Below are 127998 nucleotides of genomic sequence, written 5' to 3'. Positions count from 1 at the left end.
TCCGGGTGACTGTCTGTGAGGAGTTGGTGTGTTCTCCCCGTGTTCGCGTGGGTTTCCTCCGGGTGCTCCGGTTTCCTCCCACAGTCCAAAAACACACGTTGGTAGGTGGATTGGCGACTCAAAAGTGTCCGTAGATGTGAGTGTGTGTGTGTGTGTGTGTTTGTTGCCCTGTGAAGGACTGGCGCCCCCTACAGGGTGTATTCCCACCTTGCGCCCAATGATTCCAGGTAGGCTCTGGACCCACCGCGACCCTGAAATGGGGATAAGCGGTTACAGATAATGAATGAATTAATGAATGTCTGCCTGTCGTTGAATGTTTTAAAGCCACCAACTTGAATATTCTGTAAAAGCTTCACACTGCCTCTTTACCAACATTTTCAAGTGTGTTGCAGGAATTGACTTCAAAATTGACAAGTTTGTAATTACAAAATCATATTTGTCCGCCAGTCATTGAAAATATGTTCTTTTGTCAGTTAAATAAATCTTGAAGTGAAATGGCAACATGCAGAATATAAACAAAAATAGGCCAAATTTTATACAGTTACAGTTACATCATCATCATGATATAAAATGATAGTGTGAAATGCTGTACATGTCAATATGGTGTAATACCCAAATAAAATAGTAATAACTCTCATTTGGACAGTCCAGTACTTCAGGAGGTGCAAATCATAGCAATGTGTTCATATTTTGTCCTTTGATTACTACAAAAGATTATTATTATAAATAATCACATAGATCTTAGAGCATTACAGATTTTACCCATAAAATACGAGAGTTCTTTGACAGTTTATTATGGTGGACAAATCTTGGAACTGTTTCTTACACTTGGGAAAAACAGTCCAGTACTTCATACTGCACAGCAATTTATTGCATTGTCTGTAACTGCTTTACTCTGAGATTTCAGAGGCTACCTGGAATCATTGGGCACAAGGCAAAAGTACACCCCGGCCAGGGCACCAGTCCATCACGGGGCACCACATACACTCACTCACCAACCCCCAAGAGTTCCTCATATTTCTGATCTGGAGATTCTCACGTAATTGAATAAAAGGGGTACTGTATAGCAGAGACTGTAGAAGTTGTACAGCACATGCACAAACACGCTGTGACATTTATAATCCTGCTGTCATCTACACACAGTGACAGTTTTGACAACTTGACTTCAGGCTGAATGGTCTAGACATATCTGCTCTTCTGCTGTTACAGCTGGCAATTGTCATTCGTGCATTAATTTATACCACAGATGCATCCAGCCACAGGGGAAAACACACATTAACAAAGAGAGTCAATATCTTTATAAATGATTCGGTTTGATTTAGGACATGAGTCAGTGAATCAAAAGAGCCTAGGTGTCAACATGATTCATATTAAATTAAAAATATACTTTATACCTAGTATGAAACTTAACTTTTCTTTGTGGTTGTTTTTTTTTTTTTTTAAAGGTGCAGCCACAATGTTACTGCATACATTAAATTCTAATATTATGGTCTGCAGATTATTCTCAGGCACCAGAATGTCCATATTTTTGCTTAAGTTCAGCTTTGAACACAACTGCAATCCACTTATTGAGTTGTGACGTATCGACCTTGTGAAACATCATGTCCGGCTCAGTACGGCCAACTTCAGTGATTTTGCCACTAGATGAGTTTTGCCTCTGGTGAGTTATTAAAAAAATTACTGTGCAAATCCTTGTTATAGAATATAATCACCAGTAGCAGAACTCATTACAACACCAGGACTGACCGTGAGTGGGAGACACGTCTCCCTCTGCAGCTCTTCTGCTCCCAGAGACCGAACAGCAGGAGACACATCTCTCTCTCTGTGGTTCCCATACTCCCAGAAACGGGTACCTAAAACACAGATCAGATCACATTGTGCTGCCAAAGACGTTTGCTTCTTTTTACATTTAATTTATTCATTTTTATAAGTCCTGAAATGAGATTAGATAATTGAGACATTCAGCCTTATATAAACACTAAACGCAGGTCTTTTATTTGTATGACAAGGGACCACAGGGGCGATTGGACACGGAAACATCACACGTGGCGTCACACTTAACAAGCGGATACAGACCGTTGGCCAACGGCGTCAGATGGATGCAGTAACAGAAGCAGCTCTCCCAGGTCCTAGTGTGTCCAAGTTTCATTACATTGTTCATATGAAGACAGAGAGAACTGTTGTATGGAAGCAAATCTGTCTCGTCAGACTTTGAAATATTACCACCTTTGAATTTGTAGCACTGAATTTTTTTGCACTGAAATTATGCGTCTGAATATATTTTGCTCTTGAACAGAACTCGTGAATTTTCAAGAACACGTTTTCACTGTTATTTCAAGGTTAATAAATTCAGATAAAAAAATTAAAAAAATATATTTTGAAGTTGTTCAAATTCGGTGACGAAATTCAGACACCAAAATACGAGTTACAAAAAAATCAGATACACATCCGGGACACCAAGGACGAGCAATCGATTTGTTTGGATTTTCTCTTTCACCTTAAATGCTGCAGTAGTTCTGTCATTTCACACGCTCTGTTCACAGGGCCATTACAAAAAATCTCCACAGTAAAATTTCTTCATCTTCAGGACATCAATAGTCTGTTATATTGTGTGTTTAGTGAGACTTTCAGATTTTTGAGACACTTTAAAAATAAATAGATAATATCCGCGGAAGGAAGCTAAACATGGTTTTTCCACGGTGTGGAAGTTGTGTTCGTATTTCACCATCTAGCGGTGAACTGAGTTGTGACACATTCTCATTTAAAGGTGCTGAAATCAGCCATTTTGAACAGGGTTGTTTAAACAGGCAGAATGCTGCTGTGTTGTTTGATCCTTGTAGTATTTTTGACCAAAGCAGCTCATAGATTTTTCGTAAAGCGTAGAATATGTTCCTTTTAATTAATCAAACAAAGTAATTTGGCACAAATAATGCAGGTCATACTTTAATAGTCACACAACAGAAAAATCTTTTGTATAAAGCAAATTGTTGGAGTGGATATTTTAAACATAAATATTCTGATTTTGGTATCATTTCCTGAAAAATACTGCTTTTTCTCCTTCGTGAACTGACCTTCGTTGATCACTGTGAACTGAAAGTGGGTGTGACCTAAACCAGAAACATGACATTAATAAATACTTACTGAATTTAATTTGGACACCGGGGCTAGGTGTTTGAAGCAGCAGTATATTTGTTCCTGGATACAGACAACATAAATATTAAATGTTTGGTAGTTTATGGCAAAATTTGTTTGTAGTGATAGAGGAAATTTGGTCTGTACTGTAACAGTATTGAATTTCTTCCAGCCTCCTAAAAAAGGCCATCATTTTGACCTCACTTAGACTCAGTGTTTATAAATTTTTTCAAATCATATTAAGCATGATTCCTAATATTAGAGCATTTAATTATACAATACTTTTCCACGTTCCGTTTTTAAAATCAATTAGACATCCAATGTGTTTGCTTTCACCCTCCCAGGTCAGTGGTCAAAGGTGGCATTTTTTTGTGTTTGGGGGAGTCCTAGCTAATAGTTAGGACTGGTAGTGACTTAATCGTGGGTGTATATATATATATAGACTTCTAAAATTTGGATGTTTTACTTAACCCTAATTTTATTATCTACCTGTTGTTATCTTCTATAAAACTATATGCTATCAACCATTACTTTCAGCACCTCCTTGATTCTACACTTATTGTCCATTCTCTCAGTTTCACTGACAATATAGGAGCACTTCATAGTTCTACAAGTACTACGTTGCTCTGTGTAGTATGTTTGCCTCCTTTCACCCAGTTCTTCACTGGGCAGGGTCCACACACAGCAGCTATGATTTAAGTGGTGGATAATTCTCAGCGAGAATGATTGGATCAGACACAGCAGTGCTGCTGCCATTTTTAAACACATCAGTGTCACTGCTGGACTGAGAATACTCCACCAACGAAATGTATCCAGCCAGTCCTTTGGGCAGATCCTATGTACACTAATGAAGGACTTAAGAGGATGACAAACACAGTTAAGCATCCATTTTAAGAAAGCAATACTTACAAATTTTCCTTTAATTATTGAATTAAATATTCAAAATTCAAGGTGTAATCATAAACTTATGATAAAAAAAAAAACACTCATACATTTAACCTCCAATAGTATGATATCTTATCTCATCACACAATGGATACAAAGACAGACAAGGTGTTTCAGAATAATAGTCATGTTTACTATGACACTAATCCAGACGGCAGGTAAAAAGGCCATTACTGAACCACAAAAATGAAAGAAAAAAAGGGCACAAAAGAAAAAAAAAATGCATTCCCATCTGTCTTAAATAATTCAAAGTTCACTTTCCACAAACTCATTTTTTACGGGATTTACTCGTAGCCCGATCTACATCCAGCCACACTTTCTCCTTTAGAGACAATCAGGCAAAATGTACAGACATTGCCAGGTCTGACTCTGCTGTGATATATATTTCATCAATCCATTATACAATAGGTATGAGTAGATTCCTTTGCAAAGATTGCTTCCCACATTCACTGCTTTGTCATAGAAGATTTACAACTGCAAGAGAAGGCATTCATAAAGATTCTCCAAGAGGTAACTGCTGCATTAAGAGCAAGAGCTTGATCTGATTTTTATTTGACTGGACAAATCATTTCACTCCCCATTAGCTTCCACAAAATGCCTAGTGACCCGCAGGCATTGCCCTCCTTTTCTTTTTCTTCTTAAAATGAAGTTGGTATATATATATATATATATATATATAAATAATATTTATTTTTATTTTAATGGCTGCAGTTAGCAGTCTGTGGTGACAGTCTGCACAATTTTGCTGCAGTTAAAGGGGCAACCTCAGCAAAAGCTAATGTTACTAATAATGGATAAACTCTAGAAGGAGCTGGCCAGCACTGTGCCAGTGACAACATCCTAACTGGTCCCCAGTAGCTGTCCTTATATGTCAGCCAGTTCAGCAATTTTAGGGGATCTTTTTTTCCAGTGTCTGCCCTCTAACGATCAGGAGAATCAGGGGTAAAACAAAAGGGGTCCGGAACAGGCATTTGGTAACACAACAGCATGATTACTGATCCATCACATGAGGAACATTTTTTTTTTTCGTTCTGAGAACAGCTCCCAAAAGTACAACAGCAAGTAACATCATTCCAGAAAAAGACACATCCAAATCAGTCAGTGATTTTGCTAGCTTATCAAATTCAAATTGTTCATCTGTTTTTATCTTTGATTTATTCTTCTGTCGTACCGACATTCAAATTTCAATACTGCTGAAATTGTAAAAAGACATAAATAAAAACAGACTATAATACAGGTTGCTGTATAAGATACAAAAAGAAAAAAATAAAAATGCTATGCTTTATTTTGAAATGATCATTGCCAGAGAGAAAGAGAAAAAACTTTTTTTTTACCTTTTTTTTTTTTTTTTTGGACACCAGGACAACAGCACATATACCCCTGAGATTAAAAAAAGAAATCCTTGTACGTATGCGAGATCAGTTGTTCTACTCGACACACCGCGCTCGTCGAAAGCTCGAAGGCACAAAAAGAACTGAGGTCACGATGACCTCAGGGCTCCAACGCTGCACAGCCATCAGCCCTGTCCCAGTCTGACCAACACTTCCCTCAGCATACGTTTGACTCCAAAGCGCCATTAGCCACTATTTGGCCACTAAGTGTCAATGGGGTACATACATTTGCTGAAGACAAGGGGTGTTATGGACTCCAATTTATATCAATGTTTATTTAATGATTAATAATATATTACTATTTAGCCAGTGTGGTTCACCATGTTTGGTTTTACCATTGTCTTTTATAAAAGTATACATCCCACCCCACTGCAAATTTAACCCAGTTTAAACCCGGTTGTTCGTGTAAGAGATCTTTTGGTGGAAAGATTTTACCAAATATGTTTAAAAATGACACCTCCAGCTAGTTCTGCATAGAACAATCGGATGTAAACAGGATCTTCCCATGAGGAGAAGTGCAGGAACTCTGAAAGACTGAGACAGGGCCAGGGGAAAAGACACAGGAATTAAAAAAAAAAAAACAAGATTGGGGGCATCTGAACACATTGGTTGTAGGATCAAGGCAGTGATTCAAGGTTGAGGGCAAGTATTCACAATTTGTCTAAGAACGAGGAGTGCTGATCTAGGATAAAATCAAATGTTAAACGCTACGGACACGTTTAGCCGCATACGTGAATTTGAATCAAAGGGTCTGGGCCTAAAAAAATAAAATACAATTGGTGCATTTCACATCTCAATTTTTAGGCTGTTTTCCAGGTTGCCACTGGCGTGCATCTCACATTTTACACAGTGGAGTTTGGGCTAACAGTTGAGTTTTACTAATACTTTGTTTTTTCCTTCGGGACTCTTTTTCACACGTACACAATTATATTTACATAAAATGCACCAACTATAGGCATCAAGCCCAGACTAATCTATGTTTGAAAAAGTAGCATTACCTGTTTCTTTTACAGCCCTCCTCTTCTGGGTCACTTGGTGAATAAAAGCCCTGGATTTAAGGCCAATTGATGGATAAATTATCAAGTAAAGAAACGGAACGGATTAAACCTGGATGCAGGACCAGAACTCACACAGATATTTGATATATAGCATAGTTTTTTTCTGTGATATATCCTCCATTTTCTTTTGTTATTGTTCTAATTCAACATATATTTATACATATATATTTATATATATATTTCTGAACAACGAGTATTATATTAAAACAAGGCTTTTTTTCCAAACGTTGTTATGCACAATATATAAATGTATCTTACAAGAATATACAAGTTTTTAAATCACAATGATCATTACAGGTACATCCAAGCATTCAACGCAATACCTTTGGCTTGAAGGTTAGTTGATGTATGAACATTATTTTAAAAGAAAAAAAAAAAGTGTATACTTACTATTATTTGTGATGAAATTTCAAGTTTCATTTTCTATCATTTCACACCATTTTTCTTTAAAAAACAAAACAAAAAAAGACCTGTAACCCCATGTTGTGTGACACTGAAATCTGAATATTAACGCAGGTAATACAAGAAAAGGAAACAAGTAAACTGGGTAATATTTCAAGTTTGTCATTCCAAATGTGCAAGTCAATATTGAGGGAAAAAAATGCTACAACTCGTACACCAAGCCACAACCACTGACCTCTTCCAGATCAGTTTTTATTTAACAAAAAAAGGGCTTGAAAAGTGGCAGGACAAATGAATTTGATCCTCTTTGTTTTTTCTCTCCCTTCTTCCTGCTGTTTTCCCAGCAAGGAAAAAACTGAACACAGAGGTGAGGAAATCCATTTGTGGAGGGCTGTAGGGAGGAATAAAAGAGCACAATGTGCAACTCTTCTCTTTCAGTGCCTCTTCCTCCCCGTCTCACTCTCCCACTCTCTCTCCCTGTAGTTTGTCCCAGTTGCTCGGCCTCTCTCACTCGCTGTCCGTCTCCAGCTCTGTGTCGGACCACTCCACTGGCTGCAGGCGGCCTGTCTGCTGTGCATACTCGATCACGGCTTTGTAGCAGAAATAATACTGGTCCCACGTCTGGATGCTGAAGGCACGTTGTGTGCGCATACGTCTCACTGTCTGCTTCACATCCACTGTGCCAATGTCTTCCAGCCGCGAGAGGCAGATATCCAACGTGCAGAATGTACCTGAGAGTGAAAGGAGAGATTGCAGAATGTAAAAACAATAACTTGAGGCTGATTTTTACTTCTGTGTTGAATACAGAGTCAATGAAGTGTTTACACTGTAGCCTGTTCAAGTGGCATAGGCTGTTGTAAGTGTTTACACGTGTACGTTCCTGTGTCTACATTGCTTTGTTATTACAGCCAGGAGACAACCAAATACAATTCAGGCACTTTTTTTTCCAACCTGGGTCCCCACTCCTCATAGTGAATTTTCTCCCTGAACTACCACAAGTTTATACATTCTGTGACATCTAAATTGAGATGACTTGCCATCTGTGTCAAAGACAATCTCTCCTCAGTTTGATCCATGTTCTCCCGACTCCAGAGAACTTATTTGTTACACTCTGCATTGCCATGAGGTGCATGTTAGGCTAAGGCATAAGGTACAGCACAGGGTACGTACATGGCTATACTGTACCTACACTGTAGTTATGGCACAAATCTGTCTTTATGATCTACCTGAAGTCCATACTTTCAATCATGTACTAATATGTCATTACATTTCATGCCATCAATATTTTCCAATAATATTTCCATAATAAATTTAATATTACTGCAGGTTTAAAAAAGTGCAGTCAGCTCAGAAAAGGATTCTCTTCTGTTGTTTCTAACACTTTGACTTTGATGTCAATAAGCTTTTATAATTGATAAAAAAAATTACAAGCATAAAAAGGGGTGGAGAAAAATACAAGTTACTTTGGCAGACAATTTGCATAAAAATGATTATCAGATTACTTAAACTGATTATGTTATTATTCTGATAATTGCCAGCATTTTAATCATTTTGAATCGTACAGAAACGTTATAGTTTCTTAATGTACATTGCAAATCAGAATTCACATATCAGTGCATCCCTGCCATTTCTGGAGCAGTCACACAATGGAGTGCAAGAAACTTGGCCAGTAGATTCAATGCAGAACATTTTCATGCAAGAGTGTATCTTGAAGAGAAGCATCTATAAATTCATTATCCTTAAAATGATGCACAAATGCTATATTACCTATAGTCTTGCTACTTCAACCATTTTCAGAAACCGTTTTACCATTTACTGACTGCAGGAGAATATTCAGGTTTTGAAATGCAGCTGTGTAAAGTAGAACCGTCGTGTTCTAGTGTACAGACCTCCTAAATCAAACAAAGACTTCATTCAGGAATTTTCTGATTTTTTCTGATTCTTACCTAGTAAACAAGATCCAAATGGGAATTTTTATTGACTGCTACATTGACTGCTTTAATTTGACTTGGTCCGATATTGGTCCTTCACATGTGTAAGGTCATACTTTGGAACTTGTTTTGTCTTTTGGTTCCTCAGTGAGCAATTCAGAAATGGTAGATATACAGGAGCTTCTCAGTACATTAGAATATGATCAAAAAGTTAAACCCATTATATAGATTCATTACAAAACAGAGTGATCTATTTCAACAGTTTATTTCTTTTAATGTTGATGATTATGGCTTACAGTCAATGAAAACCCAAAAGTCATTATCTTGGAAAATTAGAATATTATATAAGACCAATTTGGATACAGCAGGTGTGTCAATGACTGCCTTTTGGACATCTGTCAAGTATGCAGTCTTCTCCGTGATTGTGTAGCCTACTGAATCTGACTAAGGGACCATTTTAAAGGCTTAGGAAACGTTTGCAGGTGTTTTGTGTTGATTATTCAAGTTTTATGAGATATGAAATGCTTGAAATAAATCACTCTGTTTGTAATTAATCTATATATGAGTTTCACCTTTTGAACTGAATTATTGAAATAAATTAACTTTTTGAAGATATTGAAATTTATTGAGATGCACCTGTATTTTGGTCGGATCATAGATCGGTCCTGCTTGATGTTTAATTCCATGCTTTTCTCATACGAGTAATCTGCCTGTATACTGTACATGCTCCATCACACCACATACAGCCAGTCAGATTTCAGCATCCTCCTCTTGGCAGTAGTACTGATGAGCCGACTGATCTGTTTAATTCCACTAGCATTGGTATTATCAATCAAATTACTCCACTTAAAATCAGAGAATTTAAAGTAAATCTCAGCCATGGTTCAACAGTGATACTTGTGCACTCAGATAGCAATATATGAATGCAGAATGGAAATGGAAGAAAGATAAACTTCAAATTTCCTATCAATTTCTTGGTGGTAATGTGGTAAAAGCAGCTAGAAGAAAATACTTTGTTGATATTATTGTAAAAACATTCACTCCGTCCTAAAGTTCTTTTTAATGCAATAAATACGGTACTGCACCCTGTCGCTTCATCCACTCTTCAAATAAATTCTTGTCAGATCTTATATAATTCTACATGAGACCAACCATTTGTTTCCTGGATGCTTTCCCCACATTGCTTCTTAGGGCCATGCTGTCGCCAGTTGGTCCAAGTTTACTGTCCATAATAAACAGCAGTCTCACTAATGGTGTCATGCCTTCTTGTTCTAAACATGCAGTTGTTTAGCCATTTTAAAAATGCCTGGCCTATATCCATCAGTTCCTGATCAGATCAATCTCTAAACTAACTTTTGTGGCAAAAGTCTTGGAGAAGGTTGTCTTTTATCAACTTTAATTTTTTTTTTAACACAAACATAATATCCAAGACACATTTCAGTCAGGTTTTACGGCAAATCACAGCACTGAGTCCAAGTACTAAATTACTTACTTTTAGCTGTTGATTCTGAAAAGCATGTTGTTATAATTCTTTTAGACCCAAGTGCAGCTTTTGACACAGTTGATCAAACCATCCTGTTGGATTGCTTTTTGTGTGGTTTTGGCATCCAGGATGTTGCACTGAAGTGATTTGCCTCTTACTTGTAAAATCAAACCTTTTCTGTCAAGATGGGTCAGTTTCCCTCTTCTTCTTCTGTGCCTATTACTTGTGGTGAACTTCAGAGCTCTATACTGGGACCTATCCTCTTTTCTTTGTACATTGGGTCAATTTTTCAAAAATATAATATGTCGTATTATGGTTACGCGGATGACACACAGTTTCATCTTCCACTGAAACCAAGAGGAAACAGTTCTCTACACTTCATGTTGGATTGCTTGAGAGACGTTGAGTGCTGGATGTCTAAGAACTTTCTCAAATTAAACCAAGACAAAACATGTAATAATTTTTGGAAATCCGGACTCGGCCAGAACTATAGCTAATTAACTGGGGTATCTGTCATCCAATGTACAGAGCCAAGTAAAAAAAAACAACTTATTTTTGTCCCTGTTCTTACATTTGAAAAGCACATAAACACTATTGTGAGAGGTAGTTTCTTTCAACTCTGACATATAACTACACTTAAGAACATTTTGTATAAGACCTGGAAACAGTTACTAATGCTTTTATTTTCACGACTGCAGCTGCAAGAGTTTTGACCAGTACTAAGAAAAGGATGAGAATTACCCGTGTTGACATCATTGCACTAGCTATCAGTGAAACACAGTTGAATTCAACATGTTAATGATTGTTTTCTGTAGCTGCCCCAAAACTTTGGAACAGTCTCCCACTTTTCATAAAGCAATCTCTCACAAGAGACATTTGTAAGTTCATTTATTTTTTTTCCTCTGAGCCTTTTTAGATTATTTCAGTCATCTGTTATGCCTTGGTTCATGTTGTCTTGCCATCAGTAGCTCTTCCACATTGTTTTATTGTTAGACCTTTTTTTAATGTATGTTTTTGCAATTTTATCAGTTTTTGCTTTGTTAGTTGGTTTCATTGTGCAGCTCTTAGGCCGACACTCATCTATTAAATGTGCTACAGAAAATAAAGATGACATGACTTCAACAATTCTTCTGACATGTTTGGTAATAAGGGTTTTTTTACATCTATTTTTTGGCAGTAATGGTTTTATTTTTTTACATTTCTGGGACCTTTTAACATTATAGGAACATTCCTGAGAGTATCTGATGCCATTAACTTCAAGAACAGGAAAGGTGAGATTCTAGTTTTGGATGATTACTTTTGAATCATGAAAACTACTCCAACTAAATGTATTGGATGCATCTCTACCTAGAAAATGCAGTTCTACTGCTCCTCAGCCCATCTAGTCAACGCAAGGCACTGGGAGAGACCCTAGTCTCTCCTAGTCATGTGCAACTTCTCCAGTCCCATTTCTCTTTCCTGGTTTTCAAACTGTGTTCAATCAATTTAATGTCTGTGACTGTGTCAATATTTTTTCCCCCACATCCTTTAGTCATACCATTTGCCATATCAACCCTCACACACACACAAAAAAGAAAACTAGGTAGGTAACAATCAATGCTAGAATAACTGATCACACACTAAAGATGAAGTACAGAAAGCAGCAAATGCATGTCAACATCTGTGTTAATCTGAGCCTACCTGTTCTTCCGATTCCAGCACTGCAATGAACCACTACTGGAGGGCCGCCTGGTTGTCCGTTCCAATCAGGATACAGCGTTCGTAATGCAAACTCCTGTCTCTGTTTCACCTGCGCCCGGAAATCTAACATGGCTGAAGCAGATTTTGGAACCCCAAAATCCGGCCAACTTACATACAGGTAATGAGACACCTCTCTACATTCACCAGTCTGTGTGTAATAAAAAAAAAAAAAAATAAAAAAAAACCAGATGTTTTTCTCACAGTGCATATATACACCATGTGCATTCATGTCATTCACACCACAATTCTCAGGCTTCAGCAAATTGATAAAGGTTCCCACAAAAAGAAGAACTATGCCTAAAAGATTTCAGTTCCTCTGCTGACATGATTTACTGAGAAGTCTGACAACATATATATATATATATATATATGGATAGCTAGGTTCAGTTCAGATTTACTACACCTTAAAGAAAATAAAGCTGAAATTTCACACAAATACATAGCAGCCAATCCCACATAAATAAACATTACATTTGTTCGGTCTTTATGTTGCAATAACATAAAACTACAGTGCTACCATCAATCTTTGTTGAGCTTTGTGTAATTTTAGTACATTTTAATTTATTTTTTGCACACTATCAAACTATCAAACTAAAAGCATGTTAGTCCAAAAAAAGAGAAACATGAGCAAGGCAGTACAGGCTTTTCTTTAACATGCCCTGGATATAATGACCCAATTCAGGAAGCTTGAATTCTAGCTATTGGTATTATAGTAAAATGATGTCAGACTGAGGTTAAGAACAAGTAAAACTAGATAAACATAACGCAGAAAGAAAATTATATCCACCTGACTATTAATCAGCTCCAGATGTGAAAGTTTAAAATCCTGAAAAGTTTCTATGTGGACATTTCTCACAAGGAAGTACCCATACTCTTCTGTGCGGCCTTTTTCCAAAGGCCAGTACTGACCACACTTCACCCGTCCTCGCTCCACAACTCTGAGAGAAGGAAAGAAATTTAATATTTTATAAAGAGCAATTATAAATATTATTTTTGTATTAAAGTGAATTAATTTTAGTAATAAATTATGCTAATTTGGTAAGAATCACAAGTAATAGAAACAACATCAATGTATAGCAATTCAGTCCCGAGTTTTTGGTATTTTATAAGCATTGACCTGACCTCCATGAGTTTTGAAAACATTTAATATTTGTGCTGACGCATAACATTTCTTTTTTAAAAAGGGGCAGTTCCCTTAATCAGTCTCAATATGAAGAAACAAGATGAACTAAATTCTTCCAAACTGATTCCATGGGTAAGAATCCTTAAAATAATGATAAAGCAAATCAAAAATATGTAAAAACAAGACAGAAAGAATAGGAAGAAGACAGAGGGTGCTTCATTGGTATTTACCTTGTCGTCATGACTATGATTAATACCATTTGCTCCCACACCATTCTCCAGAAATCGCCAAATGTTTTTGGCAAAGGCCCTAAAATCACATGCGTTTTATCTGTGAGCTGCATTAATAAAACAAAGCAGACTAACACTGAAAGTGCAACCACATCCCTTTTATCTCCCTCTCTCTCATATCCTTACTTTCTGCAGTAGAGATATATTAAAAGTAATTAAAAAAAAAGTAATATTTGAATAAATAACATTTGACACAAATAAAAAACAGATATGGAAATTATTAAATAATGCTAAAAGCACATTCATGAACCCACAGATGTATTTACAATTATTTATATATAATTAAATCCCAGATGAAATACTAAAACATTTCTCACCCTGAGTAGCGATATAAGCATTAGTCATCTTGTAGCCATCCATGAAACTTGCATTAATGTAGTCAGAGGTCTGCCAGATTAAAAAATAAATAAATAAACTCCTTCAGAAAACTAATATAACAACAAGAACTATTTTAAGCAACAGAGTTTAACAACTCTTTGCACGCTAGGGGATTACATTCTGGAAAAATGCTATCAGCAGTTCCTCAGAAAATAATTTTTCTGAGAAAATGCTGTTATTTTAAGTCTTGTTTCTGAGAAACATAATCAGGAAAGAAAACATGAATTTCTCAGGCTCAAATGGCACAATCTGGACCATCTCCATTAACAGAGGCCTAGGGATTTTTTTTAAGTAAAAACATCATAACAGGGTTGAATTCCTTCTTAATTTCAGTACTCATTTTCACTGTACTAAAACATATTACAAAGAAATTTCATTTGAGGGATGTATTATATTACAATCTAAAAAGTATGCATTGGTGATATTAGGCAAAAGGTTTGCATGTGAACCTGACCTCATCATCCTCATCGCTGAGTGGGCAAAGTCGGACACGGGATTCATCCAAACAAAGAACATCACTGTAGCGATTTTTTATTTGGTTAGCTGGTTTCCTGTTGGAAAACGCACAATAAATTTATAAATGAGGGGAGAAATTATTCTTCTAATGATCTTTATCAGTAGATCCTCCACTTCCCTCTCCAGTGTATGAAGCATTCCTCCAAGTTACAACTGCCTATTTTTCAACCCCTCAAATTACATTTTAGTCAGGGTCATATTGTATGGACATCCCTTTTGTTAAACAGTACCTGATTAAAGTTATATAAATAACCTAAAGCGTGAACAAGGAAACTACTATGAATCAAAAAAGGAAGGAACTGGCCTGCAGTTAGGAGTGTAAAAATGCATGTAAAAGTGCATCAAAGTGCATTAACCTAAGAGTGGTAATTCAGCTCCATGGCAGTCGTTATATATTGGTTGAAGTACGATTAAGGGTGCAATGTCAAGCATGGCCTTATCAGCACTGGTATAGCTAAACGAACTTCACTGAGCGCAACAAAAACATATAGGGCAGTATCAAATACAAATCTGACTAAACCTTTCCACACATGGTTAAATGGTTGGTTGATGTATAATCAAATTTTTGAGGGAGAATTTGTGGGAGAAAAAACAACACCTGGTTTTGTTGGTACTTAAGCCTTCTTGTTAATATGAAACACAATGTATACATAACATACAATATCTTTCCATAATTCTGCCTATAAAATTATTTGGCTTAGTAACCCAAGGTGCCCCTGCAAATATGTCTAATATAATATACAGTCAACTATTCTGTGCCTGTTTTGATATTTACTGTGAAGTTTTAAGGTTACTTTTTGTATAATTGTTTACATTTGCTGTTTATACAACTTTGTGTGGTAGATTTACATGCTACATTTTTATTATATTATTATTTTTACAAAATCAGAATCTTTTAAATTTACAAAAGCAAATGTTTACACATTTTTTTAATGTTACATTTGTAGTAAAATAAAACTTAACATAACTATGTAATACTATTGATATATATTAAATATATTTAATTTATTACAATTAATACTAGTATATCATTGATTTTGTTTCAATAGTGTGTTCTTGAAATTCTTGAAAGTATTTTTCAGTGTTTTTTCATATCGCCAAGAATATAGTTATCACCAAAATACCCTGAAATATTGTGATATTATTTTAGGGCCATATCACCCACCCCTACTAACAATATTAATTTTACTCATGATTAAGTAACATCCAGCAACTCACTTGGAGTAGTCAAAAGTTCCAGCAGGCGGTTCTTTGCGGATCTCCTCATACTCCTGGTAGATGCCCTTCTTTTTCTTGCGTTTGATATGCTGCACTAGTTCCTGCACTGTCATGCCCCCTGACTCTGCAACATGTATAGACATCACTGATGCCTCTCCACTCATTCCTGGCAGCCAGCTCATGTCCTGGATGGGGCTGCGGGACAATGGGGTCGGCCTAGAAGATTTTTGAGGCAGGGGTGGGACTCCATCTTCTGCTTCCTCTCCGAGAAAATCACCATCCTGTTGGCTATCATGGGCACCGTTGCCATCATGCCTGCAGTTATCAATAGGTGTACCTCCTTTTGTCACAGAGTTGATCACAGTTTCTGAGGTGTGTTTTTGGTGTAGGGGTGTATCTGGGGGTGTTTCTGACTGTGGAGGAGGCTGGCGACCACGGCCATTTATGATGTTGGCGTTAGAGCCTGTGACCACCCCAGTCCCCAACGCTGAGCCGTTCCAGTGAGCATGCCTGTTGTTCTGCAGGTTGGCATTGCCATCGTCCAGGTGAGAGCAGTTGGAGTTAATTCCGTCACCGAGGAGAGTGGCACCCATTGAGTTGGAAGTGATGGGGTTACTGTTGGCAGTTTGATTTTGTTCCAGCGAGTAGGAACGCAGTAGGCTGCCCAAACAGTCTGCAGTGGCATAGGGCGAATTTGTGGGGTTGTTGGGGCTGGAGTTGACACATGACTGGATCCATGCAATGTGGCTATACTGTGATGAGCCTCCCAGGTGTTCTGGGAGGGAGGTTACTGGGATGTGATTGGCCAGTTCATGCGCTTTTACAGTACATACCTGAGTGAAAAGAAAACAACCCATACCACAACTATAAAATCTCATTCATTTATTCTTTGTCTGCAACTGATTATCCGGGGTGTGGGGGGTGTTGCATAAGTGTTCAAACCCTTATATTTTTAGATGTGTCATATTTTTAGAATTGTTCAAAATGATGTCAAATAGTAGCCAGTACACACCTGCCATCAATTACAATGACTATCTTTAACCCCAAATTTTGTTCGGTTCTAGTACAATTTTTCTGACATTCACTGACATTTTTCTGACATTCACTGACATTTTTCTGACATTCACTTTTTTCTGACATTCACATTGCATTTTACAGTAAAAGCTATGGTCCACACAGAGCTTAAAAAGCATCAAAGGGATATCACTCTTGAAATGTATCAGTGAAGAGAAGGCACAAAACTGTAGATGTAAATATTATGGTATTAGATATTCCATGGAACACAATGAAGAAATCTGTCATGGTCTTATGAGACCAAGTTTGAAATTTTTGACCACAATTCTAAAAGGTATTTTTAGTGCATCAGAAAAATAGAATTATAGAATATAGAATTATATTTTGGGGCTGTTTGACTTCAGCTGGAACAGGGACTTTATTCATGGTGGAAGGTACAGTTTAAAATATCAGTTAATTCTGGCACAAAATCTTGTGATCTCAGCAAAGAACCTGAAAATTACAAGCAATTTAACCTTTCAGCATGACAATGACCCAAAGCATGACAATAATACCTCCACATAGTTTTAAAGTGCATATTCTCAAGGTAAAATATTACTCCAGTAAAAGTTGAAGTCCTCATTGTGTTTACCTTCAAATGTACTCAAGTATCGAAAGTAAAAGTACCATGGTGTATTATGGCTCTAATGTCCTATTATAATTTTTGTAACAAGACTCATGCTTAACACATTGTAGGGGAAAAGTGTCACTCTTGGTTCGCCAGATTTTTAATATCATTAATCAGTCTGACATGGATGAACACAGCAGGAATGGCCAAAGATTAAATACAATGAATGATTTTAAATCATCTATTACATACACCCAAGTTGCTGACCACCAAACCAACAGAGGTTACTGAGTATTAAGCCCAATATATACTTCTGTGTTAAACCTATGCCGTAGGCAGCATGGCCTGATTTTCACCTCTCCAGAAATATAACTCGTCACGTCTACACAGACCATTACGACTTTGTTTGGACAAATGTAATTCAAATTGCTCAAGTCAAGATTTACAGAAATATTAACTCCTCTACACTACACTCCCTAAATAGTGCACTCTAAAGATTTGTAAAACTTATACCACTACATTGTGTACTACATAGGGTTGAAGAGCAACACAGACACCAATGCACAAGCCTAAACCTTCACAATGGCACAGGACACTTGTGCAGGCTATGGCACAGGTTCTACAATGATTTTACACAAAAGCATAAATTGGCATTTAGTATGTTTTCTACACCAGAACATGAGATTTTTACATGAGAACACATCAAACTCCTCACAGACAGTCACCCAGCGTGGGACATGAATCCACAATTTCCAGGTCCACCATGCCACCCTCTTATTATTTTACATTTTACAAATTACATATAAATAAAAAAAAAATGAACATACCCTCTCTCTGAGTTTCTCTCGCACAAAAAGACGTAGTACAGCAAATGGTGCTCGGAACCAGAGCGGCGACGAAACAATGAACACACATTTTAACCGGGCAGGAAAAGCACCCTAATTCACATGAAGAAATGACATACAATGAAATAAAAATTGACATAAGATGTAAGGACAGCTTAACTTACTCATCAAATGCATTTGGTTTTCAGTTCTTTGTTCACAAAAAAACACTTACTTTGAGGAGGTTTAAAATCTTTACGCAGAGCTCGTAGTCAAAGTTGGCATAAGTGGAGTTTGTCATGTCATAGATGAATATAAGACCATCTCTCTGAGTCTGAATGCTTTAGTCACACAGGAAAAACAGTGAAGTAAAGTCAAGACAGGCATGTCAACAGGTTCCAAACTAAAATTATGAAATTATAGTCAACTGTAACCAACATGTAAATATCAAGTCAAAAACCAAGCATAGTCTTCTGACTGCACACACAGTAAATGTAGAATGACAGTTAAAATGTGAAATAAATGTCATGTTAGATGGACACTTACTTTTACTGATTTCAAGACAAATGAGTATCTGCTGAACTTCATTATTGCTCCAAAGTGATGTGTGTGTCTTACCTCTCTATGGCCTTGTCCAGCTGATATATAATGGCCTGAAGAACAGCTTTATGGGTAGTAACGTCGGGCCGGTGGAGGCGAGCAGTGAAGAGTGCCAAGGCTGCACCCTTTGCATCACGCCCTGGCTACATGCATCCAAACACACAAAATATAAAATATTAAACAAAAATGCAGTCAAACGAATTAGAAATGCCATCTACAGGGAATGCAAAAGCATGGAACATTTATTAGAGTTAAGTACTAAACCACAGTCGTTTAAATTATTTATGGTCACTGGCAAAATCATATAATCACAAAATGGAAACATCTTCCATTCATAACGGGCAACACCAAATTTAATTACTGCTATTCATTCAAACTCAGATACAAGTTCTGAATCCTATTTTCAAAAGTAACTGGGACTTCAGTTAAATATCATCCATGTTAATATTTAGCAAGATTCCCTGTGAAACATACTCTATGAAGGCAAAATCAAAACTATAAATTGAGGCTAATAAATGATCATAATTTAATACCACAATATTTAGTAATGTGGACAGTATCTCCAAAAGAGGGCGGTATTTAAAAATTAAGATGTGTGGTGTGTCAAATTTCTGTTCTGTGTCTTTACAATGTCAGAATTGAGTTATATGCATGTAAGAGAGCCAAGGGGAGAGGGCACTGCGGGATCTCGCTGACTGATGTAACAGTCTGAAAATGGGTGGGGAGGAAAACACAAGCCCAGTAGCCCACCGCGGTTGTAAGTTTAGCACTGAGAGAGGAATAAAGCTGAAAAGAGAAAAATACTCCAAAGACCCTTCACTCAACTTTGTGCTCAATGGTATGAGGCTTTATCTATAAATATGTGTATTTTGAGCTGGAATTCACTGGAAAATCATCTACTGTGGTGTGCTAAACCACAAGTGCCTGTTAGCTGGCCAGCTATGCTTCTAAACAGTGTAGAACCATCTTATTTTGATTATTTTCTAAATATTACATTCCTCCAGCATCAGTTGCTCTCTCAGAAACAGGTGTTTATCATCAACAAGTGTCGGTGTGCTCTGTCAAGCTGTGCTGAAACCCTTCACTCATGCAGCCTGACAGTGCACCTCCCAGTAATACTGTGATCATATTTAATATTTTTAGACAATGTGGAAAAATGTGGATACAGCGCATCCCTACACACACACATTTATATATATCTTTTGATATTGACTCACCAGAACCGTAAATTTGCCACTCAACAATTCAGTCCTCAGAGGTTCTTCATTAGGGTTAATATTGTAGATACCTTCCTTTATCCTAGTATTCTGAAGACATCAGTTCTATATATTAATTATTAAGATTATATACAGACACAAAGTTTAATTTCATGCAAAACCAGATGTCAAAATAACAAAAAGAGGGGCTGTTTACATCAGTGAAATCAACTGACTACCAAATTGACTACCAAGACATAAAAAGGCTTTTTATTATTAAAAGAAAAAAGAAAAAAAATTATGCACAATTAAAGAACAAACTGACATTTTTGTTTAAAATTGCAATAAATCCTCTACAGAAAACAATCTGCAGGTGGATAACACTTTAAATAAGACTACGCTTATAAAGGTTCATAAATGGTTTTTAAAATCTGTTTATTACATGGTTATTTATTAAGTTGTAAACTCCTTACAAGTCATTAATAATCATTTGTAACACAGAGATAAAAAGTGAAAGTCACCTCTTTTCAACTAATACTGAAAGTGTCAGATCTTACTGAAAAGGTTGGGGTTAAAGAATATGCTTTAGGATGTGAATTTAGTCACTTCATATGTTAAGGAACACATCAAATTAAAACCAATGTTTAAAAAGACATTATATCCTTGGTTAAGTGGTTAAACTTGGTTGTTAAATTGTTGAAGCTGACAGTGTTATTGTTGACTCATGGAGATAAACCTAAGATCTTGCACAATACTGATCTTACTTGAACAGTATAAATGGATGTGGGTTCACTATTTATCAAACAGCCTGTCACTGTTGCACTTTCTGTCTGTGATAAATGATTATTGACTTTTAATGCACTTACAACCTAAACAATAACTATTAATACACAGATTTTAAACCATTTATAAACCTTTATAAGTGTAGTCTTATTCTAAAGTGGTACCCTTTAATGCACAATTAGTTTAATTGCATATTGGGAAGAATACAAAATGAGGCCTGTACAAATGTTGCAGCACATTAGATGTTTAAATCTTTTCAATAGGTTTAATAAACAGAATTTTGTCTTAAATGTGCAGAAAAACTAGGCAGTTTGTCACCTTGCCCTATGTATAGTTCTTGTATAAATTCTTTGCATATTTACAAATTTAAAAAATCATTAAGACCTTTAAGCTACAAAGGTAAAAAATGTTATTATAAGCACAGCCATAATGACTGTAGCACAAGTGACTGCAGAGTATACCTTGTAAGCCTGGAAGAGGTCTATGGCTCTAGGGACGTCAAACTTTCGTGCCATGAGGAACTTGACTGCAGTGATTTGACTGACAAGGGCGGCATTCTGTGACTGTTCTCTACACCTCACCTCAGTCAGAAACTCCTCCACTGCCTGAGAAATAGAAATACAAAAAATATATGCTGAATTCATTCATCTACAAATCAATCACAACATACTGCCACTATAGGAAAAGACTTGGATCTCTGTTTTTGTCGTGTTTAAATCCACTGGATATGCAAAACAAACATACAAACTACTTACTCCTCATTCTACAGTTACCTTATCTTAGGATATCATCGTTGTACAATCAAAAACATGTATCTCCAAAATAGCAACTTTACAGGAGAAGGAAAAAAAAGGTTTAGATTTCAAACGAATGAAAGTGAATGTAAAAAGATTTTATTCCACTGTTTTCTGGGGCATGTCTATTGGTCCATTCATCATTAAATTTATACACGGTGAAGGACAGCTGCTGTATTCAAATGACGCAGTAAACTCAAAATTGATAAAAATGGAGATACATGTTTTTTATTGGACAGCGACAATATCTAATTTTGCCAAAACTATTGCCTAACACTGGCCCTGGAGTCTTCTTATTTTAATGATATTCCTGCTCTCACTAAATCAGACCCAACAAGCCCATCCTAAGAAGCGGGGGTGTTAAAAGTCAGCCTTGGACTGCTAACTGATTGCATCAAAAAGTGCTGTGATTCAAATAAGTGAAGATACTATGCAAATGCTCATACTTTCATTCCTTTGCCATGCAGTGCAGCTTTTGTTTCTTCATTGCTTTGCCTTTATTTAACTATATTCTAAAGTAAAATCATTCTAATATTTGATTAGTTAGAAAATGTAGGCTATACCATAAAATATTGCTTTATTCCTGCTCCATAGGTGGGTAACAACGGTTTTTTATTTTCATATTATTTAAGGTGGGATGTCTCCAAATGTAGAAGATGGTTAACTGAAAAGTGCTATATATTAAACAACTTGAGTTACAAATGACTTTCTGTGGTAATTCAAAAAGTGAGTAAAAATACAGACAAACTTCAGTCATGGACAAACAACAGTCTATTTTTCCCCCTCAAACTTAAACTTCCAACTTAAAAGACACAACGCTTCTGAACATAAACAGACCAGAGAGAACAGCGTTTCCCCACCATTGTATATGTTTGCTTTAAATATCAGTTATACATTATCACCAAGATGGCATAATCATCATCATCACAAAGAGAACATCAACAACTCGGGATGTCCCGATTCGATCTGAAAGACACAACATTACTGTTTTACTGATCAGTATTGGCTTTATTGGGTTTGATCTTAAGTCAGAACCTCCATTGCCTCTAGGCGGCAAGCTCACACTCTGTCCTCTTCCTGTAGCACGCTTTGAAAATGTTGTTGTGATCTGACTCTGCTAGCCACGGTAACGGACACACTTCTTTCTGGCTGTTCTGCACAAACACACATTCCCACGAGTCAGATTCAGAGCTGGAGCATGAGGGGCAGGACTAGAGTCACCAATCATAAGACTGTTGAGACCATGATTTGTTTGAGACTCTGCTCTCCCTCAGCCAGAGTTGGGGCAGATACTCCATGGCTCCTAAACAGAGAATGCTCAGAGAATTCTCATTGGTCATCACATTTATTAAGCCAATCAGCAGCCAGAGTTAGCTGTCCATCATTAATGCTGCTGCCAATGGTGTAACAATCCGGCCTACAGGGGTTTGTTGTGCAACTGCGCTGAGAGAAACAGGTCAGTGCTGAAAAAATATGTAACTTATTATAGCACTATGTCTTGAAGAATCTACATTTCATTTCTCCCTCAAAACATGTGGTGACAATAAAGCTAACTGCCTTTTAGAATCAAAGGAATTCTTTATACATAAACAGATGATTTCATATAAGATTAAAAACAATGTTCAATTATTTATAAGAGCTGTTTGTGAAGACATCATTGTTTAATTTGTTATCAAAAAAGAAAATAAGCAACTTGGTTGAAGGCAATTTCTTTCTTGATGCAAGTTATTCAGTGTCAAGCAGATACACTGGGCTGAGTTTAATAACTATAATGTACTTTAAGTGTGCACGGTGTAACAGTACTACCTAGGAATATCTAAGTATCGGATCAGGACTTTGCATCGACAGATATTCAATATTAAAAACTCTGATCAGAGGCAAAAAAAAACTTGATTGGGACATCCCTATCATCAACCACACACATACACACTTTGAAACAGTTAGAAACATTACAGTGATAATCCTTGATGATTTGCATTGTATAAGCTCAGTCTGAAGTCAAGAAGCAATTTGTATGGATATTGTTGCAAAAGAGGAGATCCTCTCCAAATAAAAATACAAATAACAGAAATGGCAACTGAAATTTGTAGGTATACACATGTAACCTTGTTTCTACCCACACTGCCTATTTTGTCAACTTCACTCAACATATAGGTGCACTTTGTAGTTATGTTGCTCTGCATGTATTGTTAGCCCTCTATTACCCTGTGTGGGGTCAGGATCCCCACACAGCATCATTCTCAGTGCTGCATTGACACTGATGTAGCGCTGCTGTGTTGTTGTGTGTTGCGCTGGTATGAGTGGGTCAGACATAAGTGTCAATGTTGGAGTGTGAATAGTCCACAAAACAAAAATACCCAGCTAATAGAGTCCACTGATGAAAGACTAGAGGATGATAAACACAAACTGTGCAGTAACGGATGCCCTACTGTCTCTGATTTTATATCTACATTACCATGGACCAGCGAGCGGAGTGGTTGGTGTTACAGTCCAGCCACACTCTTACCTGCGAAATGCAAACTAACACACCACTATATCAGTGTCACTGCAATGCTGAGAATGATCCATCAGCCAAATAATACCTGCTCTCTAGAGGTGTCACTGCAGTGCTGAGAATGATCCATCAGCCAAATAATACCTGTTCTGTAGAGGTCCTGACCATTGAAGAATAGGATGAAAAGCTGGCCAAAAATGTATACAAAGCAACAACTGCAAAATGCTCCTATATAGTGAGTGGAGCGGATAAAACGGACATTGCATGTAAACACAAGGAAGCAATTTTAATGTCATAGCTTATCAGTGTATATAGCAACTGCTACAATTTGAGTACTGCCAAAACTGCATATTTTCAAGCACTGCTCTCAACTTGACTAAACTTAAAATTCTGACGAGGAGAAAGTTCCAGTGTTAAGATATTTTAAGCCAAACTGCGCCTTGCATGGTTTTTACTGGCCTTAAGGAAACGATTTGTCATTTAGTGAAAACGTTAAGAAAGCAATCCTTTCCACTGCGAGACGAAAATGGAACAGACATGTAGAAGTGATACTTTATTTGCTACAGCTATGTTTCCACACATGGTTTAGTGAATATTATAAAGGAGAACTGAACAGGAGCTTGTGGATAACGTTAATGTGTCTTAAACACAGAGCATTTAGAAGTAAGATAAGAAACTATGTTATAGAGCTATAATAGTACACAACTGGAAAGCAAACAAGCGGATATTGGGAGGACTTATTTTACTGTTTTAGACTCTCTGTATACAGGTTTTTCGCAGAGGTGCTATAGCTAACTGTGCTCGCTGCAGACGGCCGTGCAGTTATTTCCTATCGCTACTCGTGACAAGACTGGCAGTAATTCTGAACGTAAGCGAATTACATTTAAACACAACGGACGCTAATTCTAGAGTCCACAGACATTTCTAGGTGTGTTATTTTTCCGGGACAGCAGTTAGCGAGTTAGCGGTTTAGAAAACTCTGTGGGCCGCGAATTCAACATTAACTGCTCCGTCCGCGGGAAACACGGCTCGTTTTCGGCTCTGTCAATTACAGCAACGGGTTAAAACGCGCATAAATCGCGTACAGAGAAAGAGCGAAGCATCAGGAATGAAAAGAAAGAGAAGAAAACGTGAGGGTATCTTACCACCTCTTCTTGAGTTGTCAGGGCTTCCGCCATCTTGAAGCCTGAGCAACGTCTGCGGGCGCGCGCCCGCGGCCCTCGTGAACGCGCCGCGGCTTCGAGAGCGAGAGCGCGCTGCAGACGGGGACGCGCACTGCAGACTGCTGCTCTAAACTCCCAATAACGAGAGATGAAGAGAATAAAATTGATTATCACATTACATTGGCGCCTGTCGCGTGGTGGGAACAGTGAGTTTGAAGCTGATGTACTGAAAACGTTAAAAATGGCAGCGTATGGAACATGCAAACTATTAGGCAGGTGATAATGTGCCTGTTGTTGATATACAATAATTTAAACATCGCTGGTCAATAGTTGACTTGGTTTGCTGATTTTCTAATTGAACACAGTGAACATCAGTGAACACATTATCTACAGATAATAGTAATTTTTTAGCAGTTTCTATGCTGAGGTTAACACAATTTATTTCAAACTTAATGACGGCACATACGTGGATGAAAAATGAATTTCCCCTTACTTTTATGCAAAAAAAGAAAAATTAAAAAGCAGTTAAATCCATGGGTGAGAATTTGGAAAATTTAGAACCTTAAAACTGTGTTCAGGAGGTTCAGATGTACACATTAAGACAGACATGATCTTACTTCATACATCAGAACTAAATCTGTCAACTTCTTGGGCAGGGTATATGAAGAAACAGAACTTCATATACTGCCTTAAATGAGGGACATTTGATTTTATACGGGTCAAAGAGACTTGGAAAAGGTTAGTGTAAATTAATTATGGCTGTTTGTGAAACGGGAGACACCGTTGGCCGGTTAGCTCAGTTGGTTAGAGCGTGGTGCTAATAACGCCAAGGTCGCGGGTTCGATCCCCGTACGGGCCACAATAACGTTTTCTTTATCCAAACTTCAACTTGTTTTGCGCTGCATTTATCGTGAATTACGTTTTGCTCTGTACGAAGTGCTGATTGATTCTACATTCACTTTAATTTGTATTCGCTCGGCTCACCATAGAGAAACATTTCTGTAATTACAGGCTGTAATCAAGCTGTTGCTCTCATTTCTTTTCCCACATTCACCCTGTTCTTCAATCGTCACGACCCCCACAGATCCACCACAGAGCAGAATGGATCAGACACAGCAGTACTGCTGCAGATTTTAAAACCCTCAGTGTCACAGCTGGACTGAGACTTGCTCACCAATGGTACCAAGCCAACAGCTTTTTTTTGGACGACGAACACAAAATGTCCAGGAACCGATGAGCTACTGTTCTTGATTTTATATCTACAAGGTGAACCATCAAGGCGTGTCCTGTAGAGTGGACAGTGAGTGGAAATGTTTAAAAACTCCAGCAGCACTGCTGTATTATCTTTCTAACATGTCAACTGTGTATGGAAGCAAATGTCTCATCAGACTTTGAAATATACCACCTTTGTATTTGTAGCACTGAATTTATATTCACAGGGCCATTACAAAAAAAATCCACAGTAAAATTCCTTCATCTTCAGGACATCAATAGTCTGTTATATTGTGTCTTTAGTGAGACTTTCAGATTTTTGAGACACTTTGAAAATAAAGAGATAATATCCGCGGAAGGAAGCTAAACGTGTAGTTTTTCCACGGTGTGGATGTTGGGTTCGTATTTCGCCATCAAGCGGCGACAGAATGCAACTACTGCAGCATTTAAGGTGAAAGAGAAAATCCAGATGAATCGATTGCTCGTCCTTGGTGTCCCGGATGTGTATCAGATTTTTTTGTAACTCGTATTTTTGTGTCTGAATTACGTACCGAATTTGAACAACTTCGAAATATATTGTTAGAATTTTTTTGAGCTTGATTTTTTTTTTATGAAAATTTATTAACCTTGAATAATAACAGTGAAAACGTGTTCTTGAAAATTCACGAGTTCTATTCAAGAGCAAATATATTCAGAGATGGAAATCTGAAGACTTAAACTCAAAAGCAGCAAAACTAAGAAGCATGATTTCAGTGCAAAAAAAATGTAGTGCTACAAATTCAAAGGTGGTTATATTTCAAAGTCTGATGAGACAGATTTGCTTCTATAACAGTGGTTCTGAATACTGAAGAACACGGTGAAAGATTACTTACAAAATAAGCAGAGCAACAGAGGGACTACAGTCCGTAACTGTAGAACTACAAACTTTACCGCTTTGTCAATTTTATTGACTCTGCTTACCAATGAGTGTAGAAATATCATTTTCAGGGGTGATCTGTGTATATTGCACACACATTATAAAGCAAAAAAAAAAGCCTTAAAAATGATTTGGCCAGATTTAATTCTATTTTGCTGTTAATAAAATTACATGTAAATCTGGGAGATTTATTCAGATTGATTTGTGTATTTGGAAAGCTAATAAAATTACTACATTTGTGTAGTTAAACATTGTGACTACAGGCTCTTACTATTTTCAACTCTTATTAAGGTTTAAGACAACTCAAATGAATGACCACAATAACATTACTCAGAACAGGGAGCATCAGTTCCTATGCTGATAGATGATGTGTCAACTGAGAACTTGACCTGCAGTTCTGTAAACTAATACCTACATCAATTTTTACAGAAGTAGCTCTTTTGAATATGGAATCAGACTACTCTAAAGACCAACAGTTATTTAAAAAGTAACACTTTATATCTACAATAACACAAGGTATATATTTTTCAAATGCAATACATAACAGTTCATTTAAAAAAATACATTTATTATCAAATAAATTGAACAGTTTGTTCAGTGGATGTTCCTTGCATCAGTCACTCATGACCTCTTCAGTTTCCTCTTCAGTGCCTGGACCGTTTGTTTTTGGATTTCCTTTGAGAGAAATGAGAAATATTATTACACTTAAATACAACCCCAATTCCAATGAAGTTGGGACATTTTTAAAACATAAATAAAAACAGAATACGATGATTTGCAAATCCTTTTCAACTTATATTCCCCTGAATACACTACAAAGACAAGATATTTAATGTTCAAAAGGATAAACTTGATTGTTTTTTTGAAAATATTCACTCATTTTTAATTTGAAGCCTGCAACACATTCCAAAAGAGTTGGGACAGGGGCATGTTTACCACTGTGTTACATCACAGCAACACTCAATAAGCGTTTGGGAACTGAGGACACTAACTGTTGAAGTTTTGTAGGTGGAATTCTTTCCCATTCTTGCTTGATGTACAACTTCAGCTGCTCAAAAGTTCGGGGTCTCTGTTGTCGTATTTTGCGCTTCATAATGCGAAACACATTTTGTCTTTGTAGTGTTCAAGTGAACATAGGTTGAAAAGGATTTTCAAATCATTGTATTTTATTTTTATTTATATTTTACACAAAGTCTCAAATTCATTGGAATTGTGGTTGTACAAAAATTGTCCGATACGTACAAATGTAATACAATTTCTAAGGTACGTAAGTGTGGCTCAAAGCTTAAAAAGTGAATATCCATGTCATTCTTCATTGAGTTAAAAAAGCCTTCATTCATTGACATATCACAATGAGCATAAAATGGGTTTCTGTGCAGACTCACAGTGCACACTTAACACCAAAGTACTTAAAATATCATGACATTATTAGTTAGCCGACACTGTTTTAGGAATTTAAATGTATAAACAATACCTAAACAATGGTCGAAAGTCATTGATGAAAGAAAACAATTCAGGTTGTGAATTGTTTTCATGCTCAAAATGTTATGACGTCTTCTTAAATTCACTGCATTAATAGCAAGTTTATATTATGGCATACGTTTTTTTGCTGAACATATTACAAAATACTATGTGGACATGTGGGGGTGGGTTCTGAGACAGGGATTAAGCCTAGTCCTGAACTACACAGCATTTTGAACTGTGATTTCAAAAAAGGAGGATATTGTCAAGGACGTCTTAATCCATGTCTGGGAAACCATCGCATGGAGTTTATTTTGTGCCAATTGTTTTACACGGGACAATACATATGGAAAACCAAATAATAAGCATATAAATGTGTTTTGAATACAAATATGTAGAATTAAATCCAGTGTAAGTATTATTAAAATGTGTTTGGATATTTAATTATTCTTTGCAGTCATTTATTTTGACGATTTTGAGTGTTATGTTGAATTGTGCTGCCTACAGAAGTATAAGCGGGAGATATGCACAGCCCAAATCCCCTTATTAAAGAAATTATAAGATAATTATGTCGATAAGAAATGGTTTTATAGTTTTACCTTTAATTTGCCGTGTACAGTTTTGGAACACAAGGAAATAACAGTAATCGCAGATTGTGTAATGCACCAGAGAAATAACAGATTTATCATCACATCACATTTATCACAAGAAAACATTAAAAATGTTGGCGCTGAGCAAGCACGGAGCTGCAAAACAGCACATTTCGAAGTATGTAACTCGTGAAAACAGAGGCAGTGGCCATCTAGAAAACTGGAACATTTCATTGTACAAATTAATCAGGAAACTAAACTGAAACTGTCATCTAACACTGAAGAGTTTTATTTCTGTGGTCATCTCATGCAGAAATAACTTAAAACATAGATTCTTTTTTATCTACATACTGTACAGCATTTTTGGAGCACTATATCCAGGAGTTCATTATAAAGGTCTTATTTAATCAAGTTACTTTGCCTCTACATTGACTTAAAGGAAAACTAGGTAAGATTTGGATTTTTTTTTTTTTTTTTTGCTCCTAAGGCTCCCCCTTGTGTATTTTATGTTTAATCAGGAGAGGAGGTGGTTCCTCCAAAATGTACATAGGGAGAATAGAGCAACTCTCATTGCTATGCTGGGATAGCCCTGCAGAAACTGCACTATTACAGGTCAGTGAAGCATAATAATGATATTGAAATGGTAACTTTAAGGCTAAATATTACAGTGTTCCTTTAAAAACCAACTGCGGTCATAAACAAATAAATTGACATTTAGTCGCCCTAATAATTCATACTCATAAAATTTTATACATTTTACACTCTTCAGTCTTCAGATAACATGCGGAGGTGCAGGAGATCCAGAATAAACAGTATTGTGAAGTTTATGGCAGCCATAATGACCAGATTGCTAGCTGCTCTATCTACACAGCTCTGGCTGCTACAATTTTCCATTGTGTTGTACCCAAATTTAACCACTGCCATATTCACTATATAGTGCACTAAATAGTGAGGAATGTAGGGGATGATCTAACCATGTTGCAGGAGTAGGTAACAGTCATATTAATAAGACTTACCCAAGGACCCTTATTGGTTTAGTGTGCTTTATTTACTTTGGCAGGGAATCTGACCCTAGTCTTTTGCACAGAAATCAGAAGTTGTTACCTACTGCACTCTCTGTGGGGGATTATTCACACTTGGCATTAACATGCATCTCGAGTGATCCAATCACATAAAACTGCCAACACGCATAGCCATTCACACCTGGCATATAAATTCATCTTGTGACCAGATCAGATGAGATAGTTTGAGTGAACTAATTACATCAATATCATTAAAAAGTTAATTTATTTCAGTAATTTAATTAAAAAAGTGAAACTCAGATTCATTACAAACAGAGTGATCTATTTCAAGACTATATTTCTTTTAATGTTGATAATTATGGCCTAAAGCCAATGAAAACCCAAAAGTCATTATCTCAGAAAATTATAATATAAGACCAATTTAAATAAAAAATAATTTTCAATACAGAAATGTTGGCCTACTGACATGTACCGGATATGCACCCAATTATTCTGCATGAATTACTGCATCAATGTTTCATGGCATGGAGGCGATCAGCCTGTGGCACTGCTGAGGCGTTATGGAAGTCCAGGTTGCTTTGATAGCGGCCTTTGGCTCGTCTTCATCGCAGGGTCTGGTGTCTCTCAACTTATTCTTGACAACACCCCGTAGATTCTCTATGGGGTTTAGGTTAGGCGAGTTTGCGTGCTACTGATACTGTGGTAATTAAACCAGGTATTGGTATTTTTGCCAGTGTGGACAGGTGCTTTCTGGAAAATGAAATCCACATCTCCATAAAGCTTGTCAGCAGAGGGAAGCATGAAGTGCTCTAAAATTTCCTGGTAGACGGCTGTGCTGACTAAACTTGATATAACAGAGTGGACCAACACCAGCAGATGACATGGCTCCCCAAACCATCACTGATTGTGGAAACTTCACACTAGACTCAAGCAGCGTGGATTGTGTGCCTCTCCACTCTTCCTCCAGACTCTGGGACATTGATTTCCAAATGAAATGCAAAATTTCATCTGAAAACAAGACTTTGGCCACTGAGCAACAGTCCAGTCTTTTTCTCCTTGAACCAAATAAGACTACACAAGCACTGCCTCTAGCGTTGTCTCATGATTTGCTTGACACAAGGAATGTGACAGTTGTGGCCCAGGTCCTAGATACGTCTGTGTGTGGTGGCTCCAGCAGCAGTCCACACCTTGTGAATCTCCCCCAAATATTTGAATGGTCTTTTCTTGACAATCCTTTCAAGGCTGCAGTTATCCGTTACTCATGCACCTTTTTCTCATTCATTCATCTTCTTTTCTGCTTTTCCATTTCAGGGTCGTTCCTTTTTCTACCACACTTTTTCCTTCCACTCAACTTTCCTGCTGTATCCAGGCATATTAATGGTGTGTTTCAGAGGACATCTGCATTTTGGACATCTGTCAAGCCAGCAGTTATCTCCATGATTGTGTAGCCTATAAAACCAGACTAAGGGACCATTTTAAAGGCTTAGGAAACCTTTGCAGGTGTTTTTTGTTTTGTGTATATAAATTTTTTTTATATTGAATTACTGAAATAAATGAACTTCTTGATGATATTCTAATTTATTGAGATCCACCTGTAAATCGAAGAGGAAGATACTTACAGGGCAGCTGGATTAAGAACCACAACTTCCTCTTCTTCGCTGTCTGAGATTACCATCGTTTCATCTGCAAAAAGGAAGAAACAAACTAATTCAGTGAGAAACTAAGAAAGACAAAAACAGAAAGAAAGAGACACAGTACCTTTCTTTTTCGGAATCTTATTCTTCTCTCCATCTACCAAACTTTTCATCTCATCTTCCACACCTTCCTCATCTTCCTCCTCCAATCCCCAGGTGTTCTGAAGACCCTCACCCACCTGCCCCGTTCCAGTGGCTACAATAACAGGGGAAGGCACACTGGTCCATGAGTCAAGGGTCAGTTATACAAGTGTGAAAAGGTCAAGCACACACAAATATCTGAGCATTTCAACAGATATAAAAGATGGCTACTTTCATAATCTACTGCACATACTGGGCGGAGAGAAGCCTCAAAGATAGGAGATATTGATTGTGTTCTTGTTCCTACTGAGCCATCTATGGTGCTTTTCATTGCATGGCATCAGCTCACTTCTACTCGACATGGCTCAGCATGGATCGATGCACTTTTCCCTGGTCACTTTTGCACTGCCACAGCTCCATAGCGAAACGTAGGTGGTGACATCGGAAAACCCTGTCTCTAACAGGAATGGGCTTTGAAAACCACAACAGCGGCAGTATTTACTGTATTCACGGCTCCACACCCCAGTTCTCACAGTTGCTTTCCCTGCTGCAGCATCCAGCTCTCGCTGGAGTTTTTCCATCTGTCACCTTTCAAAGGAGTGTTTGAACCTCTTCAAAACACCACGGCATAATTTTTTACGTGTTACTGTTGTGTGTCGGATAAGAACAAATGTGACAACTGCTGTAACTTGGAGATTTTACATGGTGATTGACATGTTTCTCTGGCCAATCAGTGCTCAGCATGGTTCACATGTCACATTTAGTACCTACTACCAGTTCCAGGGACCAGATATGGCTGGGGGAAAAGCAAAAGGGCTCAGCCAAGTCAAGTCAAGTAGGTTCCAATAGATGGAAAAATGGCAATAGATATATTAGTCTGTCCCAAAACCTAGTGCACGACATATGTAGGCACTGACTATGTTGGGAGGGTTCTAACTGATGTCTGTCCTCATGAGACACTCTAGTTAAGAGAGCGATTGCATCATGGCTCGTTCCCACCCACTGCATGCAACCAGTGTTTACTGACCTCAGTTGCTAACATCACCACAACGTGTGAGTGTGATGTATTCCCCTTTTCCTGTTTTTAATCGTGATTTGTTTTATCATTTTTGCTCTGGAAGAAGAGCAAAATAGACAGGAGTGGTGCTTGCTTTACCTTAGCAGCTGATGAACAATTTGATGTCTTAAACTGCTACCAGATTAATGTATCTCAGTAGGCAGCATATCTAATGTGTCTAACAATTGGGATACCCATCAGGAGCATGCACATTATGATGTAAAATGCTCTCTACGTAGACAGTTCAAACCTATTGTGTCTTTACAAGTTTGTTTCCAACAAGCCAGGTAAATAATTATATTATACTGTTAGCTGGTATAGCAGTTGGGTTTGTTGCGTGTTCAGTTGGCAAGTGTTATGTAAGCAGCAGGTTGAAAAAAAATAATACTGTGTGGTATCAGTGTGTGTGATTGGAGAAACCTAACTAAAGGTTGGAATAGGTGACAAATAAATTGAACACAAATTTAGAGGAAAAATCTCAAAAAGATACTCTTCAGGAGGAGCCTCTGTTTTGCTTAGAATTTCTCTGGCTGTCTCCTGGACATCTGTCATTTCAACTTGAGCTTCCTCTCTCTTCAAAGCCGTTATCCGCTCTTTAGGAATGGACTCAGCAAAGCCAAACTTTCCACCTTCCTTCCTATACAAAAAGCATTCAAAAGAGAGTGAAGATCATTTGTCATTGCATGTTCACACCATGAGAGGGTTTATTTGTTATATTCACTATACATGAGTATACCGTGAAATGAAACAATGGTCCTCCAGGACAATAGCACAATCACTTTTAATATGTTAGCACTCCATGGAACTTTATGACCTGAGCATGTAATTTACTCAATCACGTCTAGGAACTGCTCCACATGGAGTGTTTTTTCAGTGTTTTGTATCAATTAAATGTGCTCTTTTTGTAAGTGTATTTCATGCACAAAAGCATGTGAATAAATTAACCATTCTATGGTTTGCTCAGTAAAAACCACCTTATAAACATCAGTGCTTTCTGCAAATGTTAGAACTTACTGGATCTGTACCAATGACTCAATCACCACTCACAGAACCTTTAACTGAACTAGGAAAATCTGCATTTTTTGTGTCGTCTTTGTTTATAACTTAGTTGTATTAATTAAATAGGTTTTCTTGTGTTTTAAACAAATAAACCTATTTTTCAAATTACAGTGAGATTCTGGGTGTTTCTCAGCCCAGGCCTCAAAAATAGTGGAATGTAGTCCAAACATTTTTTCAAACATACAGTGACCAAACCCATGTGTGTATAATCATTTATATGTTGTACACTTCAGTTGAAATGATTGTACAGTGCTGTTCAACTCTATACAAGTGACAAACATCTCACCTGACTCGTCTGTCATTTTCCAAGGCTTTGTTGATGAGCTCTGTGATTTCAGAAACTTTTACACTGGCTATTTTGCTGCATCTTAGAACCTAAACACACACACACACACACACAACAATACCATGCTTTCAAAGGACTTTCAATTTGCCTCACTGTCAATTTAATCAACTGTCCCAATATCTATGGTCTTATGAATGAAATAACCAACAATAATAACAACATTTAAATATATTAATATCTACATACATCATAAATAACATGATCTTTCAGAAATTATGTGAAAAACAATGTATACATTGAGTTGCTTGTTTAATAAGTACAGCTAACTTTATCAATATTCATTACACAATCTTCCACAACAATGACATTGTCAGAGAATAATCCAAAACCCAAATAACCGTATGTCATTGCTGTCCAATCAAAAACATATAACTCCATTTTTGTCAATTGTTAGTTTACTACCTCATTTGAAAATAGCAGCTGTCCTTCATAATGTGTGTAATTAAAAAATGCTCCAAAATTCCTTGGATTACTGACAATTACAGTAATTAAGTAATTCCTTCTTCTTTAAAGTTAGTATTTTTGGAGATTTTTCATTGAACAGTGAAGATATATAAGCACTACACCTATATAAAAAATTATATCAATAAACATGCCCTGAAATGTTGCCACAAAAATGTTTTTGAAACTCATTACTAAACCTGGTTATTAAAACAGTGTTTGTTCCTTTTTCTCCTGTTGTCATTATTAAGAACAATTCTTGAAATGATGCAAAGAATAAGGGAATTCATTGGGGAAGTCTTAACTAATGAGATGAATTGGCAAACCCAAAATTGTAGAGATAATTATAAAAAATAAAAACATTTTGTGTCACATACTGTAGCCTTCAAACTAGAATAATTTATTTAATAATCTATATTTATTAATTATTTTTTAGGGATGTTCCGAAAAAGTTTTTTTTGCCCCCGATCCGGGTCTTTTAATATTGAGTATCTGCTGATGCTAAGTCCTGATCCGATATTTAGATTTCCCTAGATAGTACTGTTACACAATGCACATTTAAAGTACATTACAGTAATTAAATTCAGCCCAGGTGAATCTGCCTGACACTGAATATCTCGCATTAAAAAAAATGCCTGCATCCAAGCTGCTGCTTATTTTTAAATAAGAAAATAAACAAACTATCTTCACAAACAGTTCATATAAGTAATTTAATATTATATTTAATCTTATATAAATCATCTAATGTGATTTACATATGTTTTCAGCACTAACCCGTGTCTCTCACAAAACAAACCCCTGTAAGCCGGACTGTGACTCCATTGGCAGCAGCACTAAACCATGGACAGCTAACTCTGAGTGCTGATTGGCTTAAAGTGATGACCAATGAGAAATGCATTCTCTGTTTAGGAGCCATGGAGTATCTGCCCCACCTTTTGGGCTGGATCATGGTCTTAACAGTACCACAAAAATATGGGCTAAAACACATCCCGTATGGGTCCAAAACACAACACGGAATTTAGTGTCCAAACACAGGACGGTTGGCGACTCTAATCACGCCCCCTCATGCTCCAGTTCTGAATCCGACTCACTGGAATGTGCTTTTGTGCGGAACACTCATGAAAGAAGTGTGTCCACTACGGTGACTAGCAGAGTCAGACCACAACGACATTTACAAAGCGTGCTACAGGAAGAGGAGAGAGTGGGAGCTTGCCGCCTAGAGGTAACAGAAGGTCCGACCTAAGATCGAACTCAATAAAGCCAAGAGAGATCAGTGAAGTAAATGTTGCGATCGGCCCGATACTGATCTTTGAGTTCAGAGTGGAACATCCCTATTTATTATCAGTTAATTTCTTTGTTTTGAATTAAAGTTTGGCAAACTATTTGCAAGGCACACGCACCTGTTCTTTCAGCAGCATGATGCCTCCACTCGACTGAATGGAGCATATCTCCCTGTGTTTGTTCATGGCTATGACCAAAAGACCATCCATGACAAGCTCCTCTTTTTCACAAGGATCCACCAGCAAATACGTGCTACACAGAAAGAGAGAAAGAGAGAGAGAGATACATCACATACACATGGTTAAAATTTAGTGTAAAGGTGGGCAATATGACAGTTATGGTATATTTATCTTGATCGCTCATGATAAACATTTCTGAGTATATCTGGGTACTTCATTTTAGTCCATTAAAAAAAATAAATTGGGAGTAGAATTAGTGGCACGGTTGCCATTTTTTACTCTAACTTCAGAAAACAAAATAAATAAATTACCCAGAACAAAGTAGTCCATGTGGCTATGTTTTCCAAACAGTACCCCCTGAGGGCTTGAAGGTTACACATATTTAACAGCAGTTTCATATTTTAACCTACTTATGTTCAGGTGTATGATGAGCACCTTATAATCAGATTTCTAAAACAACTTCAGCTGGCCCACAGTAGTTGTAAAATGCAGAGTTTGTTCTTACCCCTGCTGGAAGAAGGCAAAGCTGACACAAATTGGCATGTGGTAAATACTCAGGGGAACAGGATCCCTCTCTTCTGGACTGAACTAAACACAAAGAAAAGGTCAAAATGTAAACAATTATTTAACAAACGCTCAGGACTGTGGACGTACAACACAATATTCAGTTGAAGACAAGAAAATAAATACCCGATTTAAATAGTTCTTATTCACTTCAGAATTAAAGTCACATTAGTCTACACCCAAGTATGTAAAACTGTGAAACAATTAAATATACCCATGATGTCATATTCACAAAAGTGTCATAAAAAAAACAAATAAAAAAAAAGCGAGAAGAGATAAAAACATGTCATGGAAAACATGAGTGGCTTGATCGAAAAATGCAGATCAAATTCATTCATTCATTCATTATCTGTAACCGCTTATCCAATTCAGGGTCGCGGTGGGTCCAGAGCCTACCTGTAATCATTGGGCGCAAGGCGGGAATACACCTTGGAGGGGGCGCCAGTCCTTCACAGGGCAACACAGACACACACATTCACTCACACACTCACACCTATGGACAGTTTGGAGTCACCAATCCACCTGCATCGTGTGTTTTTAGACTGTGGGAGGAAACCGGAGCACCCGGAGGAGAACACACCAACTCCTCACAGACAGTCACCCGGAGCGGGAATCGAACCCACAACCTCCATGCCCCTGGAGCTGTGTGACTGCAACACTACCTGCTGCGCCCAATGCAGATCAAATGCACTTCATAAATAAATTTTAAATTTGAGACTTTACAAATATATGTGATTAACTTTAAAATAAATGCATTAAGTTTTCACAAAAACCATGATATATCTATGAAAACCAAAAACGTGTAAACGTGAAATCTTAACTGTATTTGCACCGATTGAAGACCATAAGACACAGACTGGGACATATTTACTTGTGAATTGTGAAACGTATTTGTGATTTGTGTGTAATTGGTGGAATATTACTAACACATTTTTTCAGATTTGTCCATATACTGACCACAGTGATGTCTCGTCCCTGAATGGCCACATCTGGACGTCTGAAATTAGACAGAGCAGAAATGGCTGCAATGCTCGCTGCATCCATCAAGTTTCCATCATGATTCAGCACATGGACATCCACGCGAATCTGCCACACCTGCCAATCAAATCATCATCCAGTTTTAGAATTACGATATTATTTCAATATACATTGTTCTAACTAAACGTAATGCACTATAAAACACACTGGAGTGCGATATGTTTTTCACTGTTTTACTGCATCATATAGAATTGAGTCAGTTCAATTCATTGAATCAATAAGTCCTTAGATCAATCAATTACAGCATTAGTCAATAAAAAGGCATATACCCTGGTGTAAAAACAGTGCAGCTTTCTGTGAATTAAAAAGTGAACTTCAAATGAGTTACTACATATACACACATATATATATATATATATATATATATATATATATACACACACACACACACATACGCTTGAACATAGACCCTGGTTTTCCTAATTCATGTGCAGCAGTTTAAAAGCATGCATTCTTCTAACTGTGCCACGTGTAAATAATATACACAAATGTCCTTCATCAATGTCATAGCATATTTGTTGTGTATTTTTACCTTTTCACCCGAGACAACACACAGAGACTCTGTATCGATGCATTTGGAGTTCCTCAGGCATCTCTCCAGCTGCCTGTTTAGGGTCACCAACAGCTCAGACTGTCTAAAATAAGCAGACAGAAGAATTAGAACAAAGCTAACCCCTATATAGGTACTTATTTTTCTTGCAACATAGAAACTTAGATCTTTGTGCTCATTTGATTTCTTTAATCACAATGTGAGTATGAACCTGTTGGGCTGAAAAGCAGGTGATGCCATCTGAGACAGCTCCAGGTTAAAGAACATGATGCCCTCAGTGGGCCGGGAGTCTTTGGGTGGCACCAACTCACAAGACACCTGAGCCAACACCCTTGAGACATGCATAGAACCAGAAACATAGATAATGACACTCATATCAGCACTTTGCAGGTATCCTCAACATGACCTGATCAAGTTCAAATACATGCGAAAGTGTTTATGAAATATTTTTCTTTGTTTTCTTTTAAGTCACAGCAGATATTGATTTAGATTTAGGACTTGTGTTGTTGACTTTTGACTTAGAGAACAATAACTTTGTGCTGAATTAGCTGGCTGTATTGCAAATACAGTAACTTACCTAGTTTTCCCGAGGCAGACTGTACAGCAACCATAATCTGTACCAAAGGAGATTTTTATATTGCGGTAGTCATATGCCTGTCTGCCATCCAAGCGCTAAAAACAACATCATCAAAAAGATATTAATAACTAAAGATGAATGGTTATCAGTTAATTGTAGTTTTCTTTACTGACTAATGGGCAGAAGCAGAAGAAAATGTATGATTTTAAAATATTCAGGAACCTGCAAATCCAGTAGTGTAGCACAGTGCTAGGGTTTTATACTTAAACTGATTCTTGTCTTTGGGAATGGTGACCACATTCTACATCCACTTTATCACCTTGGAACAGGTCTTATTTGGTGTGTGATCACTGAAATGTGGGCAACATCCTGTGTCCACTGATGAATGCCTAGGGGACGGCTAAGACAAAATGTGCAGTAACGAATTAACTACTCTCTCTGACTTTACATCTACAAAGTGGACCAACGAGGAAGGTGTTTAACAGAGCGGGCAGTGAGTGGAATAAGTGATTAAAAACTCTGCACTGCTGTGTCGGATCCACTTGAACAAGCACAACACACAAACACATCACCAGTGTCACTGCAGCGATGTGAATGATTCACCACCCAAACCATAGGCTACCTGCTCTGTGGCGGTAATGTGGGGTCATTGACGGGGGGCGTAAAACCCAGGTACAGCAAAATGAGTCTGTAATTGCATAACTACAAAGTGCACCAACATGGTGGGTAGAGCTGATACAATTGACGAGTGTAGAAAAATGTTTATGCAATTTGTTTGTGGCCAGTTATTAACAAAATGTGGAGAGCTGATTTAATGTAAACAGAGCGTATAACATTATCTAATTCAGGTAATTTACCTTTTTCTCCTCAATAGCTTTAAGCAGAAAGTGTTTTTCACAGTTGGACAGCGGGGTCTCCCTCATGTTTCCAGCGCAGAATAAATAAATAATATCTGTTTGTGAAAAAGCGACCCCAGCACGTTGCTCCTCCGAGAGTCTGCTTGTCGCGAAGCGTGATGACGAAGTCTCAACAAGAGCAAAACAATGGCGCGCTGAGATGACGAGTGTGTAACGGTACACCTCTATGGAGTCAAAAAAGGGTCAAAAAAGATTTTGAGTTTGTAAAACAGTACTCACAAATGTAACTGCGTTTGAGCAACTACGTACACGTAAAACTAAAATCCACAAATGTATTGGAATGCCCACATTTAAAACAACAACAATAATTTAAATTCACAAATGTGTAAAAAAAAATCTGCATTTGTAAATTAAATGTCGTGAATGTGTAAATCAGTACCTTCTCAAACGGTTTAAAATGTGCAAGAGCAAACCTTTTTAAGGTTCCAAATGTGACAGTGGGAGTTTTTGAATGAGGTGGAAAAAAATCCACACATTCTCCTTCTCTGTTTTGTGTGCGAATCTCTTTTTGCAGTTGCGGATTTAAGACCCCGTGTTAACGGCCGATTGATTGGATCTGTATCTGAATATTTTATTTCATAAAAATAAATTTGTCATATTTATTATTATTGTTGTTGTTGTTGTTAAAATTTGTGTATTCCAATACATTTTTGGATTTTGTTTTTACGTGTATGTAGTTGCTCAAACGCAGTTACAAAGTCTGTTACATTTGTGAGTATAGTTTTACAAACTCAAAATTTTTTTGACCCTTTTTTGACTCCATACACCTCATGGTCCACAAGTACTGCTTTTGTCTCGATTCTCTCTTTATGTCCAGGTGCATGTCAATAAACTGGAATATCATTAAAAATACATTTATTCCAGTAATTCAGTTCAAAAAGAGATTAATTGAGTGATCTATTTCAAGAGTTTATTTCTTTTAATGTTGATGATTCCAGCCAATGAAAACCCAAAAGTCATCTCAGAAAATTATAATATATAAGACCAATTTACAACATGATTTTTAATACAGAAATATTGGCCTACTGAAATATATGTACAGTATATGCAGTCAATAATTGATCTGGGCTCCTGCTGCATGGATTACTGCATCAATGTGTGCCTCTGGTGTCTCTCATCTTCTTCTTTTCAATACCCCATAGATTCTCTATGCGGTTTAGGTCAGGCGAGTTTCCTGGCCAGTCAAGCACAGTGATACTGTGGGTATTAAACTAGGTATTGGTACTTTTGGCAGTGTGGACAGGTGCTGGAAAATGAAATCCACATCTCCATAAAGCTTGTCAGCAGAGCATGAAGTGCTCTCAAATTTCCTGGTACACAGCTGTGCAGACTTTGGACTTGATATGACACAGTGGAAGGGCAGCACAGTGGCGCAGCATGTAGTGCCATGGTCACACAGCTCCAAGCACCTGGAGACTGTGGGTTAAAGTCCTGTTACGGGAGGAGTCTGTGAGGAGTTTGGTGTGTTTTCCCAGTTTTCTTGTGGGTGTGCAGGTGCTCCAGTTTTATCCAATGGTGCATTGTTGCATTTTAAACGTTTCTGATAGCCTAATATTTAAGTTTTCATAATCTTTCAGAAATATTGTGTGAATATGCATTTATATTGTGTGACAAACCTGACAAAAATTTTAGCAGGGTATCTCCACTTTCTTTTCATCCTTTCTCTCAATTGGCATTTCCCTCCATCTCTCTTATTTGTATCTCTATCTAATTATATTTATTTCTTATATATCCTTTCTTTCTCTTTTTTCTTCCTCTGTCTCTTTTTTCTTATAATTGGTCACCAGTGTTCTCTCGCTGCACAATTACATCATTGAAACTATTGGGAATTTGTGGTGCTAGCCAATCCTAAGTGATGGTCTTCTCAGTAATTCACAGGCTACTCAATACCAAGTCTTGATTTTGACTGAACAAAGTTGATGATTTTTATTCACTACTGAATGGCCAACAAATTGCATAACCAGGTAGCTACCGTGCTAAATTTAGCTTAGTGTTGAATAATCATTTGCTGTTCATTGGATCATAGAAAGGGTTTTGGTTTTTCATACTTTGACACAGATAAAAAAAAAAAAGCCAAAAGTGCTTTTAAAATAGTTTATTTATAAACATACACTTGCTATAAAACCCACTGCATTTCAAGAGTTGCAAAGTTGTACTATCATTTATCCTTAAGATGATTAAAATAAATATAGAGCTTCAAAATATGGGCCATTTTCCTTCAAAGAATCAAAATCTTAGGCTATATTTTTCCTGCTCCGCTTTATAGTTCTTATTCCTTAATTAGAGGTTAGCCTATGCAAATAAGACAGACAGGAAAAACTGCTGCATGAGGAAACCTCAATCTCTCACCAATTTTCATCAAGTTATTTAAAACAAATCTGGGATTATATTAAAAACATAATTCAAGAACATGCCAAGCCCTAGTGTGGCGTTAAACATCATTCACAATAGCCAAATGTGTACAGATTTTCTTATGCAGCTTGCAAGGTTTAGGAGTAGAAAGACAATAGTAGAAATGGAGCAATGTTTTTGTGCATATATCTTTCACCAAATGCGCACTGGCAGAACAACAGATAAAACAGAATAGCTCTGAATGTTGCATACACAGAAACAAACCACACAACCTTCCTCCAAAGGTGCAATGATTCTTAAGGCACAACATAGCAATTAATATTATATGATTGACAGCTATATGGAAAAACAGAAAAGGAAAACTTTTTTTAAAAACAAAAAAAAAATATTATGTTTCTCTTCTCCACTGAATCGCAATGGAAATCAAATTACAACGTAAAGAAGGACCAAATGGAAATGTACTCGTCTATTACTTGAATGAGGTTCCAAAAACATGCAATTTAAACCGCAAGCTAGGATAATATTTTACCACAAATGAGAACAGAAATACAAAACGAAGAAGGAGAAGTTACTTAAAATGGGTTAGCACTGCAATTAACTTAAAACCACACAGGTTAAAGAAACAATTTTCTTTTTGTTGGTTTATTTTTTGTTTTGTCAAAAGCATAAAGCATAATGAAAAATATCTAGTCGCTCCCTTCATTTCAGAATCGGCCCTTTGCAAAATCATGCAGCATATAGCGCCTACTATTAAGGCTATAAGGGAACAAATTACATTTTTCTCAATGAAGGCTATCTCCCATTCATTGTCCAGCTAAAATCAAACCAAATATCGCAGGACGTCCATGAATAATGACAGGCTCATTGACTTCCTAAGGCTCAAAGCTAATGGGCAAAGGGATAACCATTGCTTATTACGCTCATTTTTTTTTCTTTCTTCGTTTAAAGAAACACATTATGGGTTTTCTTTTCAAAATAGCAATTTTCCTCAATGTACTATATTTACACTACATTTTAAAAAGGTTGAAGACTTCCCTAAATAGTGAATTCAGCTACTTTAAAGTGCACCCATTATGGACAAAGACATTCAGCTGTGCACACACAACTCGTATAATGTCCATTGAAAAGCACAAAATGAAATGGAACACTCTGGAGCAGCTGCACATGAACCTAAGATCATGCCTAGATGCCAAGTGTCGGCTCAATGGGTTATAAAAAACCTCCAGCACTGGGCAGTGGAGCAGTTGAATTGTGTTCACTGAAGTGACCTTTGGGATGAATGGGAGTGGTGATTAAATATCAGGGCCTGACCTCATTACTGTTTATGAGACTGAATACCATCAAATCCTCAAAGAAATGTTCCAAAATCTAGTGGAAATCCTTTGTAAACCAGAAATCAATATTTTTGATTTCAGAAGAGCAGGTGTTCGCATAATTGTATAATTTTGACTGTATCGCCATATAGTGTAGTGAATGTTTAACACGCTGTTTTCATGAAATGTGCTTCTTAAACTGAACTCCTATAAGCTTCCAAGGACCTTAACATAGAGAATATTAGCTATCCAGTTACAACCAGTTTTCAGAAAGACAATGTTCATTTTTGAACATTTTCAAAATGTACTTTCACTCTCATGAGTACAATGCATCAAAAAGCTTTGTTTATTTGTCAAATCTTTTGAATTTATTTCCACATCCTATGGAAGCCTATAGGATTTTGTGCCATATTTTATATTTCACAAAACATCATTAAAATAAACTGTTAGTGAACTGTAAAAATGTTGGAATAATCCATTAAGAACTGCTAAAATTCATGAAGAGAGGATCATAGTGCAAACCTGCTCACATAACTAAACAATACCTCCATCTCTTTGTGCAACTGCTCATGATGAGGTTAGATATTATTTAAACGGGAGCTCTCTCGTTGGAAACGTGGGTCAGTTTTTTATTGCTAATTTACGTTTAAGCAAGTGGAAAGCTCCACTTTGTACAATAAGCTAATGTGAGGTTTAATACTTGTTACCACAATGTACGCTCATGCACCTAATGATCAGAGTGACATATTTGCAGAGTAATATTAAGAGTACAGAAGAACGAATCAGTTCTCTCTGTAGTGTTCCAGTTGTGTCTTGGGGTGATCAGGACTTCACATCGTTGTGCTTTATGGAAATCACTCTGGAAGTGATCGTTCAATTCCACTGGAATGGTCCAGGCTTTGGGAGGCTTGGAAAAGGCGTCACAAGGTGGTGGGCTGGCCAGCAGCTGTGGGAGGGGAACAGATATGTAAGGCAATTCCAATTTGGTTTGGGAATGCAGAATACATATTGATTTTGTTAGATCAGTGTTAGAACTAAATTCAGGTGGTACACTCTCACAACAGTACAACAGTGTTTAGTTTAGTTTAGTCTAGTTTTGTTCCTTAAAAGTAAATTATGTTCTCTTCTCCAGAAGGAGAGATACGTGTTTGTAATCTTTCAGTACAGAACAGTGCCATGTAAAAAAAAACATAATAAAAGTCCTGGAGATGAAACGGGGCGTATAAAATCAACACAATTTTAAAATCTACAATTATAATAAAATAAGATACAATTATGTTCCCTAATTAAAGTTACAAATATGTACCCTTGAGGGTACCACCACAAAGACAGCAAAAGGTACCACCACAGTGACAAAGTTTCTGATAGCTGAAATACAGGCGTTAGTTTATTATTATAATTATGTTGATTTTCAGTTTTCTGGACACTGACCATGTTTACAGTTAAAAGACAAGTGTAACTACAACTGTATAAGTGTACCTAGTTGTGATGTACAAAACACAATATAACTTTAGTATTTACCAGTCACTCACCACGTGATTTGATATAGCACTCTTGACAGTTGAGCACACCGTTTCTAATCCGAACATCAGTGCCGGTGCTTGTGTCACCTAGGAGCCCTTTACACACACCACACTAGAACACACACACACACACACAAAGAGTTACATAGTTGGTACAATCTTTAAAGGGCATTCTGCCCTAAAATCTAAAATTTTATACCACATATTGTGATGCTCCATTGACCTATAATAGAGAAAATAGAGCCTCAGTCATTGCTTTACTGGGCTCAGCACTGCAGAAAATGTTACTAAAGGAAATAACATCCCCCTCCCTCCCATTCCTCATTGATTTCAGTACAGTGCTATAAAATGACTTACACTAGGGGAACCCCAAGAGCAAAACAAACCCAAATCTTACCTACTGTCCCTTTAATTTAAGCTTTTGTAATGTTCTGCATTCTATCCTTCTTTCTCGTTGGTTTTGCACATTTCATGACTTTTTAATTTACAGAATGATACAAATGCAATAGACAACCATTTCTATCACTCCCATGGTGTGTTATGATGTGAAACCTTTCTACAGAAACGTCAGAAAATGATTACCTAAAATGGCTATTATTGGCAGCTTTATGTTTTGAAATAACTGAGATCAGATGTTGACATAAAGTCTTCTTCCATGCATTGATTAAACTCTTAAAACTCATCCAAAGATTAAAAAGCATGAACCATGATGAGGGTATTGTTCTATTTCTGCTCCATAGGTGAGTATTATTTATTTATTTTTGCTCTTTCTGATTACTTAATGTGAAATGTCTCCATATTCGGGAGATGGCTAACTTCATTTCTGAAAGTAGTACAAAATTAAACTCGAGTTACAAATGTCTTTCTGTCTTAATTCAAAAAGTGAATAAAAACAGATAAGTTCAACTTCATCCACCTACAAACAATAGCGGATCTTTTTATTTTCAAACATATCGTTCTTTAAAATAAGCAGAGCTTCTCAACGTAAACAAATCAGGGAGAACTGCAGTACCCCACAATCACAGATTTCCCCTTAAAAGTGTTTTAGGTGTTATTTTACATTTTGCCTTATATTCACTGTATGAACATCCATGACTATACAAATAGTCCCTGCTTCTACCTACACACACTGCTTCACTGATCACCTACAACCTCAGTTTGCAAGTGACTGCATTGGTTCCTTAGGGTGTATGACATCCTGAAAGTCTGAATCTGTGTTTTCTGAGATTATATTTAACAATACACACAACTGCACAATCATATGATGGCTCGGTTTATATATTGGTGTCTTTGAGAAAATTAGAAAACTCTAAATGAATAACTTTTTTAGGTTTGTAAGGAACAAAAATAAAATATACAGAACTGGAAAAAACAATAATATACTATTCTGTCTTATATTTTGCTATGCCAAATGACAAAAATGTAGAAATGTCTATGTAGGAATTAGTAAAAATAATGTAGAAAGTTTTCCAACCTATTTTTATTTTCAGATTTAGTCTTGAAAAGTCTGAAATGGTTCATTTCATGGTACTTTTTTTTCCAATGTCAGCACCAATGCATATATACACATACCTTAAAGCACTGGATGTGGAAGTAGAGCCCTAAAGTCTCAATAATCATTGCTGCTCCTTTACCCAATGGATGTGCACAGCTGGAGCAAAGCTTCTTACCACTCACTGACCTGCAGAGGGCACCAAACAAAATCTGTAAGGCCTAGAAAATAGTAAATATTTACATATAAAACATGTTCATCCATATACATACATTTATGTTTTTATACTGCTGAATAGAATTCAAACGCTTTCCTCCTGAGCCCCCCTTGGCACTTTTTTGAGAACTTGTCAATATATATATACTCAACGTGTGTCAATATACAGACTACTACAGTGTATATATAAAAATAACAATAAGTCATTCCATTTGTCCAGAACTTTTATACATGACAATAATACATTTTATAAAAAGCAGCACATATATTCTTCTCTATTTAGCACAGAAGAACACCACTATTTAATTCCCAATGCAGTCCATAAGTAGTCTAACTTCCATTTCAGTCCTTTAGGTTTTTATCTCATTTGTTGCTCTCTCTTAAATATATGGCCATTGAAGATTTTCAATGGTGGGTTTAAGGCCAAACTAAAAAGAATGAGCAAGAAATCACAATAAACACCCATGTATACAGATACAGACCTACAGCTAAATTTCTCACGTGATGCTAATTTTGGCCGTTTATCTTTTAAAAAATAAAATTAAGCAACATCACTGAAATGGATTGTGAAAAAATATTAAAACATTAAAAAATAAAAACCGTTTTGTAAGAGAGTCATTTATATATTTTTGCAATTTTTATTTCTCCTCTCACCAGCGCCCCCCATAATTCCATGGCGCCCCACAGTTTGAATCTAGGTTATAAACTTGAGGTGTCACGCCCTTGTCCTGTCATGCCTGTTTTCCCCACCATGTGCTCTTGCACATGGCTCTGTTTGTTATTGTTCATGTCTCCGCCTTTGTTCCTCTTCCTCGTCAGTGTCTCCTTTGTAATCCTGCCCCCTCGTTATCTGTTCCAAGTGTCCCTTTGTCTGTGTTGTGTATTTAAGTTCCATTGTCTTACTTCCTCTTGTCGAACAGTCGTTTCCACTGTTGTCTTGTCGTTTGCTCAGTCTAGTCTGTCTGTCTCCGCAGTTCCACCGTCATCATGTTGCTCCCTAGTCTGTGTCTCGTTTGTTCTTCTCTTCGTCTGATTTGCTTCTCTTTCCTTTGTCAGTCAGGTCTGTCTGTTTCCTTCCTTGTGTCTCTCATTGTCTGTCAATACCATTTAATCTGTTTAGCCCTCCGTGTTCAGGTTTAGTCTGTTTAGCTCTCTGTGTTCAGGTTTAGTCTGTTTAGCTCTCCGTGTTCAGGTTTAGTCTGTTCAGCTCCCTTTGTCTAAGTCTCTGTCAACTCCCTGTGTATTGTCTTTCTGTACAAATGTTTGTTATCTTTTGTTTCTGTAAATAGAGTTTGTGTTATTAGTGTGTGCGTCCGCCTCCCATCAGTCCGCCCCGCGATCCTGACACTTGAATTATTTTTTGTCTAACTTTTCACTGTGTTTTTGGAAAACAACCAGTAAAAGAAATATCTAACTTCTACAACTTATCTCGCTAAAACAAACTTCAGCACACACTGAGCTACAGGTGTGAAAACACTGTAGCTTTGTAGACCCTCTGGAATGATCTCTGTATTTTTATTGGATTACTGTGGCTTGAGGATCAGATGCAGGTTGAAGGACTGCTCATGCTGAAATCCAGATATTTCCAAAGGATTTGAAGATTTTTCATACAGACTTATAAAGGCAAGACAAAGGCTTCATAAAACAGTCGCTAACTGCATGCAAAGTACAAGCATTACATAACAACCTGCAAGGAAAAATACTTTACTAAAATGGAAAAGCAATGATAGTGTGAATGCTTGTTGATACTACAGTGGAAAAATTTCACTGGGTATTTCAGTGTCAAATATCTGGGGCAGGCTGATATAATTATGTAAGCACATAATTATAGAGTGATGGTAGGAGTGTAAAACACCAAATGGCCAGAAGCTAACATGCTGGCCATGATACATTAATCCAAATATATACAATGTGTTTTAATAAAAGTTGATACAATATATTTAGGGTGCAATCTCCATAACATTTATGTAGACTCAGTTAATCCTTGGGTGGAATTGTGCTGGAGTAGCAAAATAACCACAAATTCATAAAATACAAACGACTTATCATGTACAGTACCTTAAAATAAATGATAAGTTAGGACTATGTATATTTTCCCTTATACATCCCCCATTATCATTGTGTTATATTCTTGCCCAAGGACTCTTATTGGTTACAGTGGGGAATGAGACCTCAGATTTGAATCTGATGTCACACCTAACAATTTGCAAGTAAATGACTAAGAAAAATCCTACCTGCTCGGTGATGGGGGCGGTGTGTCTTGTGATGATGGAGATGATTTAGATGGGTGCGAACCTAAAATGTTCTCATACGAGCCAGTCCTGACCACGCACACAAGCATAGACATACATAAACAAACATAAAAAAGCAAGCAGACAGTGGCTTTGTTTGCTTACTTGGTGGTGTGCTTTCATTTTTTCCCCATAATTTTATAATACTGAGAATTATATTATTAATATAGTTGTGTGTTGCACATGCATAAACATGGGTCTCTTACTGATGTGTGGGAAAGATGATTTATCCCAGTAGTGATATAAAAAATGCAAGCATAAAATATTTAGATGAGATAACATATAGAAAAAATATAGCAACAAAGCAAAGCCAAGCTGAGAACCAATACATATGGGCTATGTCCAAAAGTTTGTAAACACCCCTTCATATGAGTTAATTCTGCACCCATTAATGACAGAGGCTTTCAAATGTGCATTTACAGCTTGCACAATCTGTGCACGTCAGATATAAAGCTTTCCAAGAAGAGTAGAATTTACTGTGGCAAAAGTGCAACAAACTATTAAAATCTGTGATTTCAAATGCTGGATAAGCAGGTGTCCACATAGTTTTGACAGTCTAATGTATATATCGTCACTGACCAGTGAAAAACATGTATCTCCATTTTTAATGATATTTTTAGTTTACTACATCATTTGAATACAGCAGCTGTTCATCACACTTTGAAAATTTCATGAAGAATGAACCAATAGTAATGTTCCAAAATTACTTGGAATAACATTGTTTTTACATTGACTTATAATAAAAGTTAAGTTTTGTTCCCTCAACTGTAAAGTTGCTATTTCAGGGACACTTGTTTTAAATTGGAAAGTGACAAAATGCATATGCTTATGCAGGCATGCATATCAAACCTAAAAAAAACACACACACCTCCTCATCCTGGGAGGTTGTGTCTGTGAAGAGCTCAAATTCCGATCCAGTGAAGCTGTTTTTTTCCACTCTGGTTTGCTCTCCGGTTTGGAGCTCCAACTCGCATCTGCATTAGCACACAGCATGGTAAATCAATCTGGTTGATAGTTTGTATTGGTACTTGAATGTAAACAGATGGGGATTGTTACCGGGTATGAACTGTAGTTGTGGGGTTGCTGATTGACTCTCCTGATGTTCTGCTCCCTGGCCATTCTGTTGTGCAGGTGCGACTGCTTCTGCCTGATCAGAGCTGTTTGTGGGTACAAGTCGTATTTACATTAGAGAAAATTGCCCTGTTACTATTTTATATTAGCTATTCAAAAATAACCGAATTAAATAACATTAAACTGGATTGTTAGCTTAAAGGAAAACTAGGCAAATATAGTATTTTTGCTCCTGGGCTCTCCCTACAGTTGCGAAATGTAAGTCACTTTTACAGCAATATCCCAACCCTTCTCCAGAGGTTACACAGTGCAGTTTCCGCAGTTCTGAGCCCAGAGTAGCAACGACAGAGGGTCTGTATTGCCTATTATAGGTCACTGAAACGTCACAAAAATTTAGAAGCTGTAATTTTAAGGTAAAAATATTACTTAATAACACACACACACACACACACACACACATATATATACACATATATGTGTATATATATATATATATATATATATATACACACAGCTGGAAGTTGTGTGTTCGAGTCCCGCTCCGGGTGACTGTCGGTGAGGAGTTTGGTGTGTTCTCCCTGTGTCCGCGTGGGTTTCTTCCGGGTGCTCCGGTTTCCTCCCACAGTCCAAAAACACACACTGGTAGGTGGATTGGCGAGTCAAAAGTGTCCGTAGGTGTGAGTGTATGAGTGTGTGTGTGTGTTGCCCTGTGAAGGACTGGTGCCCCTCCAGGGTGTATTCCCGCCTTGCGCCCAATGATTCTAGGTAGGCTCTGGACCCACTGTGACCCTGAACCTGATAAGCGTTTACAGATAATGAATATTATATATATATATATATATATATATATATATATATATATATATATATGATGTTATTATATATAACCCATAGCATCATCTTTATAGCTACATTTCAGACTCAAAGCACCGACATTGTGTTTTAACAGTGGAAGGATGGCCAGAAACACTTGCATATTTTCTTTTAACCACATATGTTGAAGGGCTGGAGCTTGTCTTGTTGTTGTTAGGATTCCCTTTTCTCTGTCTATAAATATTTGTTGCATTACACACTTCTGTGTTTTTATGTATTTTCCTTTTACTTTTGCCTTACTTATGCAAATACACTAAATCACATGTAATGTCCTCAGAAAAGTCTTCACTATATATGTTTAAACTTTACATTAAAGCCACTGTCCACTCATTTTTAAGTGTATATAAATTATGTTAACCTCTAACATATGTCACATAACATGCATTTATCCATGTTATATTCAATAAATGTTTATATATTAATGTAGTTTAGCTCTAAAAATTGCTATCTTGAAATGTCTTTTTTTTATTTTTGAATGATTTATACCCTTTTGAGTTTAAGTTTCACTCTGTTCTTTTCTCCTTGGGTTCTTTCTGCGCTTGAGAGGATTTTCCATGCTCAGACTGTCTTTTGACAGTCAGGGTCAGGGCCGTTTCTCTCGGTGAATGCTATTGGCTGATGTCACATGGTTCTGTGCCTGCCTCATAGACTGTATATGGCCCGCCTCTTCTTATGACATTGATGTGGCGCCATACCATGTCAATACGGGGTCAGTAGCACTAGCAAGATGTTTGAATAGGTACCCTAAGTTTAGATGCCCCCACAGCTGACGACAGCTGACAGGTGGCCTGCAACACAACTGTAGTTGGTGATATGGAGAATACACACACAATGTGTCCCCATGACACAGTATTGAGGACCTGTGATATTAACTGCTGCAATACACTTAATCCTGGACGGCTAAAAAAAAAGTGTTGCAGGAGAGCTCCATGGCCACGTTTTTAAGCTTTAATACTGGTATGTCGCCACTCTTAACCCTTTAAAGCCCAAATATGGTAGATGATCTTTAAAGGTGGCTCTTTCATCATCTAATAACGAGAAATACTGAAAAAAACTTCTATCCTTTGAGGCGAGTGTTCTGAGTTCTCTACTGAACTGTGAATGAAGTGGAAGCATTTCCACGCATTTACCAAATCATTACAAAATTGTTCCTATATTCATGAAAACAAAGGAAAAAATTGAAAGGCTACTTTTTGTTAAACTGAAGCAATTCCAGGTATGATTTGTATGATGTTACTTGTAGTAAAACAAAGCATGTTTGTTCAATTTCATAGATGTGCTGTCAAATGCTCATTAATAATGTTCATTAATAATAAATATTCAGAAAATTCAATATGTTCTTTACAGCAGCTAAACACATTTAGACAATTTTACAAAGTATTTTTATGAAACAAAGATATATTTTTAGTTTTCCTAAAGCCTTTGTGTGCAAAATGTGTTGGCTCAGTCGGCAACAGATTTTGTGAGACAGCTTTAAAGGAAGAAGATGATGATACAGGTGAGTGTGGGAGGTCTGTTGAATGACCTCATACCTCAAGCCAAGGGTCAGACAGTAACAGAAACAACTGTAGTTCCTCTAAACATGGAAACACGGTTGTGCAGATCAACAAAAAAGAGACTTTGTGGTTTTGGTGTTTTTATTACCACCAGTATATGAAATGTAAGAGAGTCAGAGAGAAAAATCAAGTACTCATGGCTCAAGGACCTCTGGAGCAGTGTTTCTCATCGGCTCATTGTTATAATTGTTTTAAGTGATGCAGTGAACTAAATGAGAGATCAATTAAAGAAAAACAAATATTGGTAAATGCAAAATTGCAAAAATGATGCATTCAGAAAGGATACGATCCAAAATGCATAAATTAACACCATTAAATTTTTAGTTAAAGGGCCACATAATGTGTGATTTTCCAAAAAAATCAGTTTTATTGTATTATTATTTCATGTGTCAGGCTTTAAAGGGTTAAGGTCAGGTGATGTGTTGAATGTTAGATTGCAACCATCCCCCAGATAAACTTCTACAATCCCAACAGGGCTTTAGAGGCTGGATGATCTGGAAGGCCGTGTCTTTTTCAAGGTGAGTGGAGTATACATATTGTTAATTCTAACTTGTTCAATGGCCTGACTTGACACCATATTAGCCAAATTAGGAATCTCAGCCAAATCAAATTCAACCGAAGACCACTGCAAAATATACTATTTAAAAAAATCTCTCAAACAACAATAAACTTAACAAATGATCAACAGTCTCTAACTGTACATCAGCAAGAGAGCTACAAACTTGGGCGTGTGAATATGTAATCACAGTGTTTAAATGTATTATTTTACCTGTGTTCTTCACCATGTTTCTTTGTCTGCTTTTCCAAGAGTTCCTGTTTCTTCTCCCAGTCCGCCAAAGAGAGGACAATGGTGTCATGAGGAGGCATGGGAAGGGGTGGGGCTTCTGTTTTGCTGGGGGAGGTCAGTGTGGTTGTGTGTGGCGTCAGTGGGGCTACTGTCTCCTCTAGAATCCGTCGCTCCTATTAGGAAGTGATCACTGGTCATTCCACTTCCTCTTTCAAACAATACTCTTGCTATAGTACCAGCCTGTACAATCTGATGTGATCTAATGCTACGATGCTAGCAGGGTAAAATCTGCATTAAGTCCAGTACAAATGATGCAGGTGTTTGCGTTCACACATACAGCTCCTCTGGGTAAACTGCGCAAAATTACTGGGTTACCATGCATGTGTGAAAGGTGCTTTAGATCCAAAATACATTTAAAATCATAAAATTGTTTGTGTGCTAAGGTTGAGAGAAATGAAAAAGTACTTGCACCAGTGCATCCACCTCAAAAATCTTATACACAGCTCATGCATGGAAAATCATGGACTGTGGCCCACCTCCTCATAGTGTTTCCTCTCCTCTTCTTCCACTTCCTTCTGAGCTTTCTCCCACTCTTTCTTCAGCCTCTCCTGTTCTTGCTGATACTTCTCCTACAGAGACAGACATGTAGATCAACAGGGAGGATAAGCATAATCCTGTCAAGCTTCAGAGACAGAAGAAAAGTGGGAAAATGATATAAAAAGCGATGAAAAGACCTGATGATGAAGACTACTTTTGCTTCAGATGCACAAGAACTACCGTGTAGATGAGTGCACACAACGAGTAAACAGGTAAAGGAACCACAGGGAGAGTTAGGTGGACCCCTGGACCACAAGCTATAAATGCGGACTTAGATTCTTTCACAGATCCTTTCCATAACGTCAGTATTTAGCTATATATTAATTTTTATAATATAATAATAATAATAATATATAATTATATATATATAGCTATATATATATATATATATATATATATATATATATATAGCTATATATTAATTTATTTTAGATTGTGTTTACTTGGTTGTATGCACGGCCATTTTGTCTCACGCTGGTTCAAGATGTCGAGGTTATGTGATTCTTTATCTATAACATGCTTAGATTTTGGAAAGATCAGTGTGTGGTATTCTTCAATATATATATATATATATATATATATATATACATATATATATATATATATATATATATATATATATATATATATATATATATATATATATATATATTATTATTATTAGATATCTTAACTAAATTGTAAAGACACAAACAAAATGTCATTCAGGGTCTTCTGATGTGAAATACACTCTAAAAAATCAGAACTGTCGACAATGGTAGTGTCTAGAACAATAAAAAAACAATGTCGCAAACAGCTGCCGGTGTACTTCTAACAAAGTCTCTGTGATTTAGTTTGTGTAGGCATTAAAGGAACACTACGTACTATTTTTCCATTAAAATTACAGCTTCAAAATGGTTGTGGTGTTTCACTGACTTGTAATACAGAGAATAGAGACTCTGGCTTTGCTACTCTGGGCTCAGAACTGCAGAAAGAGCACTATATAACGTCTGGAGGAGGATAGGAAATCACTCTACCACACCCATGATTTCAGGACAGTGTTATAAATATAAATTACACTCTTCAACTGTAGGGGGAGCCTAGGGGCAAAAAACAAACAAACCTTACATAGTGTTCCTTTAAAAATGTGGATATCTTGTTCTTAATAAAGACTTATTCAGAAAGATACAAACCACTCTGAATGAAATCTTAACACTCAAAACTATGTAGTAATGTGGAAAAAAACGTATGCATAGACCCATAATCCACAGCATGTCAACAATATGGCCATGGCAAGCTTCTTCTTGATTTTGCAAATTCTATGCATAAAATCAGTTCAAGCCCCTCCTCATAAATTATGGATCTTCAGCAGAGGTGTTGCTGATTCCCAAAAGCCATGGAAGGTCATGAGCCACACCTGCAGTTGTCAGTGTGTACCTGTAGCAGGCGCTCCTGCTCTTGCTGCCACTTCTCCTGCCGTTTACGCTCTTCATTAGGATCCCATGTCCAGTGATCAACCCGCTTTGCAAGGTTTAAAATCGGGGTTTCAATCTGACACACACAAAGTACCAACATAAACAGAGAAAAAGGAAAAAGGGAGGAAAATGGGAAATAACAGGACAGCTTGCAACAGTTCTGCTTGATGTAAAGAAAACGAAGAACCACACAGAAAAGGAAAGAGAGACGAAGGAAGTGATGAAAGGGTAGTTAGGGCATCTTGGTGGTACTTACACATTCACTGGTAAAGTCAAGTCCATCTGGGAAAGGAAAAGAGAAGCCTGTGTTTAGAGGGCCTCCATGCACACTGGAATTTCTACAATCGGCTCACTCAAGCACAAGACATTTAGCTGAAATATGATATAGCATGGCGTTTTATTTGTCCCAATGGAAAAGTTATGTTGACAGTAGGGTTGGGCAATGATTTATTATTATTACATATGAATATAGAATCTCTGTAAATTTGCCAAATAGGGTGTCTATTAGCTAACATAAATGATGTGGGCAGTACATTCTCTTCAAAGTATGCTGAGCTTTTCAATGATGTTGTGTTAGTGCTAGTATATAAAAAAACTTCCATCTCCCAGGAAACATGCTAGTCATTGTCCCCACAGTTTGTTAGCACTATGTAACTGGGGGGATACTGGCAATGACTATAGATAGGAAACTGGAAAATATAAATAGTTAAAATTTTTGGAATGCTAGATTTACAGAAAAAGCTAACTAACTTAATAGCTGGGTTATCTAACAGCTACCTCAGTTTGCTAAGGCACATCAAACCATTAGCTATGTGAGCTAGCTGTTAATTAATGCCAGGTCAAACCTAATTTTTACACAGACAATTTATGTCTGTATGTTTCCACAAAAAGTTTCTCTTGAACAGTTAGATGAAACGTCAACGTGTCTAATTGTGTATTGTATGAACAATGCTACTTGGTACAGAGCGCACTCATAAAAATGACTGATATTTGTCAAATTAAAAATATGCAGGAAATACTTAGGAACGAAAACAGATAAAAATAGTTTAACTGTTAAAAAAAAAACGTAAACAATATAATAAGATACTGAGGAAACATAATATGATCAGTTTGCCCAAGCCTAGTTGACAACATCTAATAAGACATAAAATCAAGACATGACAATGAAGGCAAGAATATGGTGCACTAAAATGTAGAAGTTTAAAAGGTGTAGAATAATACCAAAAATACAGGTTAACAGAAATGTTAAAATGGCCATCCAATCTGTTTACCTTATTATGAAAGCCTATTAAGAACATAATGGAGCATGCGTTTGTTTAACAGCAAATATCTACTTAAGAAAAACAAGCTTCTAGTCTCATATTGGCCACAGCAGGTTTAAATGTGCAACTTTTCAAAATGTACAGATCCACAAGGACTGGACCTTCTGACAGAGGACAAGAAGCAAGAGAGAGGGTCAAGTGAATGAGTGTGACCTCATACTCAATCCTGACCCAAAAGCACACGTAGGTTTTATGGAACCCCTGTGCAATCAGTCATTTTTACCTGTTGGAGCGAAGAACTCCCAGCGTAACCTAGAGCTACTGGAGGTGTTTGAGGATTCTGACACACACATATATATATAAATATGCACACACCAAAACCAGCCACAGAGAAGACAGGGCAGAGCACAGAGGAAGGTACAGAAAGAGAAACAAAGAAAAAGGTCCAGAAGCAAACAAAACAAACAACGCAACCAAAAAGAATAAAATTGTGGACTTCAGAAGGAATTAAAAAGAAAATTTAATTAAATGTATATCTAGATAGGAATTTAAAGACATGCAAGATGAACATAATCAGATAATTTCACTCAAAGTATCTGATAGTTTGTTAGTTTTGAGAAGTGCTTATTACCTGATAGTGATAGCGAGGTAACTTCAGCCTGTCTGGAATCAGCAGAGGAAACTTCTTCACAGGACTTCAGATATGGGCCGTCTGGACTGCTCACCTTGTGCGAACACATTCCAAAAAACATAACTTACTGTGTAGTTCTACAATATCAGACTGTAGTCCACTTGTTTCTCTGCATACTTTCTCATCCCCATTTCACCCTGCTCTTCAATGGTCAGTACCCCTCAGGACCACCAGAAACCAGGTACAATTTGGGTGGTGGATCATTCTCAGTGCTGCAGTGACTCTGATATGGTGGTGATGTGTTAGTTGGTGTTGTGCTGGTATGATTGAATAAGACACTAGTGCTGCTAGAGTTGGTAAATCCCTCAGTGTCACTGCTGGACTGAGAAATCATTCAAAGGTTTGAAGTGTAAGATTTTCTCTTGTTCTTGGATGTTGAAAAGGTTAGGGTGTTTCCAAGAAGCGTGCTGTCAGAAATTTGACAATTGGACTCCTTTTAATGCATACCAGGGAAAATCACAATGTAAGCCCAAAAGATGGTGTCCTTTGGGACTAAGGAAGGATCAGATCAGCCTCTGGTTCCTGGAAGTCCAGATACTTCCAGAAATTGATCTCAAAGCCTGAAAGATGGTGTCTGTTTGGGCTTAGAGAGTGTTAGCCTCTTGGATGTCCAAATACTTCCATAAACCCCTCAGAAATCAAAATCATCAGGTACTTGAAAATATTTCAATTTATACTTGGGCAATGGCAATGTCCCAAGTAAGCATTGAGAGTCCTGGAATTATATATGTATATTAAAAAAGCCTTTTGGGGTTTGGGGTAAGGAAGGATCAGATCGGCCTCACTTACTCATGAAAGTCCAAAAAATTCAAAATAAATAAAATAAACCAAAATTATCCAACAGCATCCAGTGTCCACTGAGGACTAAAGAATGACCAACACAAAGTTTACACAAACAGATGAGTTACTGTCTCTGATTCTACAAGGAACAATGAGGTAGACAAAATTGTCACTGTGGTGGTACCTTCAAGGGTATATATCATCATCATCATCATCATCATCATTTTCTTTTCCGCTTCTCCATTTCAGGGTCGCGGTGGGTATATATATTCATACCTTTATTTAGAAACATAATTGTACCCTATTCTGTTATAATTGTAGATTTTAAAATTGTGTTGATTTCATATTATAGTCTTTTATTTTACACAGTTCTATAAAGAAATCTTACAAATATTCATCTCTCCTGGAGAAGAGAATGTAACGTACCTTTAAGAAACAGCATTGGGCTTTTAGGGGACACCAGTGTTGTACGTTTAAATGTAAATTTACACTGTTTGTACAATTAGTGGTAATAATGTACCTCTTCATCATCATCATCATCTTCTTCTTTTCCACTTTTCCATTTCAGGGTCGCGGTAATGTACCTCTTCCGTACCTTTTTTCTGAGAGTGTAGGTGACAGTGAGAGGACACAAAACCCACGCTGCACTGTTGTGTCTGATCCACTCATATCAGCACAGCATACACTAAAACAACACCACTCTATTTCAGTGTCACTGCAGCGCTGAGAATGATCCACAACCCAAATCATGGCTGCTCTGTGGGGGGTCCTGACCATTGAAGTGCAGGGTGAAATGGTGATAAGTAAGCATGAAGAAAAACAGGTGGACTACAGTCTGTGATTATAGAACAACAAATTGCTCCTGTATGGTCAGGGATCCCCCGATGACAGGGACAATGCTTAGCCAAAATTAATAAACGTTTTACATGAAAGGCTTGGTGAATGGAGCAGAAAATGAACATTAAAAAGAATTTGCTGTGTTTTATTAACAAGACAATGCCATCTACCTGTCCAATAAAGAAGCGAACAACCAAGTTAAAAAACAAATTATGGACAAAGATTATTGATTTAACTATTGCCAAACCTGTCAAAACATATTTGCCATACCTGGTCACTACCAGACACTTCTGTGAACAGCGAATGTGTCTGTGTGAGCTCAGTCACTATTGTTGTCTTGATGATGCAGTTTCGCTTCACTGCTGAATTAGAGACAGTCTGCCTCTCTGTTGGAAAAAAAAAGCAGCCACAGGGTAATGACATATTTCATTTGAGTAGAATTATATATCAGGTTACATGTTTAATACTTGGAAAAGGGAAGTAAAATTTCATCAGAGAATATCATAGCCTCCTCTAGCTCACACTCTTAAAGGTGATATTATAGTGAAAAATTCCTGTTTTGAACCTTAATATTTCTCTGTCCAAATCTTAGCATGGGACCTGGTGACTTTAAGGTCATGTCTGAACACTCAAGAGCATCCCATATCAATCTATCTTTCTACGCAGACTCTACAACATGTTTGCAGAGCTTAATGTATTTGTCCACCATGGGGACACCTTAAATTAATTAAATACACTAGTTGTAAGGGGTGTCGACAAATTTTAGACACACAATGTACATTAGCCTTATAGCGCCTATGAAAAACTAAAGTAGAACATATATTAGAAACAAATATTTCTATTTATGGTGAGATGGTAAATCTGACTATTGGTTGAACTAGTGGTTTTAATTCTATTGCTATAAATTAGTTATGAATAAAACTACAATTACTGCAACCTGTGCATTAAACAGGGACACTTGTACCTTATAGCTGAATAAATATGATTTTATGATCCTGCAAACAATTCATTATGTGAGTGCAAGTTTCAGTGTTTTATGACCTACACTGTGCCCTACAGAGGGTGTACAGAGACATTTGAAACTTAGCATCAGTTTCACTGTGGTATGGAAACACTGCTCACTGATACGCTTACATTTTTGGACAAGGACATTCAATATCTTAAAGGCAGAGAGTCACACTGAAATATTATCCTAAATAATATTTGTTCCACAAATGAATATATAGCTTTTGCTTGTCGTTACATGCTAAAACAAAATAAGAGAACATATATAAGTAGATTAAAGTGCTAACAGTTTTCCCAGTAGATCCTATCATAAAAATGCTAGTATGGCTAACAGTGCGTAACCGTCTTTTTCTCCTCATCGTGCAACACAGTGGCATACTTCACTCCATTTATTTAATTTAGTCCTGAGTTTTGAAACGAGACAATCTGTCCCCAATATGGTGTCCATGCAAAAAAATTAAAAATCTCAAGCCTGCAATTCATGGATATCCCAAAGAAAGAAAGTAAAGTTTCAAACCTGTTAGCTCTGAGTTTGTGAGTGTTGGAGTGATTTCCTCATTGATCTTTTCCTGAGGACTGCTAAGACTCTCTCTCTCCACCTTTATCTTTTCTGTCACCTGGCTGGGGACAGGGGGTGTGGTTTGTACAAGCTCTTGTGCTGTGTTGTCACTTGCTGGTAAGATTGCTGGCTGTGGTTGAGGAATATTGGCTGGTTTTGGCGGTGTTGGAGAGAAGAAGACAGGTCGTACTGGTAAAACTGCTGGAGTCTCTTTCGTTTCCTCTACACTGTATTCACCATTTACTCGCACCAATCCATCAGTCTGAGGTAAAATACACACAAAGAAGTTACATATAAGCCTCCACAACAAATTATAATACTAAATGTTGCAGTATTTACTGTATTTTTATTACCTTAAGATTATATTCGTAATTGTTTAAACAACTATAAAAGTATGAAAAAGAATTGTATATATTACCTTTTTACTCTCTATTTTATCCTTATTTACTTAAAATGTTTTGGTTTATAATAACTGATGACTTTTATGTCTTTCTTTTACTGCAATTCTTTGATTGTAACACTATCTTACACTTTTATATTTTATAATTTTTTGTTTTAAGAATCTCTGTAAAGCACTTTGAGCTGCATTTCCTTTTTATGAAAGGTGATCTTTATATAAAGATTATTATTGTTTAGCTCACCTTAAGTGGCTTGTAAGAGGACTGACTGAGCTTGGGCTGGATGTAAGGCTTTGGGGTCAGAAGTGGCACTGGTTTGGAGGGTGGAGGGGGTATCCTGTTTGGCGCGGACTGGATCTCTGGTGCTTTCAGGCCACAAGTGGGTGATTGAGCTGGGGCTTTGGGCCGACTGTGTTTAAAACTTTGCAATTTCTGCTGGTGAGGCTGAATGGTGGGCTGTGTTTGTGTGGATGGAGGAGCCAATAAAATTTCTGATTCTTCACTAAGTGTACATGTGTCCTGTTGCCCAGCATGACTGGGAGATGATGTGTTGGCCACTGTTGAAGCAGAAGGAAGTTTTGGAAGTTGCAGTTTCTCTAGTATAGCATCACTTATAGTGAAGCGAAGAGCGTAGCGCTGTAGCACAGCTGCCTTCTCTTCTGGAGTTGCAGCTTTACAGTAGAGCTCATGTAGCTCTTGCTCACGACGTTCCCTGGAGGAATTGCAGAAGCAAAGATCAGGAAAGAGTGACAGGATTACATAATGTATTTCTGGCATACCTCAAAATATAGAATCTGAACAAATAATAGGAAAACAAATGAAGAAATATCCTGTAACATGCTTCCCCGTTATATACCTCATTAAGCATTTTAGCACCAAAACAACAATGCTCGAAGTGAAATTGTAAATGTTTAAGTGACTCCATAATTATTTGTACACTTTGTAAAGGAAATAAATAATTAAAACTATGACAAAAAGCTCAGGCTCACACTGAAAATATGAAGAAAATCAAACTTGAGGTAAATGTATACTAGGAAAACAAAAAGCTATATTACAAAAATATTTCATATGCAGAAAGTGCAATAAAGTATATTCCCACATATATTCAACTTTTTAAAGTCCACCTGATTGTTCAGGAACTATTAAACTGTCAAACACGACTTCCAGTTTTGCTGGGGTATTAAATATTAGGTGACAAAACGATAAAATTTCTTAGTCGTTCATCAGCACAAGGATGATTAGAGAATATACAGAGTGAATGAGTAAAAACTGTTATATATATATATATATTTATATCAGTGGCGAATGCTGGTCTTTCAAGGAGGGGAAGCTCAATTTCAGCCTACATCATAAAATGTGTCGGTTTACTTATAGGTAAATTCTACCCTCCGTTCCTTTTCAAGAAAATGATCTGTGACCCTGTCGTACCAACAAGGCGTCTTTTCCAGGGACTTGACTAGTGTCCTCTCAGTGGCCAGCAGAGCTAGGCTGCTTAAAGGGCCTTGGCCCATGTGAAGTGTGTCCGCCTGTGAGTGCTTTGTGACGGTGGAGGGGCTCAGCAGCACCCGCTGGACAGAAACTGAGATAGAAGTCAGAAAGAGTGATAGAAGTCAGTCTCCAAACACAAGCAGCTACAAAAAACCCACCAGAAATAGAAGCTCGATTTGTCGCTAGTCGTTTTTAACAAAGAAAATGCCGCTAAGAGGTTTCGGAAAGTTCAACTCAGGACAGAATGAAAATTTAATGCTCCAACGGATCTTTACACCAAAGGGTCGCTGATTCGCTCATTCCGCTGTCAATCAAAAAAGGATTCAGCCTCAGACAGATCATCCAATCATCATGCAGAAGCTGAGCGTCTGGGCCAGCCGAGGCCAGCCCTCTGCCCCATAGACCCCCAGAGACACTGAGCGTCCGATGGGCGGGACAAAGCCCAGCATTTATCCAATGACTCGTCTCGTCCACACCGTTTAAAGCACTGAAGCTGCGGGAAAGCCGCGTCTTTTCCAGTGATAAGAAGCTGATTCTGAACAAAAGTTGAGCGCGTTGTAGTGCATATTTATTCAATGACATGTCACACAACATTATATATTTGATCACTTATTTTTTGACATTTTAGGGGAAGCTGAGCTTTCCTTGCAGTCTTAGAGCAATCGCCTCTGATATATATAAATATATATAAAGAGAGAGAGAGAGAGAGAGAGAGAGAGAGAGTTACCAAGCACTGAGCCAGGGTTAGCCTGTGTTCTAACTAGTTGTTCTACCTTGTCGAAATGTGCCAGTATGCAGCTCTGCGCATGCTCATACCCAAAAATTGTAATGTTTTCTGGTGCTTTATGTCATAATTCTGTTTTTCTCCGGTTCGTTATACAATCTTAGTTTATTGTTATTATTTACTTGAGTGTTCCAAAACTGTACTTGGTGAATTAAATGTTAAAAAACCCTAAAAAAGCATTTATTATAACCGTAATTATCATTTATTTAATAGTGGGATTTATGCTGTGCATATCTCCTATTTATACTTCGGTAGGCAGCACTTTCTGATAAACTACATTTAGCTTACCAGAGTCCCACCTGTTGTTTTATCCAAGCACAGTATATATACGTATAAAAGTACACTATGGCAGCACATTTCGACAAGGTAGCACAACTCCTCAGAACACCTGTCGTGTTTAAGTGAGTGAGCAAGCGAGCGAGGGGGAGGGGGAGAGATGTCTGTGAGACTTGATTTCACGACAGTACTTTACACTCAGCAGCATGTAGGGGGTGCTCAGGAGATAAAAAAAAAAAACAACAACAATTCTTACATTGTATTCCTTTAACCAAAAGAAAGTTAAAACTTAAATGAGGAACTTCCGGACAATACATTTTAGTAGAAGATTAAAAAAAATATATTTAAATTTATTTTTTATAAAATACAAAATACTGTATTAAAGCAAATGTAATAATTAGACTAATAAAATAAATAAAAATATAGGTCTAGAGCTGCTTTAAAACAGTTTAAGGATGTCTTATCAAGGATGAAAAACATTTATAGAGCACTGGATCATAAAAATATAAGGCAGAATTTCCACACTTAATAAATATATCTGTAGAAACTAGGAGGAGGATCGTGTTGTTTAAAAAAGGTCCCAACCAGCAACACAAAAAAAGGTTTCATAAAAAAATGTAAATGTTGCACATCATCACTGCTAAGCTGTAGTGGAGGTTCTGTGATATTTTGGGGCTTTTTTTCCCACAAGCCCTGGGAACCTTGTTAGGATACATATCATCATGGTCTCAACCAAAACTAAAACTGGGTTATGGTGAGATCTTTGAGCAAAACAGTGATCAACAACATATACTTACATCCACACAAGAATGCACTGAGCTTTGGGCATAACTATACCAGACCCTGGATCTAAACCAAACAGTTAGTCCAAAATAAATGTCCTAGATCCTGCAGGGTCAGTAGAATCTCTGTAGCAGTATTATGTAATTAAGCATTGTAGAAGAAGACTCACTGCTGTAATAATAGTGATACAAAAAGTATTTATGGAGAAAGAAGTTTGTTTTTCTAGGCTAAATTTAGAAACAGTAAAGAATTATCTTCTAATTTAAGTGTAAGTGTAATTTTTATGTGAGCTAAGAGACCACACAGCTATAGCCATCTTAACCAAAAGTATCAATAAATCATGATGCATATTCTATACTCTTAGTAAAGTAATATTCAGTATCACTAAGGTATTCCTTTTTGGAGATTTAAAGCTAGTGTAGTAACATGATAGCAATGACAAAAAAATAAAAAGGGAAAAATAGTGAGAGAAAGCGAGAAACTGGAATCAGAAATATCTCCTCACTTCTCTTCCACGATCTCTTTGTAAGTTTTGATGCTCTTTCTGCGAATAGTGTCTCCGTCTGACATCATCAGTTTCTCCATCATCTTCCTCTCCTCTTCCTTCCTGATCAGATCCTGAGATGCACTCCGTCTACGATTCTTCCACCGAGCCAGGTCCTGCAAAAACCAACAAATGGGAAACAGACACAAAAACCTTGATATTCGAAACGAAAATGTAAGGAGTGAAAAGGGAAAGGTAAAATGTGTTTTAGTTTCCCCAATACTCAGCTAAGCCCAGATTTTACAATTAAGTAACAAAAAGAACAATTACTTAAAGCAACACAACATAAAATTTGATATTTTTGCTCCTGAGTTCCACCTACAGTTCATTCATTCATTATCTGTAACCGCTTATCCAATTCAGGGTCGCGGTGGGTCCAGAGCCTACTCAGACTGGGCCCTCACTGGGCGCAAGGCGGGAATACACCCTGGAGGGGGCGCCAGTCCTTCACAGGGCAACACAGACACACACACACACATTCACTCCTACGGACACTTTTGAGTTGCCAATCCACCTACCAAAGTGTGTTTTTTGACTGTGGGAGGAAATCTTATGCCCAATGATTCCAGGTAGGCTCTGGACCCACCGTGACCCTGAACTGGATAAAGGCTTACAGATAATGGATGAATGAATGAATGAATGAATTGTACTTAGTGTTCCTTTAATAGAAAAATCCTTACTCCTCTACAGACTGAACATGATATATAGTCAATGACATGAATGTCCTTGTAAGTAGCTAACACAGCTGCATCTTGTGTGTGAAAGTCAGACCCAAAAGAGTCTAGAAGGGTCAGTTTGTCTGTGCAAAGTTTAAATTGACCCAGTCCACTCCCTCAGGCTAAAAGAGCACACTTTGACAGGAGAGCAACATACAGAATATGACACGTGTGTTAGACCTCAAAGACCAGGAATATCAGCCTGCTGCGGCAAATTCTGGAAGAAGGGACATGACATAGGGTTACATTTCTTTCTGGGAAAGGCTACTTGCTCATAAGCAATCATAGCATGGTCCTGCATTAACAATAAACTTCATTCTCCTTTCCAGCCTCAACAAGATACACACAAGAATAAGTGCAAAACGCATGCCCTCATAAGTTCTGTTCTTTGGGTTTTATGGGGTTTGGGTCCCTGGGGCTCTCCCTAGTGTAATTCACTTTTACAACACTGTACTGATATCAAACGTTAAAGGGTGGATTACATAGTGCAGTTCCTGCAGTGCTGAGACCACAGTAGCAGAGTAGACAGAGACTCTATACTCCTTATTACAGGTCAGAAAGCATCACGATGATTTTGAAGCTGTAATTTTTAAGGTAAATATATCACGTAGTGTCCCTTTAAATACAATGCACTGGTGAAATGCATTATTCAATATAGCAAGAATAAATTGTAGCTGAACATGAGTATTTCGTTCAAACAGTACATGGCCAAATATTTGTAGTCATGAAATCCGGCAAATTTACTCCTGAATTTAAGGGTATTAGTACATTTTTTCTAAACACTTGGCTTAAATAATGGCTTCTACTCTTCTAGGAAATCTGTCAAGTAGATGTTGGAATATTCCTATGAGGATGTCTTGTTTTTAAACAAAACTTGACTATTCTATATACTTTAAAGGGGACCTCTACAATTATGGGGAAATACTGTTCTCTCTGGTTTGTTTATGTTCAGAAGCTCTGTTAAGGTGGAATGGTGTGTTTGAGGGGAAAAAAATTATTGTTGTTCGTATGTGGCTGAAATTTAATTCATGAACGTCACCTTTAAGGAATAATTTTTTTACAAACTGTTTAAACGGGGTATATTCAGCTAGCTATTTCATAAAGTATTTTTAAAGTACATGTTCAAAAAGTAAGGGCATCATATTTTTAACAACAGAGAAGCAGTGTGGCTTCAAGGTTTCATTCCAATAAAACAGAAACATTTCATTCCACCATACAAGATTAAACATATAAGGTGTACCCATTGTGGGAATGAAATCCTGGACACTGGACACCTTTATTTTAATTCATTTTGCACTGTGTTCATTTGTGACTTACATCCTGCCACTGGTCCTCCTCCTCTCTCAGTTTGTTGTATTGGTTGTGTAGACTCTCATGCCGTGATTGGTTATGTGGTGACACAGAGTCCACTTCCTCGTCGTCACGCATGTCAATTAAACTCACACTCCTATAAACAAACACAGACATTGCCAAAGTTAAAAGCATATGCAAAAATGAGAAAAGTGAATCCCAAGGCCACAGCCACAGCCACAGCAACACCATCACCCGAGAAGCTTTTCAATGAAAAAAGAAAGTAAAATGCTATAGGAAGGAGAAGATCCAGAGATGAGATTGAAATAAATGACAAAAGTAAATTAATATTAGCAATGGCACAAAACAGTTTTCAGAGAAATATAAATTAATCAAAGAAAGGAAGAAAGAAGAGGCCCAGTTTCCCAACAGAGTCTTAGTCCCATGACTTTTATTATGGTTTTTTGGTATAAACTTTGCTAAAATTTCTGATATTTATTAGCTAATTAAGTTTTCATAATACAACAGATAAACAAAAAATATTATTTATGTTGCTCACAGCCAAAAAAAAAAACTATGATAAATATAATAAATGGTGTAATTGCCAATCACAGTCTGCTATTCTAATCCTGGCTTATGTGTGTCTCTAATAAAAGGACAGCTCAAACTGCATGGTTTAGATCCATTTCCAAATTGAAACATTTTAAGAGCATGAAACTAATGGGAAACTCACCCTAAATTGGTAAACCGGCCAAAACATGTTTTTTTTAAAATACATTCTCAGTACGGTGCATCTGTATGCTGTAGTGGAGTTAAAAGTAAAAAGACTTCTACCACAACAAATTCAACCGCAGAGATAAAAACATATCTGCTTGCATGCGTGTAAGAAATTATGTAAAGAGCACCTCAGTTTAAAGAAAGAAATACATGCAGAAGCTCAGATTTGCAGCAGTGAAAGTTGGAAGAAGAAATATTGAGAGAGTGAAAGGCAGATCAAACTTACTCGCTTTCATCAGAAACACTAGCAGCCTTGTGACTGAATCTAGAATGTTAAAAATTGATACACAAAAAAATGAAAGATTTGTCAGACTTTGATATGAAGGGCAAAATGAAGGCATGATGAAATATAACAGGCCCAGGTCTTCTTTAAAGATGAGCACAAGTTGCTTTGAGGAACTTAGGCACTTAGCCAGTCTATAAAAACTACTGAGAAATATACAGTAAACACCCAAAAGTTAAGCATCATTTTAATATAACTCACTTATTTAAATTTATAAAACATAAATCTCTATGTAGAGATCTTTCATACCAGCTGTTACATGGATTTAAGGTCCTCTGTGAAGTGATAATTTGTAGAGCTACTGAAAGTAATATTGTTCAGTAAGCGGTTACAGATAATGAATGAATGAATAATGGTTAAATAAGTGATAACATTTCATAGCACAGCACAAGAATCGAATACAACCGAAGTTTGAGTGTTTCTTTGTGGGAAACAGCTAAATAAAAATAATAAATATAAGATATGCATACTGTGGAAAACCATCCATGCACAATCAGTCTTGTGAACACAGGAACCTTCTTCTTTTCCATGGTTATTGTATATGTGTCTATATGATGACGTATTTAGTTTTGAAGGAACCTAATTTCTCAGCATGGTTTAAAAATAATAATAATAAAATAATAAAATAAAAAGTGACATAAAACTAAAAGCAGGTTCACTGAAATTAAAGGGTATTTCAACCAAGTTTCCACATAATTAAATGCTTTAGATGTGATCAGAATTATCCCTTGTGGTTTGACAGGAAATGCTGTTTAAAAAAAAACTTCACAGTGGTGGTGATAGGAACCAAATGTCCAAAGTCTTTAATGCTTCTAAAAGCATCATTCAAACGTTATTATATATGATTATAGTTATGAAACATATGCTACCTGATGTCTCAGAGATCTGCAGTAGTTTTAGAGAAGACTTAGGCCTAAAACATCCATGGCAGGAAAGTACATATAAAGAATTATAGTACTACAAAGAATCTATTTGACAATTTAATTATCAAGTTACATATAAAGCAAAGAGGATGCACTGCTAGTTTTGGATGGTGAATAAAATGACAATATTTTGCTTTATAGAATCTGTGACTCCTGGTTCATATCACCGTCACTATAAAGAAAGTTTACCAACAGTGCATCATTTCACATCCAATCACAAAAAATAATTTTGTTCTTATGGTGTTTTTGCAGACATTTTGGAAAATTGGTAACATTTCCCTTTAAAGCCAGTTAGCAAAGGATGTTTGATGCAAATGTGGCCTCTGCAGTTCTCTTCTGGTCCACATTTGGCCTTAAATGACAGCATTGACTCAGAATGCCACCTTGTGCAGGTCCACATTTTATGGGCCAGATGTTGTGTTGTTTGAACATATAAAGGACAAATCTGGCCCACATCTGGCCCACACAACACTTGCCAGTGCATAACTGAGCCATAATTGCCAAACATGGCACAAATTAGGCCCAAATGTTACCATCAGCCAAAGTATTACACATGTAAATGCATACCTACAATGGTAGGAATAAAAATTTGTGTGTGCATATGTATGTATATATTTCTAAGGGGTTAAATATTTCCTCACGTTGGGGGGAGATCATCATCTTCCAGCCAAAATGGATGTCGTGGGTTGGGATCAGGTTTAGAAGAAGGGCTTCTAGCCTTGGCCCCACCTAAAATATCAGTTTGCCCACCCATCACATACTCAGTGCCTGTGTCCTGTCTGTCCAGCCTCTGAGGGCACTTCTCAGGCATGTTCTTAGGATCTGCTGAAGGTGAGGTCACGGCAAGAGGGGTGCAGCTCAGAGGATTTCCATGATTACTAGAGCAAAAAAGGAGGGGAAGCATTTGAGCAGTGTTCCATTCTTTATGTTTGTATATTCTAAAGAATATACATACAAGGCTCTGCCCACAAAGGCATTCTTTTGTAGCTACTGATGCAATCAGAAATCAGTGTTGTATGCATGATTGAAATTATATTGTTAACATGTTTTAGTTTTTTTATTTGGCATGAAAATGAGTTACACATATTTATATAAAGCCTGATATACACCTAAGCATTATACCACTCTTGCCTACGCTCAGTACTGGACCTGGTGTCCTTATGATCATGTGCAGCTGTACCTGTGCATTCCATTCTATAGAAAAAATATTACTATATAGCTTATATAGGTTATGTGGGCAATGAGTGTATTATAAAGTAGTGTAAAAGTTTTTAAAGAGGTAGGTAGATATTTATATATTCTAATGATGTATTTGAAATGAATCCCCACATTATTCTCTACATTACCCTAGTGCACTACAGTATATAGGGAACTGAATTCAGGAAGGTAGTTAATGGTTTCAGTCATGACTTTGTGTGGGTTTTCACCAAACAACACAGTGTATTATGACCATACACTATTTAGTAGAGTACATTGTTTGTGCTCTTCTTATTGTGATGCATTAAGGGACTGTTTGAGTGCACTGCAAATTGTGCACTATATTGTGGTCACCACTACAAAATGGCAGAACCCCAAAATAGTGCACTATATAGTGATCAGTGTGCAGTTTTGGATGTTGCGCAAGTTTAACTTCCACTGAAATTCTATAGACTGAGAGGTCTGTAGGGTCATGTGAAATTTTGCATCGGTTGCTATAAAAGAATGACATGTTGAGAGCAAGTATTGGTAAAAAATGCATGTAGGGGGTACAAGCAAAATAATGGAAAACCGCTATATAAATGGTTAAATTAAAATGTTAGAATGTACAGTATGCAACAAAAGACATGTAGCAAATAAAACAGTGATGTCTATGCAAATAAGCAGTGCATTCTTATGAGGGATAAAAAAAATTAGAACCAGGGTATTAATTATAAAAAAAAACAAATATACATTCTTCTAACCCTAACCTGCATTTTTTATGCTTTCAAACAAAAACAGAAACACTGAACACTCTGAGAAACAAAGCAGACTATTAGGCTCATTGAGTACCTATGAAAATCAAACACCAGGCAACTTTCAAATCTCACATCACTGGTTTCACAGGTTAATACAATTAAACACAATCAACAAATCATCTCTTTTGCAGTAACATTAATGCAACAGTTTCATTCATGGAACTATAATTCCCTGCAAAATGATTAGAATGTTTTTCCCTGACCCCAACTGTAGCATGATGAGATGACATGTTTGGTAATTGATATTTTAATATTTAATTTAATTGTTAATTTTAGCACTGAAGCTAAAATGAATAATGGAACCATCTATATATATAATATGTAGGACATATTTTAAATAAGTTTTATCTGAGTTTTGGCCTTCCATCCACATGAAAACAGCATTTTATGTCACTGAAAATGGAGGTGTTCGAAAACCCTCTCCAGGTGTAGGTTTTTGAAAATGCTGATGTGAGTGTTGTCATGTGGACAAGGAAAAACTGTGCTTTTCTGAAATGTTGCCATCACACAGTGTGCCTGTCTCAAGCTAAAATTCTAATAGCTCTTCACTCCATATAGAGTGAATTATATAACTAATACAACTAGAATACACACATGCAGATAACAATAGATTTCAGAAATACACATATGAATACATTTAAATTATGTTTTATTAGAATTATATAATGTACTATTAAAATCTAGTATGGAGTAATTTGAGATCAAACCTTTGATTTGTCTCATGCTTCATGATGTTTTGATGTTATTTTACTATGGCCACCTACTGGAGTGGCAAGGTAATTTGCTACCATTTTCATATTCATCTGGATGGGTTTATTTTCAAAAACAAAGGGATGAAAATCTCTATTTTTAAAAATACACGGATCTGTGTAGACGAGGCCTCAATCTCAAAGACACAGCAGCAATTTAGTATCCATGGTAACTACTTCCAGACATGATGTTAAATCCAACACAAAAGTGCTGTTTTGTGCACTCTCACAACCAGAAGACTTGATTAAAAACACATTCATGCACACTCCATTCCTGGGAGGGTCTAACCTGTCCTGAGTATTTTTTCTCTCTTTCTCGCTGTTTTGGCAATGCCCACTTCCAGAGGATGTTTTGTTTTTCACAGCTCCAGGTTTAGGCAGAAACACATTAAATGGTTGTATAGGACCCACAGTCTGTTTATGGTGTGATTTTGTTCTCCTTGTAAGCATGTCATCCTTTTCCACGCCAGGCAGGGGACCTTCATCATTTTTCCCATCTTCATCTTTATGATAATTGTCATCACAGAAAATGAAACCACCAGTGTGAATATCACTGTGGGCTGGAGCTGAACTGAGAATGGCCAGGTCCTTTTGAACAACTGTAGCAGCTGATGCTGGCAACCTGGGTTCCATGTTTACTTCAACTCTGTTAAAACAGCGCTTGGAAATAAGCAAAGTTGTACACTAATCACATGACAGCAGCAAACCCTGAAGGTACATGTTGATAAGAAATCACAAAATTTACATTAAGTAGTATAAATGATCAGCCAAAACACATATTGTATCCTAGAATTACTTTAGCATGAAGCTAATATAGCTAACAACTAATCACAAATGATTTACATAATCAGAAATAGCCTTTATTTTCATTCTTAGTGTTACAGAGTTAGTGTTAAAAAGTTTTATATGTATCTATTAGGTGTAAAAATAGGTGTTAAAACATTTTTGTGGAACATAATTGTAATTTTAAAAAACGTGTAATTCGCATTCTCTTTTTTGTAAATATTTTATGGTAACTGTTTGATAGTAATAAAAATGACAATTGTCATTAACTTATAAAAAAGGAAGTAATAATATTCTACCTTCATGGTTGCTAACACTGAAATCACCTCTTTAAATGGTCTAAACCAAAACTCACACATACTTTTTATCCCCAAGAACAGAAAAATGGACTTACTTTTCCAGCAATTTTTTCCTTGATGTAACTCGTAACGAATGAAAGATGGTCATTTTTAATACAGTATAACAGTTACCATAAAATTACAAATGAGCATGAGAATGTTCCAATTTTGAATTGCAAACATAAAATTTTTTGTACACCTAATAAATGCTATTTCTAGCCATGCACATTTTTTTATAATAAGAAATCTTCAGTTGCGCTGTCTGCTTTGGACCAGTATAACCATCTTTTTGGAGAGATGTGATTTTCACAGGAATGTATTCTGACTTCTCCCCTTTTACACATTATTGCTCACTAGCAGTTCAACGCAGTCACAAAATTTCCCAAAAATGTGCGCTAATGAATCTAATACATTTTATAGAAGAGGTACAGGGGTTGGACAATGAAACTGAAACACCTGGTTTTAGAACTCAATAATTTATTAGTATGGTGTAAGGCCTCCTTTTGCGGCCAATACAGCGTCAATTCCAGCGTCTTGGAAATGACATATACAAGTCCTGCACAGTGGTCAGAGGGATTTAAAGCCATTCTTCTTGTAGGATAATGACCAGGTCACTACGTGATGCTGGTGGAGGAAAACATTTCCTGACTCGCTCCCCAAACACCCAAAAGTGGCTCAATAATATTTAGATCTGGTGACTGTGCAGGCCATGGGAGATGTTCAACTTCACTTTCATGTTCATCAAACCAATCTTTCACCAGTCTTGCTGTGTGTATTGGTGCATTGTCGTCCTGATACACGGCACTGCCTTCAGGACACAATGTTTGAACCATTGGATGCACATGGTCTTACTGGTGCAATGTGCAATTAATGAAGATTGGCCACCAGGCTGGTCCAATTTATCTATGAAACCTCCCACACTAAAATGACAGGTGTTTCAGTTTCATTGTCTAACCACTGTATGTGGTTTGCACAATGCTAACTGCTTCATTTACGGTACTATTACTTGTTAGATACTTTAGCCCAGGGGTGTCCAAACTTTTTTCAAAGGGGCCGAACTGGATAATATCAAAATTCTTAAGGGCCAGTCTCTCTTTCCAAGTGTATTATTCCTAAATTACAGTGTATTCAAAATATGAAAAACACAAATTTACAAAAAAAAGTTTGTATTTATTAACTACTGAATTTCATTTTAGAGCATTTACTGCTGCAGTATATCAAGAGAGTGTAAAATCCAACATTTTACAGCAGATACTTCAATCTTTCTTGAATTGCCAGTTCTCACCTCAACTTTGAGGTTTTTTTTTGTTTTGTTTTTGCTGCAGCCATCACCAAATGATGTTCTGTGAATACATTTGCTGGTCAAGAGAAATTAATGTCTTTCAATAACACAGTGGTGCAATTTCCTATACATTTGTGCCCTGCTGCCACCATTAGGTGAAAGGAAAAAATGCCAAGTGCCAGCGGGCCACTAATGATGTATTCGTAAAAGTGATGCCAATTAAAATCTTACAGAGGGCCACATTTGGCCGGGGGGCCAGACTTTGGACACCCCTGTATTGAACACCCATTAATTTAGTCTCTTTGCAAAAATTAAGATGTAAACTTCCAAGCATAATTTTGCTGATATATATATATATATATATGGAAGTTGTTGCTTGTGGAAACTTCTTTGTGTGCTTTATGACAAAAAGTTTCTACAAGCAACAACTTCCACAAGCCAGTCTGGGAAAATTTCACAAAAACATATCCATCTCACTTGGCAAAAATAGGCTATCTCAGGTCCAGAGCTCTTGTTAGTGTATACTGGCAGAACACTCGTATTAGAAATACAGCAAACACACCCCAACATAAAGCCTTCATTCACATTCAGCACGCCCACCTCTGTCCAATCTTGAAACGCTTTGTCTTTATGTTCTTTTCCAGCATTAGAGGGTCTTTGGCCACACCTCTGCACAGCTGTGAACTTTCTTTCTGCCCAGAACCAGCTGTGTCTCTCTTAAAGCCCGGTAGTGGGAGAAACTGGTTAAAGGATTTCCCGCCCGTCCCTTTCTGAAAAGTCCCTGTCCGTCGTGTCATCATATCATCATTCTCTAAATCTGGCTGCCTCTCCCTCTCTTCCTCTTCCTCTTGTTCTTCATATTCCTTCTCATCCCTTGCCTTTTCAGCTAGCCTCAGCTCCAGAACCTCCCGTTCTATCAAGGCAGAGGAGCTCTTTACATCAGAGGTTATTGGTTGTGGGGAATCAAAGGATAAAGTCGAGGCTGCAGCTGCGTTCTCACCTCCGCTAAGTGTTTGTGTGGGTGAGGCAACAGAGGGAAATGCAGAGAAAATATAGAGTAAGAATGAATATAAGATGAGATTAAAAAAAGACATCATACAGACAGAAGCAAAGCAAGATGCATTCTACCCAAGAAGAAATTTATATTTGGAAAGACAGAAAATGTCATATTTTATACAAGCAGACAACGAAAATTGTCTTCCATATTTAACCCATCTGTGGCAGTTAACACACATACACTAGTGCACTAGGAGCAATGAACACACCCAGAGTGGTGGGCAGCCACCCCTCATGCCTGGATAGCAGTTGGGGGTTTGGTGCCTTGCTCAAGACCACCTCAGTTGTGGATTTCTTTGCATTCCATTCTCACACACACAAGCTGCACACTCATAAATCGCCCATTTAACCACAAAGCTATTATCAATCAGCTGCCATTTCCGCAAAAAATGCATCATCATTCTAATTCAAATGAAATGCTATGAAAATTTTATGCCAACTGAATCACATATGCATCCATATCAGGCCTTAAAAGGTACACTAAGTAAATTTTCCAAGTCATTGTTGATATGGTTTCCCAAAATACAAGGATATGATAATTAACATATTTGAACTAATTCATGGTGGCAATACTGATGATTCCGGGAAACTGCTGTTTTGTCTCTGGTTTGTTTACATTCAGAAGCTAAACATCTTTTAAGGTGGAAAAGTATGCTTGAGAAAAAAAAACATCGTTGTTTGTACATGGCTTAGGTTTAGCTCTCCCAAACATAGAGTCGGTTCCACCTTAAGTAATCTGAAACAGCAAAAATAAGTCAATATTACCCACATATGCAGAAGGAACAGAGCAATATTATCATCTCAGTTTGTGCTTTTCAACATTTGGGTTTTTCTACACGGTCTAAACAACCCCAGAGACATTCCTCTGCCATAAGCATAAGGAGAGAGCCTAGCATGTTGGCTGCTTTGTTTATTTTAGCCATTTACTGACACTAGGGCTTCATAAACACATTAGAGAGGTTTCAAGCACACAGAGACTGGAGAGCTAGCTAATGGTGAAGAAGCATCCTGAGAATTTTATAAAAAGTGTTTTTTGATTAAAATCTTGAACATCATCTTGAAGTAGAATAGGATATTGTTCAAGCTCCAAAATAATAACTTTACCAGACAAAGCATGAACACTCATAACATTAAGCTACAAGATCATGTAAATATATTTTTATTCCTGGGCTCCCCCTACCATTGGAGAGATTCATTTACATTTAGAACACTGTAAGGAGATCAAGGGGGAGGGGACAGGTGGTTTCCTACCCTCTTTCCAAAAGATGCATAGTGCAGATTCTACAGTACTGAGCTAGACGTAGAGTCTCTATCCCTGCATTATATGTCACCAAAGCATCACAATGACTTTGAAGCTGTAGTTTTAATGTAAAACTAATGTTCCTTTCAAGGAGCATCTTTGTTTTCTAATAAACAATGTTTGTTTGGGTATTGATTTTCCCTCTTAGTGTACCTTTATATACCATGTGACTGAAGGTGAAGAGACCATTCATGGCAGCACTGTAAGAGTAGGAATTACAAGGCACCACAGTCACACCTGTCTTCATCAAGACCAGTGAGTTCAGGCCTTAGGCTCTTTAATAATGTTTTTAAGCGATATACAGAGCGAGAAAGAGAGAGAGAGAGAGAGAGAGAGAGAGAGAGAGAGAGAGAGAGAGAGAGAGAGAGAGAGAGAGAGTTAGTGAGAACCATTGCCAATTCATTCACTCATTGAGCAATAAATCACTGCTACCTTTGGACTGGGAGGGAAAGAAGAACCAAGCCATCCAGCAAGCAATGAGTCTGAATGTGTGTTTCTGCCTATTTCGTGAGTTCATGTGCATATTGTATGTGTGTCGGTAAGGGTACCTCTGCTTAAGTGCAATAATATGGATAATTGTGAACACCCCAGTGAAATTCCATGTATTTTTGTTTATCTAAGTGATAATTTGTTAACATTCCCTACAGGGAACAAACTGTAAGTTGCAATGTTTTACTGCTAATTATAATGTATTAGGATAACTTAAAAGGAACTATGACTGGGGAAACGCTGTTCTAGCCTTAGTTTACATTCATAAGCTCTGCATCTTTTAAGGTAGAAAGATATGTTTGAGGGAAAAAACTAAATTTTGTATTCACTATTTGAATCTCACCACAGAAACCAGTTTGTAAATTGAGCTGTTTCATTTTGTACTACTTTCAGTATATGTTTACTTTCATGCAGTTAGTGCTCCTGAATTTAGAATCAGTTCCACCTACAGCAAAAATTAATCAATATTATCCATATATGGAACAGGAATAGAGCAATATCCTCATATGGTTCATGCTTTTCAATGTTTGGAGTTGCAGTCGTCCAGATTCTGTTTTTCTGCTTTGAGCACAGAGAGAAAGCCTAGCATACTGAACTGAGACCCTTTGTCTTTTACATATTTACAGACACTGGGGCTTCATAAAAACACATTAGACTGGTTTAAGCATGTAAACAGACTACAGAGCAAATGATGAGGAAATATCCTCTGAATTTTATAAAAAAAAATTTAAATTTTTTGATTACAATCATGAAAGCCACCTTTAAAGGAAGTTTTTTAATTCAATATTTTACATTCACAAAGGGAATGGTGGATTGTGCAGAACTGTGTTTAACAGGGGCATTCAAACTTTAGCATTGTTTTCCACTGTATATGGCTTGTGTTTGCTTGGATGTAAGATGTGTGTGTGTTTGTGGGTGAGTCCATCCTAGTCTCTCGATCTCTCCCTACCTGTCCACTGCTCTCTCTGCTGTTAGCCCTGAGCTCATCCCAGTGGTGGGCATGGCAACAGTTGCCGTGGACAGGAGGGATTGGAGCTTGTCTGACTCATCCATTTTACTCTCCCTCCTCCTCTCCTCCTTCTCTTTCTCTTCCTCTTCCTCCTCCTCTCCCTCTTTCCAGGAAACACTCTCCACTTCAGTCACCCCCCCAAACGTCACAAAACGCCGCCGGTCACCATGGGAACGTCCTCGGCCAGCGGCCAGTTCGCCCCGGGCAACCTTCACCGAGGAGGCAGCAAGGATGGAACCTTTCTCAAGACAGGCCTGACACAGCGGGGCAGGGGGCGAGTCACTAAACGCACACACACCGCACACATTCCACATAGATATACCGTCACAGACACAGGTGCACCATACACACACACGTACGTGATATGCATGCAGGCATACAGGCGTACAGGCCCATGTACACATAGGGGCAAGAAAGAGAAAAAAGGGGAAAGAGTCACAGCTAAGTCTAAGTGAAAATAAGTATGTCATTATAGAAGAGTCTGTCATCTGTCAAGTCACTGACTAGGTATTGATCCACATATTCATATGTGTATGTTGACATATGACAACTATCAAATATAATGTGCAGTTCAATTTTAGCACAGCCGTTCTAGTGTGGTAGTCCCAGGAAACCAAATGGCCTTGCTTTCTAGGTTGGTAGGATATCCCTTCTACCCCATCACTGCCCACTTTGCTAGCTTTCATTGTTGTCTGTCAGTTGATGTGACTGATCTGGACAGTTTGCATTGTACTAAATGCGCTAAACTGCTGAGTGTCATTTCATCAGTAGCAGTTTGAAAAGAAGTGGAATTGAGCTCATGTTCACTTCCACCTTCCCTTTTTTTTTGGCAAAAATATCAATTATCCACTTGAAATGTAAATAGCAACTTCATAGATATCTCACTACATTTGCACTGAAAATATGCTGTATAGGTTACAAAAAGAAACAAGTGAAATCTTTCTACAATTCAGGCAGCCCTCTGTTTGGAGCTAAGACATCAGTAATGTGACACAGTGCTTAAAACAGAAACAAAAGTCCTATAGGAGCCAGCCAAAGCCTCCCTCCCTCTCCCTCTCACTAACTTTACTCTTGCATTTAGCCAGACACACTTTAGATGATCATGCCCACTGACAAATTCATTTGGGTCACAGTTTAATCATTTTGAAAGCATCTGAATCACTTTAAATGTCCACAGTAGGTCTACCACATAATCTTTCCACATACCCCTGCTACACAACAGCTACAGAGAGCAAGTCTCCAAAAGCAATAAATCCAACATTCACAGCCACGACAAATCAAGGCTCTGCTGGCAATCGGTCTATAACCAAGCCCAGTTTACGTCAGCTCCATTTGAGCGGGTCTCTACACAGAATTGGCCAGAGATTTTCAAAGGACAATAACTGGCTGTGACAGCATGCGTATAATGTACGTTTTTAAAGGAACACTAGGTAAGGGATTTTTTGTTGTTTTTTGTTCCTGGGGCTCTTTGGAAAAGTGCTGGCAAGAGTACATTTTATAGTAGGCACAAGATTCTATGGGGGTTGTGAGTGGATATATTATGCACTGCAACAGTCATGTCATTCTCAACAAATTATTCAATTAAAACAAAACTGATGTGCTGTTGTCAAAATTTAACAGACCCATAAAAAAGGATTACGGCTGCCAGCACCACAACCTCTTAGTGTAATACATGTTTAGAATACTGTAAGTGGGGAGGGGGAGAGAGATTTGTGGAAAGTCAATGAAGCATCACAATGATTTTGAAACTGTTATTTTAAGGTAAAAATGTTATGTAGTGTTCCTTTAAACATGCTTTTTATGCTGCTTTATTAGTGTACTGTGTTCTATTTTCCTTTACCTTTACGTAACCAAAAAGGGTCTGAAAATGCTGAAAATTCAGCTTGAAGGACTATTGAAATTATGTACATTTCATTTTCTGCAACGATTATCAATACTGTCCGTTAAATACAGAAATAAAATAAATAATAAATGATAAATATACAACTATATTTCAGGCTTGCTTAACTTAGATCAGATCTACAGTCAAAGGTCAAGGTCAGTGTTCAGACACCTGTCCTCGGTGCTCATTTTGAGCCTCTGCCACTTCTCCAAGTCCGATTGAGTGATGGCCGTCTGTAGCAATGCTTGTCGGGGGTCCTGCTGTGGGCGGCCTCCCGTTTGGCCCCGCCTTCTTGCCAGGTCATCTTTCTGTATATTAGGCACCACCACCCTCTCTCTTCCCTCTGTCTCACCCTCATTATCAAGCTTCTCCTCCTCATCTTTCCTCTCCTTCACTTTCTCAGGAGTCAGGAAGGTGTTGTCCTTATGAGTTATGAGTGACACCTCAGCAGGGGAAGCCTCGCTGAAGAATGACAAGGTGGAGAGGGCTATTGTTATGTTTTACTTTTTCATGCTGACACCATTGAACTCAATAATGTTTCTCCAATTATGCATCTATCAACTTCAATGATTCAGTAAGTCCCAAAAAAAATTCCCATAATACAATCAAGCAAACAAATGCTTTTCTAGCTTATACAACTCCATTCCTAGGAAAGTGGGTACGCTTAGCAAAATGTCAATAAAAACAAAATACAATGATGTGCAAATCTTTAAAACCCCATATTTAAATAAAAATAGTACAGTATAATCCAGCCATCTTCTCAAGGCCCAAACTCATTTAAGAATAACTGGAAAAGTGTCCTGTGGTGCGACGAATCAAAATTCTTTTTGGAAATAATGGGTGCTGCGTCCTCTGAGCTAAAGAGGAGAAGGACCATCTGGCTTGTAATAAAGAGCACAGTTCAAAAGCCAGCATCAACTTTCTCAGTTTCAATGTTTAAAATGTTGTCTTTGTACTATATTCAATTAAATATAAAGTTTAAATGATTTGCACGTCATTACATCTTGTATTTATTTACATTTTGCTCATTTGTCCCAGTTTTTGTGGAAATGAGTTATATACTGTCATATTGATTTCATAACCTATTTCCTGTGTTATATCCTAATTTCCATATTATGTAACTGAATGCTTCAGATTAATTGGTTTAACTTAATTCAAAACTTGATATTGTTTGGATGTTTTTCTTTATAAATAATTCTTCCATTGTAATACCTAGCAAGCATTTTGCAAACATTACTACTAGGAATTCCTCTGAAGTGATATAGCCTAATAAATAAACTTCAGCCAATACTTTTCAGTGGTAGATTTTCTGGAAATCTATAGAAATACATCTTCTATCTCACAGCCAGGAGCAGCCCACACAACTTTTAAAAATAAAATAAAAACTCTATTTAAATTATAATTAATCATTAAACATAATTTCATGCTTTTGCAGTGTAATTTACATATATGTTGTGTGTGGTCTGGTGCAACACTTTGGTTGAATGTTGGTGGAATTCAACGGTATGGATCCTCTAACTGTCTGTGACTGAGTGTTGGTTTGTGTTTGAAGTCAGGGCACTGAATTTTTATTTTCAAAGCACCTGTTTTCGGTGTTCCTTGAAAGCCTCTGCCACTTCTCCAGGTCAGACTGAGTGATGTTAGTCTGAGCCAGTGACTGTCGCGGGTCTTTTTGCAGGGTGGTCCCACCCTGACTTCTCCTCCTTGCCAGGTCATCTTTATAAAGGTTTGGCACCACTGACTGCCCACCTCCCACTTCCTTTCCCTCCTCCCCCTCCTCCTCCTCACTCCTCTTTTTCCCACGAGGAGTGAGAAAGAGATTGTCCTTACGAGTTATTATTGACACTTCAGAGGAGGCAGAGTCAGCCTCACTAAAGCACAGCAATGCGAAAAAGAAATAAAAGGAAATACCAACAGGATCCCGAACACACATTCATTCAAACATAGCACCCACAGGGACACAGTTTCATGGCATACACACAAGAGAGAAGAAGAAAATAAAAAAGAGGGAATTAATTAATTAAGTAATTAATTATTGTGACTTAAAAACCCCAGCCAAGCACACCAATCCATGTCAAACTTACATTTCTAGTTCTTAAGATTTAGCTATGACAACGAAACCTACTAAGGGTTTTGAAAACTTCAGCAGCTCTGCTGTGTCTGATCCACTCGTACCATGCAATACACACTGACAAACCACCACATCAGCGCTGAGAATGACCCACCACCTGAATTATTCCTGTTCAATGGTGGTCTGTGGGGGTCCTTACCATAGAAGAACAGGGTGAAATGGAGCTAACAAAGTATGCAGGTGGACTACAGTCTGTAATTGTATTAATAGATCTATGCTTATGCTATATTAGGGTCAAAAGTTTCGTTCATTTAAAAAAAAAATCTAATTTAAACTGGTTCTGTTGCTGTGCCAGCTGCTTGTCCTGATAGAGGTAAAGTGCTGGGAAACTAAAGTGTGGCTGTGGAAATACACAATTTGACAGTTTATTGCAGTTTATCTTTTGCAATGCACTTTGCTGGCGATGGCATCTGCTCCATCAGGACAAGCTGTTGGCTCCAGCGTGCAGATAACTAGGGTGAAATTAACTTCTTTCACCCTCAGCTTCTTAATTACATTTCTCGTTCCACCTTAAATGTTACTGCAGCTACTCTCTGTGTTTAAACACTAAGAAAAGCCCATGTAAACAAAACACTGTAGAATATAAAGGAAAACGCACAGCAACGGAACCAGTTTAATTTAAAGCACGATTTTAGGTGGAACGGAACATCAGACTAAGAACTTGGGGAATAAGGAGCTCATTCAGATTCGTTACCAGCTTGCTGCAGCTTGTCCTGATTGAGCAGATGCCATCTCCAGCAAAGTGCTGGGAAACTAAAGTGTGGCTGTGAAACGACGCACTCTGACAGAGTTTATAGCTCTTTTACTGCGATTGTTGCCGAATGTTGTCTAAAAGAGCTCAATATAAAGGACAAGTCAATGTTTTTTACTGAATATTGCATATAACGTGAGTGTTCAGTGATATTTCTCATAGTCAACAGTGAGGAAGGTCCTCCGGCTTCATTGCTATGCTGTAAAACAAGAATCTGCGAACAAAAAAAAGATATGAAACTAAAAAGCAAATAAGATCTGAATCTGAAAACATAAAATATGCAACTGAAAAATATAAGACTTAAAAAAATTTTATCAAAATTTTGATTAAATTCTATTTAAACTGAAAAAAATCACCCTACACTTATTTTAATTTAGAATACATTGTTGTATTTTTCAAAGTTCAATCTCAAGATTTGAACTTTCAGTTTCAGATTTTTTTTCAAATGAACAAAACTTTTGACCCTAAAATAGCTCCACATGCTAACATTATAAAAACAACACCTGCTTATTCCTTTCATTTTTTTCTTAGTCTAATTGCATACTTTTGGAAATGGAAATAATAATTATGGAAGTCACATTATTTAGCATCAGAAATCTATAGAAAAACAAATGCTATCATGCTACCTCTAACTGATCTTGGTTATAACTTCCTGGGATATCTCAGAGACAGCTTATGTATCATCTATCATAACAGTAATAATACCTTCAATAACATTACTGGCCAATGCAATAAGCCCCACTTCCACTTCATGCACACCCTCTGTGTCCCCACACACCTCATCTTCTCCTGCTCCATTTTCTCCATTCTCTCCAGCACTGCAAGCTGGGAAGCCAGCCGGATCCCCTCCCACCGCTCACGGTCCTTACTGCTGCACCCTGTCGGCAGAAAATGATGTGTCCTAACAGGTCTTGCTTGATTCATGCGCGCTCTTCTGGACGCCAGGTCATCCCTCTGGACATCAGGGACTTTTTGATCTTCATCCTGTTCATGTTCGTTGGCATCCCAATCATGTGGAGGGTTCGTCCGTAGGAAGTCGTTGTCACGGCGAAGGATAATATCCGGTGATGGAGACCTGACCTGCTCAGGCTCGACCCCAGTCGCCTTAGGACTGGAGGAGGAAGGTTGCCGTGACAACCGAGAGTTTGTACATCACACATTAGTTGACCATCGGATGTTTAATTATTTTCAAGCACACAATGTACGTACATCAAAAGCAGTTTTACATGCCATTTGTCTTTGATAAAGCCAGTTTGAGGTTTGGGATAAGAACATTCACAAGCAAGCAAAATCAGATGTCAGTCACTGCAAGCAAGTATCACTATTTAAGCAAAGCAGACAAACACTGAATGTCCAGAAGTTTCACTAATTATTCAACAATTATACACCTGGCATGAGTAATGCTCTTGTGATTGAATGAAATCACAGAATCCTCACAGAATTTTTTTTCTACTAGTGCGTCACATAAGAATAGAGGCTTTTGCTATAGCAAAGTTGGGACAACTCTGCATTAACAGTGTTGATTTGACAAGAAACTATGGCTACAAACTTCAGAATACATAATAGAGAACAACTTCCATAAATTCTTGTTTAATGATTAAATTCAGACAATAGATATTTATAAAGCACATATGAAAACTTGTATTAGTTGTACAAAAAGGTTTATTTAAGGGGTATTCATAATAAAAGTAGTATTTGTGTCATTTATAAACGTGATTTGAAATTCAAACATTTCCCGCTCGTTTGTCATTACATGATTGTTGTGTAGTATCATTTAAATTATAACAAAAAAACATAAAAACGTATTTCATGTGCATCGATTTGTTCTGCTCCTGAGGGTAATATTATATCCAAAAATTTAGGTTTAGATGATTTAAAGATGGTGATTTCCATGTTAAAGGTTGTGAACCTAGTGTATTGATACTCAAATTAACTTTTTTTATGACAATTGTATTATGCTAAATAATTGTATTATTGCTAACATTGAAGTCACCTTCTTTAAATTGCCTAAAACAAACCTCACACATATATTTGGATACAATATTATCCCCAAGAACAGATCGAATCAATGCACAGGTTTTGTAGCACTTTTTCCTTGATGGAACCTATAATATAAACTTTTTTAGGGTTTTTTTTGTTGTTTTTTATGGTTAAAATGACAATTACCATTTTCAATACTACATGTTGAGAATGTTTAAATTTTTAATTTGCTTTATTCATTACAAAAAATGCTTCAAAGTTTATTTGTACACCCTGTAAATAGACAAGCAAAATTAGTAAGTATGATAGGTTTGGTATACGTAACCCCTATTAGAACACAATATTATAAAGCTTTGTTTATAATATATACCACTATACACAATGTTGTATTCAGTGAAATCCTAATGAAAGCCTACTATTCTGAAACAATATGATTGTGGTTGTGCACACAGCACATGCTTTTGTTGTAGTTTGGATGTGTTTGTGTTTTGCTTTAAACTTTGGTTTTCCCTCAAGGATCCTGACGTACCCTTTGTAATTGTCTGCACTATTTTAAAACCAGACAATAAACATTCAAATAAATAGCAAATGCATCCTGTTTCCCCACCTGTCTCCATGTTGAAAACAACCCTTTATTACAAACTGCAAATAACCCAGGAGAAAACCGTGCAGATAGGCAGGCCAAAATAATATAAAAACCCTATTATAGAATCGTATAATTCATCATTTATTATATTTTACCTTTGTACTGACATATTTAAATTGTAAATTTTCTTATAATAGTAAATACCGTATAATAAGCAGACAGACCAAATCTAATCAGTAGATTAGTTGCCCTATAAGAACCGTTTTTACAAAATGTTAATCATTACATGAACCTTAAATTTCATAGGGGAAACAGATCCCCTGGAACTCCTCTGGTGAGGGAAACTCAAACATGGAGGAACAGAGCACCATTGCCAAGTCTGTCCAGCATTGTCTGACTGAGCAAACAGTGTTCTACATTTACCACCACCGGTGAGTTGATGGTTGTCCCTCGAGCTTGCATATTTAGGTCCACAGGGTGAGAGGCATTTCCTCGCTTAAGGGCAAGGCTGCCCTGTTTCTCCAGGTTAAAAAGTCCCCTGGCAAAGTTTCCTTTCTACATATTCCAAGGGACTGAATCTGTGGTTTTGCAATTAGACCAGTGTTCCCCATGACAATTACAAATTACAAGGAAACAGTACACTAATAATTCCCAGATCCTTGAAACAATGAGAAAACTTTACTACGGTAACATGCACACACTATTTTCTACACACACCAGAACTGTATTAACCAGTGTAGAGAAGGCACATACACCTAGTAAACACATTTCTATCAGTGGATTATGAGGCCAAACACTCATGCACTCTGGTTAGAAAGTGTATTCTAGTTTTTCAGCATACACAATACTAGTTGTAGCATCCTCCTAACCTGTGATAACGCACAGAGGCGGGCAACACTTGAATCCCCGCCTTCTCTAGCTTTCTCATCTTCTTCAGCTCTTCCTCTTTTAGCTCAGGCTCTGCTTCTTTAGCAACTGACCAGCTGACAATTTTTTGTGAGCTGGGGCTGATACCCACCTCCCTGAATACACCATCAGATTCCTCTCTGACACACACAGCAGAAAAGAGGTGTTTTAGGCCATGGCTTGTGAAGCAGTATTTTCTGGAAGGAGTATGTGAGACAATCACTGGTTCTATTAAATATTTTAAACTCAGTCTTAAAGACACAAAGTCACCTAAATAGCATAGAGTGGAGATTTTACAGACAGTCCTCAGAATCACCATCTGTTTTGAAATTTTCCATACAAATACAAACTAACTGGAAATTGAACTAGGACAATCAGTAGCCATCAGAGTAAAACACCTTCTCCTGAAAACAAAAACCCCTGTATGGCAATGATATTTAACATTACCTGAGAGGTCTCTCTCCTCCGACGGGGGATGTTGCATTGCTGACACTCCTTCTCTCTTCCTCTCGCTCACTCCTCCTCTTCCTCAATGGAGCAGGGATATAGTTGGTTTGGTTACTTTTATTGGGAAGATACTGGTTAAAGGGCTTGGCTGCACGAGGCTCTTTATATGAGACCCGCCGAGCAGACATGTCATCTTTGCGCACATCTGGTAACCTTCGGGGGCCACCATCACCTTCAGAGTCTGAAAAAAAGAGAAATGGAAAGAGTTTATTTCATATTGTGGCTTCAACAAAGTTGTCTAGAGGCACCAGAACACGAAACTACATAAAGATTACAGGTAGGATAATAGTTTAATCGAAACTTGTTATTGTGGTATTACACTTCTTAGTCAAGGCATAGTCTAGGACAGGATGACTTCCATCGGGTATCATCAGGTATCATCTTTGGTATTTGCAGATGATGTTGTCCTTCTATCTTTTTTGAATGGAGTTTGCAGCTCCTCCAAGCCTGAGGCCATAGATAACTCCCAGAAAAAGATGGCTTGTTCCCTTCATGTAGGACCTACCCAAGTTGACGGAATTTAAGTATCTTGGGGTCTTGTTCACGATTTATGGGAAGACGAATCATGAGCTTGACAGTAGGTTAGGTGCAGTGTCTGCAGTTATGCAGTCACTGTACCAGATGGTGGTGGTAAAGAGGGAGTCGAACCATAAAAACTCTCAATTTAATGGTCGACCTATGACATGCCCATAGCTATGGTCATGAGATTTGGGCAAGCGAAGGAAGGAGATTGCAGATACAAGTGGCCAAAATGAATTATATTCAGTGATTGGATGAGAAGCTCAGCAATCAACAGGTGCTCGGAATATAAAAACTGCTCCTTAGCAATGAGAGGAACCAGTTAAAGTGGATCCTGATGCCTCTTGCTTGAGATACCACAGGCACGGTCAACTGGGAGGAGGCCTTGAGGTAGACCCAGGATCCACTGGAGGGATTTTATCTCCTAAATGCCCCATGGTAGCAGCTTGTGAGAATTGCAGGAAACAGGGATGCATGGTCTTTTTGCCTGCCCTGTTTCCAACATGACCCTCAAATGAATTTAGTGGAGGAAAAGAGGAAGATGAAGAGTGATGGTGATATGTTGATATATTACTTGGTGTCAGGCTGAGGAAAGGGCAGATGAAAACTTTTTATTTAATACGTTTTATTTTACTTTACTGTGAGAAAATTTGGAAGGTTGCTCTGACTCCTTGAACTGCTAACAAAAGTTCTGATGGTATCTGTACATTAAATGTCTTGCATATATTGCCCAAAATGCATTTTACAATCACTGCCAGCAGGGGGACTCATATAAACAAATTACAATACCTCTGGCCAGTCACAGTGCATGCACAAACACACACACAAACATAAATATTTGAGACTAGGGCAATCAGGCGAGACCCGTCTAACCTCCATTCAGGATGCCTGAGGGATCTGATACAACTGATTTACTTCAACTTGTGTGTTGTCTGCAGACAAATATTAATTAGTTGGGGATGGTGTATAATGTCAATAATATAATTTGGCAGTCTAAAAGACTATTTACACCCATCAGTGAATTAAAGGTTGCATATGTCTTGTAGTAATAAAATACACAATATAACCACATTTGTGGGCACCTGGTAATCCAACATTACTTCTAAAATCAAAGGTCATTAGCAGCTTTCCCCATTTGCTGCTGTAACAGCTTCTATTTTACTGGAAAGGTTTTAGAATGAATAGATAAACAATACGTTTGATGTACATATAGCATTCAAGCAAGAGAATAGTAGTGGGTCCTGTACTGATTGATCACAAATGCCACTACAGCTCATCCCACATGCTATCACTCCACCGAACATAGCTCTACTACTCCACAGCCAAGTGCTCAAGCAATAACCCTCTAGCCTGGTAATGGTAATGATAATGAGCCTGGTGACCACGCTGATAGCAAGGAGACGGTGGACCACTGTTGTCCCACTGAGGGCAAAGTTGGAGGTCCACTAGTGTTTTGCACAGTGTTTTCTGGGCGGACCGCTGCTGATTAAACAGATTTTTAGACAAAATGCCACATTTTAGCACTATTCCATTCACAGTCCAATTTACATTTTTTCCTTCTTTAGGTTCTTTTGTTTTTCTTTACAAATAAGATTAGTAAGTAATTTTAAACCAGCACAATGTCAACATTTCTAGCATAATCAATTTATATCAGGCTTATATACATTATTATATCTCTCATAGTTGTTGGTAATATTGGTATTAGTTTGTTTTTCAGAATAAAAGTCTCTGTGAATTTAAAATCTGTTTGAGGAGATTAAAAATTAGTCATATCCTGTACAGGACAATAATCTTGATCCAATGGTGGATCAGCAGTGGTCTAAAGTCAGTAGTGTGCCAGCTTTTTAATGCCAGTGGACTAATATATGATCTCTGTCTGGGCATAATTACCACATTGTACCAATAAATGTCCTTGAGATAGACTTCTAAAACTCAAGTTGTCTATATCTAAAATGTAAATAAAATTGTAAGCCACTCTGGATTACAGTGTCTACTAAATGCTGTAAATGTAAATTAGCAAGCTTCTAATAAAGATTAACAAAACAAAGAAAATCTCTCTCTGTCTGTCTCTCTCTCTCTCTCTCTCTCTCTCTCTCTCTCTCTCTCTCTCTCTCTCTCTCTCTCTCTCTCTTTCTCGATGAAGTGATCAGTCACAGATTATGATTCTCATGTGAATCTCAAACACTCTTGGATCTTCAACCCCTAGCAAAAATGAGGGAATCACCACACCACACTTTCAATTGATTATGCAGGGGGAAAAAATCAGATACATGCCATGAAACTATATTTTTTCAAAACCCTTCTGGCATCAAGAAACTATAAAAAAGAAAGAAATATAATTGTTGTAGTCAGCCACAATTGTGTTTTTAGATCAAGTAGAGAAAAAAAATTAGAATCATTTCTAAATATAATCTTATAATCTTATAAATGCCAAAATCTACACTGAAATTTTGGAGACATTTCTTATTCCATCAGTTGAAAGAATGTTTGGTGGAGATGATGATAATGCATCTTGCCATAGGGCAAAGGCCTTGAAATATTTAAGAAAGACATATAATGTCAATGGCATGGCCTTCAAATAGTCTGGATCTCAATCCAGTTGAATATCTCTGTAGGGCTGACAGCTGTGATTTGAGTGCCATGAGTCTTCATGTTAATCGGTAATATGGGAGCAAGCATGTGTGCCTTTGTATGTGTGTTTGTGTGTGTGTGTGTGTGTGTGTGTGCAAAATTAACACACTTAATCCACATCTGGGACTTAAAAGAAGCATTGAATCACAGAAGGAACCTGTATATTCATATTGCCTTGACAGTAAAGCAATACTTAAAATGAACTGAACTGAATTGAGTGCACTGGTGCAAGAGAAGGAGACTAGAGTCTTACCGTCACTGTTGCCACGGAGGACGGTGTCTGGGGAAGGCGTTTGTTGTGATCGTGAACCGAAAGAGTCCAGGCTATCGAAAGAGTCATCTCGTCCATGTCTCGGAGGCGAGAGCGAATCAGAACGCTCTGATTCCCAATTATCTATGTAACCACTGTCCCGTATATTCCGCTTAGGAGAGTCTGACTCTTCACTCACACACTCCTGAAAAACAAAAACACATAGCCAATGAATCATTATTGAAATAATGAGCAAGAGCCCCAGAAGACTGCTTCAAATAAATCTTTCCAGGTGTAAGCTATATTGGTAGGTTTTTTAATATAACAAAAATCTTAACATCAGCATTTTAGCATTGAAAGAGTTTCATTAAATTTTGTGCTATATGTTTTGATTAAATTTTAAAATTAAATTTGTACCTGCAAAACACAAGTGCCCCATTTATAAATAAATAAATAAATAAATAAATAAATAAATATCATACTTACTTTTACAGTGCTCTGCATGCAATTCTAATCAGGCAGGCATTGGTATAGTTAGGAATTTTGACCAAGGACTCTTTTTAGTGTTATTGGTGTTGTGTAATTTGCTTACTCTGGCAGGAAACTGATCTGCTGCTACACTATTCACTACACTACACGAAGAATACCATGTTATCACATTGCAAAAACTAATTTATATTGGTTTGGTGTGAAATTATGAAGGCTAATTTTTTACCTTCCTCATCATGGACAGAAGACCTTCAAACTCTTTCAGGTCCAACATTGGACCATTATATGTCGCACAGCTGTTAGCAGTTTTGCCCAGCCAGTAAATGGTGATCAGCACCTTAATATAAGACATAAAAACAGCACAGATATAACCAACTAGCATACAGCTAGCATGTAAGCTAAAAATGAATTCCTTCATTCATTCATTGTCTGAAACCACTTATCAAGTTCAGCTTCTGGGTCTGAAGCCTACCCTATCTCTCATAATTTTACCTCCAACTTTAAACTGTACATTATCAAGGGCTGGAAATGTAACTGGGAAAAAAAATGAAATGCTTTTAATTTATGCAATGTTCAGCCAATGTAAAGACTTTGTGGCTTTTTCAAATTTCTAAGCCAGACAAAAACAAATGACAAGAATTTATTAGTGACAATGAAACTACGGGCAGCATGGTGGTGCAGCAGGTAGTGTTGCAGTCACACACACCTCCAGGGGCTTGGAGGTTATATGTTCGATTCCCGCTCTGGGTGACTGTCTTTGAGGAGTTGGTGTGTTCTCCCCGTGTCTGCGTGGGTTTCCTCCGGGTGATCCAGTTTCCTCCCACAGTCCAAAAACCCACGTTGGTAGGTGGATTGGCGACTCAAAAATGTCTGTAGGTGTGTGTGTGTCTGTGTTGCCCTGTGAAGGACTGGTGCCCCTTCCAGGGTGTATTCCTGCCTTGCGCCCAATGATTCCAGGTAGGCTCTGGACCCACCGCAACCCTGAATTGGATAAGTGGTTACAGATAATGAATGAATGAACAATGAAACTACAGTGAACTTACATTTTTCAGTTTTCGACTACAATCTGAACCCCTATAAGAAAACAGAAGGAGAAGAGGTAGCAATATAAGACATTAAGACATTGTACAAATGCTAAACATGCATAAACCCTGACTGACACACACTGGTACAGTCACATATAACATTGAGGTTTCCTTTTTTAAGATTTACATTTGTCTACATAACTTGAAAACCTCAGCTGCTTTTCACAGAAATTATTATAAACCTACGTTGTCTAAAAGCAAGTGAAGATTTGACTGCATTTTTGATGTACAAACCTTTTATCATCTGATTCATATAACTAAAAATGTGAAAAGAAGAGATTTGAGAGAGATGTCGGTACTGAGCCAATGAAAAATGGAAATCCACTGGCTTTTGATCCAATGTCTATACTCATAGTCATATTAAATGGCCTTTACAGCACTAGCTATCTTTGAGTTTAATATTTTGTACAAGGAACAGACATTAACAGTCTACCTACTCACACACACACAAAATTATTATAGCATACGTTAGGTTAGCACGTATAGACATGTCCTGAAGGTCTCCTGGGTCAAAAAGCTGTGTCCCTTTCAGTCCCAACTCTTCACATCCCCTCAGGAACATGGTGAGATTATCCTGTGAGAGAAATAACGCATTTATTACTTCTGTAAATCCACCAAGAGTATGTGAAGAGTATACTGCACATGCTGGGCTCAAAGACAATTATCCCTAATGTAGACAATCAGCCAAAGCATGGTTGGTGTTCAAAGTCTGCTATTTAAAAATAGTAAAAATAAGAAATATAAATAGAAAAGTCCACTAATTTTGGCTTCTTTTACTTCCACTGTAACACAAAATAATGTAATGCAAAAATAAATAAATAAATTTTAAACATGACTTAATGGATATGTCTGAGGATAGTAGTTTCTTGAATTTTGATTTCAATTAGCATCAACAGACACAATACCAAAACTACATATTCAGAAAGATAGCCAGATTAATACAGCTTAATTAAAATCTAATTTTGAGTTCTCTTTTTCTGAGTAAAAAACAATTGTCATTAAATCATTAAGTCATTAAGTAATATCTAAATGACGTGATGTAACATAGAACATAGAATGCATAGAAGTCTAAGAAAAGCTTTCTAGGAGTAGATGAATGAGTAACACGTACATAAACACACACACACACACACACACACACACACACACACACACACACACACACACACACACACACACACAGTGAGTACTCACTAGTCCTGCAATGGGGGTTGGGAGTCTGTTAATCTTTTTCACAAGTCCTGGTTTGATGGAACTCAGCAACCTGCAAATGAAGAACATTCCCCCTTCTTAGCAACTGAGTACTGACACAAAAAATACATTTCTGACAAAAACACATTCATCTGATATTTCTCTGTGAGTGCATAAAATTAATGTAACAATTTTGCACAGATTTGTAAAACTATTCAAGCTGTAAAAAACACAGAGAAATATTGCCATGATAATTATGTAATTTATTGAAAATGGTCTCTTACTTTATTATTTAAACTTAAATACATAAGACCTAGCCAATTAAATGTAGTTTATACAAACATATCATTGGACATCTCAACACACTCAGAGGAAAACACTAACTGCTAAATTCTGTTGCATCAACCTAAAAACAGCTGCTGAATTTCTGAAGTTTTTATAGTTTTAGCTGACTAAAAACTGGTCTACCATTAAATGGCACTTAATAGCTGACTTCCCATGGTTGTTTCAGTCCTTTTAAATATAATTAAAAAAAAACAACAACAACAAAGTGGAGTCAGTAAATGAACTATCAAATATATTGACAGCCACAGTACTCACTCGCACAGTAGAATGCCATTCTCTAGTCCACTCCTGAAGTCCTTCTCACCAAAGCATCTTCCCGTCACTGCCTGCCATTCAGATAAAAGAGAGAATTTCACAATGACTAACCTATTATCATTGTAATTCAGGCAAAGAGTGGTGTTAAGCCAAATGACATGAACACTTAAGGAGTAGCATACCTGAGCTTCAATAAAAGTAGAATTTGATTTTTGTACAAGACTTTACGAAGACCATGTATAATATGATATGCAGCTGATATAGAGAGGCTATTGGCTGTGTTGAACTGAACAATACAACACACCTACAGCAAGAAAAAAGTCAAAAACAGACTTCAGTTCAGAGACACTATATATATTCTATTAGATCTGTTTGATTGCCTGTTTACTGGAGTAACTCTGGATAAAAAAATTTTTTGCAACATTCCACAAAGTGGAGCGTTTTGAAAATGTTTTTTTTACTGAATGGTGTTCCTCAGGTTTATGTCCTATGGCCTTTCTATACAAAATTCTACATATTTAGATATGTTAAATTATCACACTTCTAACCACTAAATTGTGAAATTAATTTTTTTTTTAAAGGAGAACAACAAATGAGCTACTCGGAGAAAGTGCTGTCTGTATTGAATTGGTGTCAGTCTGGGGAAATGGAAAATATTACAAAGGAAACAAAGGAACTGTTTGTATAAACTGAAAGACAAATGCCAACAATGATTCATTCAATGCATATAAATAGTCTGTCAAAACAGTAATGCACATAAAGTACTTGCACTGGCAACCCGAGATGTTTCTCAGAAAAATAGAGTATGTTTACAAAAAAGGGTAATACAAAGATTATTTCTTTTGGTGAAAAAGAAGCCTTGGCATAAGCAGAACTATCCTGTTGTCAGCATTCAAGAGCCTGGTAGAAGTAAATCTCTGTCTGGTATGGGAAGCTGTGAGTAATAAACACAGTTAATCTTTATAGGATTGCGAGCTTGCATAGCTGATAAGATTTTGATCAACGAGTTAATTGTATAATGAGAGCATTGCAAAGAAAGCTGATACAATGTAAGATATGTCACACACACTGCATTAGGTAAGAAACTCTGCCATATAAAGTTGTATAAAGTTGTATAAAGTACTAAACATCAAGAACTATATTTTATTTTAAATACTACAAATTCGTATTTTCACCAATTTTCAGTCGAATTTCAGTCATTATCACTTCCAGTTCAAGCTAGGTTTTTCCCTATCACACATTAGCATATCCAACCTCAAGAGGTGAAATTAACCACTGCTTTTTTTTTTTTTAAACTGGCACTAATGCAAAATTTGCTCAGTAGATCTATATATTTGTGCACACACTCAAAGATCTTGCTGATATGTTTGTGTTAAACATGTGTGTGGTTTAAGAGGCTCAGGGTGTTCATGTGGAGGGTATGAGGCACGTGACCTGTTTGAGAGAGCACTTAGGAGTGACACCAAACACTATGAGTGATGCATCTGAACTAGAAGGATCAGAGTGTTAAGAGTATAGTGAGGAAGACCTACAGACATACTTCCTCTGGACTGTGAGCTGAGTTCTATATCCGGCAGTGTGAGCTCACTCATTGTCTTATGTCCTTCACCTACTGCTGAGAATGGAAGTGTGTGTGTGGGCTATAATTGTAAAGACCAGATGTCCTTCTCCTAATAATAATAGCAGCATTCCACATATACATGGATGTTCTACCAGTTCTCACTTATATAGATTTATATTTTATAACTTGATTAAAACAAACTTGACACAACATTCCCCTTCAGTAAGCTAAGATACATTTGATACTTCTTAAGTTTTGCCCTGGAGCTATGAGGTTAATGTAATGCTAATGTAACGTAATGCTAACAAGCAACGGAAGCTGATGGCTACAAACTGCGTAAATGACATTCCTTGCCTTGTACCATGCAGAGTTTGTTAAATAAAATTGATTACAGAATGTTATGCTGTTAACAGCTAAATTATGTCTGTACATTTCTCTATATTTACAATATTTTACTATGTTCTGGATTTGAAGACCTGCATGAGTAAATAAAGCACCAAGTTAGTTCAGCGTAAGGGGGGCAGGTTCAAAGGTTAAGAGCTTTGGCAGACCATGATAAGAAATAGTCCAAACAGATGCAACTCAAACACAGACACACTTCCTGACCCTAAAGCTAACCAAGCTTATTTTTGCACACTGAACCAGATGTATGAACATATCTACTGAAGGAGTTTAACAGTATGCCAGATTTAAGACTGAGTGTGAAGACTCTATAAAAACATTCTCCCCCAGAAGCCCCAGACATTTTGAGAACTACCACCCCACTACACCCAACTTAAACTAATCTGTCAGTGGGCAGTAGCACAGCATTTGTAATTAATAAATAAATAAATAAATAAATAAATAAATACCCAGTTTGTATTATATACTACTAACTGGCTAAAAAGTTTCATTAAAATCAGCACATGACAATTAGAGCTTCTCATCTTTTGTGCACATATGAACAGAACACATTATCCTGTTCTGAGACATCCTCTCCTCATCCGTGAGTCCATAAAAAGCCTAAACTCCATGGTCCTTAATTTCTCACATGACACTAATTTTGATTATTTATTGTTATAAAAATTAAAATAAACCAAAATCACTAAATTAGTTTGTGGAAGACATTTACATACTTAAATGCATGCACGCACGCACACACACACACACACATCTCACTGCAGTGAATACACCATTGTTCTACTGCATAGCACAATTTCCGACAAGCAGATTTTTCTACCCACAGATCTCTTTGCTCTTTCTTCTTCCCTCTCTTTCTTTCTCTAACTCTTTGCCAACTCGTCTGCCACAAATGAAAGAAGGAACTTCAGATATTTGGAGCTATTTGAGAATCCCTATAAATGTCACTTTTTCTTAACAAAGGCCAATTCCAAAAGCCAAATCCCAAACCATCAGATGGTGGAATTCCTTGTTGCCTGGATTTTCAAAGTTTATAGATTCCAGTTCCTCCATCCATGCTCCACCCAGAAATATGTTCTTGTTAAACTACGCCTGCAAATTGGACAAGCTAATTTCCCTCACCTATTTAGTTATACCCAGTTACATTTGGTAGCTAGATATTTTCCTATGACACAGTGCTACCAGGTTGTGGGGAGAGAATAATATTATGATTAATACACACTCCTATTTGGAGTTTGAGTTGGAGTAGGCAATAAAAGAATGGAAACTGAAATATAAAATAAATAATGTTAAAAAATGTTATGTTTACACAACAACTCAAAGGTAAACTTGACAAAGCTAAGTACCATTTTATTCTAGGCAATAAGAAAATTCTATTCACCATCATTTATCAACAAATAAGGAAACATTTATAAAGAAATATACACAAAATGATTAACAATTCCAAATAAATAGACATAGTGTCACTAATTATCCTTTGCAGAGCAGTTTCTAAACTTGTGTATATGAGAAATAGCACCCCTTGTGGGGCAATGTCTAATAATATGTGAGAGAGTATGTATAGCTGGGTTTCCATCCAAAATGTTCGCAAATGTTATCCACACTAAAGAAATATCTGCAGGAATAAAAATGCTGAAAGTAAGCTGCAGTGTGGTCTCTGATATATACACACACACTAAAATAAGAAGCTTGGTTAGTGCTGATGTAACAACAGGGTGGTCCTAAAGCATGAAGAAGACAGAAGAGGAGGGAGAGTCTGGGGCGGGGGTCTGTTAAACGGCATTGGTCGAGGGGTCCGTCCAGGGCTCTGGCACACTGTGCCACATGCTCAGTAGGTCTGAAACAGCTGGAATGTCATAGTTTATATGAAAAACCGTTTAACATCACTCTTTTGTGCATTTGTGCTTTAGCACAACAGACTTACTTTTCCACCATGTCTGAGTGTAAAACATTTTTTGCATCTGTAGGCATTTGGATTGTGGGAACACATCTGAAAATTGAAAAGCATGAGAAAAGAAGAGAATGTTGCTCTATTCTTGCTCCATATGTGGGTTATACTGACTTATTTTTGCTGTTACAGTTATATTGTTTAAGGTGGAACTGACTCCAAACTCAGGAGACCATTAACTGCATGAAAATAAACACAGAGTGAAAATGCTACAAAACAGTTCGAGTTACAAATTAGTTCCTGTAGTAATTCAGACAGTAGATAAAACCTTACGGAAAGTTCAATTCAACCACTAACAAGCTACAGTCCACTTCTTACACAAAGTTACTGTTCCAGGGGATTGCTGTGAGTATCCAGAATGATCTATGCTGCCTTTAAGTCAGATATAAGACATGGAATGACTTGGGGGCCCTCGAGTAGCACAGTGGTCAAAGCACAAGGAGGTCTTTGATTTTATTTTTTAAGACCCTGTGATACCTTCCCCCCCGAGACCTGGAGCCCTAGACAGCAATATGCTTTGCTCTCTGCATTGGTAGGATGCACACCCTCTCCCTCAATGCTGCTCATGGTGGTAAGCAGTGTCTGTGAGCTCATATAAAAGTAAAATGCAGTTTGCATTATACTCTGATGGGTTATGCTTTTCAGTGGTGTTGCCCAAATGCCTCTACACTTCTAAGGCTGGTGGTATTGTGTGCCATCAAGAAATTGGTGGAAATATGTTTGAAAGTATTTGAATGTATTTAATAACAATGTATTAAAATACAGAAAGAACATTTATAATATATGTGTCCTTGTCTTATTACAAGTCAGTGAGAAATAGTGAGGCAGTCTCACTGGAGGTCCCTTATTTGCAGTTAAAGTCAGCTGGCTTCAGTTGAGTGTTAGAGGGCAGTGACATATGGTTTATATTGAAAGTCATTCAGTAACCATTTAGCATCTAGGATGATGTCAGCCAGATTAAAAAAAAAAAAGATCACTACCATCAGGGTAGAAACTCTCTCCTGGACCTGTCCTGAGATCTTACTTTTCCAAGATCAAATTATTCCAAAAACAATCGGTTAAAAATCAATATATTTACAGTCTTTCAACACAGGTCATTCCTCTATATAATACAAATGTGTGCACTGTTTTTAAAACTTCTTACATATCCTGAGCATCTAGTTTGCCTAAAATTGCACTGATGTGTTTTCCAGAGGGTGTTTCTTGCATCCTACAAGGTTTCCTCCTTATGTTTTCTCTAACAAAAAACTCTAAGTACAAGTTATTTGTTTTCCAGCATCAAAAAGCAGAAACCACATACAAACTATTTCCTAATAACATGAGATGCTGAGCATAAAATAAATAAACACAAAATTCATTGATTCGCAAATCATTAAGCCCTATAGTTAACTGAAAATTATACAAAAACATTTTAAATGTTGAAATTGAGAACGTTTTGTTTTGAAAAGTAGTTGCCGATTTTGAACATGATGCCAGCAAGACATTCCAAAACAGTTTGTGTTTTTTAAACACTCTGTAAGTGTTTGAGAACTGAGAAGACCAGTTGCTTTAGTTCTGAAAGTGAATTGTTTTACAGGATTAAATCTGCTTACAGGATTTTATCAGCTCAACAGCTCAGGGTCTCTGTTACAGTGTTTTTTGGGTTTCATAAAGCACCAGTTATTTTCAGTGGGTGACAGGTCTGGACTAGTTTAGCTTTTTTACTAAGGCACCATGCTAAATGTGGATTGGCTTTGTCTTACTGAAATAAATACGGCCTTCCTAGAAAAAGACATTGTCTGAATGGAAGCATGTTGCTGCAAAATCTGTATATATCGTTCAGCATTAATAGTGCTTTTACAGATGTGCAAGTCGTCCATGCTATGTGAACTAGTGCTCATATCATCATGGATGCTGCCTTTTGAACTGTGTGCTCATAACAAGCCAGATAGTCTCTCTCCTCTTTAGTCTGGAGGATGCAGCATCCATGATTTCCAAGAATAATTTCAAATTTTGATTTGTCAGACCACAGGACATTTTTCGCTTCACCACATTCATCTTAAATGAGCTCAGACCCAGAGACCACAGCAGAATTTCTGGATCCACTTTATAATTTTAAATTTTGTTTGTGAAAGTAGTGACAAACTGTTCACAGACGGTAGTTTCGTGAAGTGTTTCTGAGCCCATGCAGTGATTTCCACTACAGAAATGTGTGTTTTAATTGAGTGTCATCTGAGGGCCTGATGACCACAGCCAGCTAATACTGGTTTTGGGCCTTGTCCAGTGCATATTGAAATTTCTCCAGATTCCCTGAAACATTTAATTATATTATGTGCTGTGCATGATGAAATCCCCAAATTCTTTACTTTTTTTCAATTAAGAAATATTATCCTTGAATTATTTCACTTGGCCTATGCAGTGTTTCCCAGAATGTCTTTAGGTTTGAAAGACTCTCCCTCTATGAGTCAATTTTAAGTCATTAATATCACTGACCTACTGCTAATTGGCCTCATTCATTTATTTTATAGTATTACACACCTTTACCTGTATTTTGTTTCCTGTATCACAGTGGAATTTGTTGCTGGCATCAACAAATGGCCACATTTAAAAGGAGGAAAGGAGGAAATTATACAAACCAAAACACGTAATATTTGTCATTTTCATAATTTAAAAAAAAAAATGTTTTAAATTAAATATAGGATCTTTAAAATTTTGCTAAGTATCCTAACTTTTCTGGAAAAAATAATAATAACTAACAGAACACAAAGCTGTTTTGGTTAGCATGTCCATATTAGCATGTATTACAACTTTACTTCTTTTAGACCGGCTCAATTTCAGTTGCATTTTCTGCTTCTCACCATCTAGTTAAAAACATAAGTCTGATCAGTTCATAAAACCTTGCTCCAAATTAGCTGTTTGTATCCTAGTATGTTTAAATTGAATTATCTTTGAAAAATATGAAAAGAAATAAAAAAAGGTGTAGAGCGATGAGGTGATCAAGCAGGTAGTGTCGCAGTCACACAGCTCCAGGGACCTGGAGGCTGTGGGTTCAAGCCCTACTCCGGGTGACTGTCTGTGAGGAGTTTGGTGTGTTCTCCCCGTGTCCGTATGGGTTTCCACTGGGTCCTCCACTTTCCTCCCATGGTCAAAAAACACACGCTTGTAGGCGGATTGGCGACTCAAAAGTGTCTGCCCATTGGTGTGTGTGTGTGTGTGAGTGAATGGGTGAGAGTGTGTGTCACCCTGAGAAGGACTGGCGCCCCTTCCAAGGTGTGTTCCTGCCTTGTGCCCAGTGATTCCGGGTAGGCTCCAGACCCACTATGACCCTGAACTGTATAAGTGGTTACAGACAATGAATGAATAAAGAAAGGTGTGGTCTATAACATTGCGCAATACAGTATACCACAGATACTGTTGGCTCTTTAGAACCTGGGCCTTTCCCAAATTTAATAAGTGATAATATCTACTGTATAATGGACACATGTTTAGAGTTAAGTGTAAACAGAATAGTAATAGACGACTTACTTCCAGGAAAAAAGCAACTTAATTTGTGAATCACTTCTTATAATTTATTGTCCATGCCTCATTTATACTGAAGCTGTTACCTTGCAGTTGTTTACATAGCAGTTCACTATTCCTAACGAACTGCTTTGTAGGCCATACACTGTTTGTATTTGTATCAGTGTGCTTCATAAAGAGTACCCTTGTTGTGTAAGTGTGGATCTGGCAGTGATTTCCTGGCGTGTAGGTTTGCAGCTGTTGCTACACCAGTGCTGAAATACAGGTCACTGTCTATTCTAACACCCACAAACAGAGAGAGGGATAGAGTTAGACAGTAAAGGCAGGGAGAAAGTAAAACAGAGAGAGAGAGAGAGAGAGAGAGAGAGAGAGAGAGAGACAGACAGACAGACAGACAGAAGGGTGTTGGAATGAATGTACTGGAGGCAGACCAAGAGTAAGGCTGAAATTAGGTTTCAGGCATGCAGAGAAACATCTCTAAATGCAGAAAAAAATAGGTTTTTTGTCAGACCATTTTTTCTCCACCATATTTTCTTCAGGACACTGTACAAACAAACAAAAATACACATGCATACACGCACACACACAACTAGAGTTTGAGTCATGAGGTCAGAAACATCCCTTAGCTGTTCAATATTCACTTTACAACAACTGTAATTATGAACACAAATATTAACCATAGACTAGGGTCATGGTGGCACAACAGGTAGTGTCGCTGTCACACAGCTCCTGGGTCTCACCATCTAGGTAATGCTAGTTATAAACCTAGACTCACTCCATAAAACCTTGCTCCAAATCAGCTGTTTGTATCCTATTGTGTTTTAAATACTGTTTTTCATCACACATATAATTCAATATATATTAGGCGGCACGGTGGCGCAGCAGGTAGTGTCGCAGTCACATAGCTCCAGCGACCTGGAGGTTGTGGGTTCGATTCCAGCTCTGGGTGACTGTCTGTGAGGAGTTGGTGTGTTCTCCCCATGTCTGCGTGGGTTTCCTCTGGGTGCTCCGGTTTCCTCCCACAGTCCAAAAACACACGTTGGTAGGTGGATTGGCGACTCAAAAGTGTCCATGTGAGTGAATGTGTCTTTGTTGCCCTGTGAAGGACTGGCGCCCCCTCCAGGGTGTATTCCTTCCTTGTGCCCAATGATTCCAGGTAGGCTCTGAATTGGACAAGCGGTTACAGATAATGAATGAATGCTGCCTACTAAGATATCTTAATCTGGCCAAAATTTAAGGCAGCACCGAACCCTTCTGAGAAGGCAAACCCATGATGCAACACCAGAACAACTCTCTTCTATTTCGTTCTTCTCCCAGAGCAAAAATATTTAAAATAAAAATGGGAAGATTAGAATCCACCACGCTAAAATAGTGAGGCGATGCTCGCCCCTGAGGTAAAAAAAAAATTAATTACATTTAAAAAATAAATAAACACACAGGTTGTGTGCGGTAGGCGGGAACAAGACATGACCCAATCGCTCTCTAACTAGAGAGAACTGACAACCTTTAGAACGCTGTCTACTTAAACAGCTGTCTATGCAGTCAGTGCCTACCTAGGCAGCTCACTAGGTTTTGGGACAGACCTCATGAGTGAATGTGTGTGTCGCCCTGTGAAGGACTGGCGCCCCCTCCAGGGTGTGTTCCTGCTTGCGCCCAGTGATTCTGGTTAGTACTAAGCGATTACAGACAGTGAAATACAGACAGTCGTCATAGTTGTTGTGCCAAACTCACACACAGCTGCTGCTGACAATCCAACACACATACAGAGAGAGAGAGAGAGAGAGAGAGAGAGAGAGAGAGCACATGCACAACAGGGTGAAAAAATAGGCTTGAAAACAAATGAAGAGAAACAATTATACAACACAGTCAACCAGCAAAGTGTGTTTTGTGTCCACTGGAATTGGTTCACAGAGGCTATTGTAGCTAAAAACAAAGAACCTTCTATCCCTTTTGAGAGCACATTTCAAAATTCAAGCATTCATTTTGAACTTCATGTCACAATATTTGTTCTAATAATCCTGTACCACTATAATACTGCAGCCTGGCAAAATGTTTGAGGACACAATGTATGCACTACAACTCCAGCAGTTTTGAAGGCTCTTGCATGGACTGAGGAGACGTTTACAGGAAACACCTGAGGATTGAAGTCTATTAATAGAGAGGAAAGATACACATGTGCTTAACTAAACCTTCCACATAGGTCAGTATAGCCTGGGAGGTAACACCACTGCCTTTCACATGGCAGACTAGGGTTTGGTTCTTAGCTTTAGCAGGAACATCATGGTAAACCAAAACAACTCCTTTGTCAAGTTTCTCCAATTAAAAAAAAACATGTATCTACAAACTACTAACTTTGCAGGAGGATCTATTGGTTCAGTCATCATGAAATTTTTACACAATGTGAAGGACAGCTGCTGTGTCAGAGTTTTCAGTTCGACCTTAAATGTTGCATTAAAGCAATTACATTTCTAGCGCCTGTGGCTACCACAGCATTTAAGGTGGAACTGGACGTTTCTAAAATATGCAGAGTAAGCAGCTGAATTCATTTTCATATCACAGAGTTAGGAGTTGCTGAAATTATATGACTGTGGAACTCTTTTGAAGGCTTATGATGTCCTAAATTTAACTATGTTAAATCGGCAGCACTTCTATTATATCATATCTGATATAATAGAGCACTGCTGAAGTGCTACTATTTTTATTTGTGTTCTGATGACATATCAAGCTTTTGATGGGTTGTCCCATTTCATAGGGGACAATTTAACCACTAAGTCTTGTAAATCAGTTCCAAGGGGCAAGATAACACTCAAAAATGAGGACAAGCATATAAAGAAGCAATGGGATTCATGCCTCTCTTGATTAGAGTGTTTGCTGAATGACGTAAATGTATATGATAATGTTTTTAACTCTTCTAAATGGAGGAATTCCTCTTTGGACTCTGTCAAGATTCTATACAGGACTAGCTCTGTGATGTCATCACTAAGTGCCTCAGCCACAACACAGACAGGAATAGTACATGATCTGAGATATACTTGGCAATAATCACCTTAGCAACAGCCTCAGGACCAGCGGGCAGGGCTATTCTCATCCAGAGCTTGGAAGGAGGAGGAGAAAGAGGAGGTGGAGTGAGAGCATCTCTGCAGACTTAGTGTCTTAAAATACAACTGAAAATAGGCCATCTGACTGTGTCAAACAGACAAATTGCAGATATATATACATAGGGTCTGGATTTAGCCTCCTTCTGCCTTTCCCTATAAGTGAAAGCCAATGAAAGGATGAACAAGCAGCAGAGATGAAAGAAAGGGTATAGACAGTGCCCTGAAAGACAATCTTTTCTTGTCTTGTCCAGATAATCACAGCTTTAGCTGACTTTAGGATATGGACATGACCTTGCTAGAAAATAGCCTATATACAATATTCATTGTACAAATCCATAAGATCAAGGTGATTATCTGGAAGCAAACTGTGTTATTCACACTTGCTCACAACACATGTATGTCTTTCTGGGGAAATAAATTGGAATACATTTCACTCATTAATTTTGCTAAAAAGATGATTATAAAATAAGTGCTCTTTAAACTTTGCATATATTTAAATACACTATGTGGCCAAAAATATGTGGACATCTGACCCATCCATCATTTAGTTGGCCCTGAGTGCCAACAGGGAGTGACAGACTTCATTCTTCAGAGAAGGCTTTAGACTAGATATTGGATCAGCCAGCGAAATGCCAATTAGTGAGTTCTGATCTGGTTCCATACCACAAATTCCACTCCAACTTTGTCCAAAGCTTTTGGATGGAGTTCCATCACTCCAGGGAACACAGTTCCTCTGAACTACACCCTGATCCTGGGGCTTTATACACCTCTAGCCCATACTTGGCAATAAATATAGAGACCTCAAGTTTGTGTGCAGCTGTTCCAAACAGTCTAGTTTGACTTGATGCTTTTCAATGGATAATACACAAGCTCTTTATAACCTACTTATATGTGTTAACTTAGCTTTTACTGTGTATTTGCAATTGTAACTAAATTAAAAATAAAAAGCAACATTAACACTGTGCTTTATTTTTATATATGTATTGAAAATGTAAAACCACTATTGTGGTTTAAAACTGTGAATCTGTATAGTACTTTTGAAACCGTAACTAACATATTAGTTATGGTTAAGCCAGTAACAAAACATAACACATGAACTACGACCTTGGAAAATAGAACAGGAAACTGGCTGGAAAAGATTCTCAATGTCAGTATGTCTCTCTCGACACACACACACACACACTTGAAAAAGACTGAGCAACTGTAGCCACACTAATTTTAGACAGGACAAAAAGACTGGAAGTCTGTTACACAAGCCCTGGCATTTCCATGTCTGAGTGTCATTTTTCATCTCTTTCATTTCACACAGACAAATACAGAAGTGACATTTATCTGTTTGACAGTGAAAAAAAGCCAAATAGTAACAGTCAACAGATTGGCTGTGCTTGTTTTGTTGTTTTTTTCTAGAAATTAGTCATATGGTAAAATGCGCATTGGTGGCTGAATAGAAATGGCTAACTGACCCAGTACACTTGACGACTACTTCTTTAAAAAGTTGAAAAATAACTTTTGCAATGAAAAACGACGGAGGTGCCAATTACATGCCTTACACACCCTTCTGCTCCTGTCTCGGCCCCAGCTACTCAGCATTTTGAAGACCTTAGACATATTTCAACTTGTTCATGGCAGGCATCAGAACAAGATCCAATTCATGGCATAGAAAACTGTCTGAACTTTATTGAGAGTGAGTCATATCAACAAATAATTTAATTTCCAGTAAAGGATGGTTGAAAGCTTAGGAAAGAATGGTTTCAATTTACATCTGGCTTGAATACAGACCCACAGCTGATTGGGCTTTTTGTTTTGCCTGTCGTGCATTTTGTCAGTCTTATTGTATGTGGACTACTTTATTTTAATGGTGTTGGCTGAGATGTCTTGCCCACCCTGGCATATGTTTCAAATGTCGCCCATGTCTGCCAGTGTACAATATTGGCATAATAAAGCATTAAGACACATGAAGGCTGTTCATATGTAATGTGGTCCACTAGCAAGATGGATTATACAGAATGCACTAGTTAAACCGTATCAAAACATTTAAAACAAGTCTGCGGAAAGCTTTAAATTTTTCATAAAAATATATATATGTTTAAAAAAAACTACACGTTATATATATTATTGTTTTAGATGATACCACAAAAACATACTCAGAAAACGATATACACAATTTAACATCATAATATAAGTATTATATTTATTAATATTAGCATGTATTAGTGAGGTACTTTTTTAAAATAGTGGTTGTATGGTAGTACATTATTTTCAATGTGGGTATTCTCACAAAAAGAAACCATTCCAGATCCATATCGAACAAGTTAAGAGAAAAATGTCACAGTATCAAGCAGAAAAGACAATAGAAACTAACAATGAGTGAAGGCATGAGAGAAGAGATAGTGAAGTCTGGATATGAGCCAGACATTCATTCATTCATTATCTGTAACCGCTTATCCAGTTCAGGGTCGCGATCATGGGGTGCAAGGCGGGAATACACCCTGGAGGGGGCGCCAGGTCCCTCACAGGGCAAAACACTCATAAATCCACACCTACAGACACTTTTGAGTCGCTTATCCACCTACCAACGTGTGTTTTTGGATTGTGGAAGGAAACCCACGTGGACAGGGGGGAGAACACATCAAACTTCTCACAGACAGTCACCCAGAGCGGGAATCAAACCTATAACCTCCAGGTCCCTGGAGCTGTGTGACTGTGACACTACCTGCTGAGCCACCGTGCCACCCTACAAGTCAGACAGGTTTATTTTAACAGAGGCCACAGATGGCAATGAACTGTAAAATTTTAAGTCAAGGATGGCAGGCTATACTGTTTGTGTACAAATTAGCAAGATTTAAATGAATACAGGGCCTACGTATGTCACTGCCATAAAAAAAAACTAGTCAGCTGAATGGCCTATGTAAAGATAAAATATTGTGAGTGTGATCAATTATTAAAGAGTACATCAAGAAAACAGACATTAACTACAGAGAGCTTGTGAAGTATGACCACAGTATTGTACCTACATAAACTGTTCTATGCTGGTTTCCTCCAAACCGTATGTTTCTGCAGTGCTGAGCCCAGAGTAGCAACAACAGAGGCTCTATTCTCCTCCCTATTACAGTTCAGTGAAGCATCCCAATAATGTGGAAGCTGGAATATTAAGGTAAAAATAAAACACAGTGTTGCATTAATTTTTTTAATGTTAAATTAAATAGTCAGTGTGCTTGTACTTTGTAAATGTTGCACAACTGTTTTGCGGGAGCATTTAGCCCACACTAATTTGTTTAAATATTGTGATGTAGATTTTTAACCACATACCAAAACCTTGGCTATGCATTCCACAAGGCACTCCACAAACACAACAATAAAATATATAGTGTAATAGTTACATACATTTCTTCCACCCAGGGATAAAGACTGGTATTCAAACCTGCTGGTCAAGTGCTTCCCTACAGGTCTGCTAGGCCACTGATGTGCTGATATGAATAAAATATGAAGCCAGGCAAACCAGTTTAAACAAATCACAGCGTTCACTGCTAAGTGCTTTTCCCTATAACTTTCACTATTACTTTGGTCAATATCAATGTGCAGCACCCCAAAAGACTATCCTGGGTGAAAGAAACATCAAAAAACATGTCCTTACTATCTCTATAACTTTTCCAGGTCATCAGTATGATCAGATAGAATGGCAAACAACACTTTTATTTAAGAAAGAAAAACCCCAATAATGTCACATTTTATCTACTTAAAGTCACAGATTGTTCTTAGATTTGACAAGATTATGAAGCTCATGTTATCTTCAACTAATCAGAAACATGAGACACGTGCTGTATATTTTGTGTCAGACAAGGATATAAATGTCTGACAAAATACATTCTTTACATACATTGGAGTGATAATACAGAAGGAAGTTTAATGTGTAAATATTTCAAAAACTAGATTTACAGGGTGAGTCCAAAGTTGCAGGACACAAAACGAAAGGGAAAATTACATATTTGGATATCCCAGCAAGTAATGGGTGAAGGAGCCTATCTTTTATGCTATGTCCAGAACATGGCTGCCATATTAAAAGCCATATTGGATCAAGTGCAAGATTTCCAGTGGGAAGGTGGTCACATAGCATATCTGAGTCTCATAGAACTGTGCATAGTGTACATACAGCGCTTTCCCACTGCATGGTCCCTACAATACTCTACTTGGCTCTAAAACTGGGCACTTTTTAGGTACCTGCTCGTGCCTAGTTTGAAGCGAGCTGACTACAACCTAAAACATGCCATGTAAACATTGGGGTTTTGCGACATCATAGGCTACAAATCACGGGGGGAGCTGTAGAGAAAAGGCAACCAGGGAAAAGCTTGTTAAGCCGAGCCGAGCTGAACCAATACCATGCAGTGGAAACATGCCATATGTCTCTTAAGAACTGATCACAATGTACACTGTATAGTATCAACATATATACTATATTTTATACCCTTCTTTTTATGTTCAGAATTGATACACATTTGCAGAAGTAAGTTGTACTCTATGAGGCAGAGTAACGATTCCTTTGTGCAGTTTAACTGTCTGTGCGTAAGACACTAAATATAGTTCAATTGTATGTTAAATAACTGCTATCCGCTTGTTAACTCGTGACGTTTAGACCTTGTGAAACGTCACATCTGGGTCCTGCTGCTTAGTATGGCCAACTTTAGTGATTTTGCCGCTAGATTTAGTGACTTTTCAGACCTCTTGATGAGTTATTAAAAAAAAAAACATACTAGCACCAAATCTATTGATTTTATGTACAAACCTTAGCTATTTCTTATAGTAGATTATCGTCTACAACTCGATAAAAAACACCTGTTTTGTAATGCGGCTCCTGTGCTCGTAGAGACGGAGCAGCCCAGTCAGTCCACGCGGCAACTGTGAATGTACAAATTGTACAGCCAAAGACATACATTTGCTTCTGTTTACCTTTACTTTACGCCTTTTTCTGAACAGAATTGATTGAGGTATTCAAATTTATTCAAACAGTAAAAACATGTCTTATGAATGTATGATAAGGGACCTTAGGTGCGATTGGACCCAGAAATGGTGAAACGTCACACGTGGCATCACACTCAACAAGCGGATAGGTAAACATACTACAAACCTCATGAGTATTTTATTTTTATTATTATTATTTTTAATAAATTTACAGACATTCCTTTTTTATATAATGTAGTTAAACCCATTTGCTATCTTATTATTGTTGCTAATCTCTGCAACTCTTTAATAAAAAAAATATTTTAAAGTTTGAATTAGAAGTTTTGTTAACTGATCTTATGAAGCAACAGGCCTAACTATTGTGAGAAAAAAAACCTGTTCATGAGGAAAGTGCTAAGAAACGTTGATTAGCTGTGGTCACATATTTTATTGTAGGCCACAGTGTGTGTGTGTGTGTGAGAGTGTGTGTGTGCCTGCTTGTGTGTACCAGGAATATTTCACATGGTGGGGACCTGTTTACACACTAACATTGTGGGGACTTAACTAGTAAACACCAGCTAGTCCCCACACTGTAAATCATTATATTGTAAGGTGAAGACAAGTTGGATTAAGGTTATATCAGTGAAATCAGTGTCTGCAAATCTACTCTGTGATAACATCAGGTTTTAAAAAAGCACTGTACAAATACATGTGACTTGACTTGTTAAACTAGTAGCTAGTACTTATGGAAAAGGTAATGTGAAATCCACAAACTAAATAGAAATGTATGAATGTCCTCAAAATTCACAGCTACAAGACTGTGTGTGTGTGTGTGTGTGTGTGTGTGTGTGTGTGTGTGTGTGTGTGTGTGTGAGCATAATCCCTTTGCTAGATCCCTTTACTAAATTCCCCAAATTCCCACATGATTGTAATATTCTCTGCATAAGAACATTCTTCCCTCACCTTCCAGAACTAAGGAGGAACTTGAGGGGAAAACTGAAGGGTGTGGGTAGATGTGTGTGTATTTGTATTGCCATAGTTGCTTAGACACCCAGTATAAATGGAAGATTCGTTAACATGAGCCACTTGAGGTACCTCAGAAAAGATTTACCGACAGACATACACAGAGAAATGCACAGGAGTGGGTCAACAGCAAATCAGTTTTATACAATTTTCCTTTTACCCTAGATTTTGTCAAACAACCAAGACATGCTTGGCATCCATATTTTGCTTCTTTAGTTCTAAATTGGAGCTGAGACCCAAGATCCTAACAAAAACTGGATATAAACAGCCCCATGAATATTTTCTTTACATAAATCCACAAAACCAAACTGCTGCAATGTGCTCAAACCACATCCAGGGCATAAGATCCCTCAGAATTGAGAATGTGGTGTAGAGTAAAGTATGACATATAACACTAATAAAATGCACAAAACTACACCATCTAAACAGAGCCGGATCACATTTTAAACAACGGGTGTTATACCAAATTCCAAATACCCTGCAGAATCCAAATAGTTGTTTTTAAATTGACAGTTATTTCTATAATAACACTAAAGAAATTGCACATTTAATCTGTGACATTTAAATATTACCTCACACAATGTGAGAGTAAAAGAGAGTGAATGTTGACCTTAACCACACTGACATGTAGGGCTGGGCAATTAATCAAAAATTAATCACAATCAACATTAAGAAATTCTGATCAACATCATTTTGCCTATATCAATTTTTTTTCTGTTATTTCTGTTAGCATGTCCCCCACTGTTTGTTCATCCACTGTCTCATTCAAACCACACTACTGCACATGTAGTCACACGATTATGCTCCATCCAATCCGCCACATTGAAGCAAAATGAAGGAGAACCTAAACACAGAACACAACCAAGCATCTTTAGCAGCTTGTTCCAAAGAAAAAAATTTGTGTCTCTTCTTTGGATATGTTTTGACTTTAGTGAAGACGACACCGACCATAAGGAAGTCAAATGTAAACAGTGACCTAATACCACCAGTCTGTTTCAACACCTGAAGCATAATCACGTCATCAAATATGAACAGTGCATGGCTTAAAAAAAAAAACAGCAAGCAACATTAGAAAAAGATATCCCGGTTTTAAGACTTATGCCTATTTACAGTAAAAGCCTTGTCAGTGAACTATGACTATAACTATAATAGTTATACTATTTTTGACTATAACAAAAATAATGGTTCATTAATTGTATTTGAGATAAAATGTTAAATTAATCATAATATTGATTTGAGATCATATCGCCCAAGTGTTGAAATAAAGAAGCTAAATTTGGACACCAAACACATATTTGCAGATAAACAACTTCTGGGATGAGAGGGAAATGATGTAAATTATATTTTTCACCAAATTATTCTTTTAAGCATATATGTCTAGTGCTGTATCAGATCTGGACAACACAACCCATCTTTGTTTTACAGGGGGACTGTTTGAAGGGGGACTCTGGCCATTCCTCTCTCCACACACACACACACACACACACACACACACACACACACACATACGGGAGTTGCCAGGAAACACGTCTGGAACAGTGTACTCCAAAAGTATGTGGAGCCCCCCCGGTCCCCCGACAAATTACCCAACACTGCTCCTCTTTCTTTTTCTTTCTGCACATTCTCGCCCCCTCTCAACCACTCTCAGCAGGAGCCCTGTTCCCTCTCTCCCTCTCCCCGTCTATCACTCTCTTTCAGGGGACAGAAAAACACACCAAGACATAGCCAAGCATTTCTGCACAAGACAGACATAACATCTTTTTCAGCCTTTCAAATGCTTCTGTCCATCTCAAGAGCAAATCTCAGTCTTTTCAAAGCCTTAGGACCTCCCTCACTTTCTCATTCCATCTCTCATATAAACTGAAGATTAGTTAAAAAGGGCCCTGGATTGCAACTGCATCTTGTGAACGCTAAAAATGAAGTAAGTCGGTGTAAATTTGGGCTGAAATGACAAATTCATTTAAATATAATTCCAAAATAAACACATAAAAGAGAAACAGCTGAAGATGCATTATGGAAAATCTGGGTTCCAACAATTGCTATGTATTGCAAAGTCAGTGAAAATGAAGGTAATCCCCATCCCCACCCACTAAAGAATCCTTTGCATATTACTTCCTCTAGACAGCTCCTGGTGTAAATGGGTTAGCTATTGGTTCGAAGAATCTACAAGAGGCCAGCCACTATATCTTTTTGAATTGCTACTTGACTAATATTGGACAGCTCAACATACTCATGGTGCGTGTCCACTGCATGTTACCGGCTGTACTCCACTATACTTGGCTCTACTTGTTTGGTCCCTGGTTGGTTTTGTACTATAAAGCCCCAGCCCACCCCAAAATGTAGTCAGTGACGTCACAAAACAGAGTCTCTAAATGGAACCACTGATTTTGGAAACAACACCAGATGAAACGTTAAAGAGAATGTCTATGTGAAGTTGCTGTCACATAGCTCCAGGGTCCTGGGATTGTGGGTATGAGCCCTGCTCCGCGTGACTAACTGTGACTAACTGTGAGGTGTGATCTCCCAGTGTCCACGTGGGTTTCCTCTGGGTGCTCCGGTTTCTTTCCACTGTCCAAAAACACACGTTGGTAGGTGTGTCTCATAAGTGCTCTGCAATGGATTGGTGCCCCTTGATGTTCACACCTTGCACCCAGTGATTCAAGGTAGGCTCTGGATTCACCACAGCCCTTAAACACTTGATAAGCGGTTACAGACGATGAATGAATGAATGATCACACAAACTCATTTGTTGTTTAGTTTTGTAGCACTTTTGGTCTGTGTTTACTTTCATGCAGTTAGCTCTCTCCTGAATGCTGAAGGTCCCTTCACTTTATAAAAACATCCAAAATGCTGTTTTACTGCTGTGAGCAGAGACAGAAAACCTAGCATACTGGGCCGAGACACTCTTGCTGGTTTTTATCATTGGCCACCACTCGAAGGAACGTTTTAACCTCTTCAACAGACATATGAGCTGCCTTGTGAGTCGGATATAAACAATTGTAATTGCTGTTGTAGATTGGAGATTTTAAAAGTGGCTAGTTCATGCTGTAAGTCTGCATTTCACAGCATTGACATGTCTCTGTCCCATCAGCTCTCTGAAATATTTACACTTCACATTTATTCCCTATTTGGCTCAATTGGAATCGCAAGTGTGCAGGGGCTTAAAAAGTATCTGCTTCCAGGTACCAGGTACCTGATTTTTGTGTAATTTAAAAGTAAAAGAGCAGAGCTGAGTGGTGGAGGAACCGTGCAGTGGAAAAGTGCCATTAAAGGAGAAAACACTTCACATTACGCATTAGAGAGAGGCTTATGTATGCTCAAAGTTAAATACAGATACAGATATGCATGAAGCCTTCTGTCCATACTTTGCATTCATTTCGTCCATATTGATGTACGTTCTCAGAAATCATATGGATAAGGATGGAACCGAGCAGTTCCACTGGAAACCATTGGGGCATTACAGCCGATAGTTCAAGTGCAACTGACTGGTAAAAAAAGTTAAAATAATTGTCTATCCACATGTCACAAAGTATTTAATGGCTACCGCATTTTTTCTGCCTCTTTTTTTCCACTAAATAATATTACATTATCTGCACCTACCCCAATGTCGCCATGCTTGCTATAGTTGTGAGAAACATTTCTGAACTGCCCTCTATTGGATGTAGGACTTGCCAACGTAATATCCATGCCAACATAAAGGACTCATAGGAGTATGTGGACAATGATGGTTACAACATTTGAAACTTACATACTCATTTACGTATGTATAAATGTGCCAGCTGTGTAAAGTTTTCAAATGCACACACAAAGGGGAGAGAGTAAGTCATTTAACTCCTGGCCATGGATGACTTTGGTATGACTGGACCATCAGATCCACAATCCAGTGTTTCTCTCATATTGACTAAGCTATATTTGCTGTTATAGCACATTTCTACAACTGCTAACAATGAACCTCATAAGCAGTGCTCTCCTGTGAGTAGTCTATGAAAGCAAATTTGTCTCATCAGACTTTGAAATATTACCACCTTTGAATTTGTAGCACTGAATTTTTTGCACTGAAATTATGCATCTGAATATAATTGCCCTTGAATAGAACTCTTGAATATTCAAGAACATGTTTTCACTGTTATTATTCAAGGTTAATAAATTCAGATAAAAAAATTCAAGCTCAAAAAAATTCAAACAATATATTTCGAAGTTGCTCAAATTCGGGAGACAAAATTCAGATACCAAAATACGAGTTACCAATTCAGATACACATCCGGGATACCAAGGATGAGCAATGGATTCGTTAAGATTTTCTCTTTCACCTTAAATGGTGCACTACTTGCATTCTGTCGCTGCTAGATGGCGAAATACGAACACAAATTCCATACCGTGGAAAAACTACACGTTTAGCTTCCTTCCGCTTCTCTTTATTTTCAAAGTATCTCATAAATCTGAAAGGCTTATTGAAGGCACAATATAACAGACTATTGATATCCTGAAGATGCAGAAATTTTACTGTGGAATTTTTTTGTAATGGCTCTGTGAACATAGCATGTGATATGACTTTTCTTGTAGAAGCTTCAGCTACTTGACATTAGGACTGCGGTTGATCTAAAGCAGACCCATTAGCCGGAGGATTATTGCATAATTATGGCACCAAAAAAGCAGCCAAATTAAGTCAAGTATGTTTCATTAGCATCGGGTGACCTAGATTTCATCTGTGGCTGAAGGGTTCAGGCAGAGGAGGTCAAAGGGAGAAACACACTCTCTCCCTGTGGGCATAAGCCAGTTGGTCAGTTAGACTGGAGGTTGATTAGATATTTGCTCTAATGGTGTTGCTTAGTGACTGGCTTAAGCTTTTCTGGTCACTGAGATAACTAAAGCTGCCTTGCCTGCTGCATATTAATATTTCATCAAGTGTCACCTGTGCATTGATCTATTATTTGGAGTTTGGTGGTGGAGGCAGAGGGTCATGCTGTTTTGGTGTCAGCCAGTGCATTGTCATAAGGAATTATTACAAATATCCACCTCTCCTTCTGGAGCATAGAATGCAATGTAGCATTAGGGAACATAACTGGCCTTTAAAATAACTGCTGTACCTTTAAAGGTACATTTATGCTGTTTGTACCTTTAGTGATAGTAATGAACCTGTACCATACCTTTTTGTTCTGAGAGTGTGGTATAACTGGGATCTTATAGGTCCTGATATCTATTTAATTACTAAGTCCACATAAAAGCAAAGTAAATCCCTCATTTACTCATCACATATAAGTCAAGTCCAACAATGATAGGGGAATTTTGAAATTATTGATAAAATATTGTAGTTACACGAGTGAGTCTCAAAATTGGTACAAGTTTTAGACACCTCACAGGTCAGCACACACACACAACCAGAGGTGGGTAGTAACGCACTACATTTACTCAGTTACATTTACTTCAGTAACTTTTTGTTTAAATTTTACATGTAAGAGTACTTTTAATGCAGCATACTTTTACTTTTATTTGAGTATATTTGTGAAGAAGAAGCTGTACTTTTACTCCGTTACATTGAGCTACATTCTGCTCGCTACTCGCTACTTATTATAATGCACAATCTCTTTGTTTTGTCGAGACTTCCAACAGAGGCTTTGTCACATGACAGTGTCTCACCGATCAAATGTAGCCACTATCGATGTTTGACTCCATTTCACCAATCAAACAGAGATTGAGAGCCAGCTGCTGTTAAAACTGAATAGTCACTTCACGGAGTGAACATGCAAACACACACACACAGAGTTTATGGTTTATGTGCAGACTGCCTTGTTCTTGTTGTTATTCTTTGTAATCTTTGTATTCTTTGTAATATTCTTTGTAAAGGCCTATTGAGCCCTTTGTTTTGTTAGTGAACATGTAAATACACAGAACTACACACCCACACTCACACAGACTGCCTTTGGTTCTAATTCTTTGTAACCTCTACATATTGAGCCCATTGTTTTGTTTTTTAAGTTACTGTGGCTGAATGTAATCTAGATTACTTTGTAAAGATTTAATTTATTATTTATTCGACTGTTTAAGAGATATTCTCTGGCTCTGAATTTGTTCATTGCTGTTTTATATTTTTGTGAATTCAGGTATATTATCTGACATCCTGATTCTTAAACAAATAGGTTAATCAGCAGTTACTCAGTACTTGAGTAGTTTTTTCACTTAGTACTTTTTAAAGTAATTAATTGGGTGACTACTTCTAACTTTCAGTTGAGTCATATTATTATAAAGTACTAATACTCTTACTTGAGTACAATTTTTAGCTACTCTACCCACATCTGCATATAACCCAAGCAATGCAAAAGATGCTTATTTCAATTTAGGGAGATATGCATATAATAGAAAAAACTAACAACCATTGAAATATAGACTTCAGCTTAATTCTAGTTTGAAACCTTTATGTTGACGGCAGATAGACAGTCACATATGGATCAGCAGTGCTATGCCAGCTTTGTGCTGCATGTTTCTAACATTTCCCATCACAACAGCTGTGTGCGCTTTAATCTGTGTGTGTATGTGTGTGAGAGAGATAGAGAGAGAGAGAACGAGAGAAGAGGCAGCTGGCTGTATGTTGTCATATGACCACAATGTCATCTGTATTGAAACATACAGAATCAGCTCTTCATCTCTGTCTTATTCACCCACACATGTTTTATGTTTTAAGGTCAGGACATGGGATCAGACATATGTCTCTAATTGTTTTATATATTTTGGACCTATCATATAAAAAACAATAATAATAAATTAATGAGTAGAAAAATAATAAGTCCCCTGAAATTCATATAGGGTAATGCAACAGGATTTTACGTCAAAGAATTGTATACAGAATAGATTTTGGGGATTACGGAAATAAAATATAGCAGTCTGCATGTAATAAAAACTTCCTAAGCATAGTCTTAATTTTAGTATCTGACCTTTCAGTGTTAAACAACGAAAAATTGCTTTTCTAATATAACATTTAATTATTCATGACCATTTTAAAAGTCACCATAAGGTGTTTATGCTTAAAATGCAGGATATAGTTGTAAAAAAAAGAGACATACACACACGTATTACAGTCCCATATAGCAGGCTTGTAGAGTGAAACATACTGAAATGCATCAGATCCCACCTCCCATGCCTGGTCCTATGTGTAGCATGCTCTATGGGGTTCTAAGAGCAAGCTACTTGGGAGATATGGACAGAAGAAGTTAGAAACACTCTGAAACCTGATAGGACAAGGGAGAGAAACTCTGGGGCTCCTGTAATGAGATAGGGCAGTACAGAGGAACTGTGGCGTTTCTGTAATATGATAAGTGTGGACTGTTCGTTTCAGACTAGTGACAGCTGCTGAGGGAATTTTCATCTCAGAATTATCCAGATAATGTCCCACAAACCTCTTTACACATACACACACACACACACACACACACACATGCATTCACACGCGCACACCTATGGACTAGAAATGAGGTCATCTTTGTCCTGTGTTGGATAGGCAACACACAACACTCATAGTATTATCATCACCACCACAAAAACACACCATTCCTTGTGTCAGGATATGTTACCCCTTGATGCTGTGTATGTGTGTGTGTGTGTGTGTGTGCTTTAGTGCTGTTAAAGCTCTTTGGAAACAGCAGGGTGCTTGGCTATTTCAGCCTAGCTATTTATGAAGCACTCACCATCACAGCTGCTTTTGCCTTTACTGCTGACATACCTCTAGACACACACACACACACACACACACACACACACACACATACAATTTGGAACTGTGTCACTTAGAATATGTGGTAATGTGCAATGACCATCCTACATATTGTCGCTGTCCAAAGAAAAACATGTATCTCCAAAATAGTAAAAAGGAAAAAACATTCTTAATTTTCATTGGAAATTAATGTAAAAAGATTTTATTCTAAATAATTTGGGAGCATTTCTATTGGTCCAGTCATCATGACATTTTCACACAATGTAAAGGACAGCTGCTGAATTCAAATGACATTAAAATTAAAAATCAACAAAAATTGTGATACAGCAACAAAATATTTATTTCCTCTAACTGCCACTAAACATGAGTGATTCCATTTTCCTGAGCTACTTCTTCTTGAGATATGAGCATAGGAAAGGGAAATCCTGGGGACTGTAGAAGACCTAGAAGACCATCAAAATTGTCTCCATTTTAATGCTTTTGCTAAACTCTTGCTTCAGCACTGTCCAATATAGGGTTTATATACTTCTCTAGCCAAATTTACCATTGAGCATGGTGACCTTCATGCTTTTCTATGAGACTCTTATACTTACTCTTGTATAAACTCTTTTACCTACTGCACTTTAAAGAGTTAAATTCAGTAATCATATGAGATATGTATAAAAATTTCTTTACAAATATCACTGGATATTTAATAAATATATAGTAGTGTGATGTCACCAGAGGCGGGAAAACAAGACTGAGCTAGGGATGGGCGGATTGATATCTGTTGATACTTCAGATCTTTGAATTTACTTTTAAGAATCGATTCTTTCTCTAAATATGAATGAATTTTGTTGATATATTTTGTAGGATGGATGTATATCCTAACTATCTATTAATAATAAAATGGCACTATATATAGTGGCAAAGTATAGGAACTACTTTTCCATCCGCCTTCCCCCTCTGCTGCCTCACATTCACAGGCACACTGGAAAACTAGCAGAGAAAGCCACTTTGAATCTTTTGACAGTGGAACGCTTTATCCAGATTGTATATTTGATAAAGCAATGTTTATAATTGACTGTGGGTGAGTGATTCACTCAGTTTGTGTGTACATATCCTGTAATTCTTTGAGCAACAAAATGCTATGTCAATTTAAATAGTTATAAATAAATATTAAATGTTAAATAAATCTAATTATTATAAATTAAGTAAATAAATAGTAACACAACAATTTTACTTGATATCAGACTGAAAGGGAAATGTGTGGTATCGCACATCACTAGACTGAGCCATTACTGCAACAAGCCTTTACTTAGCACATTTATAGGGCACTAGGCAAAAAGGAACAAAGGAAAGAGCAGCTGTTTGGGCTTGCTCTGTAACTAGGTGCAGGGGCAACACATGTCCAGAGATCCCCTTCTTCAGAAAGGTGAACTCCCCAAAAACACACTCAACACAATATAAACACCTAAAATAATAATAAGCCCAGAAACAGATGAAAGAGTAGCCACCAAGCATGCTGGGAGCTCCCCCGTAAAATCCTTAGCTCCTCGGTGCTGCCACAGTAGCTTCTAACTTTTCCATATCACTGTATATTATTCTACTAGTAATACCAAAGATGAAAAATTATGGTGAAAAACCCAATCTTTTTTCATGACTCAACAATTATGTGAAAATAAGTGTTAATTTAAGTGAAATTAAGTGTTAATATCTTATTTAGTCTCAGTATTCTTCTAATATTTTGGGGAAAATGACTATGTTCATAAAATAAATATAAGTTTACCAGCATCTTTATAAGTCCTTACATGAAATTTGACCTATTTTGACCAAACAGACACAAGCAGACAGATGTGAACAACAAAAAAAGTGTGTGTGTGTGTGTGTGTGTGAGTGAGAGAGAGAGAGAGAGAGAGAGAGAGAGAGAGAGAGAGAGAGAGACTCATAGATACAAATGAAAGAATTAGGGTAAGGGATAAAGGGGGGGAATGAAAATTGATTTGTTCTATTTTCTGCAGCCAGTGACAGACACAGACTGACGTGTTGCTTTTGGTGTCAACACACATATACACCCACATTCATAAGCAGCATAAATGTACAAACAGAAAACCATCACAAGTATACATTAAAAAAAGTCTTTCCCAAAGGCACTATCTGGCCATAATGAAACATTATCTTATAGTTAAGCACTTTAAATCTGCACACATACTACAGCAGATTGTCTGGTTTAATGACACGAATAACACTTATACAAATAACCTTCTGTGGAACCCATTTATCAGAAATGCTCTGGAGTTTACATGGAGTCTTCACTACTGTATGAGGAGGATAAAATCTGGTTATGCTCCGGGACAAATGTTGTGGATGGTCGCATTCACCCAGCTCCTCTGGGTAAACTCCGGGTAAAATCAGTCAGCGCATGTGAGAACAGCGTGGGAAATGTTCCGGAATTCCTCCTGCACGCACTGCACAGATGCAGCCCAAGTTCCTCTACTGACTGTCACAGATGGACAGAGATCTGGCTACAAATGTGGCACAGATAAATGGGTCAGGGATCCATACTTATATTTATTTCATTTTAACGTCTTAAAGAGGACTAAAATTGTTGACAGAAACAATAAATCAATTTAAATATCAGTTTTAAAAATTAGGGCATGTTTAAAATTTGGTTTACTTCCTATACATTTAATTCAAATTCTAAGCTGAAGGTGTATGTTAAAATTGACAGAAAATGGCGTTCAAACTTTTGAGACTGCATTTCAGAGGTAGTTTAGTCAAAACTAGTCACAAAATGTTTAGGATTTCCAGGAGATGAGAGGACATGTTCTGACTATTTTCGGTTCACTGCAGTTAGAAACTAATTTTATTCTCATGAGGGATAAGACATTGTGTCCCCAAGCGTTGATTTCCTTTCTTACAGGGAATATCTGGCCTTCCATAAAAGAGTTGAATACACACAAACAAAAGGCTGATGTAGAGTGTCAGGACCTCTGCTTATTGCTATCAGAAAACGCCATGTCTGATCTATTGCATAGTCAAATCCGGAGCAGTGACGTCACGATCCGCAAATCCAAGCTGATCCAACGGAACGAAGGCAAAGAAAATAGGTCACGAAATTGTTACAGAGGCCTTCGAATTGAACGGGGGAGCAAACGGACTCCAATACAGTCGCTCCAGCTGTTTATGTGAATGTAAACAACAACATATGAGCTATTGTGTAAAGTTAGGGGAAAACAGCGACAGAAGAATCAAGAGATGTTATTGTTCACATGCGCCTGTGCGCCGCCATGGCAACGGGAATCACGCGGGAAAAAAAATAGGGGCGGGTCTGTGACAAGAGCGTGTTGGTTTCTTTAACACCCGCATTCCGACACATCCCACCCACAGCAGTCTGATTGGCCAGAGACATCGCGCCCACTGTGCTCGGATTTGAACGAAGCGCCCTATCCCAGAGCATGAGAGGGAGGGGCTTGCCAGAATACGGGTGGTAAAATACCTGCGCGTCGTGCATCTCGACATTTTCAGTACCTAAGCTCTTTGTTAAAAATATCAAAATGTGACTGTTTAAAACCCTGAGTGTTCAGCATTATCTGGACCGAATCTGTTATAAGCGTTAAAAGTGTTACGTGAATTAAAAAACACAAAATTTGTCACTCAATAAACTGTCGTCAACAAACGCACGCGTGACCACCGCATTGTTTCTCCAACCTGACACGCGCTGTCACCGAAAATGTAAGGGACTTTAAAACACACATACACACAGAATTTGTTTTCATGCAGTGAGGGGCGATTACAGAGACTTGCGTTCGTTTTGTGGATACTTACCTTTAACGTGACTAGCATAAACCTAACCCTTAGCGTGACCATAACCGTAACACGTGTCTTCGCCTTAAATTGTTTTTTTTTTTCGTTGTGGTCCCCACAAGAAAGACCCCACAACCTGAGTGTGTAAACAGGGTTTGTTCCCCACACATTCCTGGTATGCACGCACACAGACACAAACACTCACACAAAACAGGTGACGCTGCAATATTTATAGCGAGTAATAATTACGTCCCATGTCATTAAAATTACAGCACTGTTTGTGGAGTTTAAATGAGACTTGAGCCAAGGAGGATAACAGCATAATATAAAAACTATACACATTTATTGTCCTTGTATATACTAATAAAAAACATACACCCCATATACCATTTTAAAATAAGGGGGATATATTAAGGGGGGGGGGGGGGGTCATTTCTATGACCACTTAGAAATGTTTAACTGCATTTTTTTAAGAACATTAAGAACATTTTAAAATTGTTCCGCTATTGGTACCAATCCAAGAACCTATGATGTAACATAGAAACATAGAAACGTAATTGTTATGTTCTATTTCCATTTACTATACCAGTGCACTTTATAGTTCTACAATTACAGTCTGTAATCCATCTGTTGCTGTGCAAACTTTGTTAGCCCCCTTTTGCCTTTATTATTCTTCAGTTATCAGAACCATCAGAGGACCACCACTATTTTGGTAGAGAATTATACTTAGCACTGCTGAGACGTGGCGGTGGCCTATTTAGTGTGTGCTGTGCTGGTGGGAGTGGATCAGAGACAGCAGTGCGCCTGGTCATTTTAAAACCCTCAGCATCACTGCTGGACTGAGAATAGTCCACCAACCAAAAATATCCATCCAACAAAGTTCAGTGTCCACTGATGAAGGCATAGAGGGGACCAACACAAACTGTGCAGCAACAGATGAGCTACTGTTTCTGACTTTACATCTAAAATGTGGACCAACGAGGTAGGACATTGAGTCTAAAACTCTAGTGCACTGTTGTATCCGATCCACTCGTAACAGTACAACACAAACAAGCCACCGTCGTGTCACTGCAGTTCTGAGAATGATCCACCAACCAAATATTATCAGCTTTGTGGTGGTCCTGTGTGGTTCCAAGAATAGGGTAATACAGTATGCAGAGCAACGGACAGATTACAGTCTGTGGATTTAGAACTACATCGTGCACCTATACGGTGAGCGTGGTTGGTAAAAAGAACAATCCGCGTACAGACAAGGGGGTAATTTATGTTATGGCTGATCGGTGTAACATTATGCAACTAAACATATAGGATGCAGGATACGTGACCGTGCCTGTGCTTTCACACAGCAGTAAAGAGCTACTGTATGTTGTAATGTTACGTCGATATCCTCTCACCTCGATCCATTTCTGGGCCTCCTGTACCGCGGGCTCTTGGCCCGGTTCTCCTCCGGTCTCCTGCTGCTCCGTGTGTGAGTTTAACCGCGTCTCCTCGCTCGGACTCGCCATTTCCACACAGCCGTGATCAACACCACCGATCCGCTCGAGCTCCACTCTCCTCCGCACTAATCTCTCCCTCCCTCTCTCTCTCTCTCTCTCTCTCTCTCTCGCTCTCTCAGCGCGACTGCTGCTGCGGGACAGGAGCAGCGCGAGCGCGCGAGCTCTGCACTGACAACCGAGCGGCGCTAAAAATACGGACACACACACACACACACACACACACACACATATACAGGGAGCTAATGCGGGACGCGCGCGCTGCTGCCTGGCGAGTACCCGCGCACAGAGAGAAAGGAATGTGTGAAGACAATGGAGGAGTTCAAGCAGTACATCACAAGTTCTTTCTCTTCCTTGAGCTCTTTATGTATCTACATTTATGTTTCTCGATTAATTTATCTTTTCCTGTAAATATCTGTCTACCAGGGTTTCTCCAGTATCCCATCTATTTTTCGAAATAACTTTTTAATCAGTATCGCATTCTTTGCCTCTGTTACTGTCTTTCTATCTCGCCCTCTCTCCCACATTCTTCTCTGACGACGTTTGCCCTTTCTCTTTCACTATTTCTTTCTTTCTGTCTCTTTGTCTGTTTCACTGTTTTTCCTGTATGTGTATGTGTTTTGTTTCTCATTAACATTCATTGTTTGTTTATTTCCGAGCTAAATGTGACTGCACGCCGCTCTGTGTTGCAACGGTTAAAAACACATACTTTGTGGTAAAAGGCACAGGGGAGCCGCCTGATGGCCAATAGTGTTTATTACATTTACTCTAGTTTTTCATTCATTCATTCATTATCTGTAAGCGCTGATCCAGTTCAGGGTCACAGTGGGTCCAGAGCCTACCTGGAATCATTGGGCGCAAGGCGGGAATACACCCTGGAGGGGGCGCCAGTCCTTCACAGGGCATTCAACAGTTAACCAGTAGCGGTAATAACATGGAAAGGCATCGGCACCTTACGTTCGGTTGACACTGGCACATGCCAAATGCATTGGCACCTTAAGATATTGACTCTGGATATTTTGTTCATTCCAAAATTTTTAATAATATCAAATTATTTTCACCAAATTCAGGAACCCCAAGTGGCCACCAGAGTGGATGGACCCTTTGACTGGTTTTCTTTCTCCTGTCTCTCTAATGCTTTGAGATGTCCTGCTGCTCTCCAGATGTTGCCCTGATCCAGCCCCTGTGTATCCTGCACAAGATCCTTGTCTCATCTACACTATCATGCTTGGCCATGCTGTTTTATCTCAAATTAACTCTGCACCTACTTTTAACTCACACCGAATCACTGATCCCCTCCTCCTTCCTCAGACTCATACATCACTAGTATACTACATTCACATTAGTGATTGGAATTTCGGTTCTTTTTGGGGAGCCGGCTCTTTTGGCTCGGCTCTTCATAAAGAGCCGGTTCTTTCGGCTCCTAAATGGCTCTTTGTTTTACCATTTATTTCCACTGGTACAGAACAATATTACCTACATTTTACATGACTATATGGACAAAGCATTATTGTTCAATATTAAAAATAATACATAGTGTTGCAAAGTATAAATAACTGGATTTTTATTTAAACACCTTAGCCAACGGAACCCAAAAGGTGGGTATTACAAAATAGCTTATTAAATTAAATAATCATCCATTTCTGTGTAAAAAAATAAACAAATACTCTGCAAAGTGCAAAACAGCAGCATTCAACGGTGGTGATTAAAACAACCACAACTGTCAACAAACATTTAACTGATTTAACATTTTCTTCAACTATTTTTTGAAAGGCAGATGGGCATTCAGGAAAACCAAGTGTCTCAGCTTGGAGGGGTTGATCCGGCTATCCACCCCTCCCCTCCCTGCTTAGTGGTATAACTCTTCTCTGATTGGTATCTTTGCTTGTTGTTCTCTGATTGGTTGAATGACAATCCTTAGAAAAAAAATGGCTCGGTCTTAGACGGGAACCGGCTCTCATCGTTCACTTACAAGAGCCGGCTCTTTGAACCGGTTCGTTCGCGACCGACACATCACTAATTCACATTACTATAACCCCTTCATCTGTCATCATTTCACTTTTACTTCTGTTCTGTTCTCTGTTGTGTCTCCCCGAGGTGGATGGGTTCCTCGTATGAGCCTTGGTTCCTTCCAAGGTTTCTTCCTCGTGTGCTGAGGGAGTTTTTCCTTGCCACTGTTGCCCCTGGCTTGCTCATAGGAGGCTTGGACCCGGATCTCTTTAAAGCTACTTTGTGACGACTTTTTGTTGTGAAAAGCGCTATATAAATAAAATTTCATTTGATTTTGATTTGAAGATTCCGAGATTAAAGTCAGAATTCTGAGAAAAAATCTCGGAATAATTCGCTGCGTATAATAGAGCAGACACAGAGTGTAACTGTGGAATGCAGTGTGATGCTTAAAGGCTAAGCACCACTTAATGGACCTCCATGAATATTTCACATTATTTTAGTTACTGACATATACAAGTATGAATTAAAATGCTTGCTAATGCACGCTTAATTTGCTTAAAAACTGACAATTTTATTAAATTGACGGTAAAACCCGAGCTCTATGGAAATTATTGAACGCAATCGTGACGTCACTGGTGGACAACAGCTGAACAACGCCGCGGTAAAACACCGTTATGACTGACTGTTATGACAGTATCTAGCTAAATAACCAACATTATTCATGACAATAGCCTAGCAATAAGCTAAACTCAAATTTAGAGGTACCGTTATTCTTGTAAATGTGATCGAAGTCGAACTCGAATTCATCCGACACTATAAACCTCCGTAATGCAGCTACGTAGCCGAGTATAATCTGAGACACCGAGTTTAGCGAGTCAAGCTAACGTTAACTAACACCAACTAAAACAGGCGAAGTGAGTGTCCTTACCCTGTTTACCTCCATGTTACAGAGGCTCTTGAACACCTTTCGTTGGTGTCCTTACATGTCCATATTGTTGGAAAAGCGCCAGTGAAATGAGCTACAGATAACAGAGTGAGCGGATGGTCCTTTCCAAAGTGCCCGTTTAAAGTTGACAAATTTAGTCCATTTTCTGGATATTTTGGGATCTTTGGGCCATTTGTGCACAGATGTCCCACTGTACATTGAATGATTGCAGCCAAAAACAACACACCTTTTCATCATTTTGCATTCAATTAAGTGCAACTTCTAGAGTTGTTGTCCACCATCTACGTCACAGGCAAGACGCCTATTAGAGTTTCTGAACACCGTGGGGGGGACCAACAGTCTTTTAAACCTTATTCCTTGAATTAGTAAGAAATAACATGTTTTCTGACTATCAATAAACAAGTTAGGAACTCAAATTCCACTGTATTTATTTGTTTGACACTTTCATATCGCTGGTGCTTAGCCTTTAAGTCATACTATGGTATAGATTTCAGGAATAAACACTCAGTTCTCTTCCACATCGGGACCACAGTGTGATTAGTATTTAAACCCTGAATCGGTGCACAAACCCATGGCATGTAGTTTCACATGATACAATTAATGATCATGAAAATTATGGATCCAGAGCGAGTGGAACGCGTTGTGGCCACGAGGCTCCATTGCGTTACGTCTAGGACTCATACAATAAACTAAATAATACAATACAATACGTCTAGGACTCATACAATAAACTTATGCATCGCAGTCAGGGGCTGCACTGACGGGGACGTCATGTCATGTGGATGCGTTTGATAAATAATTATGTTCACTTCACTGACTGCTTCTTTCACAACTTACTCATGGTGCACAGAGTGTGAGTCTGTCTGTCTAGATGTTATAATAAATAATAACCCAAACTGTGTTTCTCTATATATTCTGATTATATTCTCGAAATTACACAGAGCTTTTTTACTCAATTATTCCGAGATTTTTTCTCGGCATTATTTCGAGATTTTTTCTCAGAATTATTCAGAGAATATTCTCACAATCTTGTTTTTTTTTCAACGCTGTAGCCCTAAAACTCCTTCGTAGATTAGAGGTCTGAGATAAGCTTTAAGTTAAGATATTGATTCTGGATATTTTGTTATTTATTTTGTTATTGTAATTTTTTAATAATAACAAATAACTTCCACGGTCGCGCAGCAAGTAGTGTCGCAGTCACACAGCTCCAGGGGCCTGGAGGTTGTGGGTTCGATTCCCGCTCCGGGTGACTGTCTGTGAGGAGTTGGTGTGTTCTCCCCGTGTCCGCGTGGGTTTCGGTTTCCTCCCACAGTCCAAAAACACACGTTGCAGGTGGATTGGCGACTCAAAAGTGTCCGTAGGTGTGAGTGAATGTGTGTGTGTGTCTGTGTTGCCCTGTGAAGGACTGGCGCCCCCTCCAGGGTGTATTCCCGCCTTGCGCCCAATGATTCCAGGTAGGCTCTGGACCTACCGCGACCCTGAATTGGATAAGCGGTTACAGATAATGAATGAATGAAATTACTTCCACCAAATTCGGGAACCCCCAGTGGCCACCAGAGTGGTGGATGATAGATGTTTGGGTGTGTCTGAATGGGTCATGTGATCCTGCAGAGTTTTTTTTTTAATCACCATGAATGAGGAGACTAGGTCTGTGCTAAGCTTCGATTTAACCCTTTAAAGCCGGTGTTGTGCCGAATTCAGCACCCCCGCCGCGAGATGCATCCCCGGCATATTTAGTCCTAAGGGAGGTTAATCTGCGTTTTATGACAAAACGGGCAAAATATCATGTAAATTTCCGTCAAAATAAAAATAAATCGCCTTTTCCCCAGTAGAAACACTCTAGATGTTGAGATGTAAAAAAGAAAAGTTCGCTTGTAAATAATAAAATGATATAATCTACATGCACCGCTGCTTTTTCTGAAGTCAGCTTCGACTTATTCTAAAACAAACGTGTACTTCATTTTCTGACCACAATGAAACTCCTACATATCCCGTCGCATTTTTTATGGAATATTTAAACACTGGAAATAAATAGGAATATAGGACAAAAGCAGCGAATTGTAAATAAAATTACCACTTCATTACTGTACTTGCTAAAATGTTATATCCATGAAAATGTACACATGCTGCCACTGCCTGAACATAACTGCAATATTAATA

General features: G+C 37.7%; 4 protein-coding genes across 8 annotated transcripts; all 4 read right to left on the bottom strand.

The window, feature by feature from the left end:
* Positions 1–7234: 7234 nt before the first annotated feature.
* ptpn9b (protein tyrosine phosphatase non-receptor type 9b) lies at positions 7235–25184 on the bottom strand. Its single transcript, XM_066649286.1, has 13 exons — positions 25065–25184; positions 21093–21236; positions 19870–19959; positions 18671–18795; positions 18288–18393; positions 18056–18166; positions 15608–16440; positions 14328–14424; positions 13813–13882; positions 13436–13514; positions 12870–13020; positions 12023–12230; positions 7235–7659 (listed from the first exon to the last, which is right to left on the bottom strand). The coding sequence occupies exons 1-13, from the start codon at positions 25095–25097 to the stop codon at positions 7436–7438; spliced, it is 2271 nt and encodes a 756-aa protein (XP_066505383.1). The 5' UTR covers positions 25098–25184; the 3' UTR covers positions 7235–7435.
* A 2159-nt stretch (positions 25185–27343) lies between these two features.
* Positions 27344–40195, bottom strand: exosc9 (exosome component 9). Its single transcript, XM_066660296.1, has 12 exons — positions 40008–40195; positions 39151–39245; positions 38785–38904; positions 38556–38658; positions 37943–38080; positions 36927–37009; positions 36362–36494; positions 34461–34549; positions 33606–33752; positions 32042–32196; positions 31903–31966; positions 27344–27885 (listed from the first exon to the last, which is right to left on the bottom strand). Exons 1-12 carry the CDS (start codon positions 40071–40073, stop codon positions 27855–27857), a joined length of 1224 nt encoding a protein of 407 aa, XP_066516393.1. The 5' UTR covers positions 40074–40195; the 3' UTR covers positions 27344–27854.
* A 1985-nt stretch (positions 40196–42180) lies between these two features.
* Positions 42181–123020, bottom strand: limch1a (LIM and calponin homology domains 1a). Of its 5 annotated transcripts, none has more exons than XM_066658731.1 (26): positions 122844–123020; positions 93497–93567; positions 92900–92969; positions 92173–92279; positions 91664–91694; positions 90847–90957; positions 90135–90336; positions 86672–86912; positions 69630–69866; positions 68009–68047; positions 67033–67162; positions 64961–65115; positions 61368–61836; positions 60685–60988; positions 59433–59548; positions 57486–57579; positions 55849–55874; positions 55555–55668; positions 54078–54170; positions 53524–53714; positions 50311–50411; positions 50123–50228; positions 49198–49284; positions 46828–46936; positions 45265–45367; positions 42181–44678 (listed from the first exon to the last, which is right to left on the bottom strand). In XM_066658731.1, the coding sequence occupies exons 1-26, from the start codon at positions 122952–122954 to the stop codon at positions 44653–44655; spliced, it is 3444 nt and encodes a 1147-aa protein (XP_066514828.1). In that variant the 5' UTR covers positions 122955–123020; the 3' UTR covers positions 42181–44652. The 5 variants fall into 5 exon arrangements, with proteins under 5 accessions (XP_066514828.1, XP_066514840.1, XP_066514834.1 ...); XM_066658743.1 differs by having other exon boundaries at positions 69750–69866; XM_066658737.1 differs by lacking the exon at positions 49198–49284.
* LOC136687584 (uncharacterized) lies at positions 74722–86246 on the bottom strand. Its single transcript, XM_066662086.1, has 6 exons — positions 86188–86246; positions 83531–83863; positions 81454–81741; positions 80042–80332; positions 77929–78270; positions 74722–75139 (listed from the first exon to the last, which is right to left on the bottom strand). Exons 1-6 carry the CDS (start codon positions 86244–86246, stop codon positions 74722–74724), a joined length of 1731 nt encoding a protein of 576 aa, XP_066518183.1.
* Positions 123021–127998: the final 4978 nt, after the last annotated feature.

Source organism: Hoplias malabaricus, chromosome 2 (genome assembly GCF_029633855.1).
Source record: "Hoplias malabaricus isolate fHopMal1 chromosome 2, fHopMal1.hap1, whole genome shotgun sequence".
NCBI classification, from domain to species: domain Eukaryota; kingdom Metazoa; phylum Chordata; class Actinopteri; order Characiformes; family Erythrinidae; genus Hoplias; species Hoplias malabaricus.
Note: the sequence above shows the minus strand (reverse complement) of the source record. Positions and strands in the feature narration are given on the sequence as shown.

Bases quoted from the DNA above. Each gene is read 5' to 3' on its own strand.
- ptpn9b (XM_066649286.1), bottom strand. From the start codon at position 25,097: ATGGCGGAAGCCCTGACAACTCAAGAAGAGGTG. The intron at 21,237-25,064 runs GTAAGATACCCT...TCTATTTCTCAG, and splicing joins TGACAACTCAAGAAGAGGTG to GCAGTGGAGGAGTTTCTGAC. The intron at 16,441-18,055 runs GTATGTTCATTT...CTTTTCACTCAG, and splicing joins GAGAGAAACTCAGAGAGAGG to GTATGTACTGTAAAAGCGCA.
- limch1a (XM_066658731.1), bottom strand. From the start codon at position 122,954: ATGGCGAGTCCGAGCGAGGAGACGCGGTTAAACTCACACACGGAGCAG. The intron at 92,280-92,899 runs GTGAGTACTCAC...TTTCTCTCACAG, and splicing joins CAACCCCCATTGCAGGACTA to GATAATCTCACCATGTTCCT. The intron at 90,337-90,846 runs GTAAAAAATTAG...TTTGTTTTTCAG, and splicing joins TTCTGTCCATGATGAGGAAG to GAGTGTGTGAGTGAAGAGTC.
- exosc9 (XM_066660296.1), bottom strand. From the start codon at position 40,073: ATGAGGGAGACCCCGCTGTCCAACTGTGAAAAACACTTTCTGCTTAAA. The intron at 39,246-40,007 runs GTAAATTACCTG...TGTTGTTTTTAG, and splicing joins AAGCTATTGAGGAGAAAAAG to CGCTTGGATGGCAGACAGGC. The intron at 38,659-38,784 runs GTTCATACTCAC...TGCTTATTTTAG, and splicing joins CCTGCTTTTCAGCCCAACAG to ACAGTCTGAGCTGTTGGTGA.
- LOC136687584 (XM_066662086.1), bottom strand. From the start codon at position 86,246: ATGAGAAAGCTAGAGAAGGCGGGGATTCAAGTGTTGCCCGCCTCTGTG. The intron at 81,742-83,530 runs GTGTGTGGGGAC...GCTGTGCTTTAG, and splicing joins ATGGAGCAGGAGAAGATGAG to TGAGGCTGACTCTGCCTCCT. The intron at 78,271-80,041 runs GTGTCTGAACAC...GTGTGCGTTTAG, and splicing joins AAAATGAGCACCGAGGACAG to TGACTCGCCCCCTGCCCCGC.